Genomic DNA, 119426 nt, shown 5'->3' with positions numbered 1-119426 from the left:
CTGTGCGGACTACAGGCGGCTGAATGAGGTAACCAGAAAGGACTCATACCCCATACCACGTATCGATGAGTCGCTGGACCTGGTTAGGGGGTCCTCCTGGTTCTCCTCACTAGACCTCCGCAGTGGCTACTGGCAGGTGCCCCTCTCCCCAGAGGCCAGAGCCAAAACTGCGTTCTCCACTAACAGAGGACACTGGCAGTTCAAGGTCCTGTGCTTTGGCCTGTGCAACGCTCCAGCTACTTTTGAGCGTTTGATGGACAGGGTGCTGGATGGCATCCCCCGACAGCAGTGTCTGGTATACCTCGATGACATCCTGGTCCATGGCAGCTCCTTCCAGTCAGCCCTGGGGGCGCTACGGTGTGTGCTGGAGAGGGTGGCTGCCGCAGGTCTGAAGCTCCACCCCGAGAAGTGCCACTTCATGAGGAGAGAGGTGTCCTTCTTGGGCCACCGAGTGGGGAAGGAGGGGATCAGCACCATGGAGGACAAGGTAGCGGCTGTCAGAGACTGGCCCACCCCCACCGACCAGCGTCAGCTGAAGAGCTTCCTGGGCCTGGCCTCGTACTACAGGAGGTTTGTACGGGGCTTCTCAAGCGTTGCTGCTCCACTGAACCGCCTGCTGCCGAAGGACAAGGCTTTCACTTGGACAGTGGAGTGTGAGGAGGCGTTCAACACCCTCAAACGTGCACTGATCGAGGCCCCCGTGCTCGCCCCCCCTGACCTCACATTGCCCTTTATCCTGGACACAGACGCGAGCAATGTGGGCATGGGTGGGGTGCTGGCCCAGGTGGGGCCAGAGGGGGAGAGAGTGGTGGCGTACTTCAGCAAAACATTTGACAAACATGAGCGCCGCTACTGTGTCACCCGGCGGGAGCTCTTGGCTGTTGTGGCTTCCGTCAAACACTTCAAGTACTACCTGGGTGGTCTGCCCTTTACTGTAAGAACTGACCACTCTGCTCTCCAGTGGCTCATGTCTTTCAGAGAGCCAGAGGGGCAGGTGGCACGCTGGTTGGAGGAGCTTCAGCCGTATGACTTCACGGTGGTGCACAGGGCAGGGGCACGCCACTCCAACGCCGACGCCATGTCCCGTCGGCCCTGTACTGCAGACGGTTGCCGCCACTGTGAACGGAGAGAGGGACGGGAGAGAGAGCTGTGTGCAGAGGAGGGGGTCTGTGCCACAGTGTGTCGGGCGAGCGGGCCTGTCTGCTGTGAGCTGCAGACTGTCGACGTGGCTGAATGGGGGCAGCAGCAGGGACGGGACACAGACCTACAGCCAGTGCTGCAGTGGGTAGAGGCGCAGGTGAGGCCACCATGGGAAGAGGTGACAGCGCTCTCACTCGCGACCAAAGGGTTGTGGTCAAAGTTTGAGCGACTGCGGCTGGCTGATGGCGTGTTACAGCGGGCATGGAAGGAGTCAGCTACGGGGGAGGAGAGGTGGCAGGTGGTGGTCCCAAAAGCATTGCGGGAGGCTGTGCTCCAGAGTACTCATGGGGGGGTGGGGACTGGACACTTTGGGGTCACAAAAACACTGCGCCGCCTCCGTCAGGGCTTTTACTGGGGGCAGCACAAGAGGGATGTGGAAGACTTTTGCCGCCGCTGTGACAACTGCACAGCGAGAAAGGGCCCCCCAGGCCGCTCTCATGCTCAGCTCCAACAGTTCCCAGTGGGGGCTCCCATGGAGAGGGTGGGAGTGGATGTAGTTGGGCCGTTCCCCACCACAGACAGTGGAAACCGCTGGGTGCTCACGGCCATGGACTATTTCACAAAATGGCCCGAGGCCTATGCTCTGCCTGACCAGGAGGCAGAGACCATCGTCGACGCCCTGACAGCGGGGATGTTCAGCAGGTTTGGAGCTGCAGAGTCCATCCACAGCGACCAAGGCAGAAACTTTGAGTCCCGTGTGTTCGCCACCATGTGTGAGAGGCTGGGTATGCACAAGACCCGCACTACTCCTCTCCATCCTCAAAGTGATGGCCTTGTGGAGCGCTTCAACAAAACGCTTGGACAGCAGCTGGCCATCGTCTCTTCCAAACACCAGCGTGACTGGGACAAGCACCTGCCTATGGTCCTCATGGCATGCCGCTCCGCTGTCCAAGACTCCACCTCCTGCACGCCTGCCCTCCTCATGCTGGGGAGAGAGATCCGTACCCCTGCGGAGATGGCGTTTGGTCGGCCCCTGGATAGCCCTCATGTTTCCCCGGGGCCGGAGTATGCCCGGAGACTCCAGGACCGCCTGGAGACAGCCCACACCTTTGCCAGAGAGCAGCTGCTGAATGCAGGTGTGAGGCAGAAGAGGAACTATGACGTGCACACCCGGGGAAGGCACTTTGTGGCTGGGGAGCTGGTCTGGGTCTACAGCCCGCTAAGGAAAAAAGGCAGATGCCCCAAGTTGGACAGTCACTGGGTGGGACCCTGCAGTGTCCTGGAGAGGGTAGGGGAGGTTGTTTACCGGGTGCAGCTTCCTCCCAGGGGGAGAAAGGTGACACTGCACCGGGACAGGTTAGCCCCATATAGAGGGGCCTCTTCTCCCCAAACCCCAGGAACCCCCACAACTCCCCTCTCTGGCAATGACATTCTCCAGGCACCCACCCCCAGGTGCCGCAGACAAGGCTCCAGACAGCCCACTCCCCCTGTGTCACCGCGTGGTTCCCCAGAGCCACGGACTGTATTACCCGTTCCCGCTTCCTTGTCCCCCATGTCCTTGCCTTCATCCCCTGGTTCCCAGAGGGGCGCACTGCGGCCATCACAGCCACGCAGGCAAAGGAGACCTCCGGGTCGCTTCAGAGACTTTGTTTGTTCCCTCGGGGACGAGGGACTTTGTGGTGGGGGGGCTGTGTAGCGACCCGCACAGACAGCGGTGTGTTATGTGTTAGGCTAGTAGATGGTTGTGTTGTACCTACCAGTACCCAGTGTTCGCGGGGTCCGACATGTCAATCAACCTGCTATCTTCCAATCACGGGAATGCCTGGAATGTTCTGATGCCGGGCATCCTGGCGGTTGGCGGAGTGGCGTGGAGGGGGGTTGGGCAGGGGGATGGAGCATTGGAAGTTAAGACCAGGGTTAGCCTTTGTTCTCTCTTTTTTTTACGTCTGGGCTTCACAAGAGAAGGTCACGATTGGCTTGTGGGTTATCTTACATTTTTATTTGGCGTGGGCTACGGCCAAACAGTAGCCTGTGTAAAGTTGGTTTAATAAACCGTCCATTCGTAAACTCAAGCCTCTGTCTGGACAGTTGTTCTTTTATGATCTAGTCAGGTCATTACAATATTTACACTTACCGGTTGTCGGTGCTGTTGGTCCTTTTCACCGTAGGGAGTGGAGATAAAATATATACAGGAAAGTATTGTTTACCCGACTTTTTGCGGCACTGGTAGGTTCTGTCACTTGTATTTTCAATCTCCTGAGGCGTTGCACATGATGCACAATATGTAAACAATAGCCGAATGTAACCGAACGTTGTCGACCGAAGCACGTTCCCTTGTGCAATCAGCTGGAAGTGCTTGTGAAATTTGCCAGTTGATTGTGTGGGACAGCGTTTGGTCTGTGGTTCTGTTAAGCTCGGCCATTGCCGTTTGTCATGGGTGAATTGTGTCAGTATTGAAAATACAAAAAATACTAACCAATATACAGACCTGTCCAGCGTACTGAAAGTCAGGTTAACACCTTCCTGTTGATATTTTGTCTCAGTTACTTCCGACATAAGGACACAATCAGCGGACAACTGGTAAAGCAAGTTAAAATGAAGTTTATTCAACATTCTGACTTGTAATGGGACTGTTCGGGAATTCTGAGCCTACATGTTAGAGACAAGAGTGTAAGTCTTTCAATCTTGGATTCTAAAAGAGGCTACCTCACCCCCACCTTTAGAACATTTAATGCGTTTATTTTTCTAAATTGATTTAAATATTGTGTTTATATATATTTTTAATGTTCTTCAATTCAACAAGTTATTTCTCTAAGTATATATACACAGTATCTTGTGTATGTACTTTTATCTCTGAAATAAATGGAAAATTATAAGGAGCAAAATGCTCTTATTTCTGTCATGTGCAACGTACGCCCCCTGCTGACACGTGAGAGAACTTCTTCTTCTGTGGGTTTTATGGCGGACTACAACCAAAAAGGTGTATTGCCGCCACCAACTGGACGGGTTGAAAAACCAAAACAAGGTAAAAAGAAAATCCATTTGTGATATGGAAACATATTTAATCCAACCAAATAAAAATAGTAAATTGACAAAAACAAAACCACCATCTCTTCCTTCTTTCAAATCTCCATATCTCCCTTCTCAGGCTCTAGGGCCTGAGAGGGTGGTACAGCTTGTGACAATATTCCATGTAACTCCTTTGCCAAGAAATCTTTCAACCCAGGAACCACTCCGCCGCATCCACAATGATTATCTTCTTGGACCTTCTCTCCACCTTGGCAGTGGCATTAATCACCATAGCTATAAAGGCCACATTCTTAACCTTTAAAATGTCAGGGTCCTGCTGGTGAAAGGCATCCCCTGCAGCCTGCAGTGAAGGCCTATCCACCACCATGGACTCTTTATTTATTTTTATTTATTTATTTCACCTTTATTTAACCAGGTAAGCCAGTTGAGAACAAGTTCTCATTTACAACTGCGACCTGGCCAAGATAAAGCATAGCAGTGCGATAAAAACAACAACACAGAGTTACATATGGGGTAAAAAAACATTAAGTCCAAAAATACAACAGAAAATATATATACAGTGTGTGCAAATGTAGCAAGTTATGGAGGTAAGGCAATAAATAGGCTATAGTGCAAAATAATTACAATTAGTATTAACACTGGAATGCTAGATGTGCAAGAGATTATGTGCAAATAGAGATACTGGGGTGCAAAAGAGCAAAATAAATAACAATATAGGGATGAGGTAGTTGGGTGGGCTAATTTCAGATGGGCTGTGTACAGGTGCAGTGATCGGTAAGGTGCTCTGACAACTGACGCTTAAAGTTAGTGAGGGAGATAAGAGTCTCCAGCTTCAGAGATTTTTGCAATTCGTTCCAGTCATTGGCAGCAGAGAACTGGAAGGAATGGCGGCCAAAGGAGGTGTTGGCTTTGGGAATGACCAGTGAGATATACCTGCTGGAGCGCAGACTACGGGTGGGTGCTGCTATGGTGACCAATGAGCTAAGATAAGGCGGGGATTTGCCTAGCAGTGATTTATAGATGGCCTGGAGCCAGTGGGTTTGACGACGAACATGTAGTGAGGACCAGCCAACAAGAGCGTACAGGTCACAGTGGTGGGTAGTGTATGGGGCTTTGGAGACAAAACGGATGGCACTGTGATAGACTACATCAAATTTGCTGAGTAGAGTGTTGGAGGCTATTTTGTAAATGACATCGCCGAAGTCAAGAATCGGTAGGATAGTCAGTTTTACGAGGGCATGTTTGGCAGCATGAGTGAAGGAGGCTTTGTTGCGAAATAGGAAGCCGATTCTAGATTTAACTTTGGATTGGAGATTCTTAATGTGAGTCTGGAAGGAGAGTTTACAGTCTAACCAGACACCTAGGTATTTGTAGTTGTCCACATACTCTAGGTCAGACCCGTCGAGAGTGGTGATTCTAGTCGGGTGGGCGGGTGCCAGCAGCGTTCGATTGAAGAGCATGCATTTAGTTTTACTAGTGTTTAAGAGCAGTTGGAGGCTACTGAAGGAGTGTTGTATGGCATTGAAGCTCGTTTGGAGGTTTGTTAACACAGTGTCCAATGAAGGGCCAGATGTATACAAAATGGTGTCGTCTGCGTAGAGGTGGATCTGAGAGTCACCAGCAGCAAGAGCGACATCATTGATATACACAGAGAAAAGAGTCGGCCCAAGAATTGAACCCTGTGGCACCCCCATAGAGACTGCCATAGGTCCAGACAACAGGCCCTCCGATTTGACACACTGAACTCTATCTGAGAAGTAGTTGGTGAACCAGGCGAGGCAGTCATTTGAGAAACCAAGGCTATTTAGTCTGCCAATAAGAATGCGGTGGTTGACAGAGTCGAAAGCCTTGGCCAGGTCGATGAAGACGGCTGCACAGTACTGTCTATTATCGATTGCGGTTATAATATCGTTTAGGACCTTGAGCGTGGCTGAAGTGCACCCATGACCAGCTCGGAAACCGGATTGCATAGCGGAGAAGGTACGGTGGGATTCGAAATGGTCGGTGATCTGTTTGTTAACTTGGCTTTCAAATACTTTCGAAAGGCAGGGCAGGATGGATATAGGTCTGTAACAGTTTGGGTCTAGAGTGTCACCCCCTTTGAAGAGGGGGATGACCGCGGCAGCTTTCCAATCTCTGGGGATCTCAGACGTTACGAAAGAGAGGTTGAACAGACTAGTAATAGGGGTTGCGACAATTTCGGCGGCTAGTTTTAGAAAGAAAGGGTCCAGATTGTCTAGCCCAGCTGATTTGTAGGGGTCCAGATTTTGCAGCTCTTTCAGAACATCAGCTGTCTGAATTTGTGTGAAGGAGAAGCAGGGGGGGTATGGGCAAGTTGCAGCGGAGGGTGCAGAGTTGGTGGCCGGGGTAGTGGTAGCCAGGTAGAAAGCATGGCCGGCCGTAGCAAAATGCTTGTTGAAATTCTCGATTATTGTAGATTTATCAGTGGTGATAGTGTTTCCTAGCCTCAGTGCAGTGGGCAGCTGGGAGGAAGTGCTCTTATTCTCCATGGACTTTACAGTGTCCCAAAACTTTTTGGAGTTAGTGCTACAGGATAAAAATTTCTGTTTGAAAAAGTTAGCCTTTGCTTTCCTGACTGCTTGTGTATATTGGTTCCTAACTTCCCTGAAAAGTTGCATATCGCGGGGGCTATTTGATTTTTGTGCTGGTCAAGGGCAGTCAAGTCTGAGGAGAACCAGGGGCTATATCTGTTCTTAGTTCTGTATTTTTTGAATGGGGCATGTTTATTTAAGATTGAGAGGAAATTACTTTTAAAGAACAACCAGGCATTCTCTACTGACGGAATGAGATCTATATCCATCCAGGATACCTGGGCCAGGTCAATTAGGAAGGCCTGCTCGCTAAAGTGTTTTAGGGAGCGTTTGACAGTAATGAGGGGTGGTCGTTTGACCGCGGACCCGTTACGGACGCAGGCAATAAGGCAGTGATCGCTGAGATCCTGGTTGAAGACAGCGGAGGTGTATTTAGAGGGTAAGTTAGTCAGGATGATATCTATGAGGGTACCCATGTTTACGGATTTAGGGTTGTACCTGGTAGGTTCGTTGATAATTTGCGTGAGATTGAGGGCATCTAGTTTGGATTGTAGGATGGCCGGGGTATTAAGCATATCCCAATTTAGGTCACCAAGCAGTACGAACTCTGAGGATAAATGGGGGGCAATCAATTCACATATGGTGTCCAGGGCACAGCTGGGGGCTGAGGGGGTTCTGTAGCAAGCAGCAACAGTGAGAGACTTATTTCTGGAAAGGTGGATTTTTAGAAGTAGAAGCTCAAATTGTTTGGGCACAGACCTGGATAGTATGATAGAGCTCTGCAGGCTATCTCTACAGTAGATTGCAACTCCACCCCCTTTGGCAGTTCTATCTAGACGGAAAATTTTATAGTTGGGGATGGACATTTCAGAATTTTTGGTGGCCTTCCTAAGCCAGGATTCAGACACTGCTAGAACATCAGGGTTGGCGGAGTGTGCTAACGCAGTGAATAACTCAAACTTAGGAAGTAGACTTCTGATATTTACATGCAGGAAACCAAGGCTTTTGCGATTACAGAAGTCAGCAAATGATAGCGCCTGGGGATTAGGAGTGATACTGAGGGCTGCAGGGCCTGGGTTAGGCTCTACATCACCGGAGGAACAGAGGAGGACTAGAATAAGGATACGGCTAAAGGCTTTAAGAACTGGTCTTCTAGTGCGTTGGGTACATAGAATAAAGGGGACAGATTTCCGGGCGTTGTAGAAAAGATTCAGGGCATTATGTACAGACAGCGATATGGAAGGATATGAGTAAAGTGGAAGTAAACCTAAGCGTTGGGTAACAATGAAAGAGATAGCATCACTGGAGGCACCAATTGTGTCGGTCTCCGCATGTATGGGGGGTGGGACAAAGGAGCTATCTAAGGCAGGTTTAGCTGGGCTGGGGGATCTACAGTGAAATAGTACAATTAGAAATAACCGAAACAACAATAAGCTAACCATATTGAGATGGGAGATAGGCATAAAGCAATCACAGGTGTAATTTGAGAGAGCTAAGACAACAGCTGGTAATGACGACACAGTTTGGGCTGAGGCTAAACATAAACAGGATGCGGTACCGTAAAAAGGAACAGTCCAGCAGACATCAGCTGTATAGCTGAGTTATCATAAGGTCCGGTGAACAGCAATAGGATAGTTCAGAGGTAGTTTGGGGGCTGCTAAAGCACTAGCGAGCAAGAGGCCATGGCTAGCGTGTGCTAGCGGGCCGGGGCTAGCAGATGGAATCTTCGTGGTCGACGTCGTAACGGGAAGCCTGTTGTAACCACATCAGACGATTTCGTCGGCAGACCAGTCGTGTAGGATCAGCGGGGCTCCGTGTCAACACTAGGTGGTCCCGTCCGGTTGACAGAGAGGTAGATAGCCGGGAGATGGGCCTAGCTCAGGATGATTAGCCAGACCACAACGTCCATTTTGTTGCAGCTAGCTGGTAGCGGTGAATCCGGAGTTAAAGGTCCAGTGATTCAGTGATTCCGGCAGAAAAACTGATATGTTCTGGGTCGATAACGCGCTGTGCAGACAGTGCAGACTGGCTGAATAATAGTCCAGACTAGAGCTGGCTGGTGGGTGGTGCAGGCCACGGACAATGGTGAAAAACCGCTAACGGTAGCTGATAGCAAGTAGCTAGTTAGCTGGCTACTCCCGTCCGGTAGACCTAGAGGTAGATATGAGCCTGGCTCTAGGCTAGCTCAAGGCTAACTGGTGCTTGCATCGGGGGCAGTGGTGATTAGCCAGACAGCAACATTCATTCGGTTGCGGCTAGCTAGTTGCGATCCGGTGATTAATGTCCAGTGATTAAATTATTCCCGCAGAAAAATCCAATGTTCTGGGTGAAATACCGCTAACTGTGGCTAATAACAAGTAGCTAGTTAGCTGGCTAGCTAGTTTCAACTGGAGATTCTAGATAAAAGTTAAGTCAATAATAGAATCCGTTCCACATTGAGTGAGGCGGGTTGCAGGAAAGTATATTTTGTAGAAGGATGAAAAGTCTGATAGGGAAATATGTACGAAAAATACAAAAAAACAGGGTATTTACAGGCTATTTACAGACACACGACAAAAACAGGACTGCACTACTACGCCATCTTGAGGAGCAGCATTCAAACCCTCAACCCTTTTAACAGCTGCTGCATATGAAATGTTCTGGACAGCCCTGACTTTGGCCACCTCATTCTCTTCCACCCTTGTCGGGCAATCAAAAGATGTAGCTTCATGGTTCCCACCACAATTGCAACATGTCACATTTTCCTCACTTTTAAAACACATGACACATCTTTTCCACAACTTGGACATCTCGGCTTCTCCAAACACTTAAAACATTACCAAAAGCTTCACAATGATCACACTGCATTGTCTGACTCCCGAGTGGCGCAGTGGTCTAAGGCACTACATCGCAGTGCTAGCTGTGCCACTAGAGATCCTGGTTCATGTCCATGCTCTGTCGCAGCCGGCCGCGACCGGGAGACCCATGGGCGGCGCACAATTGGTCCAGCGTCGTCCAAGGTAGGGGAGGGTTTGGCCGGCAGGGATGTGGGTTCGTTTCCCACGGGGGTCCAGTATGAAGAAAAAAAATACATGTATGCATTCACTAACTGTAAGTTGCTCTGGATAAGAGCGTCTGCTAAATGACTAAAATGTAAATGTCTTGGGATAAATGCTCTGACTCTGTCGTTTTTATACCCCAACTGCACTTGAGTAGGGAGAGACTCCATATCAAAAAACAAAAGAACAGATAGACTCTTCACTTCACGATTCATCCGACGTGCATCAATCACTCTAGGAATATTTTTCATCTCAAATCGACTTCCCACGAGACGCCAGATAGAACCCCCTTGAGGGGTGCCCTGTTCCGAAGAGACACACACGACACATCAAACGTATCAAATGGGGTTAGACGCTATTCACGTTCCTTCTGATCCGCAGAAGCACAAAAAAATTAAAACAAGCCCGCCTCTCGTGATCCTCACAGCATTCACTTTACCCAGCACTCTCTCCACCAGTTTGGATATCTCAAATGGTTTCTTCAAGATTGGTAATCTGCTCCTTATTAACAAACCGTACTCCTACTAGATACGAAGGGACATTCTCATCACTGTACACTACTTTGCTCCGTTTTCCATTCATTTGGACAATTCTCCTTGATTCTACCGCCATTGGATTCATAATCCACTTCATCGTCCGCATCCGACATTTTTTTCCAGTCTCGAGAAAAAAACCTGTGAGAGAACGTCTACAAAATTGATTTACTTACGTAGACGTGATGACGTTGTTAACATTTTCGGGTGTGTGTATCCGGTTGTGGTTGAAGATCTTTTGGGTTGCTTGTTTACCTTTCAGATGTGTTTAAAATATATTTTCTTCGGTTTTCTGCAAATATTTTATTCATGCGGTAACAGCTGTACAAAACCCAGCGTCAGAATTAAATATCTGTGATTCAAATAGCTGTTAAAATGTTTAAAATTTGAGAGGAAATAGGTTAAGACTAGCTAACGTTAGCTAGCTAGCAAACTTGAGTTACAGTACAGACTTAGACTGACTGAATCGCAAACAACAGAAGTCAGTGCATGTTACTTTGTTTTGACAGATTTCTGTTTAACTGTACAAGCCCTGGTCAAAACATAAACACTCGACTTCAGGAGAAAAATGAATATTCTACCTAAAAAGAGCTGGCATGTTCGCAACAAGGACAACGTCGCGCGCGTGCGTCGGGACGAGGCACAAGCCGCAGAAGAGGAGCGCGAGGTCCAACGCCGTGTGGAGCGAGCAGAGCAGGAGGTAACCATAGCAACGTTGCCTCCACACCCCCCCATCCCCAAATTGCAAATTGATACATTCCTCATAATTGATTTAGCATGGTCTGAAGTGACAACCAAACTTTGTGTGATACAGGAATGTTATGATGTATGACCGGTGCAATTTTTTAAAGAGAAGTGCTGTAAGAGGCATTGTTAAAATAGTTTCAAGTCATAAAAGTGCATACAAATGTGTATATGTACTTCACTATTGCCATTGAATGTTATGTAGGTAAGTAATCTCTTTGCTGTAGGCACGAACAGAGCACCTGAGACAGAAGTCGCGAGCTGCCCTTCAACAGTCTGGAAGATGGAAGAATGAAGGAGAGGGAGGTGAGAGAGGAGGTGAGAGAGGAGGGGAGGGGAGTGGAGGAGTGGTGGAACACCTCAATCTATTTCCTCTGGAGGAGTCGTCTGAGAAGAAAGGAAATGCAGAGTACCTCAAAGACAAGAAAGATGAAAAGGTGACCTTGCTGTCATTCTGTTGTGCTTTTTCCGCTTCACCTGTGTTGAAATCAAGTTTCTTTGTGCACATAGCTTCTGGTTTTTGCATCCCTCTCTACCTAACAGTGTTTACCTTTCTCTAGTGGATCTAGCCAGCCAATGACAGTGGCTGGTTAATTTAGTCCAGGGCCATTTCTAAACAGAGATCGGCCAATTCAGTTTAAGATTTTAAATTTAATTGGGTGCCATGTTGGCAATTGAGAATGCAAATTAGAATTCTAAATATCATAGTGTTCTGTGCCAATATGGGAGATTATTGAACAGTTTTAATGGACTGATGCTTATCACATCAATGGAAGGATCAAAGAATGAGATGTGAATAAATGTATTGAACTTTCCAAATAGTACACCCGGGATGGTCACTGGTCTTGATTCCTCCCACCACAGATCATTACTTGAAATTAGAATATTTAACTTATTCTAATGCTATGGTGTTTCTGTTGTAGGAGCGTGAGGAGCGTGCTATTGGTCTGCTAGTGTCCTTAGGCCCCCAACCTGGGACAGAGGTAACTCCATGGTACATGAAAACAGGCCGGGAAAAAGAAGAAGAGAAAGACGAAGGAAAGAAGAAAGAGAAGGAGAAAGAGAAAGACAACAAAGGAAAGAGACTGCCACTCAGTCAAGAGGAGAAGGAGAAGAGAGACAGACGACTGAAAGACATGCTGGACCCCTTGAAAGAGATGAAGAAAGCACTGGCGGTGAAGGATAGAAAAGAACGTAGGAGTAAGAAGAAGGAGAAGAGGGATAGAGGGGAGAGGAGAAGCAGTGGTGGAGAAAGGTGAGAAGTTTGAGTCTTTATCAAGACTAGGTGTCTTCTTATCTGTATGTCTGGGGTGTTTGTGTTTCTTTGATCAATCATAAAACCAATTAGCTTTGACCTAAAGGGGCAATCAGCAGTTGCTACATATATTTTTGGAATTATTAATTAATGATGTGTACCCATTCATTCTTGAAGAATATAACTTATAAATGACTCATTAGTTTAGTTTAACTGTCATACCACATCAGAACTCAAACTATAAGCTTGTTTTATACTCCAATGTTTGTAAACCAAGTAAATGTAAACATACTACATCGCCTTAAAACATGGTTAAAACTATCATTTTGATTTCATGGATGGTCAGTCCTTTCATCCATAGCTCTGTCTATGAATTTGAGTGGTTACATTTCTCCAGCCCCATCCCTGAGCTTTTTACAGAAACAGTGGATTGCCGCTTTAAGAGTAAGCCCCTTGAAAGTGTCCACTCCACTTGAATCCATAACCAAGAGACCAAGTACACTGAGCCAAGTGGACAAGTGCACAACAAAGTGTACTGAGCCTCTGGATAAACATGCATGGTTGATGGTAACCACCTCTTCTCTCTTTCCTAGCTCTATTGAAAGGTTGCGAGCAGAGCGACTGCAGAGAGAGGCGGAGGAAAAGAGGAGGACCCAGGCCCTGCTGGACCAGAAGAACGGAACAGGAAAAGAGAAGGAGCGACCAAGGGAGACAGAGGAGAGGGAAATGCCGTACAACAGCGCTTATTTCCCAGAGCTGGCCCGCAAGAGGCAGAGGAAAGACAGAGATGCCTGGAGAGACGGCATCTTTTGAAGTCATACATCATGCAGTCTCATTGTTTTGGCAACAGACACAGAACATTGAGGCATTCAAGATACATTTATTAGTATGTGAAAGACACAGAAGACTTCGACAAGGACCAGAGAGCCTGGAAGGTTATTCAGTTGTATTGTTGTGAAATGTGAGCCAGTGCTTTTAGCTTATTCTTGCAGTAACATGGAGGAGTTATGTATGTAGACACATACTGTAGGTTGTTGAACTTGTGAAGATGTGTACAAAAATTGCTCAAAATGCCACATTGTTTATTTATTTTACATCTAGGCTATCCTGAGGATCCTAAGTGGACTTATTGATGATTGTTGTCATTGAATAATCAATATTATTGCTGATGAGGTAGAAAAAGAAAGGGAACCAGTCAAGAGATTTGAGACAGCTGAGTGGAGTGTTGGTGTCTGTTTGGCACCCTGCTCAAGTGTGAGACAATACATTTACATTTTAGTAATTTAGCAGACGCTCTTATCCAGAGCGACTTACAGTTAGTGAGTGCATACATTATTTTGTTTTATTTGTAATCATTTAGCTCCACAACACAATACCACTGTTCAATTTTGAGTGTGTTAGATGTTTTACTATTGATAGCAACATTGTGTCACAAATGTAATTGTGTCAATTCAAGTCTGTCAAGTCCATTTTGTTTCTGATAATAGCATGTGCCATTTTTGAGAGGTTTTTGTACAGGCATCTGTTCTATTTAACTATCTGATGTAGACAGAGTTTAGTGTGGTTGGCCCAACTATTATTGGGCATTTTCCATTTCATTTAATTCAATAAAAATGTTAGGCCTGTCAAATAACAAAATCCTGAATGCTCAGTTATTTTGGTTATTTTATACATACCCCATATCCATGCACCAGCCAAATTATTAACCCTAAACATTTAACTATAGCAATTTCAAGAGATTGTAATACAAAACAGAGTTGCGCCAGTATAATAAATTAAATTGTCTAGCAGGTGCATACATACATAGACGCACAGCAGCGAAAAATAAATCGGGCCAAGATAGCAGAGGTAGAAGCGAGACCGACGCACTCGCATGAAACCACGGGCGAACCATGATAATGCAAGCTCAGTTTTGTCTGACGTAGCCTAAGTTTAACGGGAGAAAAATACTACAGTCGCCCTCACACTGGTGTCGGAGGGGAAAGAGCCGAAACGGGAAAAATAGCGGATGGTTTGACCTCATTGGGGTTATTTGTTGTTTTCGTCGCCGTTTTTGTCGAAAGACCACTAATGTAACGGTTCTGGATTTGATATGCGATGGGTTGGGTTGGCAGGACGGGATGCACAAAAGAGCGTCTCTTACACGGTGTTTAGTTGCAGATTAGGAGAGGGGGATCAAACGGAGGAGGGGAAGAGGGGAACACAACAACAAGGAGACGTTCTTTATTAGCGGGGGAAGACAGCGCCAGACCAGGAGACGGTAGCGGAGAGAAGGAGAAGACCGAAAGCATCGCTCGAATGATTGTGCCGTGGTGGATCCCGCGACGATGCGACGACACTGCTGGGTGATAGTGCTGGCGGGGATGTTGTCGTACTTGAACCCGGAGAGAGCCCTTGGAGCCCCGCAGAGAGAAGGTGAGTGGTGTCGGAGGGATGGAATGATATTGACGCTGGGAGAAAGAAGCGAGGGGGTAGGAGAGGGGATAGATGAGAGGGTTATAAATAGGTATTGGGAAATATTACGGCCGAACCACACTGACACAGCCTCATAACAATAATACGAAATATTTTATATTTCTTGGCTGATATGATTAGGCTATGGTAGGCTATATGCCTTTATAACACTGGGATGAAGTCAAAAAGACAATGGCCACATTATTATCATCAAGTAGCCTGGAGAACTCGGTAGGATCTGCGACCCTATTTCGGTGATATTTATCAATAGCATCGATGGCATGTGAAAACGGGAATTCGACCAATGAATATTAAATTAATCGCCACTGTATCATTCATGTGTATATCAAACCTATATAAGACCACTTGGGTTTAATGATTAAAATTAGCATCTTTGAATTTCCATTTGAAATCCACAAGATCCGTTTTATTTTGTCCCCCTTTTATTAGGCATCGCAGAGTGTTTTGTTTGTGTATTGTAGTTTGCAGTCATGGTGTTCTGGTGTATTGTTTTGATAAGAGCTATTCACTGGAGCTGGTGGAATAGGCCCCGGCTATGTGTACCTATTTATATGCAGTGTCTGTCTGGACAGCTGTCTAGGGATAGAAGAATAGAATTACCCAGGAATTGTGCACCTATACTGCCGATGGGTAGGCTACATAAAATATTATTGTGTTCTACATAGACTCATGTAAAATAATTTCATATAGGCCAACATGTTTTTCCTATTTTAACAGTTTCCAATGTAATTCTACCACCAGGCCATAGGCTTGCATAACCTGCAGTCCAGTACATAAGTCAAGGAAATTATTACACGTTTATGATGAGCCAATAATGAATGAATCTTTCTCTAAAATTCATACTCATGGCTTTTAGCAGCTTTTCTGACTTATACTTTACATGTCACTCTTGAATTTGTTAGAATAACATAGACCATGATGTTTTTAGGCCTTCATAGAGGTCTGAGGGTTTTTCTCAGAAAACAGCCATTGGAGGATGGAATCATACAACATATAATTTATGAGCTGAACACATCCTTAATGCTAATTATAATGTTCAAACATGTTATTTATAAAGCAGTGGTCAAAGCGCTTCATAAATGCATTTTTTAGGGTAACTTGCATTTCCCACTCATGAATGACCTCATGAAAATATTCCATTGATCAGAAAAGCCTATTTGTGATTGGATTCCCTTTCAGTGTGTTATTGGACATCCCTGTAAGATTTGTGTACTCTCTAGAGTGAGAGGCAGAGGAGAGGATGTGCCAAAATTGTTAATCACAGTTAGGCTTACACATTGATCTACCAACAGGGTAAACATCAATTAAAGCCTTTTGTTTTGACTATTATTGGACTGTTGATGCATCTTCACGCCATGCTTTCAGGAATCAATGATCTCATAAAATGGATGGGGAGACGTACATTTGGTTTTGCATTATTCATTACTGTGTCGTAATAGTGAGTCAATATCTAGAAGTAGTGACGAATACGGGGCATGATCGAATAGGATGATGAGGGGAAAACAGAGTAGTTCTGGTACTTGTGTTTTCAGGTACCAATGACACTGAAAATGCTCAAATTGTGGTTGATATTCATAAGTACTGTTCTGGATTGACACTTGACCTGCAAGTGTATTGACAAGTACGTGTACTCAGAGGTTTACCTTTGGGAGTTTGAGAAGTGTTTTTGTAAAATTGTAGATGGGGAAAAACAAATAATATTGGCAACAAGTTCATCTAGAAATATGCATATTTCTCAATAATTTCTGTTACGTTTTTAATTGTAACGATGCTGGTTTTGATTTGAGGGTTTAAACTTTAAAGGTACAACAAACAAGTAAGTAGTTCACTGTTGTGAAGGGTTTTTAACCACCCTGCCCTCCCCTTTCTCTTTTTCACAGATGGTTCGCTCCTCACAAACGGCCAAGTTGAGGTACAAAAAAAAACTAAAAAACGCCCCAACCTCCTCCTTCTCACCTAGGTAGCCTACCTCCCTGATTTGAGTGATTATTTTCCAATTTTCCAACCCTGGCCCCGGTATCAATTTCCCCAAAATGACAACGCCACCCCTCCCTTCTTTTCAACTGTGTTTCCTGGAAGGAATGTTGTTTTTTGGTACCCCCTCCCTCCTCCCCCTTCTTTCCTAACCGGAATGGTAGACTTCCCTGATTTTAACTTGAATTCCGATCTTTCCTCTCTTTTATTGATTCCGAAGATGGTTTCCTGACTTTCCTCCAAAGTTAATTTCCTTTTCCTGCTTCTCCCAAAACCCCAATGACAGTTGTTCATTGGGGATCCTCCGCTTTGTCTCAAACTTAACTCGATTGAAACAATTCCAATGGTTTTCCTCCTCAATCTCAATATGTAACAATGACTTTGACCCTTTTCAACCCAATTCTCTGAAGCCTCTCTTTCCCCCACTCACTCATCCACTCACCAGCACTCCAACCTAACAACTGTGTGTTTCCTTCAGGAAGTATTATCTGACCAATTAACCGTATTAACCTTTTCCTCTGCTCCTTTTCTCTCCTGCCATATCTCAGTCTCTCAATCCAGGGCTGCGTCTCTCTCTTCTCCGCCCTACGTCATCATTCTCATCTCTTGCTCGGGGCTCGTCTCCTTTGTTTTACTGCTCCTCACCTGTCTGTGCTGTAAGAAGGGAGGAGTGGGATTCAATGTAAGTCTCCATCATGTAAGAGACTTATTCACACGTCTTGTCTATTGTGTTGCACTGTCTTGCATGCATGTTGTGTAGATCGATGGATATAGGGTTCATATCACACCCTTAGGGAAACCGTAAACATTGAGGGCTGTAACATTGTTATAGCGTATGGGAATGTCCTAATTTGTCATGGAAGGGCCCAGCACCACAGGGACAGTGGGCATCCCCGTCATTCAAACCCTTTATGGATCTATTGTCTTTGAATGTGTGATCTTTAGATGGTTCATTGGTTCTTTGGCTGCATGTGCGGCACCACATTTTACCACAAGTATTACAGATGTTGCATGAGCCAGAAAGCTTAGGGTCTGTTTACATTTAATAGATTTAAAAAGGGACTATAAAGGTGTCCTCATTATAAATCCAGATAGGTATTTCTTTCAGCCAGCACACTGGGTGCATCTCAATTATCTAAAGTCGCTCCCCTCCTTCATCTAAACTGATGTGAAAACACAGGCAACAAGGGGAAAGTAATATGGTGTCTTCCCACCAGTTATTTGTTTACACTTGCCCAATTTCTTTAGAAACGTAAACCACTTTAGACTATTGACACACACCCACTAGAAAAGCGGTCACCAACCCTCATCCTGGAGAGCTTTGGGTGTGTAGGCTTTTGTTCCAGGACAGGCCAGAACCAACACACCTGATTCAACTAATCAACTACAGTAATCAGCAAGAGTTTGATAAACTGAATCAGGTGTGTTGGTGCTGGGCTGGAACAAAAACCTGTAAACCCTGTATCTCCTGGGACCAGGCTTGGTGATTACTGCTTTTCAAACTTACAATATCTCTAAAGCTTCCACGCTTCCTCTGTTCTTTCCTGTCCAATCAGGAGTTTGACAATGCAGAGGGGGAGGAGTGTTCTGGGGGTTCTAGCCCCGTCCAGGAGGACAGTCTGTCTTCTTGCCCCTCCCTCCCGGAGGTCTACACCCTCCCACTCAGGGACAGGGCTAACTGCCCTGCCCTGCAGGATGGCTCAGGTAACTAACTCTCTGTAGCTGGAGCTGATGGCAGTAAATAACACATTAATATTACGAGCATGATGAATATCAGAAAGCCCCAAATAATGTGTCTTTCTCTTTCCATCTCCTCTCTATTCTGTCTCTAAAGACTCTAAGTCGAAGAACTTCCGTAGGCACACTCTCAACTACCTTCAGGAAATAGGAAATGGCTGGTTTGGAAAGGTGAGATCACCATCTCATACCTCCACCCTCAGTTGTGACGTCATCATGTAATGGTGGTAGCTGGATCTGGCAGTTCTTCCAAATGTCTCTCAACCCCATGTTTCCTCTAAAAGACACATCCTTTTAACAGCTTCTCAGTAAATCTAATGTTGGCTTCCTACCAGTTCTCATCAGTTATATCTTCTTCCTACACCACTATATTTCTGATATCCCCCCCCCCCCCCCCTCTCTCCCTCTCCCTCTCTCTCCCTCGCTCTCCTTCCTTCTCCTCTCTTTCCCTCCTCTCCCCCGTCCCACATCTCTCTTTCTCCTTCCATCTCTCTCCCCCTTCCTCTCTCTCTCCTTTCCTCTCCTCTCTCGCCCTCCTCTCTATCTCTCTCCCCTCTGTCCCACATCTCTCTTTCTCCTTACCTCCTTCTCCCTCCCTCCCTCTCTTTCTCTCTCTCTGTTGCTCTCTCCCTCCTTCTCCCTCCCTCCTTTTCTCTCTCTCTCTCTCTCTCTCTCTCTCTCTCTCTCTCTCTCTCTCTCTCTCTCTCTCTCTCTCTCTCTCTCTCTCTCTCTCTCTCTCTCCATCCGTCCCGCTCTCTCTCCTTCCTTCCTTCCTTCCTTCCTTCCTTCCTTCCTTCCTTCCTTCCTTCCTTCCTTCCTTCCTTCCTTCCTTCCTTCCTTCCTTCCTTCCTTCCCTTCCCTTCCCTTCCTTCCTTCCTTCCTTCCTTCCTCCCTCCCTCAGGTGATCCTAGCGGAGGTGCTGTGTGACTGCAGCTCCTCCCAGGCCGTGGTGAAGGAGTTGCGGGTCAGTGCCAGCCCTCTGGAGCAGAGGAAGTTCTTGGCTGAGTCTGAGCCATACAGGTCAGAGAAACTGCCATTTTGTGTCATCAGACACTTTTATTTAAGTTATTTGTTTTTGTAGTTTCCTGAGTGTACAAAACATTAGGAACACCTACCTAATATTGAGTTGCACCCCCTTTTGCCCTCAGAACAGCCTCAAGTCGGGGAATGGACTCTACAAGGTGTCGAAAGCGTTCCACAGGGATGCTGGGCCATGTTGACTCCAATGCTTGCCACAGTTGTGTCAAGTTGACTGGATGTCCTCTGGGTGGTGGACCATTCTTGGTACACACAGGAAACTGTTGAGCGTGAAAAACCCAGCAGCGTTGCAGTTCTTGACACACTCAAACCGGTGCACCTGGCACCTACTACCATACCCCGTTCAAAGGCACTTACATCCTTTGTCTTGCCCATTCACCCTCTGAATGGCACACATACACAATCCATGTCTCAAGGCTTAAAAATCCTTATTTAACCTGTCTCCTCCCCTTCATCTACACTGATTGAAGTGGATTTAACAAGTGACATCAATAAGGGATCATAGCTTTAACCTGGATTCACCTGGTCAGTCTATGTCATGGAAAGAGCAGGTGTTCCTAATGTTTTGTACACTCAGTGTATATAAATCACAGTAACTTCACAGTTAACTCCCAACCTGTATATCACTCTGATTGATTTGGTGCTGTTTGAAAAAACATCTACATGGACCAAGTCACATCAGTAGATGTGTTTTAATTGTTGTGTGTCATATTGAGATGCTGGTAGTTAGAGACTGCATGCTGCATACAAGTGTTGCAATGTTAGAACTGTAACTTGGAGTGACGGATGTTGGTGGGTGACTACTGGTCTGACCTATTTATTATGCTCAACTTAGATTACAATGACACTCTCATACACACTTACAGTTGCCTCTTTCTCTGTCACATATAGAAACACATGTTTCTCTTTCATCTTTCTCTCTCACTCCTCCTCTCTCTAGCTCTGTCTGTTTTCTTTCGTCCTCTCCACTTTCTCACTAACACACCCACCTAAGTAAACACACACAAACAAATGCGCCCAGATGTTATCCCCCTCTCTGCTCTTCCCTCGCTCACTTTAACTGCATATCCTCTGCTGCATTGCCTCTCTCGGTTTCATAATCTTTCTCTCTCTCCCTCTCTCTCTCCCCCCTCTCTCTCCCTCTCTATTTTCTTGCCTTCAGGAGTCTCCAACATCCCAACATCCTTCAGTGTTTGGGCCAATGCAGCGAGAGCATTCCCTTCCTGCTGGTCATGGAGTTCTGTCAGTTGGTGAGGGCCATGTTGTTATTACTACTATTATGGGATGGAGAAGAAGAGGAGGGCCCACTGTAGAGGAGATCCAAAGAGAGGCCATTTTGTTTTGGAACGGATACATTTACTCCATTCCTCTAGGATTGTTTGGTCTCCTCATTGTGTTTCAATCAGAGACTGATTGATACCTGAGCAACCAGCTGATTGGACTGTCTGGTGACTGGTCAATAAATGATTCAAATGGATCAATTAAGTGACAAACACCAGACTATAGCTTCCGTACATGGAAACATATGTTTGGTTAGTTTTCTTTTCCCTCATCAAATAACCATGTAAATACTTGGTGACGTTTCACACTTAGATATGCCTTTTGTAGTATAATGTTATCCCAGCCATAATACTCAACACCTGCTGCCTCTGTTTGTTTGCTTTCATTCTTGCTCTTTAATCAAAGACTGATTGAGACCTGAAATCCCAAGTGATTGGACTCTCTGGCCAATCAATGACTCAAACAGATCAATTAACGACCAGGGAGGGCAGTAAAACAATACCGCAGCCCTTTACCAGAAGAACATATGCAATAAATCCTCTGTACATTGAAACACATATCCCTTTATCATTTTAAGTATCTTATTCTCCTGTCCTACCACCAGTACAACCTCTCTCTCTATAATGATATTAACTCATTACCAATTCCCCTTCTGCTTTTGAGGACATCCAGGTTCAGGAAAACACTTAGGAGAGGGTATTTTTCCAGCATAAATGTACAAATATACTTGATATATAATAAATAATATAAAATAATTGGTCATTTAGCAGACGCTCTTATCCAGAGCGACTTACAGGAGCAATTAGGGTTAAGTGCCTTGCTCAAGGGCACATCGACAGATTTTTCACCTAGTCGGCTCGGGGATTAGAACCAGCGACCTTTCGGTTACTGGCACAATGCTCTTAACCACTAAGCTACCTGCCGCCCTTATATATAGCTCGATATGATATATAGCTCGATATGTCCGGTCATAGTCATAAACTATGTTAATTGTTCTTCTGATTGGTTTAAGGATCACATACTGTACATGATATTGGTAATACTCATTGATCTTGTAATAAATGAATTATATTTGTGATATGTTACCAGGGCGACCTGAAGAGGTACCTGAGAGCCCAGAGGAAGTCAGATGGGATGACCCCTGACCTTCTGACCCGGGAGATGCTGACCCTGCAGAGGATGGCGTTTGAGATCACCTCAGGCCTGCTGCACCTCCACGAGAATAACTACATCCACAGGTCTGTGAGGTCATATCCTGGCTCCATCTGGCTCCAGTGGGGTTCCAATAGCTCCAGTGATTGATTGATTGATTGGCAATTGAGTGATTGATAATACATGGATTATGATTGTTTTCTCTCTCCAGTGATCTGGCTTTGAGGAACTGTCTCCTTACCTCTGATCTCACTGTCAGAATCGGAGACTATGGGCTGTCGCACAACCACTACAAGGTATGTGTGTGTGTGTGTGTGTGTGTGTGTGTGTGTGCACATGCATGCACGCTTACCCATGTACTTTGCTTGAACCACCACAATCTGTAGACTAGTTATACCACATTATAAACTGGGTGGTTCGAGCCCTGAATGCTGATTGGCTGACAGACCGGGTATATCAGATCGTATACCACAGGTATGACAAAACATTTGTTTTTACTGCTCTAATTACGTTGGTAATCAGTTTATAATAGCAATAAGGCACCTTGGGGATTTGTGGTATATGGATAATGGCTGTATCCAGAACAGCCCTTAGCCGTGGTATATTGGCCATATACCACACCCCCTCGGGCCTTATTGCTTAATTATACCATGTTATTGTTGAATACTCGTTTCTAATTGGCTTGAAGGGCATTCTAGAGTGTGCATTATTTCTCTATAATGCACAGTATATTTGCACGGTATAATTAATTGGCTATAGTTCTTACATGTTCTATGCTTGAGCTGCTTTTGAAAGCAAAAGCGAATTGAAAACATTATTGGTATTGTTGCATTAGATTTTAATAAAAGCAAGCTAGGACTCAAATTTGGTTAGCAAAACTAGAAAGTCTGTTTGTTTGGTTACCAAGGCAACTACTGTCTCTATCTAGTGAACTTGCTAGCTACTTCAGTTGATGTTGAACACATTTCTAACTGCAAATGAAAAAAATTCTAGCAGTAAATATTTTAGATTATAGCCATGGTATAAAAGGGATAATCAACTCGGGGCTCTATGCGTTCTCTGCAAAATAATGCAACTCCGTGGAAGGTTAGTTCCACTCCGCTAGCGTGTCGTGGAACACAACTTCCAGGTCGTTCATTATTTTCCAGAGAACGCATAACCCCTCGTTGATTATCCCTTATGTATTGCATGTCCCTAATGGCTTATCTTCAAGTCCATGTATCCCTCTGTGTGTTGGTGTTTATCTGTGTAGGATGACTATTACCTAACACCAGACAAGCTGTGGATTCCTCTGAGGTGGATAGCCCCAGAGCTGCTGGAGGAGTACAGAGGATCTCTGATCTTCACTGACCAGACCAAGACCAGCAACCTGTGGTACGTACCATAACACAACCTGGCTCTAAAACAGACAAATAAACTGAATATTTCAATAAGCTGTATTCTGTATTTCTTATCTAATTTGATTATTTCTCTATCCTCCAACTCTCTCTCTCTACTCCTATTTTCTAACTCTCTCCCCTCTCTCTCCCCTCTCTCTCCCACTTCTCTCCCCTCTCTCTCCCACTTATCTCCCCTCCCCTCTCTCTCCTATCTCTCTCCCCTCTCTCTCTTTCCCCTCTCTCACCCCTCTCTCTCCCCTCTCTCTCCTCTCTCTCCCCCCTCTCTCCCTTCTCTCCCAGGTCTCTGGGGGTGGTGATCTGGGAGTTGTTTGAGTTTGGTTCTCAGCCTCACAGACACCTGAGTGATGAGGAAGTGTTGACCTTCGTCATCAGAGAGAGGCAGATCACCCTGGCCCAGCCACGGCTCAAACTCTCCCATGCTGACTACTGGTCAGTGGGCCATTTCTTGACTTTTGGCTCTCTAATGATATACAGTACCAGTCAAAAGTTTGGACACACCTACTCATTCAAGGGTTTTTCTTTATTTTGTAATATTGTAGAATAATAGTGAAGACATCAAACTATGAAATAACACATATGGAATCATGTAGTAATGACCAAGAAGGAGAGTGATGGAGTGCTGCATCAGATGACCTGGCCTCCACAATCACCCGACCTCAACCCAATTAAGATGGTTTGGGATGAGTTGGACCGCAGAGTGAAGGAAAAGCAGCCAGCAAGTATTCAGCATATGTGGGAACTCCTTCAAAGCATTCCTCATGAAGCTGGTTGAGAGAATGCCAAGAGTGTGCAAAGCTGTCATCAAGGCAAAGGGTGACTACTTTGAATAATTTGTTTAACACTTTTTTGGTTACTACATGATTCCATATGTGTTATTTCATAGTTTTGATGTCTTCACTATTATTCTACAATGTAGAAAATAGTAAAAATAAAGAAAAACCCTTGAATGAGTAGGTGTGTCCAAACTTTTGACTGGTACTGTATGTATTTGATGAAGAAAGTGGTCGATCACTTGTCTAGATGTGTTACTCTAAATCAATCAATCAATCAATTTTATTTTATATAGCCCTTCGTACATCAGCTAATATCTCGAAGTGCTGTACAGAAACCCAGCCTAAAACCCCAAACAGCTAGTAATGCAGGTGTAGAAGCACGGTGGCTAGGAAAAACTCCCTAGAAAGGCCAAAACCTAGGAAGAAACCTAGAGAGGAACCAGGCTATGAGGGGTGGCCAGTCCTCTTCTGGCTGTGCCGGGTGGAGATTATAACAGAACCATGCCAAAGGCCTCGTTTGTCAATAAATCATTAAGGTCAAAGCTAATATATGCAAACCCCACAAACCTTCTATTTTTATTTTTTTATTTTTTGGGGTGGTAGATCAGCTTTAATATTGCAGAGAGATTGTAGCTTCCATCAATGTAATTGTCTGCATCATTTCCAACCCCCTTCTCTTTGTGTTTGTCTTTCCTGTCTTTCCTCTTCCAGGTATGAGATCATGCAGTCCTGCTGGCTCCCTCCTTCCCAACGCCCCTCCATTGCTGAGGTATTCCTCCTCCTCTCCTCCCTCTTGGCCGCTGAGCGAGGGATGTCCCGAAGGAGTGTGGGAGAGGACGAGGAGGATGAGGACGAGGAGTATGAGGAAGGGAGAGGAAGAAGAGGAGAGAGCGAGGAGTCATTTGAGAGACGGTGGGATTCTCTCCGTCCTCCTGCCTTCCAAGCTGCAGCGAGTGAACGACAGAGAGTGAGGGAGTATGGGAGGGATGACAGGGGGAACTCCTACCCTCTATTGGACCCCGTGGGGAACTGCATCACCCCATCCTCCACAGAACTCGACGACATCCTGACAGTCACGGAGACCAGCAAAGGGTTAAATTTCGAATACTTCTGGGAGAAGGCCCATGCGAGGCGGGGCTACCAACCCCTTCCTCCTCCCCAGCCCATCCCGACGGTCAACCCCTCCCACAGACAATCTCTGGACACACCCACTGTTGTCCCGGTGATAAGTGCACGTAGCCCCTCACTCGCCAGCGAGTACTTCATCCGATTGGAGGAGCACACCCCTCAGGATAAGTCCCCATCTCTTAAAGGGAAAACGCACTCTTTCCGTTCTGACTCGTTGTGTCCTGGAGATCTGGAGCTAGTGGAGATACGCAGTGGAATGCTGGGGAAAGAACGCGCACCGTACAGTTCTGATGAGGAGTACACTGGGCGAGGTGGGAAATCCATCCAGACCGTCCGATCCAGCGAGGTCCAGCTAAGGGTCCCCAACACTGGGGTGGCAGAGTTCAAAGACACCTCCAGTAGAGTGACTGACTTCTCTGTGGTGGATTTAGGAGATGATGATGAGGAGGAGGGGGGTGAAGGAGACAGAAGGTCATCCACTGGTTCTCAGGCTCCTGTCCTCCCTCCCAAGCCCCGTTCTATGTCAATCTCCTCGGGCAACCATCTCCACTCGCGTCCCCTCCCTGCGCCTCCGTTGGGCTACCACCGAGTAGGGCTTGGACTGGGTCACTATTCCATGAGTGGTAAGATAGAAACGATGGACCCTCTGATGGGCAGCTGCCTGCCATCATCATATAATCACTTAGGGTTCCACCGTCCTCGTCAGACCATGCCCCCCTCCCCGTCACTCTCCCCCTCCCTACCCCAGTCCAGCCACCCCATCTACCCCACTCCCCAAACATATCCTCCCCCTCTCCCACCCCACTACAAGCCCCAAAGGGGCCTGTATCACAGCTATGGTGTAGGTAGCTACTCCAGATACAGTAAGCCCCAGATGTACTCTCAAAGAGACCCACTATCCTGTGACTACTCAGACCGACAAGGTGGTGTACGGCGCGCAGCATCCTTGCACAACACAAAGGGAACATCCAATTTCCGCTCAAAAGACTATGACTCTCCCGTACGACGCCAGAACGTATTTCGCCCTGTTTACCGTAACATATCCCGCTCCGAGTCCGGGGTCCCCAGAATTGAGAGGCACTCATCCTCCAGTCCCACCTATTCAGATGAGGATGACTCCCCCTTTATGTCCCCTGAGAAACCAAGTGGGGGAGGGACGACCGTCCTGACCTCTAGCGTGTCAGAGGATACGGACCCGGCCACAGCCGAGCTCTTCTCCAGGGGTATGAAGAGGACCCAGTCGCGCCTAGCCACCATCCTGCCTGCCATCTGGAGGGAGGACGCGGAACTGCAGGCGGATAGCGGAACCGACGCCAAGAAATCCCCCATGCACCTGTTTCTGACTGAGATCTCTAGTGTGTCAGAGTCAAATGATGCCAAGTCCGAGGAGGGAAGGACCTCATGGGAGAGAGAGACAGAGCGGGAGAAGAAAAGGGATGGGGAGAGCTCAGGGAACTTCCTCCAGCCCTTGAGAGGGGGGATGCGTCGGTCCCGGTCGCTGGTCACAGAGCTGGGCTCTGCAGAACAGACATGGGGGCCAGACAGAAACACACAGATGGGGACAGAGGTGGAGAGGGTGAGGAAAGGATCCATCCAGAGAGATCTATTCCTCACTGAGATCACAGACATAGGAAGGACAGATGCAGACATGGAGGGAGATCCGGAGAGAGACCCGGTGAAGTTCCTCCACCCTCCTGGCTCCAGATCGCATCCCTACACCTACACCTATACCAGCGCCCCCGGCCTCCCGTTCTACGCCGAGGCCGAGGAGGCATACTCCAGGGGCATGAGGAGATCCCGATCCCTCCTCTCCGAAATCACTGTGGGGAGGCAGGAGTCAGAGTCACAGGAGATGGAGAAGGAGACGCAGAAGGGAGAGATGACCAGAGAGGAGTTCCTGAAGGAGATCCAATCAGCAGAGACCTTTTTGACGGAGATCATATCGAGACAAAACGCAACCGCCTCCAACAAGCATTGCGAGGACTTGTCTCAGTCACCCACTCCAATGTCACCAGAATACGAGTCAATATGCATCGATCCTGACTCCTCTCAGACCATCAGATTCCAATCAGAGAGTTCCATACGTGCGTCAAACAGAGGCAAAGACGATGTAGCACCGGAGGCCATTTACGCCCAAGTGACCAAACGTGCAAAAAAGAGTGAGATAAAGGTCACTATACGGCCTGAGATCCCAGTACTGCAAATAGGATCAAATAAGCAGTCTGTCAAAAAGGAAGAGGAATCTCCCACAGACATGACCTGCCTCAACGACTCACCCAGCTCACTCACAGATCCCACCGCTGACACCAATTCTCACCCAGACTCTCAGCCCCAGCCTGGTGATTTTGTGTTCTCAGAGATAAAGCCCAAAAACGGCCTCCTCCTTGACCAAACGTCCCCCAGTACGAAAACAGAGGAGGACGTTTCAGTAGGTCCAGCCTTACCTGTAAGAGAAACACAGAGAGTTAGAGATAGGGTAGAGCTCTCAAGACAATCACAAGTTCAGTCTTCATCTCAGGACAGTGTTACTGGAGAAGTGGTAGAATCTGAAAAGAAACCCTGTGATGATGAGTCACCTATTTCTGTAGATGAGACGGAGAGCAGGGGTCAGAATAATGTTGGGAAAAGGAATTGTGAGAGAATGAAAGGTGATGCTGAGGTCAGAGATACAGGGCAAGGATGTCAGAAGCAGGAAGTTGTTGATGAAATTTTACATGACTTAAAAACAGAGACATCAGAAACAGATAGAGCATGTCAAATTGAATCTAAAGATCACAAGGAAGAAGGGTCAGAGAGTTCAAAAGGTTGTGACAGTCAAATGAAGAGCGACACATCACATTGTTCTAATGGTCAGTCACACAACCCAAATGTTGAAAGCTATTTAGAAATCAACAGACAGCATTCACAGATCAACCAAGAAGGAAGGTCAGACCCAAGTCAAAAGAGCCCTGCAGCCGCTCCCACCACCCCAGACTGGGACTCATCCTCTGACCTCTCTCTCTCCACCATGACCCCCTCAGACTCATTCCTCTCATCTTTGACCCCCAGTTCAGCCGACTGTCTGACTCCAGGTGACCCGTGTGTTGGAGGGGAAATACCAGGTGGTTGGAGGGTTCTGGGGACAGAAACCCCCCACAGAGACTCTGCCTACTTCTCTGACAGTGACTGGGAAGGGGAGGGGCTTAGCAGGAAGGGCAGTGATGGACTGGGCGTGACCAGACCCAGCAGCGGACGAGGTGGAGAGAGGGGGACACTGACAGGAATAGAAGAGAAGACAGAATTGGAGGATGAGGGAGAAACCGGGGGAAAGAGTCCCTTGAAGAGGATTTCAAATAAGGGAATTGACATTGAGAGGGAAAAGGAGACAGTTCTTGAACAGAATGCTCATGTGCAGGATATCTCTCAAAACAGTGATGGTGGATATAAAGACAGGTCAAGTATTCAAGAGAACGATCTCAGTCTGAATGAAGTAGAACATAAAACAGGGCTAGAATCAGAACAGAGAGAAGATTCTGGAATATTCCACAATGAGAGGGGAGAGTCAGATGAAAAGAGGCTAGTCCATCCGCGACTACTGTCTGATAACTCACAGAGCAAGGATAACAATGAGTTTATAGCTAAGCTGTTCTCTAATTTAGATGATGAACCTCACAAAGGGTTCCCTTACAATGATGGAACTCAAATTGGTAATCATTACACAGAAGGTGTGATTTCTCATGTGGAGTCAAATGATTTTAGATTCCATGATTCCACAGACAAAGACTTGACATTGCCTTCTAATAATACCACTAAGACAGATTGTTTGAAATCAATATCTGGCATTCAGACAAAGGATAACAAACTTGAGAATGAAGAACTTCCAGGTATTGAAGAGAGAGACAATGATCATTCCGTAAATGACACTACGGAACCAGTGACAGCGTCACACGGTGACCATGATAACAGAGAGTCCAGGCTATCTAGGTTCTACGGTATTCAAACCAGCGAGGTCAAACTCAGTGACGATATTCCGGTAGTACTGGAGCCCAATGATGGAGAGAGCACCAATGACGAAGAGAGCAAACTGGCCTGTTCTTTCTGGGCCGAGGGGGACACTGAGGGGTCTGAAAGAGAAGAAGGGCAAGGTCTGGAGATTCAACACACAGACGCCAATGAGCTTGGCCTGAGAAACCTGTGTTACTCAGAGGAGAGCGAAGACGAGAGGGCCAAGGCCAAATCAGAGACAGAGAAACAGCTTGCCGCTGGAGAGCTGTGTAACGCCATGAAGGAGAAATCTCCTCAGAGAGGACCAGTGACAGGGAGCCAGAGTGGGTCTTTGAGCAGGGATGGGTCTGCTGAGACTGTGGACAGGGAGTCGTCAAAGGATCTGGAGTTGAAGGCTAAAGAGCTGTGGAACACTTTGGAGGAGGACGAGGGGAGAGGGGGAGGAGCGGTGAGGGGGGAGTTCGACTGTCATCGCTTCCAGCAGGGAGACCTGCACCTGTGGCCATCGGAGAACGATCAGTGGGCCTCGCCGGAGAACAGAAACCAGGAAGCTGAACTCGGGTTGGAATTCTTCTCAGGGTTCGGAAAGGCCTGGGAGGAGAGGGAGCAGCTGGTGGTAGGCCGGGAATTCTGGGAGGCTGAGGAGAACGATGAACTGGCGGGGAGTGAGCCTCATCCAGCTGTCCTCCAAGATAGTGAAGATACTTCTAATGACGAGAGGCAGGGACGGGCAGCCTACCTGGAAATAGAGGGAGAGTTGTCCCAGAAACAGGCTCTCTACATTAGCATTGACAGCCAACTATCCCAGGCACTAGATGTACAGCAAGAGGAAAATATAGAAAATCCAGATAGGTTTGACGATGATGAGCAAAATGTTGAAGGTAATCAGCTAGCGGTTGAGGTCGAAAACCGAGAAATCCCAGAGCATGAGACCTTTGCAAGAGGGAGGGAGCAGTTCAGGTCACTCACGGAGACGGGTGGAGACAGTGAAAGTCAAACTGCATCTCTTCTAAACGACTTGGAGGGAAACATTGCTCTAGACGAGGGAAATCAGAACAGGTTGAATCATCTCAGTGAAGTCCAAATGGAAGAAGGGGCAATGGCCGAAAATAACATAGAAAAAGAACAGGACTTTGAATTAGACAACCATCTTGCTCCCACAGTAAAGAGTATACATTTGGGTGTATCTATCTGCCTCACTGGAGTACCACAGGTAGATTTGTCAGGATTAGAAGATATTGCAAGTATACGCATTGAAGAAGCTGCCTCTACTCACCAGCTTGTGGGGGAGGACAGAGAAGGGGGAGTAGTCATTGTAAACACAGGTGTGGATTTGAGAGATATATCTCTTCCATGTGACCCTGTGTCTTATCCCAATGATAATGACTTGGAGGATATAGCCTCTTGTACAGATATGTCTGGTTCACAAGGAGACAACTTTCAGTTCAGTTCTGTAGACTTTCCTAGCCCTCCTCCTAGCATAGACCTTGATACGCAAGAAGACAGGTTGCAGAGTTTGGATGATTCTTTTCCTAGTCCCCCACCTTCTGTTGTAGAAATAGAGGACGATAGCGGTCTTATAAACCTTGATGATTTAGGCTCAGATTTCATTACCAGTGCTGAGACAGACCCACCAATGCCCCCCACTCCTCACACTGATATCCCAGAGCCGCCCCCCTTACCACCCACCACAACCCACAGCAGAGGGATCTCTGCAAACCTCGACCTTTCACCTGTGCATCCAACACTTCCATTATTCTCAGACGAAAGCCAGAACCAGAGCCGCCTCACATCCAACATGTCCGAGGATGACAGAAATAACCTGTCCCAGAAAAGCACAACCACCGCCACCACCCTCCCGTCATTCCCCCAGAGTCCCCTCAACACCATCCCGGAGATGTTGATCTCTGAGTGGAAGGATTTGGACGAGGAGCCTTTGGAGGATTTTGAGAAACTGGAGCAGCTGTGCTGCATATCCGGGGATGAAGAGGACACCCTGGGTGACCTCTTCCTGGGGAATCTGGAGCTGTTGGATTCTATGAAGAAGGCGCCTGAGCAGAAAGCTAAGAGCGCTGGGGAGAGTGATAAAGGTGAAGAGACCTTTGGGACCTTCATTCCTGAAGGGAAGAGGAGAGTGGAACTGAAAGATGAAGTTGACGGAATCTCTGAGAGCGCTGACTGGCTGGCCAGGTTGGCTCCATCGGCAGTCCAGGATATCCCAACTGGGGCCAAACTTTCACCTCAGGAGGAGAAGTGTGAACTACAGTTCCCATCAGCCCTTTCACCATGTCATTCTCCTGACTCCAAGGACCAGAAGTCACTTTCCAAGATGCCCACTAAAAATGGCCTAATGATGCAGGTGAGCATTAGCCTTGCGTTTTAACCCCAAGTTGCACAACTTTGTACATGTATGAAAGTATAAGCCTACACAATTTACAATATCAATTTTCCTGAATATGTTTTAACGTTCATACCACTATTATCTGTTTCCCTTTCTTCAGGTGTGTGAGGAGAGACTGCAGTTCTCTCTCTGTGAGAATGTTAAAACGAACATCCTTCGGGGGGCGACAGTGAGCGACAGCGTCATTCTCCGCCCATGGGGGGACGAGCCCTTAAATGGGAGCGGAGACACAGTCAGTGTGAAGGATGTAGGAAGGTATGCGCTCTCTATCACAGGAGGTTGGTGGCACCTTAATCGTTGAGGAGGGGCTCGTGGTAATGGCTGGAGCGGAATAGGTGAATGTCATCAAATACATCAAACACATGGTTTGATGCCATTCCATTGGCTCCGTTCCATCCATTATTATGAGCCGTTCTCCCCTCAGCAGCCTCCACTGCTCTCTATGTATTTTGAGATTTATCAAACTATTGTGGTGAATGATGACAGACAGACAGATAATAAAAGAAGAGGTCTTTTTTTCTGTTCTTAGCGAAGAGGAGCCGGACCCCGAACCCAGTTCTGAATCCCAGAGTGAGTCTGATTCGACTGACAGTGAACCACTGACTGTGATCGAGCAGCCAGAAGTTACACCCCTTCAGCCTGTGGCAAACCAAGCAATGAAAGGTACCTCCAGACTTTTTTTGTGTGTGAAGATTTTTATGAAATAGGATGCAGCATTGTTCACATTCACCTGCTCTGCAGGTGTGTAAATTGTGTGTGTAAATGACATGTTCTAATGGATAGATTGCTTTTTGACACAATCTTTCATGTCTCAATTTTTTATCTATTCCTCTCTTTTCTTTTACAGCCAAACTGGCTCGCCTGTCCCTCTCCCTCTCCCTCCCTCCTCTCCCTCTTGCTCTCCCTCTCTCCTCCAGTCCCAAGGGAGGGTTCAGGGAGGGGGGGCTACACAGAGACAGGAGTGGGAGACGGAGGGGTGTGTCCACAGGAAGTGACCCCGATGAGGATGAGGAAGAAGAGCAGGAAGACGAAGGCTCCAGGAGGGTGATTGTTGTCACGGAAACAGACGTTGGCAAAAGGGTGGGGCTTAGGAGTCTGCTGAAGTCGCCAAGGGAACCGATAGACAAAGAGAAAGACAGAGGGAGAAATGTCTCCTTTTTTGATGATGTCACTGTCTATCTCTTTGATCAGGTGTTTGTTTAGTTTTTTCCCCCCTCATATATTGAGTCAAGTTACTCACTTTCACTATATTGGATGTACATGTACTGTCTCAGCTCTGTTTCAGTCCCTGACTCTTCATCTCTGTTTCTGAAACAGGAAATTCCAACCAGTGAGCTGAGTAGTTCCACCCCCACTAGTCCAGCTCCAGCTCCAGCTCCTGGCAAAAGCACTAAATTAGATTTACATGGTACGTACTACGTATGCATGTATGTTGCTATTAGAAACCATATAACGGTCCTGTACATCATTCACTTCTGAGAGCGAATAGAAAACGTTTGATGAAATCACTACAATAGCGAGCACCTATTGGAAAGCTCCCATCTGATCCCCACCCACTGAAATTGAGAACACCTCACACCAACCCTTTTTCTAAATATTCACCCCCAAAATGTATCTCTTGTAATTATCCCCTGTATAGACCCCCTGGTTCGATTCCAGGCTGTATCACAACCGGCTGTGATTAAGAGTCCCATAGGGCGGCGCACAATTGGCCCAGCATCGTCCGGGTTTGGCCAGTGTAGGCCGTCATTGTAAATAAGAATTTGTTCTTAACTGACATGCCTAGTTAAATAAAGGTAAAATACAAAAATAAAAATCCCCCACACACTGTGACATGGGGAATTGAGTGGGGACATAAATATGGTGCTCAACAATGCACGTCTAAATGTGTTTTCCACCCTATCTCCAGAAGCCGTCCGCTCTCAGTCTCTCCCACTGATCGCTTCATTTCACAGAATAATGAGAGTTTTGGCTGATCCCCTCTGGGTGTTTTGAATAGACTGTATATAGAAAAGCATCAACACCAAAATAATATACTTTCATGATCTTTGTCAGCATGCAGAGTTGAACAGTTCAAAGCTTTGCAAGGAGAGAAAGTGTATTTTTAACTTGGGAGTGTGGGCCTTTTTGTGCTTCGGTTCTGCAAGAGGATGTTTGTACACACATATACAGTATATTAACTAATGATATACCATTTATGTCAAAAAAATTATTACATATATTTTAAATAACATTTACTGTTTTATGCTTTTGTTTATGTTTTATGTTGCAGGGGTCAATTCGATTTTATGAAATGTGTTATAATGTATCCCCTGAATTTAAATGGAATTTTCTCCAACCCTAGTACAGTATGATTTTGTATGTCATAGTTGTAGTACAGTAATTCCGTAATTCCCTTACTTACACCATGCTCCTGTCTTTCTACCAGGAGCAAACAGCAAAGGCAAAGACTCAAAAAGAAAAGGGGACTTGTCAGTCAAACCGAGGTCGCCCATGGGGGCCAACCCAGTGACATCCTCGCGTTTTACCGTCAGCCCAGCCGATGATCCCCACTTGGTGTGAGGCAGGGTTCCGGAATCCTCAGAGTTGTTCTGTAACCCTCAGAACAGGAACCTTCTGAGAGTGGCCAGTGGATTCCCACCCCAACCATAACCATTCTCAGAGGCTATTTTTTTATCGATCAGGCAACGGAAAGAAAAGACTCCCGTTCTAGAAGCTGGACACATTCCAGGTTTTACCAGCTACCGGTCCTTGTACGAGAAAGGTTGTTGATACAATAACTCCTCCCTTTGCCACTGTATCCAAGGGTCGATTTATAGACACTGGCTGGAAGTGGTTGATGGCAAAGGCAGTTTGTCCTAGGCAAAGAAGAGTCTGGAGCTTTGTAAAATCTGAAACGCATTTGACGGCTATGCAATGGGAGTCATTGTGTACCAGCTTACCTTCTCTTTACCTGCTTCTTTCGGTTGTCTTTACCCAGTATGTACTGGGGGATGCACTTTCTTTTAGTCATGTATCTGTCTATGTGTAAGCTTGGATTTAAATCTTAAGTTTGTAAAAAACGATTTTCATTGCAGTAAGTCATATTTGTAGGCAGCAGTTGGGGCCAGAAAACATCCTAACTAAGTATTTGAGCATACTCATTCAACATTTGTACAAAGATAGTGATACAAGTGTATACAATATCATTTTAGAGCTGTTTAATTTAGATGTATTCTTAGACTGCACGAAAAGATGAAAACAAGCTGTTTCTATATACTTTTATTCTAAAAGACGATGTCTAGCTATTATTTATTTAATTGATTATTTATTTATTTAAAAATGATTTCCATGCTATGTAAATATTGTTTGGGAAACCCTGCTCTAATGTATCTATAACATGTTTCAATATTTTCTAATATGATTCAATGTATAGTTGTCTTGTCATAATTTTACTTTGTTTGAGGACAATTGATGTAGCTTAGCATGATAAAATGGAAGCTTCTCATCGGTAAATATCTCCAAAAGTTAATGTATTTGTTGATTTACATTCATTTTCTACTAATAACAACCCATCATGCAGTCAAGCTCCAACTAGTCCCTTTGTTTAGTCTGTTTCAACATCCGTTTAAAACCTGTATTGTTTAAAGAATGGGTTTCATGGGATACTGTATAAAACCAGGGGAAATAAAAACAACATAAAAACTGTGAAACATTTATTGAACTGTTTTATGAAAATAAATTGTACTGTCTTATATTCTTAAGTCAGAGTATTCCTTTTGCTGTCAAATGAGACTGGACTGGTGTTCAAACAGTAGGTCTTCTCTAGATGCTTTATTGCCTTTTGTCTGAAATGAAGGATCAAACTACTGTATTATGTAGCTAACAATGGATGGCTCAAGGGATGTTGCATAACAATAGCTAATCTTATTTCCCATCCCCCATCTCTGGTTATGGGGGCCTGATGCCTATTATGAAATTGGGATAAAGGATGGTCAAGGATAGGTTGAATAACTAATCTCCAAAATACACTACTCAAAGTAAAAGACAGAATGACTTGCCATTGAATATAGAAAGCATTAAGACTGGAAATATGAGTGAGATGAAGACCATTCACATTTATCCATGTCTGATAGTGGCCTGTACTACGGATAAAAACAGCAATTCCCATAAAGCCTTGCTCAAGACTCAACATAACGTCACAAACCTCTGACCACCCATTGGATTATTTATGATGACGCATTTCGTCTGCGACTCGCTACAGAGGCAACGTTGATAACACAAGCAAACATTTGTAAACGTCGAACGCATTTCGAAAGTTGTTGGATTTGTAGCTTTTCTTTTGACGGCAGGAGTTTCAAACTCCAAAGGTAAGTTCTCATATGTTTGTGCCGTATAATTTCAGCTAACTTGCTAACGTTTCCCTGTTATTTAACTAGCTAGCTAGATTTAGCTAGCTACCTGCTATTATAGCCACGGTTATCCAGCGAGGCCAGCTAAAGTTAGCTAGTTATAAATGAATAAATTAAAACCCATAGTTAACTGTTTTTATGGTAAAGATTCTAGATTCTCTCATTTGGCCTTTGCACACATTTTTGCTCTAGGTAATTTACACTGTGTTGCGCGCTCAGCTGTGGGCTAGCTAGGAATTTACTTTCCATATCCCTCCCAATGTCACATAGCCTTGTCCCACATTGTCGTTCCTTTCCTGCAGATGTCTCTGGCCGATGAGCTCCTGGCTGATCTGGAGGAGGCGGGGGATGAGGGGGAGGACGGGCTGTACCCGGGGGAAGAGGGGGAGAGTGATGGGGAGGCGGGGGAGGGACAGGTAGAGGGAGGTTTGGAGGACATCCCAGAGGAGATGGAGGTGGACTACAGCGGAGCTGAGAGTGTCTCGTCCATCGCTAAACTACGCAACAGCAAACAGGTCAGGGTAGTGTGTGTGGAGCTGCGTACCGTCAATATACTACAACAGGGTTTCCCAAACTCGGTCCTGGGTGCATGTTTTAGTTTTGCCCTAGCACTGCACGGCTGATTGAAATAACCAACTCATCAAGCTTTGATTATTTGAATCAGCTGTGTAGTGTTAGGGCAAAAACCAAAACATGCACCCAAGGGGGCCTGGACTGAGTTTGGGAAACCCTGTTCTAGAACAAATAAGTTATTTCCCAAGGTTTGTTTTGAAAACCCACAATTTATTTGTTTACAGTTCTCAGAGATCATGGACAAAATTGCAATCTATGTTGAGAAGCAGCGCAAGAACTCTGAAGGTGATTATTTACTGTTTTATGTTTTTGTTGTCACATACACCGAATAGGGTTATTTTACAGGGTCAGCCATAGTAGTACGGTGCCCCTGGAGCAAATTAGGATTAAGTGCCTTGCTCAAGGGCACATCGTCTGATTTTTCACCTAGTCTGCTCGGGCAGCTCTATAATTGGCTGTTTGGATGTCTCGTTCTGGGGTTTATGTTCCACTCTGAGTACAATGGATTCTGATTCTACTTGAATGGTTTCTGATCCTCCATCTTGTGGTTTTACTGACTCTCCTCCCTTTCTCTTCAGTCTCCGGTCCAGTGGAGGCAGACCCAGAATACAAGCTGATCGTTTCTGCCAATAACCTCACAGTAGAAATTGAGAACGAACTGAGTGAGTCCACTATGTCCATAAGTGATTGTGTGTCAATATGCCGCTGTAATTTGCTTGCGTTGCATTATGTCTAAAGTTGTCATCTTTGTTTGTCTTTGCATCAGACATCATTCACAAGTTTGTCCGTGACAAGTATTCCAAGAGGTTCCCTGAGCTGGAGTCTCTGGTGCCCAACTCTCTGGACTACGTCCGTACTGTCAAGGTGAGCTTAAGTTTGAGGATAATTCACCTCCAAATCAAAATGTGTCTACATTATTTAAACTCTGTCAACTATTAATTTCCCTCTGTTCCCTGCTGTTGAGCTGAACACCATGTTTGTGTGTGTAGGAGCTGGGGAACAACCTGGACAAGTGTAAGAACAACGAGAATCTGCAGCAGATCCTGACCAACGCCACCATCATGGTGGTCAGCGTCACAGCCTCCACCACACAGGGGTAAGAGCAGGGACACACATCACAGCCTCCACCACACAGGGGTAAGAGCAGGGACACACCTCACAGCCTCCACCACACAGGGGTAAGAGCAGGGACACACATCACAGCCTCCACCACACAGGGGTAAGAGCAGGGACACGCATCACAGCCTCCACCATACAGGGGTAAGAGCAGGGACATATCACAGCCTCCACCATACAGGGGTAAGAGCAGGGACACATCACAGCCTCCACCACACAGGGGTAAGAGCAGGGACACACCTCACAGCCTCCACCACACAGGGGTAAGAGCAGGGACACATCACAGCCTCCACCACACAGGGGTAAGAGCAGGGACACATCACAGCCTCCACCACACAGGGGTAAGAGCAGGGACACATCACAGCCTCCACCACACAGGGGTAAGAGCAGGGACACACATCACAGCCTCCACCACACAGGGGTAAGAGCAGGGACACGCATCACAGCCTCCACCATACAGGGGTAAGAGCAGGGACATATCACAGCCTCCACCATACAGGGGTAAGAGCAGGGACACATCACAGCCTCCACCACACAGGGGTAAGAGCAGGGACACATCACAGCCTCCACCACACAGGGGTAAGAGCAGGGACACATCACAGCCTCCACCACACAGGGGTAAGAGCAGGGACACATCACAGCCTCCACCACACAGGGGTAAGAGCAGGGACACATCACAGCCTCCACCACACAGGGGTAAGAGCAGGGACACATCACAGCCTCCACCACACAGGGGTAAGAGCAGGGACACATCACAGCCTCCACCACACAGGGGTAAGAGCAGGGACACATCACAGCCTCCACCACACAGGGGTAAGAGCAGGGACACATCACAGCCTCCACCACACAGGGGTAAGAGCAGGGACACATCACAGCCTCCACCACACAGGGGTAAGAGCAGGGACACATCACAGCCTCCACCACACAGGGGTAAGAGCAGGGACACATCACAGCCTCCACCACACAGGGGTAAGAGCAGGGACACATCACAGCCTCCACCACACAGGGGTAAGAGCAGGGACACATCACAGCCTCCACCACACAGGGGTAAGAGCAGGGACACATCACAGCCTCCACCACACAGGGGTAAGAGCAGGGACACATCACAGCCTCCACCACACAGGGGTAAGAGCAGGGACACATCACAGCCTCCACCACACAGGGGTAAGAGCAGGGACACACATCACAGCCTCCACCACACAGGCGTAAGAGTAGGGACACCTGGGGATGATTCAGTTGGACAGGTCCACCAATGGGACCGAGAACCTATTCGGTGGAGTACAAATTGACATAATGTTCAGATAGAAATATGATAAATAGACCTTACATTATATACACAACAGGGAGCCTTAACATCCATTTGGTTGCAGACCACCTTTCCATATATTGTTTCTATCTCAATGATGTTGAAATATCAACATTACTTATTTCTAGGACGATGCTGGGTGAGGATGAACTGAAGAGGTTGGAAGAGGCCTGTGACATGGCGCTAGAGCTGAACCAATCAAAACACAGGATCTATGAGTATGTGGAGTCCAGGATGTCATTCATCGCTCCTAATCTGTCAGTCATCGTTGGAGCCTCGACCGCAGCCAAGATCATGGGTCAGTGATTATGATGATTTGTTTTTGTATATAATTTACAGGATTCTCACATAATGATAATCTCGTCTTCTTCCTCCCTGTGGTGGTAGGTATTGCTGGGGGCCTGACCAACCTGTCTAAGATGCCAGCCTGTAACCTGATGCTACTGGGAGCCCAGAAGAGGACCCTGTCAGGGTTCAGCAGCACCGCTCTGCTCCCACACACCGGCTACATCTACCACTGTGATGTGGTCCAGACTCTACCCCCGGTCAGTGTACCACACTTGGAGCTGTGTTCCCAAGAGCTTTGTTTGACTGTGGCTTTACCTAAGCTAACAAGAGTTATCTCTGTGTTGTTATAGGACCTGAGGAGAAAGGCAGCACGTCTGGTTTCAGCTAAGTGCACCCTGGCATCCCGAGTAGACAGCTTCCACGAGAGTGCAGACGGCAAGGTGAGGGCTGGAAGAGGGAAGAAAAAATGGATATATAAACGTCTGTTATATATTAACTCTGGTCTTTTTTTCTCTCTCTGCAGGTGGGCTATGACCTGAAAGAGGAGATTGAGAAGAAGTTTGATAAATGGCAGGAGCCTCCACCAGTGAAGACTGTCAAACCCCTGCCAGCACCGTTGGACGGACAGAGGAAGAAGAGAGGAGGACGGAGGTATTTACTTTAGGGATGTGTAGATAACTGTGGTCCTGAGTTGTAATTTCTTTCTAAGTGCAATGTTAAACAGTATTGGTGGTCTCATCTCTTGTCTGTCCTTGTCCAGGTATCGTAAAATGAAGGAGCGTCTGGGTCTGACAGAGATCAGGAAACACGCCAACAGGATGACCTTTGCAGAGGTCAGAACATCTAATCTATCTTTCAGGACAGCTGTTTACTATATTTTACTTTGTTTAATTACAATAAATATGTATTGGTCTTTTTAACCAACCACCCCCTCTTTGTCTCTGTTTCTCTCAGATTGAGGATGATGCGTACCAGGAGGACCTGGGTTTCAGTCTGGGCCAGCTGGGGAAGTCGGGCAGCGGCCGCATCAGACAGGCTCAGGTCAACGAGGCCACCAAGGCCAGGATATCAAAGTCCCTACAGAGGAAGCTGCAGAAGCAGAACATGACGTACGGAGGCAGGTCCACAGTTGGCGGCAGGTCCACAGTTGGCAGCAGGTCCACAGTCGGCGCGAGGTCCACAGTCGGCGGGAGGTCCTCGGTTAGAGACAACTCCTCAGGAACCAGCTCCAGCGTAGCCTTCACTCCACTACAGGTAGGCCTAATTGGTTTTGTTTTCACATGAAAAAAGCTACAGGTATTTGGTTGTATTATTTCAACAAACAAAGCACTTAATCACCAGTAATGTGAGCATTGACCAGCAGGCGTGGCCTCCTTGTTTCTGTTTGTGGTGGAATTGTACTGTAATTCAACTCTGTTCCTCAGGGGCTGGAGATCGTGAACCCGCATGCAGCAGAGAAGAAGGTGGCTGAGGCCAACCAGAAATATTTCTCCAACATGGCAGAGTTCCTCAAGGTCAAGAAGGAGGGAGAGGGAAAGTGAGGAGTACACATACAATTCATCATACACACCATATACTTCCACACAGCGAAGCTGATATACAGACATACCAACTTGTATTTCAAAATGAATGCACAGATGGGGAGTGACACACATAAACACTGACTGATGGAAAAGGCCTCATTGCATAACCATGGGGAGAAGATCGACCATGACAGTGAAGAAAAATGTATTATTTAGATTGTATATTTGTTTTAGAGCATGTTGTGCTTTTTTCAAAAACATTTTGACTCCATTTTAATAAAATGAAACTAATACTGCCATGTCTCATTACTGAATGTATACAGTGCATTCTGAAAGTATTCAGACCCCTTGATTTTTTCCCCCCCACATTTTGTTTACTTTACAGACTTATTCTAAAATGGATTTTTAAAATGTTCCCTCAATCTACACACACTACCCCATAACGACAAAGCAAAAACAGGTTTTTAGAAATGTATACAAAAGTGTGTGTGTGTGTATATATACAGTACCAGTCAAAAGTTTGGACACCTACTCATTCCAGGGTTTTTCTTTATTTTTACTATTTTCTACATTGTAGAATAATAGTGAAGACATCAACTATGAAATAACATGGAATCATGTAGTAACCAAAAAAGTGTTAAACAAATCAAAATATGTTACATTTGATATTCTTCAAATAGCCACCCTTTGCCTTGATGACAGCTTTGCACACTCTTTGCATTCTCTCAACCAGCTTCACCTGGAATGCTTTCCCAACAGTCTTGAAGGATACCACATGCTGAGCACTTGTTGGCTGCTTTTCCTTCACTCTGCGGTCCAACTCATCCCAAGCCATCTCAATTGGGTTGAGGTCGGGTGATTGTGGAGGCCAGGTCATCTGATGCAGCACTCCATCACTCTCCTCCTTGGTCAAATAGCCCTTAGACAGTCTGGAGGTGTTTTAGGATCATTATCCTGTTGAAAAACAAATGATAGTCCCACTAAGTAGGTGTGTCCAAACTCTTGACTGGTAGTGTGTGTATAATATATATATATATATATATATATAAAATGGAAATATCACATTTACATAAGTATTCAGACCCTTCTCCCATCTCCAAAGAGGAACTCTGGAGCTCTGTCAGAGTGACCATCTGGTTCTTGGTCACCTCACTGACAAAGGCCCTTCTCCCCCAATTGCTCAGTTTGGCCTGGCGGCCAGCTCTGGGAAGAGTCTTTGTGGTTCCAAACTTCTTCCGTTTAAGAATGATGGAGGCAACTGTGTTCTTGGGACCTTCAATGCTGCAGAAATGTGTTGGGACCCTTCCCCAGATCTGTGCCTCGACATAATCCTGTCTCGGAGCTCTACGGACAATTCCTTCAACATCATGGCTTGGTTTTTGCTCTGACATGCACTGTCAACTGTGGGACCTTATATAGACAGGTGTGTGCCTTTCCAAATAATGTCCAATCAATTTAATTTACCACAATGGAAACAGGATGAACCTGCACTCAATGTCCTAGCAAAGGGTCTGAATACTTATGTAGATAAGGTATTTCTGTTTTTTTTTTTATACATTTGCAAACATTTCGAAAAACGTGTTTTCACTTTGTCATTATGGGGTATTGCGTGTAGAGTGATGAGGGAAAAAAATAATTGAATCAATTTTAGAATAAGGCTGTACTGTAACAAAATGTGGGGAAAGGGTCTGAATACTTTCCGAATGCACTGTAGCGTTGGATTGCTTCGAGCAACATAGAATAGTGTTTTTAGGAATTTGCTATTTATGAAATAGGTTTATGGTTCTTCTAATACAAAATAATTGGCGTTACACATGAAGACATCACTTATAGTCGTCACAATTTCAGAAAAGTATTTTATTGAAATTTTACAATCCTGTTTGTACTCCAACATGACATCTCCCATGCAGAAACGTGACAACTTCATATGATAAAACAACCTGTAAATAGTTTATTTTCTTGAGAAATTCACATTTCAGCCATCTCTGGCCTTCCCTTTCTCAAAAGCCCAAAAATAGAATTTATAAAAAGGCAAATCTCAACTTCTCTCCATTCCTTATTCCAAAAATCTTTCCTCTCCTTCGGGAAAGAACTGAAATGTCTATGTTCACAGGGGCAACCACTAAATTGACTAAATCACTGGAGACAGTTCATGATAGTTTAATCATACACAAGTTATTAATCCATCTAACCAAGTAAAATTCACCACCAGCTTTTTCAGAACATTCTAGGTTGAATGGTTGATGCATGCTTCATATTCTATGAAAACAAAGTATTTCAGTAAATACTTTTTTCACTTGGTATAAACGGGTAGTAAATTGAACGCAGTGTTGCAATCAGTGAATCTATTCAATCTATCGCTTAAGTGTTAAAAATTGCGCAATAAAAATGTAAAAGGTAATTTCCGATTGATGTGACATGTGCAGCATTTACCGCTAATGCAGTCTCTGCCAACGTGGTTACATTGCCTTTAAATTTGTATCAAGCTCTAGCGCTGAACTTTCGAGATATGTATTGAATAGAGCCTTAAATGGCGGAATCAGGAGGTCTTGTCCAAATAAGGGTCTTTTGGAAGCGATTTAAAATAACACAGGATAGGGTTGAGTTGAACAGATTACTACATGCAAGGCTGAGAACTGTTGACACACTTTTTAGTAAATATACACCGACTCAAAAGGAATTATCCTATTTCTACTGTTCTCATCCTTCCACTAGTAGTTATGCTTTGAAGGGCAATAGTAGCTGGTGCTTCATGGTATAGAAACCATGAACATTATCAGGCAGACTTCATGTCAACACACCTCTGCTTCTTTCAGGTACAAATCCTTTATTAGATAATCTCACAAACATAATGCCCCAATGAAGATGCGTTTCCTTTTACAGTTAAACTTTAAAATATTTTATTTGTAAAGAGAGAGGGAGGCAGAGACCAGTTCAATTGCATAGCAATTTAATCCAATGTCCAATAAGGCCTCTCTATCCCCATCAAAAGGAAGAGGTCACGTGGTCATTCTCAATCAGAGCGTTTTATCGACCAAGACAACATCAATAAAACTATTGATAATCACTCACTATCCCTAATAGTGACCTTATTCAACAGGCATCATAACATCTTAAAAGGAGCCCAGTTTGCCCTGTCTGCTGGCTAGCTAGACCACTGTATGTCTCCATTCTAAACCACTAATTACAGTAAATTCAAGCAAGATGGGCTTTTTTCTCTTGTAACCAAATCCAATGTTTGTTTGCTTGTTGTTTAGTCCAAGGCTTCTATACTCCAGTTGGGGGTGGTACAGAGTTTGTTGTTGTTGAAACGGAAAGAAAAACATAACATGGGGAACATGCATGGAGCTTCCTAATGTAATGCCACATACTGAGTGCTCACACAGACAGGCACAGATCTGTAATGACACCCTACTCCCCATATAGTGCACTACTTCCGGCCAGAGCCCTATATAGGTAGGGGGTTCTATTCCCTACATACAGTAGACCACTACTAGGGATTTGGTCCAAAGTAGTACACTATGTGGGGAGTAGGGTGCCATTTGAGACGCAGCCTATACAGACGCCATCCTCCATTTTAGGAGCAGGGTTCTACTACACATCACAATCTCTATCCACAGCATGGAGTTAGTTCAGTCTCGGAATGTCAACAGCAGCACGTTTTTCTCCCTCTTTCTCCGCTCCTCTGTCACTGCAGGTCTCGGTCTTCCAGGTACCTGTACTCAAAGGTGAACCCCTCCTTCTTTCTCTGGCCCCACTTCTCATAGTCAAAGTAGATGTAAGTGCCCTGAGGGAGGAGGACAGTATTAAAATCAGTCCTTATTTGTTATTTGTTGAACCTTCCATCAGGTACATGTTGGCTCAACATTGGCTCATTGTTCTATACAGACCCATGGTGCTTCCAACACTAACATCAGAGGAGGTACAAAGGTTCTACTGTACCTGTTCAAACTCATCAGTGATGGTCTTGGGTTCTTCGTGCCTCTGGAACCACATCATGTACTTGGTGTGGAACCTCCACGACTGCTTCTTCAGAGCCTTTGCTGACAGGTACTGAGCTTTAGTGCCCTGAGAGAGAGAGAGAGCGCGAGAAGGAGAGAGAGTGAGCAATTGGACCCCACAGTGACTAAGCAAGAGTGGACAGCTGGGGGATGGTGGTGATGGTGTGTGTGTTACCTCCAGGTAGTAGAAGATGAAGAAGAGTGTCTCCGTGGACAGTCTCTGGTAGAACTCTATAGAGTCTGAGTGATGGGGGGGCATCTGATGATGGAATGGCAGGGTGGGGCACGGGTTCCTCATCAGGTATTGCCTACAGGAGAGAGTAACACAGATGTGCATGTTAATATCTACTCAGAGAAAACCCAGTGTCTACAGCCCAATATTCCGGCGGACGGCGTTCTGTTACCTGATCCTCTCGGAGTCTGAGGGGTGCGGCATGTGTGTCCAGGCAGACTCCTGCATGGCCTGCTGGTACACCTGGTCCTTGGAGAGGGGAGTGGGACCCAGGGGACACACCCCCAGGGAAGGGGGGATGCTCACCTCTGACAGGGAGGGCTGGGGGGCCGCGGGCGTGCCGGGGGCAGCCGACGAACCAGAGAAGATGTCTGAGGAGTGACAGGAGAGGATTGGTTGAGTTACAGCTGGTGGGGATATCATCAACACAGACAGATAATTAGAAATGATGTCACCTGCAACTGGCATGTGCTTTGTCAAATTGCATGAATGTTTATTTGTGTATTGCCTTAAAGATGTGATTTGGAACTTGTTAATTGAATTGATTCTGACCTCTGTCTGTGAGGTGCAGGTTGGGGATCTCTCCATCTAGACCTGATCCTAGTGCTGCTCTCTCAGCCATCGCCTTCAGAGAACTCAGAGGCTCCGGGGCCTGAGAGAGAGAGATGGAGAGAGATGGATGGAACAGACAGAGAGAGTGGGGTGAGGGAGTTTGGAAGAGCAAGGGGCAAAGATAAAAACAGTGAATTTATGAAAACCAATACACCATTCAACAGTTCTTCCACCATGAGATACTAGTACAAGCTTGGTACCATGCCACCATCCATTCCCTGTATGGTGTGAAGCAAAACACTCATGCCTTCAGCTAGAACCCCCACGGCCAGCCAGTGACTGCACCAACACTGATGAAATAAACCTGCCAATCCAAGATCCCATGGAGTCCTTGCTAATTCAACACTATACACAATCTTTACATTTACATTTTAGTCATTTAGCAGACGCTCTTATCCAGAGCGAATATAAGCACCTTCAATCTTATATTTCGTACGTTCTTGGTGTTTGGTGGGGGAACTAATCCAGTCACTTGGCAATGTCTATTTCCCTTTGACAGACATTTTTGGCTAGCACTGATATCTGACTACCTCAGATTTCTTTCAATTTTGTGTGTGTATGCGTGTCTGTGTCAGAGTTCGAGATTGTGTTTATTTAAATCTGTGTCTACGTGTCACAACTTTCTGTTTCCTTTGTTAGTGGCTTTGTGGATGTATTTAGGAGTGTGTGTGTGTGTAAGTTGAGTATGAATGTGTATATTTCCGTGTGTGTGGGTCTCTACCTGACACTGCTTTCTCTTTCGTGTGTTTGTGACTGTAGCCATGGCCCCTGGCGGCTCTGGGGCCTGCGCTGACATTCTGGTCTCCATCAGTATCTGACGGAGGTCTGTAGGAAGCTGGGGACAGAGGGCAGTCTCTACAGGTTATTCTAACGGTATTACAATACATGTTCATTAACTAAGAAATAACAGAAACATAGTCATTTAGGAGAGGCTTCATCACTGTAAATCTCCTGAATAGCTGACAAAAACATATTTGGTGTTATGTGGTGTGGGAGTTTTGTGATGTACAGCACGTTTTGTGAGTTTCTTTTTCTTTATGCTGAGAAAGTTTTTAAAAAATCAGTATTTTTGTGAGTTTGTTTGTTTCCAAGTTGTATTTGTATTTAAGACAACCACAATTTGGTCAGAATGGCTGCCGTGGAGGTTCTAGTGTTCACCAAACACTGTGTTCTCATACTGTTATATGGCCAACTCTCCATCCATCTGTTGTACTGTAGAGGAGGCCATTTAACAATATCAGGACAAAGTGCTCATCTCTCAGCCTCACACCCCTGTCTGGCTGTCTGTCCTTCCACTCTGTCTCCTCTCACCTTGAGGCCCTCAGAGGCCTGTGTGTAGGAGTGGGGTCCGTTGAGGAGACTCCCACCACCGGGGATACTGTCCGAAAACGAGGGGGACGGAGAGCTGGGGGGCAAGGTGATGGAGCTGATGAGGCTGGGACCGTTGTCCATACTGAGGGAGGGAGGGGGAGGGGGGGGGGGGGGGGGGGGGGGGGGGGGGGGGGAGAGAGAGAGGGAGAGAGAAGAGATATGGACATTTTTATCATCCAAAAAACTGAACAGATGATTGCGGTCTTGGATGAATTTGACATCACTTACGGCTGACTGGCTGAGGAGGTCAACGAGGAAGGCTGGCTGCTCTGTGATTGGCTGGGTGTGCTGAAGGCGGACTCTGCTGTGCTCTCTGCCACCACAGCACTGTAACCTGGGCCATGGGAAAGAGGGGGGAAACATCACTACTAATGCTCAATCCCAAATCCAGAAAAAGAAACAGACAAACCCAGACAGCCACGCAGACACAGTGAACATACTTGTGCTTCCGTTCTGCTTCAGTCCACTGGGCGGTCTGGCAGGGGCTGCATTCGACCCAACTCCTCCTCCGATTTGCCCCATGCTTCCTCCATTTCCTCCCATTATCCCCACTGCCCCTCCAGGGGCAGCACCGACTGGGCTGAGAGGGATCTGAGGGGGCCCAGGGATCACACTCTGCCCAGGTACCAGGCCCAGGATCCCCCCAGTCAGGGAGCCGTGTGCTGGGCTGGACCCCAGCAGGCCCAGCCCTGTCCCAGCCCCGTTGATGGTCACTCCACTGGAGCAAGAGGTGGGGATGGAGGAGCTCTCCACTGAGACACTGGACTGGGTGGTGGTACTCAGACCCAGGCCTCCCGATGCGGCTGCCTGGGCATAAGGGGCATGGGTGGACCCAGAGAGCGGGCCTGCCATGGTGTTCAGAGAGGCAGACATGCCAGTCAGGCCCAGACCAGACATTGAGTTGGCACTGCTGGTCCCCGTCATGCCAACTTTACCCAGGCCCAACCCAAGGCCTAGGCTCGAGGTGAGGATATGCCCAGACGAGACCTGGGGCAGGGAGTTTGGGGAGGCTGAGATGGGTGTGGTGGGTGTGGGGAGAGAGGGGGAGGCGGAGAGGAGGGGGTGGTTGGGTGGGCTGGGGGTGCAAGGTTTTGTTTGGGGTTGTTGTGGTTGTTGCTGTGGCTGCTGGATTGGTTGCTGTGGAGGTTGAGGCTGATGTTGCACGGCGCTGCTGAAGCTTCCTATTAGACTGTTGCTTGTGGGAACCACAGGGTTGCCTCCGACAACGGCGGCCATGGAGACAAGAGAGGAGGAAGAAGAGGACGACCCGGAATTGGCGGACGAGGAAAAGGACAACAACAAGGAGGAAGTGCCGTTCTTCGCAGGAGACTGAAAATGACACAGCATCAGTTTAGTTCAAACAGAACATGGAAACAGTCAAACTACATTTCTGAAGAGATCTAGTTCTCTGTTGAGCTATAAACATATGATATTATACAAGCTCTGTCTCACCTGACTAACTTCACTGTCTGTCGACCGCCCTCTCCTCTTATCGTCCTCCGAGTTCTCCTGCAGAACACATTCAGGCACAAACAGTAAATATCATTTTTTTACATTATAGTCATTTTAGCAGACACTCTTATCCAGAGTGACTTCATACTGGCCCCCCGTGGGAATCGAACCCACAACCCTGGCGTTGCAAACGCCATGCTCTACCAACTGAGCTACAGAGGGCCTGTGTAAGTATCAATGTACATGTTTTATGACACTGATCAAGTAAGTGATTGTATTTTCTTTACAAACAACCAATCAGTGAAGGCAGGTGTGCTTACAGCAGTGCAGGTGGCCGGCGATGGAGGGATGGGGGAAGAGGAGGTGGTGGAGGTGGGAGTGCTGCTCGAGTGGAGGAACATCTCATCCTCTATGTTCCCCATGCCCGTCGGAGAGGTGGCCACCAGCGCTGCAGCTAGAGAGGGAGAGAAAGAGGGACACAAAAGAGAGAAAGGAATAAATCAGAGAGAAAAGACTACTGGTTTATTTCAATGATAAGATTTTCAGGGGAACGCTAATATATGGTAAATAATTTTTAACAATCATCATCCAGACTCATAGAAACACCACAGATCAAGCTCGTCCTGGCTGTCTTCTAAACCGACAGCCAACCGAGCTAACAGATGTTGATTAGAGGACATCCATCCACCCAGACCCAACAGACGTTCATGAGGGACCATTCATCCAGACCCACAGCTGATAGCATGAGCATCATCATCATGATCATCCCAGGACTCGTCATCGAGCTCCTGGCTGTCCATGGGCGACTCACGGATGTCCTCCAGATCCAGGTCGTCGTAAATGAACTCGTTCTCCTCAAAGTCTGGGTCCTGTGATGACTCCATGTAGTACTCCACGTCGTCCTTGATCTTCTGGATGGAGTCCACCTGCACCGAGTCGTTGTCTAGCATGCGTAGGATGGTCTCCAGCATGCGTATGTGGTACCTATGCCTTTCTATAAACCTCTTTAGCTCCTCAATGCGATCCTGTTTCTACGAGACAGCCAGAGAAACAGGCACACGTGGTTATACACTGTTCGGGTGTCTTTTGTAATGCAGGTAGAAGTCATTCTTAGAAACAGATCTCAGGTCAACTTGCCTTCCCCAAATCCTTTTAGGGGGAACTGCAAGACTGACCTTTGATCAGAGTCTAGGAGCAACATCTCCCAACCCAATACCTGATTCATTATTATAAACTGGGTGGTTCGAGCCCTGAATGCTGATTGGCTGACAGCAGTGGTATATCAGACCGTATACCACGGGTTTGACAAAACATTTATTTTTACTGCTCTAATTACGTTGGTAACCAGTTTATAACAGCAATAAGGCACCTCGGGGGTTGTGGTATATGGCCAATATACCACGGCTAAGGGCTGTATCCAGGCACTCCGCGTTGCGTCGTGGTTAAGAACAGCCTTTAGCCGTGGTATATTGGCCATATACCACACCCCGGGCCTTATTGGTTAATTAGACTACATAGCAATAGTCCATGTATAGAGAATGAGAGGGAAGGAGACGGACCTCTTTTTCTCCTTTCTTCTTTCTGGTTTGAATGAAGAGGGATTCCACCTCACTCTCAAACTGGTCAACCTGCATGTTTAGAGTGTCTATCGTATTCTGAGGGGGAAGAATAGACAGAGTGGGTGAAAAAGAAGAACAGACCTCACCACCCATAAAATAAGCCAGACCCAGTGTGAACCATCCACCCCTGACCCATTGCTCGGTACACACTACCATTATGCATGAGTCAAAATACCAACGGCTCAGAGGCTAGGCTGTTACCGTTAGCCAGTTTCCCGTCTCTTCTTTCTCCCTCTGAGCTGGGTCCACTTTCAGGGCGAGCCCCAGGCCTTCTTTAGAGTAGGCCTTCGTCTTTGTCTCCCGCTCCACCACCTTAAACCGCTCCATTTGCTAAGGAGAGAATGTCAGATGTTATGTCAGACAGGATCGCACAACAGAGAGAAATACCCTCTCCATGAGCACTGAAAGGAGTTGAAAGTAGGGCTGTGACGATACCAATGTCGCAATACTTTTTCCATGGCAAAAATGAAAAGAACTAAGCAGACCAAACCGTTTGGTCAAATCAAATTGTATTTGTCACATGCGCCAAACACAACGGGTGTAGACTTTTCGTAAAATGCTTGCTTACGTAACCCTTCCCAACAATGCAGAGTTTAAAAATAATCATAAAAATAGTAACACAGGAGGAATAAAATACACAAGAATGAAGCTACACTACATGACCAAAGGTATGTGTACACCTGCTCATCGAACATCTCATTCCAAAATCATGGCCATTAATACGGAGTTGGTCCCCCTTTTGCTGCTATAACAGCTTCCACTCTTCTGGGAAGGCTTTCCACTAGATGTTGGAACATTGCTGCGGGGACTTGCTTCCATTCAGCCACAAGAGCATTAGTGAGGTCGGGCACTGATGTTGGGCGATTAGGCCTGGCTCGCAGTCGGCGTTCCAATTCATCCCAAAGGTGTTCGATGGGGTTGAGGTCAGGGCTCTGTGCAGGCCAGTCAAGTTCTTCCACACCGATCTCAACAAACCATTTCTGTATGGACCTCGCTTTGTGCACGGGGGCATTGTCATGCGGATACAGGAAAGGGCCTTCCCCAAACTGCTGCCAAAAAGTTGGAAGCACAGAATCATCTAGAATGTAATATGCTGTAGCGTTAAGATGTTCCTTCACTGGAACTAAGGGGCCTAGCCCAAACCATGCAAAACAGCCCCACCAAACTTTACAGTTGGCACTATGCATTGGGGAAGGTAGCGTTCTCCTGGCATCCGCCAAACCCAGATACGTCCGTCGGACTGCCAGATGGTGAAGCGTGATTCATCACTACAGAGAACACGTTCCCACTGCTCCAGAGTCCAATGGCGGCGAGCTTTACACCACTCCAGCTGATGCTTGGAATTGCACATGGTGATCTTAGGCTTGTGTGCGGCTGCTCGGCCATTGAAACCCATTTCAAGAAGCTCCCGATGAACAGTTATTGTGCTGACGTTGCTTCCTGAGGCAGTTTGGAACTTGGAAGTGAATGTTGCAACCGCGGACAGACAATTTTTACAAGCTACGCGCTTTAGCACTTGGCGGTCCCGTTCTGTGAGCTTGTGTGGCCTACCACTTCGCTGCTGAGCCATTGTTGCTCCTGGACATTTCCACTTCACAATAACAGCACTTATAGTTGACTGGGGCAGCTCTAGCAGGGCAGAAATTTGACGAACTGACTTGTTGGAAAGGTGTCATCCTATGACGATGCCACGTCACTGAGCTCATTAGTAAGGCCATCCTACTGCCAATATTTGTCTATGGAGATGGCATGGCTGTGTGCTCGATTTTATACACCTGTCAGCAACGGGTGTAGCAGAAATAGCCGAATCCACTCATTTGAAGAGGTGTCCACATACTTTTGTGTATATAAAGGGAGTACCAGTACCAGATCAATGTGCAGGGGTACAGTGAAAGAGATGAGGTAGATGTGTACATAAAGGGCAAAGTGACTAGACATCAGAACAGATAACAGTAAGAATAAAGAACAGAGTAGCAGCAGCAAATGATGAGTGTGAAAGTGTGTGTTGTGTTGGTATGCGTGTGTGTTATGTGCGTGTGTGTGTTATGTGCGTGTGTGCGTATGTAGTGTATGTGAATGTGTGTGGGCTGTGTGAGTGTCAGTGTAGTGTGTGTGAGTAAGTATACACTGAGTGTACAAAACATTAGGAACACCTGCTCTTTCCATGACAGACAGACCAGGTGAATCCTGGTGAAAGCTATGATCCCTTATTGATGTCACCTGTTAAATCCACTTGAAATCAGTGTCGATGAAGGGGATGAAACAGGTTAAAGAAGGATTTTTAAGCCTTGAGACAATTGAGAGAGGGATTGTGTATGTGTGCCATTCAGAGGGTGAATGGGCAAGACAAAATACTTAAGTGCCTTTGAACCGGGTATGGTAGTAGGTGCCAGGCGCATCGGTTTGAATGTGTCAAGAACTGCAACGATGCTAGGTTTTTCACGCTCAAAAGTTTCCTGTGTGTATCAAGAATGATCCACCACCCAAAGGACATCCAGCCAACTTGACACAACTGTGGGAAGCATTGGAGTCAACATGGGCCAGCATCCCTGTGGAACGCTTTCGTCACCTTGTCCCGACAAATTTAGGCTGTTCTGAGGGCAAAAGGGGGTGCAACTCAATATTAGGAAGGTGTTCCTAATGTTTTGTACACTCAGTGTATAGTGCGTATATATAGTCTTGTGAGTGTGCATAGAGTTAGTGCAAGATAATAATAGTTATCCAATAGCTACCTGGACTATCTGCATTTATCCTTTTTGGACTAACTCTTTTGACTCAACACATACGCTGCTGTTACTGTTTATTATCTATCCTGTTGCCTAGTCACCTTATCCCTACCTATACCGAACAAAAATATAAACGCAACAATTTCAAAGATTTTACTGAGTTACAGTTCATACAAGGAAATCAGTCAATTTAAATAAATAAATTGACTGATTTCTATGGATTTCACACAACTGGGCAGGGGTGCAGCCATGAGTGGGCCTGGGAGGGTATAGGCCCGCCCATTTGGCAACCAGACCCACCTATTTGGCAACCAGGCCCACCCACTGGGTTGCCAGGCCCAGCCAATCAGAATGAGTTTTTCCCCACAAAAGGGCTTTATTACTGACAGAAATACTACTCAACACCCCTCCCCACTCCCCCTCAGAGGATCCCACAGGTGAAGAAGCCGGATGTGGATGTCCTGGGCTGATGTGGTTACACGTGGTGTGCGGTTGTGAGACCGGTTGAACATACTGCCAAATTCTCTAAAACGACATTGGAGGCAGCTTATGGTAGAGAAATTAACATGAAATTATCTGGCAACAGCTCTGGTGGACATTCCTGCAGTCAGCATGCCAATTGCACGCTCCCTCAAAACTTGAGACATTTGTGGCATTGTGTTGTGTGACAAAACTGCACATTTCAAAGCAGGCTTTTTTTATTGTCCCCAGCACAAGGTGCACCTGTGTAATGATCATGCTGTTTAATCAGCTTCTTGATATGCGACACCGGTCAGGTGGATGGATTATCTTGGCAAAGGAGAAATGCTCACTAACACGAATATAAACACATTTGTGCACAACATTTTAAAGAAATAAGCTTTTTGTGCATATGGAACATTTCTGGGATTTTTTTTTTCAGCTCATGAAACACGGGACCAATACTTTACATGTTGTGTTTATATTTTTGTTCAGTGTATATGTACATATCTACCTCAATTACCTCGTACCCCTGCACATCGACTCGGTACTGATACCCTGTGCATATAGCCAAGTTGTTACTCATTGTGTATTTATTCCTTGTGTTATTATTTTTCTATTATTTCTCTCTGCATTGTTGGGAAGGGCCCCTAAGTAAGCGTTCCACTGTTAGTCTACACCGGTTTGAGATAGGGTCAATGTAGATAGTCTGTATAACCATATAATTAACTATTTAGCTACGGTCCTTTAAAACCCTGCTGTATGTAGAACATTGTGTGCTATAGCTTGTAAAATAAATAAATGTCACAGTGAACATAATAATATTTGCTTCCAAAATTAGGGATGTCTTCCTAAATAAGTTAAATCCGCTTCGTGTTTTGTTTCCTTGCCACGGTACATTTACATTTTAGTCATTTAGCAGACGCTCTTATCCAGAGCGACTTACAGTTAGTGAATACATTTTTTTTTTTTTATACTGGCCCCCCGTGGGAATCGAACCCACAACCCTGGCGTTGCAAACGCCATGCTCTATCAACTGAGCTACATCCCTGCCGGCCATTCCCTCCCCTACCCTGGACGACGCTGGGCCAATTGTGCGCCGCCCATGAGTCTCCCGGTCGCGGCCGGCTGCGACAGAGCCTGGATTCGAACCAGGATCTCTAGTGGCACAGTTAGCACTGCGATGCAGTGCCTTAGACCACTGCGCCACTCAGGAGACACGGTACTAACAAGTATCGCAATACTGGTATCGTCCCGGCTCTTGTTGAAAGGTAAACACAATATGGTGGAGACCTATCCACTCTTTTCTCCTATCAGTGTTAAACAAATAAATATTTTTGGAGATTATTACCGTCTCTATGACCTTGCGATTCTCCACTAGCTGCCTTTTGTCTTTGATCTCATTTGATGCCACCCATGTTTTTATCTGATCCCTCAATCGCTGCAGGAGAGAAGATGACAAGAAAACAACAATTAAAACTTAAGTAAAGACTCATAGCTTTTTTTCAGTGTGAGCAGACAACATGGGATATTAAGACAGCTTCATATTTTACTTACTATTAGTAAGCAATTAGTCTTACCTGTAACTTTTTTATCTCTTTTTTAAGGTCTGCCTCATATTTTTCCTTTTGGTTGGCATTGGCTGCATTGTGAAGCTGTGAAACAAAGTAACAAAGATCAGTTTGTTTGATAGGAGAACAAATCATTATGTTTCATGCACACTGAATAGTGTTGTTAAGGAGTCCTCACCTTCTGCCAAATGTCTTCAAACTGTTCTACGCCTTCAGCTACCTTTTTCAAACATCTGTCAATTTCACCTGGGGAGAGGAAAGAAAGACATCATCATAAAAATATGCCAATCTATTTTACTGGACTAACATATTACATTGAATCTCTGAAAGATTAATCCAATAATTGAAATAACTGATAGTCAAAAGAGTGTGAGAGGTCAGTGTCCAGTCCATTACATGCATTATTGCTCTATGGGACAGTTACCTTGGAGTTTTCTCTTGTCAGCCATGGCTTCACTACGACAATGTCCTCATACCGTCTTTCATTGTGAGAGGGAGATAACAGATTAGCTAAAAACACAACAATGCACACAGACACAATGGACATTTATTGCATTGTCTGGTTGAAATTGTATCTAAGTCCCTAGCTAGCTTCCTAGCATCAACTAGCTACAGATAATACAAACACTTGCAGCGAAATGCACCTCGGCTTAGCAAAGAATTAACATGCTGCTCATTTTAGCGTACATCACTATTTTCATCAATCGTAAAACAGTTCAATAGCTGACTCGCTGGAAATGTCAGCAACATTAGCCAACTAGCTAGCTAACATAGCCAATTCACATGCTGGTTGGCTGGTTTCGACATCTCATTCCAATGCAATTGCTATTCAATGCATGAACTGTATATATTGCGATTATATTTTGGACACAGTTGACGTTATGTTGGTAATTGTCTTAATGCTAGCAAATGTATCTAGCTAGCTACTGCAATCACAATGCTAGCTAGCTAGCTAGCAGTTTAGATAGCTGGTAATTTAGGAAAATTAGGGAAACTGGGTCAACCAGCTAAATTTACATTTGTTTAAGACATTTACCTAGGGTTTGGGCTTTTCGTTTGTCTCTTTCAATTAAAACTAAAACTAATTCCCCAGTCTTCTTTACTTCCAATTTTTGTTTTCTTTTCGTCAATCTGGCTGTACAGTACACTAAAGATGGACGGTAGCTAAATCCCACCCACAAAATGTGGATTACGCCCTAAACCCTACCTCCAAGCTATGATTGGATCAAATTCTCCACCGTCGTTGGACAACTTCCGCAGGTATACTTTCCCGTGATTGGTTTATCAGATGACAGGTCAATAGTAAAATGTAAAAAACCCAGAAGTTTTGAATACCTTTTTTATATACAGAACATTTAGTAAGCATCACCTTGACAACAATCATAAAACATGTTCAGAGTATCCTGATAAAGGTTCACATCAATAAATGTACTGTCAATGTAACTTTCGCAAGGACCGGACCATACATTCTCTACTCGAGCAGAATGGGTGGATTACCATGGTCAAGACCTTCAGTCATTTCCACAGACCACAGTTGTGCACAAATGATAATCAAATACACTATGTTTTTCATTTCTATCTGAAAGGTTCTGTAGACAGCATCCACGTAATAGAACCTTAGATCAGGGGTAGCTTCATCCTATTCCATCGTATCAGGGCTCGAGCCCAATACAACTTTCAGAACATCCCAAAGAGCCCTGGCTGTATGCGTTTCAGTGACATCACGTCTGGGGAAGTGTGAGTCCGAGCAACAGAATACTGCTTCATTTCTCCTCCCACTAGCAGCAGGCCATTCCCCTGGTCAGTGAGACAAAGAGGTTGGGCTTGGAAAGTCACTGAACTGCGTCTCTGCCAACATGGAGACGTCTGTTTCAGTCTGTGGAGAGGAGTGAAGATGGTGTTAACAACAGAACCATTGTAGGGAAACAGATTGACAGATCTGTCGTCTGCCTGATTGGAGAACGCTGCAGTGCATTCTGTTCCATATGCACAGAATATAATTTAGTTTGGGTGTGCACGTTAATGTCACACTCAAGGTTTATGAGTGCGTCTCACCCACCTGTGGGTCTTTCTCCTGTTTTGGAACTCGATGCCTCTTCTTCTTGGATCCCACTGTGGATTGGAATGGGACAGAGGGGGAGGAGCTAGGAAGGTCATTCAGCCTATCATTTTCTGCTCTAGGGCTGATGTCTAAATGGGCACCTTCCTGAAACAACAACATTTTGTTGCATTTAGTATAAAGATACAGTATGTGGGGGAAAACTCCTCATTTTCAGAACAGTTCTCCAGTTTCATGCCAACAGAAAACAGCCCAGTTGACATCTTCTGCATCACCATCAAAGTTAATGGTGAAAGATTGAATAATGCAAGCGTTGTTACATTTACATTTTAGTCATTTAGCAGACGCTCTTATCCAGAGCGACTTACAGTTAGTGAGTGCACACATTATTATTATTATTATTAATTTTTTCATACTGGCCCCCTGTGGGAATCGAACCCACAACCCTGGCGTTGCAAACGCCATGCTCTACCAACTGAGCTACATCCCTGCCGGCCATTCCCTCCCCTAACCTGGATGACGCTGGGCCAATTGTGCACCCCCCCATGGGTCTCCCGGTCGCAGCCGGCTACGACAGAGCCTGGATTCGAACCAGGATCTCTAGTGGCACAGCTAGTACTGCGATGCAGTGCCTTAGACCACTGCGCCACTCTGGAGGCCATTTGTTACATTTGAATATACCATAACTGTATATCATGGATATTTGCTGGTTTATTATTAAAAAACACTTTTTTACTTTTTGAAAATCTTGTTCTCACCTCAAGCAATATGGTGAGCTGTGCATTTCTATAGTCATCTCCATGGGCGTCGAGGGTCTTCATTAGGAACCTACAGTGGGAAAGTTAAGTTGCTGTTGTAGTTGAGCTAGCCTGTATAGACAATGGAGAGGCCAATTGACCATAGGCTGAAAAAGACATGAACCAATGAAAGGACAGACAGATCTTCAGTCCTTTTTTACCTTCTCTCCTTCTTCATGCGACGTGTTAGTCTTTGTAGTTGGTGAAGGCGACCAAGGATTTTCTCATTCACCTGCAGAGAAAATGGTGAAAGGATTAGGTTTGCTATATTCCTGGAACTGTCAATAAACACCCTGGTTTTCCCAAAATCCTGGTTGGAGGATTCCCTGAATCAGGAGGGAATAAACAGAAAATCCATAAACCTCCAACCAGAATTTCTGGAAAACCAGATAATTTATTGAACGTTCCTGGAATTTTACAACCCTAGAAAGGATTCATTACCATGCATTTCCTTATGCTACATGTGTGCACTGGCATTACCAACAGCAGACTATATGTTCAGATGCTCATCCGTATTACTCGGTTCTTAAATAGAGCACTACCTGAAGATACGATAGTGAAGTCGCATTAAAAATCCACACTTACAATCACACAAAGTATTCCACACAGTCACTCACCTGTTCGATCTCCTTACACCTCTTGATCAAAGCCAGGTACTTCCTCTTCTCCAATTCTCTCCTCTTCTCCTCCTCCTCCTCCTCCTGCTCTGGCCTTGCTCCTGACCCTTGACCTCTGGCCTCTAGCAACTCACTGACCCCAGGGCCAAGCTCTACCTAATGATAAAAACAGTAATTTAGTACACACTCTAGCTCCCTCAAACTCAACACTGGACCTCGAAGCCAATTTCACTCCACCCCCCCCCCTCGTTGTTCCCCTTTAATCAGGGACTGATTTAGACCTGGGACACCTGGTGAGTGCAATTCATTATCAGGTAGAACAGAAAACCAGTAGGTTCCGGACCTTGTAGGGTAAGAGTTGAATACCCCTGCTCTAGCACCATATTCCATTTCCAACCAACAGAGCCACTGGAATCATAATAGTCAGAACTCTTACTTACATCCCCTGGGCCCAGTTCCACCCCGCCTGGCTCCAGCTCTGCTTCCAGGATGTGGCCCCCAAAGAGAGGCGGCAGGGCCAGGCCGGAGAAATCCTCCATCATCTGAGTGAGGGGTGGGTGAAGGAGGAATAAGATCATTCATCCCCATAAATCACTTCCTAAACGGTGTCACAAATCTACACTTAATTTGACAAACAGGTAGGGTTCATTCCTTGTCTCAAACTGACAGCATATTTTCTTTAGCCGTACACTACAGGACGCCTCGTCCTATATGGGGCTAATTTTGGGGAACGTTATAGCTAGTTATCATAACTTTGCTTGCAGACAGCGTTAGCTCAACAGGAGTTAGCTAATCAGCTACACCCTCCTCAACCCCAAATAAAATTACATTTAGGTGACTTACCTTTGATTTGGTTAATGAAATCACAACTCGTTAACGTGAGCTTTTCTTGTTAAACTGAAAACGATTCAACCGAGATGACCACAACACATTCAACTAGCTAACGTTAGCTTAACTTGCTAACGACGTTATTGAAAAGCATCTAACATGCGCAGCATTTTTTAAGATTTACGACTAACTACTGTATCTGGATGGTCTGAATGACACTTTAAATATATGTTTACCCCATCCATTGACTGCAGCGCTCAATGCATCACCGCAGAGTTCACGCTGTCAAACAACCTTTTTGTATTGTTGCAACTGGCGCAACAATTATACGACATTATGTAGACTACAACAGTTCCCATGTTCCCCAGCCAAACTACAAAGAGCAACATGGCAGGTCGGTGAAATTTGCTATATTAGCAAGATGGCTAGCTGGCTCGTTTTATGCTTGATTCCTCTGTCAAGCAAACACTGGAATTCTGATAATGCTAGTGTATGATTCATTTTAACTAAACATTGTATTGAACTCTAATTTTGTATGCATATTTTAATTTACCACGCCAAACTAATAATGTGACCTTGGATAAACATAGCGTTAGCCGATTTGTTTTAACTGCATGTCGCGTCTCTGCTTCATTCTTTTAACTCAAGCTCAAATCAAAATGTAGTAGTTTGATCATTAGATATCTCCAATCTGAATCGCTCATGTCATGGTAATTGTTGTTGCATTCCGAAGTCCACTGCTCTCTTCTGACTGAGCTGAGTGTAAACCTGGGCCACGTTCAGTTGTCGAACTTTGCAGAAAGAAATCCTATCAATTAGAGCTGATGTGATTCTTATTCTACATGTCAGAGGCATGTTTGTTCCAAAACGTTGTGTCCTGCTTACCCTGGTGTGTACAGCGCTGCTGTATGGGGTTGATCTTTTAGCTTCATCTTCAGTATTTGGCTGCCCACTGCTGTCATATTTACAATACTGTATAGACTCAAACTAATGGGTATATGACATGTCAAGTCATATAAGCCCAGCTATTTTGTACTTAGCTGTATCCTTACTACCTTCATCAATCACTGGATCATAGATAATGCATAACACAGTGTGTATTTGTGGCGCTGTAACTTAAATGTCTATTTGCCTCTCCTGCCAGGAATTGGAGCCTTCCTGAAGAATGCGTGGAATAAGGAGCCAGTGGTATTGGCCGCTTGCGCAATTGGACTTCTTGGTCAGTACATCTCTCAAAGTATACATCACAGGTTGTAATGCTCATATCTTACAATATGCTAAATTCAACTGTAGTTACACCTTATGGATTCTGACATTACATGATAAACATAAAATAAACTATTGCGCACTACCCTTCAGCCCTCCCTGAATTGAGTTTTGTGTTCACTTGGTGTAACATATCATTGATATTTTATGTATTTCTTCCCAGCCGTCACTGTTCCATTAGTGAGTCCCTTCACGAAGTACTCAGGAATGATGAATGCAGCTGTGCCATACAACTATCCAGGTAAGCCATTAAACCATTATGAGCAAATCAATAAGTCTGGCCCTAGAAAGTTGGTGGCATAAACAAAACCTTTTTCCTCTCTCCATAGTCCCTGTGCGAAACAATGGCAAGATGGACGATGTCCCCAGCCACCCTAGTGACCCTAAAGGACCAAACCTGGACTGGATTAAAAGCCTGTAACCGTCCACATTCCCGTCCCTGTACAGACCACAGCCCGATGTTCGGTCTCTCTGTGTCTGCTTCTCAGTAGATTACCCTCAATAAAGATGCTTTATTTAATACCACCAACTTTGCTCTTGGATTCTGTTGGGATGTTATGTTGTCAATATGATTTGGGCATTTTTATGAATATTGTAGCATAAGGGGTTTCAATGTATTGTGAAACACAACACATCTTTTTTTTAAAAATAAAATTACTTATTCGAAAGGTATTCACAATCTCACTGGATTAATACACCTTTGATTCAATTCAGAAATTAATGTTAGGAAACCTACTAACCTAGAATGTATACAGCATTAACCTATTTCGTACTTTTATACAAAAGGCAACACACTTTAGAACTACAAACTACTATCCCTACACACACTTCAGACATTACACAATAAATGTCTGGCGGTCAATTGGATTTGAGGTGATGGATGACCATAAAAAAGGGGTGGGAAATTTAAATGAAACATGGCTTTGACATCCAGATTATTATAATAATAAATGTTTTAATCAGATTACAAAACCCTTTGATGTCATCCCCCGTTTGGGCAGTATTGGTTAATTATGCCACCTTTGGTCTGTGTTTTGTGCCCATAAAGCTCTCTGCTCTCTCACTCTTATCTATGGGTGTCCGTGTGTGTGTGCAGGTTACACGTCTTCCTCACAGGGCTGAGGACCCCTTTATAAACCAACCCCAGGTCACTGAGGAAGTCGAATACCACTTGGCAACACAGAGAGAGCGAGAGATAAACACCTGCTCCAAATCTACCGCTGAAGAATCTTTTCTCTCCTCTTTGTTCACCCGTTCTCTTTCCTCCTGGAATATGATGTGGAAAGCAGTGGTACTAGCTGTGTGTCTGCTGGTGGCTGGGCTGCAGGCGATGGACAGCAAAACGTATGGAGTGCAGCTGTGTGGTCGAGAGTTCATCCGAGCGGCCATCTTCACCTGTGGAGGGAGACGGTCACTCAGTGAAGGTGAGGCATGCTGCTGGCTGGACAAGCTTTCTCTCAGCTGGCTTATAGCTCAGTGTGTTTCTAAGCGTTGCACATCTTATTCTAGTCCAGCACTAATACACCAGATTCAGCTAATCAATGGCTATAAATTATTAGTTGAGTAGTTGAATCAGGTGTGTTGGGCTGGAACAGAAGTGGTGCAACTCTGGTGCCTGGAACGGCCCCTCAGGGTCCCTTCCAACAGGCCACCTCCTTGGGGGCCCCTGGCTGGTCCAGAGAGTTCCAGGAGGCTGGGGTGTTCAGCAGGCCAGCCCGCACCTTCATCTCAGAGGAGGTGCTGGATGCTCTTCGTACATCTGACTTTCTATGTGTTTCCCCAACAGCCACATATACAGTGCATTCGGAAAGTATTCAGACCCCTTGACTATTTCCACATTTTGTTACGTTACAGCCTTATTCTAAAATTGATTAAATTGTTTTTTCCCCTCATCAATCTACACACAATACCCCATAATGACAAAGCACAAAGTTGTTCTTATTTCTATGTGCAAATTTATAAAAAAAAAAAAAAGGAAATATAACATTTACATAAGTATTCAGACCCTTTACTCAGTACTTTGTTGAAGCACCTTTGGCAGCGATTACAGCCTCGAGTCTTCTTGGGTATGACGCTACATGCTTGACAAACCTGTATTTGGGGAGTTTCTCCCATTCTTCTCTGTAGATCCTTTCAAGCTCTGTCAGGTTGGATGGTATTTTCAGGTCTCTCCAGAGATGTTAGATCAGGTTCAAGTCCAGGCTCTGGCAGGGCCACTCAAGGACAATCAGAGACTTGTTTCCGAAGCCACTCCTGCGTTGTCTTGGCTGTGTGCTTAGGGTCGTTGTCCTGTTGGAAGGTGAATCTTCGTCCCCAGTCTGAGGTCCTGAGCGCTCTGGAGCAGGTTTTCATCAAGGATCGCTCTGTACTTTGCGCCGTTCATCTTTCCCTCGATCCTGACTAGTCTACCAGTCCCTGCCACTGAAAAACACCCCCACAGCATGAGGCTGACACCACCATGCTGCCAGGTTTCCTCCAGATGTGATGCTTGGCATTCAGGCCAAAGAGTTCAATCTTGGTTTCATCAGACCAGAAAATCTTGTTTCTCATCAGTCCTTTAGGTGCCTTTTGGCAAACTCCAAGCGGACTGTCATGTGCCTTTTACTGAGGAGTGGCTTCCGTCTGGATTGGTGGAGTACTGCAGAGATGGTTGTGCTTCTGGAAGGTTTTCCCTTCTCCACAGAGGAACTCTGGAGCTCTGTCAGAGGGACCATCGGGTTCTTGGTCACCTCCCTGACCAAGGCCCTTCTGCCGCGATTGCTCAGTTTGGCCGGGCGGCCAGCTTTAGGAAGAGTCTTGGATGTTCCAAACTTCTTCCATTTAAGAATGATGGAGGCCACTGTGTTCTTGGGGACCTTCAATGCTGAATAATTTTTTTGGTACCCTTCCCCAGATCTGTGTCTCGACACAATCCTGTCTCGGAGCTCTACAGACAATTCCTTCGACCTCATGGCTTGGTTTTTGCTCTGACATGCACTGTTAACTGTGGGACCTTATATATACAGTTGTGTGCCTTTCCAAATCATGTCCAATCAATTGAATTTACCACAGTTGGACTCCAATCTAGTTATAGAAACATCTCAAGGATGATCAATGGAAACAGGATGCACCTGAGCTCAATTTCAAGTGTCATCGCAAAGGGTCTGAATACTTATGTAAATAAGGTATTTCTGTTTTTATTTTTAATACATTTGCACAACCTACAAAAACATTTGCTTTGTCTTTATGGGGTATTGTGTGTAGATTGTTGAGGACATTTTTTTATTTAATCAATTTTAGAATAAGGCTGTAATGTAACAAAATGTTGAAAAAAGGGAAGGGGTCTGAATACTTTCCGAATGCACTGTATGGCCACACTTATTAAGAATTTAATCTGTTTATGAAATACATAAATAAAATAGATTACATTACACTAGAAAAACGTTATTGTCAACCCAATGTGGAAGTGAACCTTTGGCTTTACACATAAAAACAAAATCAGAGCATCGGAGTGCTTTATCATCAAGAACATAGACTACTGAAACTATTGCCTACAGTAACATTCTATTGATTATGTGCATAGGGCCTTATAGAATAAGGAGTATAAGGCATTTGTAGCCACTCAATTCCACTGAAGCCAAGGAGATTTTATTTAAAATACCTGCAAAATGGTTTGGTTGTTCAATGCGAAGATGAACACCGGGTATAGTGATTAACATGTTTATTGAAGTTTTCATTTGGAAAGAAATACAATAACAGGTATCAGGAATGTGTGTATTTGTGCGGTTTCTTATACTGTGACCATGATTGTTGTGTGACTCGGAAAGGCAATGTTGTTTTAAAGAGAAAAAAGCTACAGATGAAGTAACAAAAAATACAAAAAAGAAACATTAAAAATATTAAAAGAAGACCAAAATAAAAGTAAGAGCAGAGGCAATTGTTTAGTTCTTAAACACTTATTTAAGAGAATCCTGAATATAAGATCCTGAATAGTCACCACAGCATCATTGTTCTTTTGCCTTGTATAACTGGATCCCATTCTCATATAGCTAGATATTTTGACATTGAAAGGTCATATTTTGTCGGCGGTTAGGACGGTGAAAATAAAAGGTGCAAGGTTAAGGAAAAACTAAAAGGGAAAAACTAAGTTAAACAAGATCAAATGTTTTTTTTGTGCAATTTGTACAAACACAAGTAAGCTTCAACTGTGTGATTTCACTATACTCAGTATTTCAAATCAACAGCAATGTTATTTATTGGGTGTTAGAATTCCCATAGCAAGAAAGTCAATCATTTCACAGGCTAGGTTAGAGATGCAACTTAATATGAGGAGAGCAGGAACTATACACTAAGGGCCGGAAATCAGAATAAAGATCATACAGAGAATCTCAATTTACCCAGCAACATATTTCCACCCTGAATCTCTCAACTCCAGTTTTCTAGATGACGGACAGACTAGAGAGATACCAGACATGGAGAAAATGAGAGAAAAATACTATTTTCTACATCTAGTTTACCATTGACACTTGCTCACACACTACACTGTTCCACTTTCCAAATACTTTCCTCAACACTTTCAAAGTTAGACTTCTTCATCAACACAATCATCAGTCTTCGCTCCTTAAATAAGGTTCTGTACAGTTTGCAATTGGTAAACGTGCAGCTAAAATCTACTAGGTGTTAACAATCTGTTTGAGTCGAATTCAAAATAAATCGAGAAGACACTAGTAAAAACTCAAACAAGAGCTGAATACATCACTTCTCTTATACTTTTATCCCTCAACACAATGCCAATTTCTCAAACCTATTTTCCATGAAAACCCATCCTCCAAACCCTCCACTGTTTCTTTCCTCTTCTACCTGTCCAATACAATATATGTACAGTACACACCACAGAATGCATTGTTACAGATGTAGGACCTTAATTTTACCCAGTTGTCTACCACAGGAAAATAATCCTGCAGCAACAGGAAATGTGAATTAATCTACATTTTTGTAGGGGTTGATAGATTTTTCGTTAGGGCAAATCAAGTCTGAAATTTAAAAGTGGAAATTACAAACATTAGAAGCCTTTTAAAAACGAAAATACACTACAAGTTTGTATTTCCTGCTTTTCAGGAAAATTCTCAGCAACAAAAGAGTGATCAAATGAAGATCCTACATCTGTACTGTTGCTCCTTCTTACTTCTATTAATACCTTAAAGTAGATAAGAGACTCTTGAAGGTAAATGTTCAATACAATCTACACATCCCAAACTTGCAGCAATAGCTTTGCAATGCAACATATTTCTGTGTATAACAAATCATATCAATTGCCTTCGTAAATTGATCAGTTGATCTTAAAAGTATAATTCCTTATACAAAGTACATTAAAACAAATTATTATTTTAAAAATATTGGTGTTTAAACTTGAACTATTTCCTACCCAACGTTGTGCTGATGACATCAGTAAGCAACTTCCATTGCAACATCAATAAACCTTTTTTAAATCTCCATACAGAGAACATGTCAATTAAGTTGTACAAATGTGATAAATCAACATTTACATTTTAAGTCATTTAGCAGACGCTCTTATCCAGAGCGACTTACAGTTAGTGAATACATATTTTTTATTTTTTTATACTGGCCCCCCGTGGGAATCGAACCCACAACCCTGGCATTGCAAACGCCATGCTCTATCAACTGAGCTACATCCCTGCCGGCCATTCCCTCCCCTACACTGGACGACGCTGGGCCAATTGTGCGCCGCCCATGAGTCTCCCGGTCGCGGCCGGCTGCGACAGAGCCTGGATTCGAACCAGGATCTAGTGGCACAGTTAGCACTGCGATGCAGTGCCTTAGACCACTGCGCCACTCAGGATTGAGTGATTGGTAGGTCTGCATCTATTGTGAAAATAAATCTGCCTAGCTAACAATGTGCTTAAAAATACTCCTATTGAATCCCAACAATGGAAAAAAAACATGACAAGTCTTCAACATGTTTCGATTTCCTGGATCACACACCTCTCCGCAAAAACTCTCTTCTCAAAAATCTGTCCTTTAAGACAATTAAGACAACATTAAAACTATTACCTAACTATAGCCTGCTACCAGGAACCAGTCCCTGAACGGGTACAGACAAAATAACATAAAACATTTTCTACCAAGGTTACTTCTAGAAAAGTGTTGTGAAATGAAAATAAACATAAAATGATAAAATGATCTTATAGTCAGTAATGCCCAGGGCTGTTGGACATGCCGACAAAATGGCCTTCCTCTGTTTGTGTTTTTACTAACATCGCAGTGCTCTATATTCCAACTCCCGCTATAATTCTCAAATACTAAGGTGGATTTTTTTTTATTGAAGATCTGATTCACCAGCTGAAAGCTACATCTCATTTTGTCCAAAGGGTCTTTGACAATCACTGTAATGTCACTGAAATTTCGGCTTTGATTCTTCTATCATCAAAATAACACCACATAAGTGTCTGTATTTTGAATTAGGCCTGATTAATACACATCTAATCAGCCCTTGTAAATAACCAACATGAACAGAAAGGTTAACGTAGGGCTTTCTCTTAAGGCTCAACAGTTGAGAACTCAACCAACACAGTTACTGGCCTCTGAGAACAAATTCAAAACACATGAACGTTTCCTTATTAACACCTCTCCATTGGTTGCCTGATCAAGGAGACCATGTCCTATTCGATGATTGGTGCAGAGCGATCGTTGGTCACCGTCTTTCTGAGTCGGATATGGGCAAATGGGTTGGTCCTGCAAGGGAGACAATGTGCATATCAGGCATGACAGAAGCTTAGACACGTTTATCGACAGGAATGTATCTAAAGTGGACCAGGGTTGGTGACTACTGCAGTGCAGTATGTCTACTGTATAAATAATATAATGAATGCATTTACCAGGTTGGTGAGGGTGGAGGAGAGGCGAAGTCTGATGAGAGCTGTAGTAAAAGGGATAAAGATCCTAGTGTTATTAGCCCATTACATATCATATCTACATTATATTCTGTCATTATAAGCCATCTATACCTCTTGCATCAGCATTGACAGAGCCGGTCGGTTAGAGGGCCCTGCCCACTCTACCCCTTCACCTCTGACCTTCGGCCTCAGGCTGACCTGGTTGGAGTCGGCCATGCTGTAGGGGCGCGGGCGGAAGGTGCTGACCCTCTGAGGGGGGAACGAGCACTCCTCCTCAGACTCAGGGGTCAGGGCAGGCAGGCCAGGGGAGACCAGCTTGTCTAACTGACCCGTACTGGTGCTGTTGACCTTAGAGAGGAGCGGGGAGCTAGAGAGAAACAAGTAGTAAATGGTTCATTTTCCAAGTGTCTTGCTCAACTCAACATCCTTAATGACAACAACAGGCATATTGTTCTGACATTTCAGAGTAAGGAAGAACGGAGGAAAGTGGTCATGCTAACTCATCAACTGTACTGTTGATCTTGGAGAGCAAAGGGGACCTAAGAGGTGGTAAAAGATTAGGACAGAGCCTAGGCAGATGGAAAGAATGAGTGAAGGTCATTTCTTGTTATTCCTCTCTAAGGGCCCTGTCTTTTTGCTTGGCATGGAAACATCAAAATGACATTGACACAGAGAGAAATAAAAGCAGAAAAGGGGAAGGATGCCATACAGTGCATTTGGAAAGTATTCAGATCCATTAACTTTTTCCACATTTTGTTACGTTACAGCCTTATTCTAAAATTGATTCAATTAAACGTTTTCCTCATCAATCTACACACAATACCCCATAATGACAAAGCAAAAACTTTTTTTTAGAAATTTTTGCTAATGTATAAAAAAAAATAAAAAAATAACTTATTTACATAAGTATTGAGACCCTTTGCGATGAGACTTGAAATTGAGCTCAGGTGCATCCTGTTTCCATTGATCATCCTTGAGATGTTTCTACAACTTGATTGGAGTCGACCTGTGGTAAATTCAATTGATTGGACATGATTTGGAAAGGCACACACCTGTCTATATATATAGGTCCCACAGTTGACAGTGCATGTCAGAGCAAAAACCAAGCCATGAGGTCGAAGGAATTGTCCGTAGAGCTCAGAGACAGGATTGTGTCGAGACACAGATCTGGGGAAGGGTACCAAAAACTTTCTGCAGCATTGAAGGACCCCAAGAACACAGTGGCCTCCATCATTCTTAAATGGAAGAAGTTTGGAACCACCAAGACTCTTCCTAGAGCTGGCCGCCTGGCCAAACTGAGCAATCGCGGCAGAGGGCCTTGGTCAGGTAGGTGACCAATAACCTGATGGTCACTCTGACAGAGCTCCAGAGTTCCTCTATGGAAATGGGAGAACCTTCCAGAAGGACAACCATCTCTGCAGCACTCCACCAATCAGGCCTTTATGGTAGAGTGGCCAGACGGAGCCCACTCCTTAGTAAAAGGCATGACAGCCCGCTTTGACTTTGCCAAAAGGCACCTAAAGGAGTTTCAGACCATGAGAAACAATATTCTCTGGTCTGATGAAACAAAGATTGAACTCTATGGCATGAATCCCCATCCAACCTGAAAGAGATTGAGAGGATCTGCAGAGAAGAATGGGAGAAACTCTCCAAATACAGGTGTGCCAAGCTTGTAGCATCATACCCAAGAAGACTCTAGGCTGTAATCGCTGCCAAAGGTGCTTCAACAAAGTACTGAGTAAAGGGTCTGAATACTTATGTAAATGTAATATGGTTTAATACATTTGCAAAAAAATCTAAAACCTGTTTTTGCTTTGTAATTAAGGGGTATTGTGTGTAGATTGATGAGGGGGGGAAAACAATGTAATCCATTTTAGAATAAGGCTGTAACGTAACAAAATGTGGAAGAAGTGAAGGGGTCTGAATACTTTCCGAATGCACTGTATCTGTGTCAAAGTGTCAGTGATCTCTCTCAGCTTCTTGTGAATCAGCCAACATCATCACTGCCAGTTTGTAGACATCACTGTGGTACTGAAAGACAATAATGTTGTTGACAACGCTGCTGATAGGCTGTTAGATCAGAGTCAATAAAGGGAAGGGTGGAGACCATAGCGGAAGGATTTCTAGAGTTACAGTGTCAAGATTTAATCATAATTCTGCAAAGTTGACTTCCATTTAAGACAATAACATTTTGAGGAATGATCATAACAGTTTCTTGTTTCTATGGTGACAGACCTGCTGTGGAGGGGATCCAAGGTGTTGGGGTAGGGCTGAGTGTAGGAGAAAGGGAACCAGCCTTTCCTGTAAGGAAGAGAGGGAGGAATTGTGTTGGTATTATCCATATATATAACCTAGAAAACCCATGGATTGCCTGAAGATGTAATTTCAGAACAGTCCTCAGTTGGTGTTTGAAGAATTGTAGACTTTTGTACAGATGAATGGTGGGTTCTAACTCTTACCGTCCAGTCCGTTCATTCTGGCCATAGTGCCACCCGTCTCTGGGCTCAGAGATGAGGAGGCTGAGAGCATCACCTGGCAGAAAGTGAAGTAAGCAGGCCCCGCCCCCTCCACTGCCCTCTGACCCCCCAGGAGCGTGGGCAAATATGGCTTCCACACGAGACGGGCTGGAGAGAGGTAGAACTCTGTCTCTGGGCAGAGTGGAACCTGGAAGATAGAGAGAGAGCGGGACAGAGGAGAGAGGGAACGTGAAATGAATTAAATAGACATCACATTTGGAAAGAAAAGGACAAGATGGTGAATAAAAAGTGAAGGGGGGGTATCAAAACCTACCCATAAACACTCCCACCCGGGCCTCGCTGACCGGTCTCCTAGGCAACGGCAGTGTAGACGTTCCATACATCTCCGCTGCCTTCATCAGCATGGGATTATGGGACAGCAATGGTGTGTTCCCTCCTCCTAGCCCCCCCTGGTGATGCAGCGAGGGGGTTATGGCTCTGGAGAGAGGTGCACTGTGGGGTAGTGGAGGACTGTGAGGGGCACTGAGGGACAGCGGCAGGGCCAGGCCCTGTAGGGAGGAGTAGGATGGGGAGCCCTGGCTGAGAGAAAGCACAGTGGAGGGGATGAGACTTGGGGAGAGGCTGGAGGTGCTGGTGGCCAGGAGGAGAGAGGACTGCTGGGCTTGGCTGGAGCCAACCATGGAGGAGGTGGATGAAGTAGTGGGAGTGTTAGCAGTAGTGATAGCATTAGCGCTTGTGTTGTTGTTAGCATTGGGGATAGCTGAGGCACTAATAGGCGTGCTGGTCTGCTGGGTGGAGCCTGCCCCACTACCTCCAATGGCCCCTCCAGTGGCAGCGAGGGAGCGGAATGTCTGGGGTCCGGGGGAGTTTTGGGGAGGGGGGGTGTCACTCTGGGAAGAAGAGCGGATGGGCCTCTGCTGCTGGGAGCCACCATTCAACAGGGGTGGGACCTCCTGTACTGACAGCCTCTGAAAGAGAGAAATGGTAAGAGAGAGAGAGAAGACAGAGAGATGAGAAGAGACAATGGAATTTTGCTAAATTACTGAAAACCATCTGAATCCTGTCTAAATAATAGAATACCCTAATCTTATAATCATTTCACTTTGTCTTATAAAGTACATGTAATTCAGACGTTTGTCTGTGAATTCCTACTAATGAATTGAAACCCCTTGCTCTCACCTGTTCTGGCTGTGCAGCGCCCAGTTTGGCGTGTCGGAGGAGCTCAGCTATCCCAGATGCCCCAGAGCCCTGGGGGGCGGTGTGACGCAGCAGGTTTAGTGCCCGTTCAGGTAGTCTGGTTGGCTGGGAGCATGACTGTTGCCATGAGGACAGCTTCTGTGACAGGAGCTCTCTCACCTGGACACAGGGAGGAGGAGAGGCAGGTTGGCCGTTGGATGGGGGTCAGGGACAGAGAGAGTGTGTGTGTGTGTGTGTGTGTGTGTACCTTGCAGTGGTAGTTGATGAGCAGCTTGGTGACGGAACACTGGCGGTCCACCAGGAAGCAGTATCGTCTCCTCTCCTCCGTCAGCGCCGAGCGGTAACCCACGGCAACCAGCGTGTCCAGCTCAGCCTGACGACGACTCATCAGCTCCACATACTGACAGAGAGGTTAGTAAACACACACACATACACAGATGTAGCATAACAGAGGCAGCGGAGAAGGAGATATGTGACCTTTATAATACACTGTAAGGAGAGGCACAACAGAGGGACCAAGAGGAAGAAGTGACATCATATCCTGTCTGCTGAGCAGCGATAAACTAAATCCTTAACCTTTTCTTCCATCGTCCACCCCCTTCTTAATTCCTGTTTTCTCATTTCTAAGATTTCTCCTCTTTCTCTTCCCTATCCATTTAGTTTTACTTCAGTAAGGACTGTGGAAGCCAAATCAGCTGAGACAGATTGCTGTTTAATCTCATCCATACGTACACACACACAAACACTTGACTGTGCCTTGTAATGCTGAGTAAGATGCTTTAGCCTGGTGGTGTTTCCAAGAAAATCCCACACAAATATCTGTGTCAAAACACCATTGTAAGTGTTTCACCAATACACAACTGCACCTTTGAAACGTTACATACAAAACACTATTGACACAAAATGGTGTAGTTTGATGCCAGTTACCTGCATCTCCCTATCTCCGTACTTGTTGGGATGGCGACTGCCCTGGCTCTTCCTGCGCAGCTTCTTGAGCTGTGATTGGCAGCGCTCGATAGATTCTGACTTCGACTTGCGCTCACTCTGATATTTCTTCAACGTGGCCTGAGATCGAGAGAGAACGGAGCGAGAAAACAGAGAGCAATAGATAGAAAAATTGTTACAGTCAGAAAAGGGGTTGCGCTGTACAGAGAATAAAATATTTTAGAGAGAAGGAAATATTTTTAAGGAGAATACATAGATAAACTCACAGTGAGATATTTAATATCCAACTCCAGCTTTTGTTCCAACTGGGACAGCAGCTCAGAATGGAACAGCTTCAACTGTAGATCATATTATACCATCATTCATACAGCATCACAATATTTAACAATCAATCATATCACCACACACGCACACACGGTAAACACTCACCACGTCCTCCAGTTGAACCTGAATCTGCCTGTGTACCTCGGCCATCTGGAATAACGTGTCTCCTGGAATAATAATAATAAATAATATGCCATTTAGCAGACGCTTTTATCCAAAGCGACTTACAGTCATGCGTGCATACATTTTTGTGTATGGGTGGTCCCGGGGATCGAACCCACTACCTTGGCGTTACAAGCGCCGTGCTCTACCAGCTGAGCTACAGAGGATACAGAGAATACGTCATCAACACAGGGATACAGAGAATACATCATCAACACAGGGATACAGAGCGGGATAAAAGAGCTGGGAAAAAAACACTTTAAATCATATGTTTTGACTTCATGTTGTCTGTATGTCAAATATTATCTCTGAGGTGTTGGATCAATTAAGTATTATTTTATCTCACCTGGAGCTGTTATCTGACTGAATGATTGTATCTTTCAACTTCTCAGACTATGATGTCAGCTGTAGGTCTGCCAATGAGGTAAAGGCTGTGTGTGTCTCTCTCCCACAGCACAGTAGTTTGTGGTGTCTGGCATCTCTCCCTCCTGCTCTCCCCCTCCCCGACTGTTTGCAGCATTACAATGAGATCATGTGGTGTTGTTAATCTCTCAACAATGATCCCACTCTCTCCCTCTCCCTCAGTTCCCTCACGCTCTCTCTCTCAGCTCCCTCCCTCACTTACTCCCTACTTTCTCTCTTCCCTCCACTCTCTAGCTCTCTTCTTTTCCCATAGTCCCTTAGTTTACCTCTCTTAGTACCCCCTCTTTCTCACCCCCCCCCCCACCGGTCTCTCTCTCTCTCTCTCTCTCTCTCTCTCACACACCCAGTCACTCACCCAGTTCTTTGGACCCTTGGCTGTCGCTGGCCAGTTCTCCCAGTTTGACCAGACCATCGAAGTATCCCTTAGCTGCCACCGTCACTCCTGAGAGGAGAACCCGTTTCAGTGAGCGGCACTATGTAACAAAGACCCTCTATACACTATCCCTCTAAATGGGCTTTAGGATTGGGCCTGGGTGGAATGCAGCTTCTATGCCAGAGACACCAGAGAGGCATCATTAAAATGTCCAAACAAACATGCCCACCCAACGCCACAACTCCACTAGATATACTATACCACACATTATAAACCGGGTGGTTCGAGCGCTGAATGCTGATTGGCTGACAGCCGTGGTCTATCAGACCGTATACCACGGGTATGACAAAACATTTATTTTTACTGCTCTAATTACGTTGGTAACCAGTTTATAATAGCAATAAGGCAGCTCCGGGGTTTGTGGTATATGGCCAATATACCACGGCTAAGGGCTGTGTCCAGGCACTCTGCATTGTGTCGTGCTTAAGAACAGCCCTTAGCTGTGGTATATTGGCCATATACCACACCTCCTCTGGCCTTATTTCTTAATTATACAGTATACTGTATGTCCACACCACTCTCTCTCACCTGTCAGGGCTTTCTCATAGTGTTTCCCCATGGTCACAAAGTTCTTCAGACTGGGGTTGAACTGGTCCAGAATCCCCTACAACACACATGACAACAATAGACAATATTCATGTCTCCTCTTCAACTAACCACTTAGTCACAGTCTGTGATCATTGCTGCTAGCAGACTGAGTTTCAACAAAACCGTTATATAGGGCACTCGCCTGACTACATCTACAGACTGATTCATTGCTCTTGGAGACAACAACACTACACACTGTACCTTATACACGTTTTCTGTCATCTTGTTGACCTCATCTGAACGAGACATGGTGTTTCAGAATGTTTATGTATTGTAGTCTCCTCCCCTGTATGTTAGGACATCAGGCTTTACAACAACAGACTGAAGGCCCCTGGAAAAACAAAGATGGAGAGAAATAAGTGTTGGCAGGTAGCCTAGTGGTTAAGAGTGTTGGGTCAATAACCAAAAGGTCGCTGGTTCGAATCCCAGAGCAGACTAGGTGAAGAATATGTCAATGTGCCCTTGAGCAAGGTACTTAACCCTAATTGCTCCTGTAAGTTGCTATCGATAAGAGTGTCTGCTAAATGACTGAAATATAAAATTAATTAAAGTATAAAGACCTTCTATGAGAAGTCTAACCAGCCACCCAAGAGGAGAGATATTCAGGCCGAGGTGGTCGGAGGTGACCTGAAAATCCAACTCACCCCTACAGAGTGCGATGGAGGGTATTCATCAGTGGTCTACGATCCATACAGGAGGCAAGGACCAGACCGCTTATCCCTAAACTACAACCCTGCGTACCCAACATGTTTGTGCTGTGACCCATCTTTTAGAGTTGTTTGTGACTGTATTAAGTCTATTCCCAAAACTTCTAGAAGTCCTATGCCGTGACCCAAGAGGAATCAACCACAGCCCACCAGTGGGTCCTGAGCCAGTCTTTGGGAACCCCGGCTGCTCCTCATCAAGAGGGTGACCTTCCAGAGCTAACGGCTGGGAATGTTGACTTTATGTCCTGCTCCATTATCCGATATGGGTCAACATTTTTCCTGTAATCTCTTTAGGATAACAAAGGAGGGCTGTAAGGGGAAAAGCTGAGTTGAGCGAGACTTTAGCCATTTAATCCTGGGGGGAATTCTGTCGCCGAACAGCTTGGTCGGTTCAGCGCCGGTTCTCTCTCTGTGGTCCGATGTTTATTCAGCGCCATGACACTTGTGCCTGGAGTTGGAAAAGTCCATTGTTCTTATCTGAGGGGTTATGACTGGTCTGGCACAAACTGATAGCAGAAACCTTTGGGTTGCCCTAACGTAGGGTAGTGATAAAGTAATTGGTGGACTCAATCACATAAGTTAAGAAGTGCCGTGTTATTCACATCCATATGGAAGCAGGAAAAACAACCTCAGGGCCTGGAATCAAAGCAAAGGAGGGTCTGACCACTGTTTTAAGACACGTTTTGGTCATAATGTTATTGTTACGTGTGACATGTTTTTCTTTCTCCCAATCTTCCTTTGTAGTGTGTGTGTGTAGTTCAGAGTGGTTGTTCTGTTTGTGTGTTCTGGTTATTACAGGTGTGCTGAGTTGCGGCTGACGATGGTGGGCGTGGCTTCGGTCCGGAGTCCTGGCAGCTGTGGTTGAGTGACTGATTGACTAGAGTATATAAACTGTTTGCCGTGTGAGCTCAAGAGAGAGAGGGGGCACTTTTTGTTTGGCTGTTTGTCTGAGGATTTGGTTATTGGTTGTTTTGATTTATCTTTGTTTGTGTTCCAGTCTGTCCTCCTGCTGTGTTCCACCCTACCTGGGTCCTGGAGAAGGGAAAGGTAGTTCTGCCCATGGGTGTACATTCACATGTAGATAACCCACTGTTTTACACACTAGGTTAGCCGGGCGGGTGTCACCCCTGTATTTGTGGTAACAGGTAGGAAAGCGGGTTAAGGCTTAGAGTGTGTTAGGAAGGATTAGGTGTGTAGAAGAGGAGGGACCTTTTGTTTATTTTCATTACTTGGACCCCGTTCCCAAACATTCCCTTCTCTTACCTTGGTTTGTTTGATTGGTCTTTGTTTTATTACTGTTTCTTTATGGCTGTTATATATTATGTTGTTCAGTACCTTACTAAACGTCCCCAGAGGGCTAACATTGAGTTCTGGTTGTTGTGTCTGGTTATTTTAGTTCGTTACACCCCACATTTCTTCCTCATCCATCTAGTTTACATTGTGTGCACGGGCATTTACGTCTCCTCCTCAGACGAGCTACACCCGAGGGGAGAACGTAACAGTTATCTTTCATATGGGGGGGGGTTACGTTTAACTTCATAACTCCGACGCAGAAGTGATTCCAGATGTATCACATGACCTAAGCAAAATACACCAGGGTATCACTGTATAATACATGGTGTCTGCAGTGGTGGAGCACCTACTGGGAAAAAACATCATTTGTTACTGTGAAGTATAATCCAATTAAATCAAAGTTTATTTGTCACATGCACAGGATACAGCACGTGTAAACAGTACAGTGAAATGCTTACTTGCAAGCTATAGCACACTGAGTAACAGCTCATTCTAACTGCTCCACTATAATGCCTAACATCCTGACCTCCTGAGTGGCGCAGTGGTCTAAGGCACTGCATCGCAGTGCTAACTGTGCCACTAGAGATCCTGGTTCGAATCCAGGCTCTGTCGCAGCCGGCCGCGACCGGGAGACTCATGGGCGGCGCACAATTGGCCCAGCGTCGTCCAGGGTAGGGGAGGGAATGGCTGGCAGGGATGTAGCTCAGTTGATAGAGCATGGCGTTTGCAACGCCAGGGTTGTGGGTTCGATTCCCACGGGGGGCCAGTATAAAAAAATATGTATTCACTAACTGTAAGTCGCTCTGGATAAGAGCGTCTGCTAAATGACTAAAATGTAACATATTACATGACACAATCAGAAGGTTTGTAATATAGACCACTTTATGCAACGCTTGTGTCATGCTTATGACACTTCATAACATGGGTTTGTGGAAATAGAGTGGGAAGACTAGACATACACTAATACTGTGTCTTAGAAATAATTATAGTCATTCAAGTTCTATTTTGTAAACCTACAGTACTCTCGCCATGATGAATGGCACTCACACAAGCCTCTTCTCTCTAGTGTTACAGCACAGTGGCCCTCGTGTCGGACCTACACACACATCTGACCTCACTCAACACTAAGGCTCACACATGCTCCTTTCAGACAACATCCTGTGAGTGTGGCATTCTGCAGCATGTCATGCATTGGCTCATTTGTTGATGTCAGTGGATGGTCATTGGGCAGACCGACATGTATTGGGTAACACTGACAGGTCAGGCTGCTGTTGAATAGACCTGATGATATCATTTGATTCCACAGATGTATGGGTTACAACTCTGTACAGTACAATTGACCTCCTATGGACTTTTTGCAAGTACAACTATTGTTACCAATGTTCAAGGAGGCTCTGAGCTTATCTTATAGAGGTCCTCCAGCGATTAAAAAAAAAAAGGTTTCATGTTGAATATGAAGTATAAATACAGTAATGTCCACACACTTGAGGGTACATTTTTTTGGGAGCAAAATAGTACTTTTTAGACACAACTGAAAACGTCAAGGAGTAGGGCATTCAAGGAGTTACCCTTACAGAAAAAACACATGATGTATAAAATCCAGATTTCATGTGAAATTTCACGTGAACTTGTTTTTGGAACACTTCACATGTGATCATGTTTTCATGTAATCACATATTTCTTTCCATGTTGTCACATGTTATCGCATTAACTTCACATAAGATCACATGTGGTTTTCTTAACAATTCACATGTGATCACGTGAAATTCATGTGGTTTTTCGTAAGGATTGGTCTGATGGTCTGAGGTGATGTCATCGGCCTCCCCCCTTGCTTGAGGAACAATAGAGGAGCAATAGAGAACAAGAGAGGAAAGGCCACCACTTGTGTCATGTCATACCTGGATCACCTATTGAGATGTGCCTTTTGTTAAGTAAATCAGGTGTTGCATGAGGTGAAAAGGAGACTGGAGTGGGCCTAATTGGGTTAAGAAGAAGTGCACAAAGGCACCGTATCAATATCTGAAGAAATCCAATGAAGAATTTCATTGATTAATATCCTATTGTTGTAAATCAGGAAACAACCCAGGACTTCTTTCTAGCCAACTCAACACACTACCTCTGGTTCCCCATAAGCCCTGATCTACAATCAGCTATGCTTGTTATGTCCTGACGGCTAAGGTTAGGATTGGGGTTTGGTAAACTGACAGTAAATCTGCAGATAGGGGCACATTCTCAAGGTCCAACTTAAGAAGAGGTTCATACATTTCTTGTTATTCAAACCAGGTTGGTCAATTGGGAACCAATTCTCATTTGCAATGACAACATAGCCAAATATAGAATTACACAGCAAATGTATAATCAATGTACTAAAACACATCAGCACCGTTAAATGGTGTTATAAGGTAAGTTGGGTAATGCACACTCTCATTTTTTTTTATTTAACCTTTATTTAACCAGGTAAGCCAGTTGAGAACAAGTTCTCATTTACAACTGCGACCTGGCCAAGATAAAGCAAAGCAGTGTGATAAAAACAACAACACAGAGTTACATATGGGGTAAAACAAAACATACAGTCAAAAATACCCCAGAAAATATATATACAGTGTGTGCAAATGTAGCAAGTTATGGAGGTAAGGCAATAAATAGGCCATATTGCAAAATAATTACAATTAGTATTAACACTGGAATGATATATGTGCAAGAGATGATGTGCAAATAGAGCTACTGGGATGCAAAATAAATAACAATATGGGGATGAGGTAGTTGAGTGGGCTAATTTCAGAAGGGCTGTGTACAGGTGCAGTGATCGGTAAGGTTTTCTGACAACTGAGGCTTAAAGTTAGTGAGGGAGATAAGAGTCTCTAGCTTCAGAGATTTTTGCAGTTCGTTCCAGTCATTTGCAGCAGAGAACTGGAAGGAATGGCGGCCAAAGGAGGTGTTGGCTTTGGGAATGACCAGTGAGATATACCTGCTGGAGCGCAGACTACGGGTGGGTGTTGCTATGGTGACCAATGAGCTAAGATAAGGCGGAGATTTGCCTAGCAGTGATTTATAGATGGCCTGGAGCCAGTGGGTTTGGCGACGAATATATAGTGAGGACCAGCCAACAAGAGAGTACAGGTCACAGTGGTGGGTAGTATATGGGGCTTTGGTGACAGAACGGATTGCACTGTGATAGACTACATCCAATTTGCTGAGTAGAGTGTTGGAGGCTATTTTGTAAATGACATCGCCAAAGTCAAGGATCGGTAGGATAGTCAGTTTTACGAGGGCATGTTTGGCAGCATGAGTGAAGGAGGCTTTGTTGCGAAATAGGAAGCCGATTCTAGATTTCACTTTGGATTGGAGATTCTTAATGTGAGTCTGGAAGTTGAGTTTACAGTCTAACCAGACACCTAGGTATTTGTAGTTGTCCACATACTCTAGGTCAGACCCGTCGAGAGTAGTGATTCTAGTCGGGTGGGTGGGTGCCAGCAGCGTTCGATTGAAGAGCATGCATTTAGTTTTACTAGTGTTTAAGAGCAGTTGGAGGCTACGGAAGGAGTGTTGTATGGCATTGAAGCTCGTTTGGAGGTTTGTTAACACAGTGTCCAATGAAGGGCCAGATGTATACAAAATGGTGTCGTCTGCGTAGAGGTGGATCTGAGAGTCACCAGCAGCAAGAGCGACATCATTGATATACACAGAGAAAAGAGTCAGCCCAAGAATTGCTTAGTGGGTAAGAGCGTTGTGCCAGTAACCGAAAGGTCACTGGTTCTAATCCCCGAGCCGACTAGGTGAAAAATCTGTCGATGTGCCCTTAAGCAAGACACTTAACCCTAATTGCTCATGTAAGTCGCTCTGGATAAGAGCGTCTGCTAAATGACTAAAATGTAAAATTGAACCCTGTGGCACCCCCATAGAGACTGCCATAGTTCCAGACAACAGGCCCTCTGATTTGACACATTGAACTCTATCTGAGAAGTAGTTGGTGAACCAGGCGAGGCAGTCATTTGAGAAACCAAGGCTATTTAGTCTGCCAATAAGAATGCGGTGGTTGACAGAGTCGAAAGCCTTGGCCAGGTCGATGAAGACGGCTGCACAGTACTGTCTATTATCGATCGCGGTTATAATATCGTTTAGGACCTTGAGCGTGGCTGAGGTGCACCCATGATCATTCATTCTCTACTCATTCTGCCGTAGAAGGTCATTGAGTGATGTTCTATGAATAAATAGGCCTATATTTTCCATTAAATATAGACAATGATAGACACACAAAGCATCACTGCAAGATGTAGGCTAATATGTATATGTGCTTGAGGAATCTAATCATGTATGTGTACAGTACCCAAGTACGCTGTCATTATATGCGTTGTATAGTGAATACTGAATCACAGTATCTGAAATGGCTTTTGCAATTTGTAATGTAGCTATTTAAATACAATTTTTACATTTTGTTGCCAAAGATGTTTCCAAAACAGCTGCTAGGCCTATATAACTTCAACAACTGAAAACTGTTGACAAGCTCTGCATGAGTTTAAGTGATTACACCAGTATTGGCAACAATTACAAATGTGACAGAGATGTAATATCATAGGGGAAAAATATCATAAACAAATGTCTGTAAAACAGGAACATTATAAACAGATTGGAGGATTTATAGGTTCAGTGTTTATACCTTTGACTTTTATTGGAAAACATAACTAAAATGCAAAACATCTTCTCTAAACCAAGTTAAACGAATTCACAAGACTTGTAGGGTAAATTAAAGCCTGTGATAGTGGAAGAAATGAGAGACATAACTCTCTCGGCAAGTCAGTTATCACCAGTCTATAGCCTCCTCATTCAGCAACACCTGTTGATCTCTAGGCCTACATATAAAACTCATCGCAATTAATTCAAAGTTAGATAAGCAACAAAAGAGTTGATACAAAGTACGGTAGAATCGTACCTTTTCTGAGCTCATTGTTGAAGAAACAGATGACCAAAACTCCGTTTGGCTTTGTCCTTTTTGTCTTTTCTTCTATTGCTTTCCTCTTCGTTAGTGGGGGGTTGTTTCACCCACCAGAGCACTAAATCACAATCTCCCCCCCCCCCCCCCCCGCCTTCGTTCTCTCTCTCTCTCTCTCGCTCTCTCTCTCTCTCTCTCTCCCTATTTTCCCCCTTTCTCACCCACTCCCTCTTTTTATTTGTGCTCACACAAATCGGCGTCAGACTTTTGGTGCCGTTCTGTACCTCTCCTCATTGTCGACCCGATTAGCAACATGCCTTCACGCGCACACCCCCGACAGAAAATTCATCGCGAATAACCCCCCGACCACTGCTTCAAACTCCCTACAGTTAGAAGCCTCAGTTCTCTACCAATCTCTGTCTCTCTTTGCCACTCTCTCTTTCTCTCACAAAGTCCTCACTCTCTTTCAGTCTCTCGCTCACTATCCCACTATCCCTCTCTCTCTCTCACTCCGGCAGAATAACAATGAGCTAACGGGACCCGGGCTGAATAGCGGTATATAATGAGTTGAAACGTTTTAAAGCAGGGATGGCAGACCCCGCAGTCACGTATCATTGGCCTACATCCGCCACCCCCTTCTCACATTCCCTCCATTCGTTCTCTTAAGTGGGCAGTAGCCCTTTGGTTTATTATTCACATAATATTAAACATGTTGCCTATAGCCTATTACTTTAAACATGTTTTTGGATGAGAGTGATAAATCAATAGGAGTTTAAAATATTTGGCTAAAACGTTTTAAAATGCCAAAAATGTGATACAAAAACCATTCAATACTTTTCAGGTGATTCATCTGTTTGGTATGTCAAGGAGTTGACCCAGGGTTGAAGATCGGTCTAAAGCAAAGGTTAGTGTTAGGGTTATGCCAAAATTATGGTTAGAGTTGGGGTTACGCAAGGCTAGGGAAGGGATCCCATTTCCCTGTGCTACCCTCTGGAGGTAATTCCTTGAGGGAAATCCATGGTAAAAAAGTGATTCATTATGCCAAGATTAGAGTTATGGTTATGCCAAAATGGTTTAGGATTAGGGTTAGTGTTAGGAGTGTTAAGGTTGTGGTTGTGGCTAGGGTTAGGGTTTAACATATAGCTGGGTGTCAGTTTAATTGGGTTGCAATAGCTACCACTAACCAACAGGTGGCAGTTGTATGACGATAATCAGTGCAGTGGAATGCAACAAGCAGAACAGAATAGATGTCTAGAGTTTATGTCAAGACTACACACATGGGTATATTAAATAAACACAGGTAGGTTCATAAAAATAGGGTAAGAAGGCCAACAACTGGTTAAAGAGAGAAGTACAATTCGCAGAACTATTTTGTTGGCCACTATTGACTGTGCTGGTGAATTGGGTAGCTTCATTCTGCCTGATTCTATTGGCCTGACTGCAGAACAGAAGCTGCTCGTGAATTGGTCCATTTGGTAACTACAGTGGGAATAGATGTGAAACTGGGTTTGTGGTTCTTGGTCATTAGGTCTACCTCTATTGAGGTGTTGGCCTACTAGTATAGGTGGTTGATTGTCTGGTCTTGTGAGCCGGTGCCCTGGCACCTTGTATCTGAGCTGTAAAGCGGTTTGTCTCTGTTCACTTCCTCAGTCCTACTTTAAGACTGACTGACGCAGAACATATATTATTAAGGAGATTGACAGAAGGCAGTCCCTCTCAGTCTGTCTCTCTGTTCTTATCTTGCTCTTTCTGCCTCTGTCTGTTTCTTAGTCAATTCAATTCAATGGGCTTTATTGGCATGGGGAAACATATGTTTACATTGCCAACGCAAGTGAAATAGATAATAAACAAAAGTGAAATAAAAACACTAATAAATAAACAGTAAACATTACATTCACAAAAGTTCCAAAGGAATAGAGACATTTCAAATGTCATATTATGGCTATATACAGTGTTGTAACAATGTGCAAATAGTTAAAGTACAAAAGTGAAAATAAATAAACATAAATATGGGTTGTATTTACAATGGTGTTTGTTCTTCACTGGTTGCCCTTTTCTTGTGGCAACAGGTCACAAATCTTGCTGCTGTGATTGCACACTGGGGTATTTCAACGAATAGATATGGGAGTTTATCAAATTTGGATTTGTTTTCGAATTCTTTGTGGGTCTGTGTAATTCTCTCTCTCTATCTAGCTCTTACTAGCTCAGCATTATTATTTCTCCCTCTGTCCCTCTCTCGTTCATATCCTGATCCACACATCCGCTGCATCAGTGTCACGTTCTACTGAGGCTGACATCTTTCTTGGAACTTGAAGGAAGTTTACCGTGTGTGGCGCTAGATGTGGGTCACCTAGAGCTGTTTTCCTGGACAATGTCCCAGTGTGTCAAATGTGCCCCTAAGGCCAATCTCATGTATCTTGTTATAAAGCCACATTTAGATGTTCAAACCAAAGCAGGGGGGACTCCACATGATTATTGCATTTCCAATTTCGTTTTCATACTGTATGTTGTGTTTACATTCAACAGTATCTAGGCATCACATGATTATGCATAGTATTGACATCAGATGGAAGGACCAAGGACACGGATGGTAAACACATGATTCTGACAGTGTCTGTTGTTGCTAAGTTGAGTATCTTAGACTCAATGTTCATATCTGTTGATAATATTGGTGTCAGACTGCTGAAGGCACATGGACCAAGGACAGGGATGGTTGCTGTTATCGTATCGTGGAACTTCCTGATGTTGTGAGATTCTCTCTGGTGTTTACAGAACACTGGTGCTGTGAGATCAGGATATCAGGGCTGGCTTAGAGAAAACAGTTGTAGAAGTTGAGCATGTACTGGAAAATGCATGGGAAAAATGAATGGTATAGTTGTTAACATTGATGATGATTATGAGTATACAGTATGTGTATAAGTGTATGAAAGCGTATATTCTTATTTTACATTTATGTAGTTCTGTCCTTGAGCAGTTCTTGTCTATTAATGTTCTGTATTATGTCATGTTTCATGTTTTGTGTGGACCCCAGGAAGAGTAGCTGCTGCTTTAGCAGGGGATCCTAGTAAAATACTAAAAACTCATTATATCACACAATCACCAGTATGGCTGACCCGGGGTGAGAGTTGTATCTAAGGACATGATCTAACAGTCTGTTATTATAAGGTGGAGGGTAAAGAAGACTAAAACAAACACATGACCTATAAATACTACACAGGCCTCAGATTGTGAATTTGGCTTACAGGTCAATGTCACCTACTGTCTCACTAAACCATCTGTAAGTATGTAACCAGGTATTCATCTCTCATTATGTAAGGAGATCAGAGTGCAGTGGCGGCTCCTGAAAAAATTCTCAGGGGGGGCAATTTTTCTGATGATTTAGATGACCTACACACATTTAAAAAAAGATATGTCCAGCAACAACATGAAGACAGGGGCAGCATATAAATCAATACCAGAAGCATTTATTGACTGATCTCAAAAGTGTTGGCTTACCAGGGTTGGTGGAGCCCTCAGTTTCATCTTTGCCTCGCAAAGCTAACTCAAACACTCCGCAAAACTTCACACACTGGATTAGCCGGCTGAGGATGTGGCGGTTCTTGCTAATGTCGTAGTAAATATATTTGTTATAGTGAATATGGAATATGATATGTTGAGTAAAATGTTGTGCTAAGATCTATTTAGGTCAGGAGCTGGTTATAAGTTATGTTCCTATCCAATAACAATGGACAAAAGGGTCCTATCTTGTCAGCCTTGTCAGTTTCAGTTCTCCAGTAAACTTGTGATTATCAACACTAACCTCATCGTTGTGGCGGCGGACAGCTAGCCTGTATCCCTCATCCAGTTGAGTGGGAATGTTCACTCTCCCCAAAGCAGACAATCTCAAACAGCTATCCATGTGGGTCTTTGACAGCTCATGTTTCTTAATCTTTCCTGAAAGATGGTGCATGTCCGTTACACACCAGTCGCTGTCCAAGTGGTGCTGTCTGCCGTGCCGCCTTCAGGGTGAAAGAGTAAGCAGGGGGTAGCAGAAGACTGCATTAGCTACATCGCAGCCTGCTAGCCAGGTTTTTCGTTCGTACCAATTTTTGGAAAATCCTCGGGTGTAGGACTTCCCCCCTTTAGTAGAAACCTGTTGAATTATTAAATTTGGTCTGGGAGGTCCTAATTGTTTCGTTGCCAATTTATCTTCATTTGTTCGCCGACAAAAAGGAACTTCTTTCAAAGACACAATCGAGTTGCACTGAAGCCTAGCCATTTTGATAGAAGTAGTGAATTGATTGACGCTGCTACCCGCTCTTTTCTTAGTTACGTTCATGGTTATATGTTACGTATGACGAAAGCGCGTAAGTGCAAGCCCTCAGAAACCCATAGAGATTGTATTGAAAGCTCTGATATTTGAAAAAAATAGATTTTACATGGGAGTCTATGACAGACTTCTGGGCGATTTTCAACCTGACTGAAATCGCCCCAAAAGGGGGGGGGGGGGGGGGGCATTTGAAGCACGACTTTAGCCTGATTGGACATTTAGTGGCACTGTGGCAGATCAGACGTCTAGATTACAACACTGATAACTACTGTTGCCGTGATATAATTGATTAGAAAAAAAATCCCTTCCTTTTCCCGTTTGGCAGTGCGTCGCCCATATCGCCCTATTGAACACACCGCCCCTGTCAGAGTGACTCATCACTTCACACTGGGATTGACTCAGTGGGTTCTATGTACGAATTTCTGTGACAGAATTCCACCAGTGATATTCTATGGCAAAATTCTCTTGGTGTTCCAGAATTCTCATGATGTTCTATGGCAGAATTGATATCATGTGCATGTAGGTGTGTGTCTCTCTCTATTTCTGTTACAGTCATCTATGACAGTGCAGTGTCATGTGTGGCTGTGACAGTGCAATGTGGTGTGTCTCTGTGTCTGTAACAGTGCAGTGTGTGTCTGTGTATGTCTGAGTGTGAGGTATTCTCTGAACTGTCACCCTGAGTGTGCCATGTGTTGGAGGATAATAGAAGCTAACCAGGTTGTTCACTACCTCTCAGAGAGGGATTCTGCTTCAATCTGCCTAATCTGGCCTGACCAGATGGCATTTTATATAGTAAGGCATCTACAGAATACTACTGTCATGTGGATCAAACTCTGTAATTATTAGATACAATTCAACCTTGGTCTCTCTTGGAAATGTGAAACTCAGAAAATTCCATTTGATTAAAGCACCTCTCCAATTCTATGATGAATTATCATTATAATTCAATTCTGCTCCATTATGTATTCCAGTGAATGACAACATCCTCTTTCAGTCCCATAAACATGTCATGTGACTTAACCCTAACTAATGCGAACCCTCAAGTGTTCACCCTATTAATCTGGTTTGGAAACCCAAAGTCCAGGTGTAGTCTGTGTGTGCGTGTGTGTGTGTCTGTGTGAAGTGGGTTAACCAGATGTCTGCCCCAGAAAGTGCTGATGCTTCTAGTGCTTTCTAGTACCCTAAACAGTCAAGACAGCCAGGACGTCAACATCATCATCATCATTTAGAAAGCTAATAAATGTATACTTGTTGAAGACTAATCTCGGTTAACCCCAAGCTAAAATCTTGCGTAATTTGGTCAGATGCTCGGTTTATTGAGTGTATAGACAGTCCTATTTAACTATATGTGATTGAAGCAGTGATACACCCCATACGGTACCTCTCTGATTCACCTGTTGTGACAGCCTAATAGACCCGGAAAGAAAGGCTGCACAGTACAGTATTTAAATCAGTAACGTGACCACAGGAGGTTGGTGGCACCTTAATCGGGGAGGATGGGCTCGTGGTAATGGCTGGAGTGGAATGGTATCAAATACATTAAACACATGGTTTCCATGTGTTTGATGCCATTCCATTAGCTCAGTTCCAGCCATTACTATGAGCCGTCCTCCCCTCAGCAGCCTCCACTGAATGTGACATAGCGTATGTTGAGGTGTTTGAGACCTTAATCTACAGTGTTAGCATGTTGTGTTACAGGTGTTTGACACAGTATTTAATAGTGTTAATATGGTGTGTCTGCTCTATACTCTTGAAAGTAAAGGTGCCTGGAAAAACCTTTTGGATTGCCACACCGGCGGAACCTTTCCAGTTGAAAAAGGTTATTTGAGGAACCCCTGTGTAAAAGTTCAAACCGGAAACTTTTTGTGGTGGGAGTGGTTCAATTTTGTACCTTTTTAATATTATATTGTAGAGGTGGCAGCCTATCAGATTGGAGGCGTGGCTTCCAGATCTTTGGTCACCCTTAGCATAAATGTCATTCCTGTTCATCATGTTAAGTTTGTACACTGCAAATTAAAATGTTTCTTGAATATTCATGCATATTATATATTCTAATATAATATTAATAATATTAACAGTGCTGATTACATACAGTAATAAAGTGATAACTATTCCAACTTTGGGATTTGCATTGGCTCTTGAGGAACTCATACACCTTTGAAGCTACAAAACTGTGATAACAATACAACAGAACAGATGAACAGGAATGACATTGACTCTAAAGCCACGCCCCTACTAAGCCACGCCTCTACTCCAGGGTTCCTCCAGGAACCCGTTGCTACATTGAACCATTAAACGTTCCTCCAAGAACCCCTCAACTAACCAAAGGTGCAAATATGAATCATTGACTAGCAATGGTTCCTTGAGGAACTCCAGGGTTCCTCAAGTCACCACAAATTCACATTAACGGGGCTGTAGTGGAGGGGAGTGGAGCAGAGCGGGTCGAGAGCTTCAAGTTCCTTGGTGTCCACATCACTAAGGACCTATCATGGTCCAAACACACCAAGACGTCGTGAAGAGGGCATGACAAGTTCTACAGCTGCACCATCGAGAGCATCCTGACTGGTTGCATCACCGCTTGGTATGGCAACTGCTCGACATCCGAAAGCAAGGCACTACAGAGGGTAGTGCGTACGGCCCAGTACATCACTGGGGCCGAGCTTCCTGCCATCCAGGACCTCTATACCAGGCGGTATCAGAGGAAGGCCTTACAAATTGTCAAAGACTCCAGCCACCCAAGTCAAAGACTGTTCTCTCTGCAACCGCACAGCAAGCAGTACCGGAGCGCAAAGTCTGGGACCAAAAGGCTCCTTAACAGATTCTACCCCCAAGCCAATAAACTGCTGAACAGTTAATCAAATGGCTACCTGGACTATTTAAATTGACCCCCTTATTTTATTCTTATTTAATCTTATTTTTTGCACTGACTCTCTTGCACAGGCTCGATGTACACTCACTGGACTCTAACCACCCACTCACACATACTACACTGACACTCCAAAACACACACACATGCATATTGACGCCACACACATACACACACACACACACACACATACATTCACATTCCTTCACACTCTTCACATACGCTGCTGCTACTCTGTTTATTATCTATGCATAGTCACTTTACCCTTACTTACATGTACATATTACCTCAATTATCTTGCCTAACCCGTAGCCCTGCACATTGACTTGGTACCGGTACCCCTTGTATATAGCCTCATTTCCTTTAGTTAATATAGCAGTTTTTTCTTACTCTTCATTGTTGGTTAAGGGCTCGTAAGTAAGCATTTCACGGTAAGGTCTACACCTGTTGTATTCAGCGCATGTGACAAATACAATTGTATTTTATTTGATCAGGGGTGAAAAAATATCCAATTGTCATACTTGAGTAAAAGTAAAGATATCTTAAAAGAAAATGACTTGTGAAAGTGAAAGTCATCCAGTAAAATACTACTTGAGTAAAAGTCTATAAGTAGTTGGTTTAAATATACTTAAGTATCAAAAGTACATGCAATTGCTAAAATATACTTAAGTATCAAAAGTAAAAGTACAAATATTTTCAAATTCCTTATATTAAGCAAATCAGACAGCATTTTTATTGTTTTAATTTTTGGGGATAGCCAGGGGCACACTCCAACACTCAGACATAATTTACAAACCAAGCATTTGTGTTTAGTGAGTCCACCAGATCAGAGGCAGTAGGGATGAAGAGGTGTTCTCTTAATAAGTGTGTGAATTTGACAATTTTCCTGTCCTACTAAGAATGTAGTGAAGTAAAAATAAAAGTGTACAAAAATATAAATAGTAAAGTAAAGTACAGATATCCCCAAAAAACTACTTAAGTAGTACTTTAAAGTATTTTTACTCAAGTACTTTACACCACTGGATTTGATTTAATTTGAGTGTATGGCTGGCCTTTGCCTGAGTCTTTGTTTGTGTGTGCTGTGTGTGTTCCTCTAATTGACCTGAATACGAGCAGCCATCTGTTGGTCTGAAGGCTCTGTGCTGGACAGGGCTGGGCTATAGACTATAGGCTGCCAGTCAGACTGCCTGGAGGATTCAGGCAGATTAATCAGGCCAGTTATCCTGTTTAAAATGTAGGGGAACTACCGTGTGTGGCAGTAAAAATAGTAGAGTGTGTGTGTGTTTGTGTTTGTGGATGAGGACATGGTCAATTTCAAGGAATGACAATCTGTAAAGTTCACAGCGGGAAAAGAGAAATGCAGTAGGTGTCTTCTGAGCATAATGTAATGTATTACCAACACCAGTGTTGTTGGGGTTATTTCCATTTCAACTACAACAGTTCACTAAATTAATCGTAATTCAATTCCTCAACTGAAAAATCCACATTGATTAATTAAATTGCCTTTTCAATTCCTGATATGAACTTTCCAGAATTGACCGAATTGATCCCAACCCTGCAGCATGTAGTATAGCCTACAGAGAAAGAGACTGTGGAAAGGTAGGTGTGAGACAAGGAAAGAGGGGATGGAGGGGGATTTAGATAGGGAGGGAGAGAGAGCAAGAGAGAAAGAGAGAGATGTGTTAAAACACTCCACTGGAGTAAATCTCTCACAATCTGATCAGTGCATGAGGTGAGGTAGATTAACTAACTAACCAACAGAACAGGAGCAGGACACACACAGGTTCTCAGGTAAGGAAATTTTCTTTCTGTTGAATCATGTGTAGATTATGACCATTCATGTTGGATCTATTGACTTTCATTCCAAGACAAATTAGATTATTTCAAGTTCAGTTTGATGTTAGATACAGGTGTATTTCTCTCCAAGGGGTTGATGTTAGATACAGGTGTATTTCTCTCCAAGGGGTTGATGTTAGATACAGGTGTATTTCTCTCCAAGGGGTTGATGTTAGATACAGGTGTATTTCTCTCCAAGGGGTTGATGTTAGATACAGGTGTATTTCTCTCCAAGGGGTTGATGTTAGATACAGGTGTATTTCTCTCCAAGGGGATGATGTTAGATACAGGTGTATTTCTCTCCAAGGGGATGATGTTAGATACAGGTGTATTTCTCTCCAAGGGGATGATGTTAGATACAGGTGTATTTCTCTCCAAGGGGTTGATGTTAGATACAGGTGTATTTCTCTCCAAGGGGTTGATGTTAGATACAGGTGTATTTCTCTCCAAGGGGTTGATGTTAGATACAGGTGTATTTCTCTCCAAGGGGTTGATGTTAGATACAGGTGTATTTCTCTCCAAGGGGATGATGTTAGATACAGGTGTATTTATCTCCAAGGGGATGATGTTAGATACAGGTGTATTTATCTCCAAGGGGTTGATGTTAGATACAGGTGTATTTCTCTCCAAGGGGTTGATGTTAGATACAGGTGTATTTCTCTCCAAGGGGTTGATGTTAGATACAGGTGTATTTCTCTCCAAGGGGATGATGTTAGATACAGGTGTATTTCTCTCCAAGGGGTTGATGTTAGATACAGGTGTATTTCTCTCCAAGGGGATGATGTTAGATACAGGTGTATTTCTCTCCAAGGGGTTGATGTTAGATACAGGTGTATTTCTCTCCAAGGGGTTGATGTTAGATACAGGTGTATTTCTCTCCAAGGGGTTGATGTTAGATACAGGTGTATTTCTCTCCAAGGGGTTGATGTTAGATACAGGTGTATTTCTCTCCAAGGGGATGCTTTCTATCCATTACTCCAAGCGTTACTATGGTTCCCCATCATTACATTTTGACTGACCGAGTGGTCATCTACAAACTTTCTAAACATGTCTAGTGAAATTCAACTTAATTGATATTACTTTTACCCTTATATCAGATCTACTCTGGTTGTGCTGTATAGAGGTCAGGATTGGGGTCAATTGTTCTTCAATCTAGGAGATGACTGGAATTCAAATCATTAATAAAAAAAAATTGCTCAATTAGATTGGAATTGACAACCCAACCCTGGAAATTATATTGTCATGCTTCGGCGGTCTCCTTCTGCCTTCGGTATAGGTTTAAGAACAACATCGATGTAAACTCAACTTAACTGCAAACGTAGCCACCATATGAGCAGATATTATGTTTTTGTTGGTCAGCCTTTTCTAATTAGTGTTTAATGTGCCCGTCAGCTTTAAATGTATCAGTAATCACTGACTTTAATTCCCACTTTAACCATATGGTGCCCATAGGCCTATTGTAAAGTAAAGCCCCCCCCCCACATATACACACACACACACAGCAGAGGAATACGTCAGCCTAATAAGTATTTGCAATTAGGTTAATTGGGAGATCTGTGAAAGATAATAAAAGGTTAAAAGGGCCAAATAATGGAGATTGGGTGCGACAGGGTTGTGTGGCTTGACCATCTGGCCCTCCTCTAAGCCAGTGTTTCCCAAATTCGGTCCTAGCACTATACAGCTGATTCAAATAACAAACTCATCATCAAGCTTATATTATATATTATCTCTCTCTCTCTCTCTGTCTATATGGCCATATGAATGACAATCAGTTGAACTCTGCATTGGTGACCTGGGTCAAACACTGTCTGGATTGGGAGCGACAGGTGGCCATCACGGTTTTAGCTGTCACCCCATGTTCCCGCACAACTTTATTTACCGTACCGTAAAAACACATCCAATGGTGATTAGGAGTGTCTGATCGCTACGGTAGACAGTAACGCCACGGTAGATCATTGCCAACCTTTCCCCGTGGGAGGGGAGTGGCGTAGAAAACTGGCTATCAGGCTGGTCGTAGAAACAAGAGCAGCAGCCGCTCGAACTGGCATGACAAGTTGTGAGTGACCATCAAGAGATTTCTTAAGCAGCCAGTAAAAACGACATAATTTCTGAACATACTATTCTTAATAATGTGAAGGGCTTAGACGCTCACTTTATCTCTTACTGATTTACTTCTTTTTTTGTATTTTTGTTGTAATGATCTGGTGTGCGTGCTTTCGGTCTTCTGTGAGTTTGTTCTATTCCAGGCCAATCCCTTGATTAATCTCTCAAAAGCCAATTAATGCATCAACCCTGCAGGTGGAATACTACACTACAGGCACGGGCGTGGTTACTTTTTATTTTATTTAGTCTATTCTCTCTTTTGTAACTTAAAATGCAATGAATTGCCAACAGTTTAAAATGAGTAGCGCCAGTAGTAGGTTACTTTGGAGTTGCTAGCATGTGTTGTCTCACGGTCAGGGGCAGGGAAGGGGGCAACTGCAGTTAGACTCTTTGTTAGCAGAACAAATTCGAATCAAGTGAAGACTAGCTTGTTCTGACAGCACAGTTTAGCGAACTAGCTGATTAATCTAGCCTACATCAGCGATGATCAGATACTGCATAGACCCCGGTAGTGGCCTACAATGTGTGATGAGTGAGTGTGTTTTGGTACAAAGTAAAGCCTCTGTTAAAACAAATAATGGAGAATTTGGCTACAGGAGCAGTAGAAAAGTATGAATGGAATGAAGGTCATTTTGGAGGGGGCGTGCCATTTTTTTTTCTCACTTTGAGCACCTGCCCCACCTGCCCCGTGCCTACAGTACAGTACAGACCTCCACACCTACTACTGCAGCCTTGTAGAACAGCATCCACAGCAATAGAAGGGGAACTACCGGTCTCTGCTACTTTGTGGGCTGTCTTAGACTAAAAGTTACTCAGCTGCATTCTAAACACCAATCCTTTTCTTGCAGGTGTTTTCCTGGTTCTCCCACACCATAAAATAAGAAACTTCCAGAGGTATCAGACCATAGCTTTTCTGGGACATGCTGCTTTTAATTCAAAAGAGATAAACTTACTCACATCAGACATTCTTCAACCTCAAACCATATTCAAAGACTTCTGAAAATGGGACACAAGTGCATCTCTAAACCCTCACCCTTACAAACACTCATCCTCTCCACTTTCCTCCTCTTCCACTTCATCTCCCCTACCTCTGCCAGTGCCATGCCAGGGCCTGACTATGGAGGCCACCCGCGGTTCATCTGCATTCCCGTCCCTGCCGATACCGACCCTGCCTGCTTCCCCTCTGGGGGGCCAGTCATGGGGCCTGGGCCTAGCGGGGCAGGGCACCACGGGCCTCCTGTAGGGCCCCCGAACATTAATGGCTGGTGGGGGATGACAGAGGAGGCTAAAACCACTATTTTACACCTCAGAGAGAGCCTGGTGCAGCAGAAAGAGACCATCCTGGATATGAGAGAGACCATCAGGGAGCTAACCGCCAAGCTTACCCTGTGTGAGGGCTCCGGGCCAGGCATGGGGGCTCACGACGACCACCGTGGACCTCCCTCTCATCACGGAGGGACTGGCAGCCATCTGACTTACGCTGACAATGGTCACCATGGCAACAACAACCATGCCTTGGATGCAGCTGGGCACTACCCTGTAAATGGGGGGCACCGGTCGGACAGTGGGCATAACAACAGGGGGAAGGATAAACACACAACACCAGAGGATATGACATCATCAAAGTCGCCGGAGCAACTGGGCAGGATGCTGCAGGCCTTAAAAGAGAGACTGGATAACCTGCAGGTGAGAGAGAGTTCCGTTTAGTAAAGAAAATAGATAATGGAGTTAGGATGGGGTCATGAGGAAACAGATAAAAGAATGATGGAGGGATGAGTGACAGAGTGAGTGACTGTAAATCGCTTTGGATAAAAGTGTCTGCTAAATGGCAGATTATTATATTATTATGACAGAGAGAGAGAGCGAGAGAGAGAAGAAGGGGGGTGTGGTGTGTTTCCACGTGTCACTTCCTTGTATTGTCTCAGGTCAGGTGATGCACATGTCATTGGATTGTTTGGTCAATTAAACAAATCAAGCCGAATAAGCGCTCTGCATAATTAAGACTGAAGTACAAATACATCTGTTAATCACATGAAAGTACCACCCTGCCATGCGAGACACCATCTGCCACAGGCAGACAGAGTTTTACATTTTGTTTCCTGGCATCAAAATCCTTTCTTGGTAAAAACAATCAAGGATCACCATTGTCCCTTTCCTCTGATACACTGCCAGCCCTATCTGACTGTCTGGAGCAGAACAGTCTTGGCACAGAGAGAGACTGGCATCCCTGGCATAACAGGTCCTGGCCTGACAGTGAAGTGTCTTTAGGGGTTGGATGATCACCCTGTCTAATTCAAAATGGGCACACTGGACAAGGTTATTGAGCACTGATGGTTTAAATGGATTCTGCTTGAGTACGCTTGGTAGGGTTTGGTATGGTTGGGTTGGTTTAGTATGGTTGGGTGGGTTTGAGATGAGCAGGGCCCAGCTAGCTGGGTGAGTTTAAGATTGGTAGGGAGAGTTAGGTTAGCTTGGTAGATGGGTCAAGTTAGTGTAGGTGGATGGAGCTGGGCTGGGCACGTCATTCCTACCTGTTCTCTCTCTATCGATTTCTCTCTCCCCCTCTCTCGATTTCTCTCTCTCCCTCTCTCGATTTCTCTCGTAATCCAGGCTTTGTCGTCCAGGTTTGTGGCCTGATTATCAGGCTGTCAGTGGAGATCATGATAATTGACACTGATCTCAGATCTGTACCCTCCGTTTCCCCTGCCATCTGTCTATCGTCACAGTCCCGCAGAGAGAACACAAGTCAATGATGTAGAAACTGTCAAATAGCAAGACTTATCTCACTTAGGTATCTCTCAATCTGTTTCTCATTAAAAAAAAGAATGTACGTAATCAACAGTAAATAAGGTTATTGTTGTTTGTGTCTCCCTCCCCAGCAGTCAAGGAACACGTCCACCACCTACTCCAGCTCTCTGAAGGAGCTCCTCCAGAGGAAGATCAGTGCTCTGGAGCAGCAGATGCACCACACCACTGCTGCCCTCAGCAGCAGCCCCGAACATCACGACAACAGCGATCACCACGATGACGGGCACCATGAAGACCACGACGATGACGGGCATAACGACGACGGTCACCATGACGGGCATCACGACGATAGTCACGATGACGACCACCACGATGATCACCATGATGACGGGCACCACGACAACGAGGCAGATAGCCATGGTTACCTGCAGAGAACGGGTTATCGCACACCAGGGCCCAGGGCTGGCCTGCACTCCAACAACAAACTGGACTCTCTACTGAATAACCTACACCATACAGGTACCAACAGCAGGAAGAAGACCAAGACCCCTGATGCCTTCCAGATTGGCTTCCCCATGAGAACCAACTACATGTATGGGAAGGTGAAGAGGACCCTCCTCCATGAGATCTTCGCCCTGACCCTGTGTCTGTGGATAAAAGGGGGCGCAGGCCCGGGTCTGGGGACCCCCTTCTCCTACTCTGTACCAGGACAGGCCAACGAACTGGTGCTGATCGAGTGGGGCAACAACCCCATGGAGCTGCTGGTGGATGACAAGGTGAGACAGAGAGAGAGGGTTGAGTAGAGAGTGGCCATGTCTGAATAGCCATACTAGCATATTACAGACCTAAACTGCATACTAATTTCGGCGTTTGGTCTAGTAGAATTCACTCGTCTTTTCCGACTCATGTGTTTGACAACAGCTGATAATCAGATAAATTGACGCGCTGTACCAAAATGAACGAATGGTGGGAGTCTATTTTAGACATTTCTGTCTATTTATAAAACATTATATTTACAGCATTCTATTTACACAGAACAAAAATATAAACGCAACATGTCAATTGTTGGTTTCATGAGCTGAAATAAAAGTTACCCAGAAATGTTCCATACGCACAGAAAGCTTATTTCTCTCAACTTTTGTGCACAAATTTGTTTACATCCATGTTAGTGAGCATTTTTCCTTTGCCAAGATAATCCATACACCTGATATATCATATCATGTATCTGATTAAACAGCATGATCTTTACACAGGTGCACCTTGTGCTGGGGACAATAAAAGGCCACTCTAAAATGTGCAGTTGTGTCACACAACACAATGCCACAGATGTCTCAAGTTTTAAGGGAGAGTGCAATTGGCATGCTGACTGCAGGAATGTCCACCAGCGCTGTTGCCAGATAATTTAATGTTTATTTCTCTACCATAAGCCGCCTCCAACGTCGTTTTAGAGAATTTGGCAGTACCTCCAACCGGCCTTACAACCTCAGACCACGTGTATGGCGTCATGTGGGTGAGCAGTTTGCTGATGTCAACGTTGTGAACAGAGTGCCCCACGGTGGGGTTCTGGTATGGGCAGGCATAAGCTACGGACAACGGACACAGTTGCATTATATCAATGGCAATTTTAATGCACAGAGATACCGTGACGAGATCCTGAGGCCCATTGTCGTGCCATTCATCTGCCCCCATCACGTTTCAGCATGATAATGCACGGCCCCATGTCTCAAGGATCGGTACACAATTCCTGGTAGCTGAAAATGTCCCAGTTCTTCCATGGCCTGCATACTCACCAGACATGTCACCCATTGAGCATGTTTGGGATACTCTGGCTCGATGTGTACGACTGTTCCAGTTCCCACCAATATCCAACAACTTCGCACAGCCATTGAAGAGGAGTGGGACAACATTCCACAATCAACAGCCTGATCAACTCTATGCGAAGGAGATGTGTTGCGCTGCATGAAGCAAATGGTGGTCACACCAGATACTAAATGGTTTTCTGATCCACGCCCCTACCTTTAAAAAAAATTGTATCTGTGACTAACAGATGCATATCTGTATTCCTAGTCGTGAAATCTATAGATTAGGGCCTAATGAATTCATTTCAATTGACTGATTTCCTTATATGAACTGTAAAGCAGTAAAATATTTGAATTGTTGCGTTCATATTTTTGTTCAGTATAATACTAGAATGGGTATTCGGACATGGCCAGAGTGTGTGTGTGTGTGCTCGTGCTATATAACTCTCTTGGCTTTAACACCTAAGGATAAAAGCCATGTAAGCCATGTCTCTGTGGCCAAAGGTTTAGCCCAGAAAGCCTGTTGGACTCAGTGGCTCAGATGCTCAGTATCTAATAACTAGGCTACACTGAAGACCATTGTAACTCCGAAGGTTAACTGAATGGACTCTCTGAAACCAGTGATCCATCTTAATGGCGTGACGATGACGTCACAAAGTCAGAGAGCAGCAAGCAGCTTACTTAGACAGCAGGTGGAGAGAGTCTCAGCCAGTGCGAATTACACCATGACATTCGGGGGTCTCTATCGATTTATTTTATGGGACTAATAATAAAGACATAATTTAAACAGTAAAAATGAATTACCTTTTAATGTGACATGAACACAAGCAGTCATGATATTTTCATCTGATTGTTAAACAAATCACTTAAAAAAGTAGGCTACCTGTGCATGTTAGTCTGCTCCAAAATAATTCCAGCATCCAAACTGCATGTATACTCGCACCATTTGATGAATGTAAATAGACATGTTACAAAACACCCCAAAAGTGACATTCAGCGATTGCCATTGATTAGGTCGACATTAATTGATGCGTCTTGATGACAAATTGACCTTTTTTTGTTGCCTGAAAAGTCATGACACCTATTTTACCAGACTAGGCTACAATGTGTAAGACTATCACCATGAACTTCAAATAGGCCCATCGGTAAAAATAACTCTCCCTATACCTTCAACAGCGTAGCCTACCCTCTCAGCCGAGGCAACTTTACACACATGAACACACACAGAACAGCTAGCCTACATTCAATATAATACATGAGTTGAATGAATCAAAACATGTTTTACACGCTAGTTCATGAGTTGTCCATAATTAATTAGTTAATGCTTGGAGTCTTCACAGATCGTGTGACATAAACACTACCTTTCTTTCCTTACATTAATTACATTTATGACAGTGTTATTTGTAATTATTAAGCATTTAACAATTGAATTAGAACATTGAACTTAAACCCTGTACAAATCATGGATTTTTGAGATCTCGGAAAGTGCACTGTAAGTGTAACTATGCCTACGTAACATTTCATTATGTTTCGCCGTGAAAACAGTTCTCATGGGCACACAAATCCAATATAATGTAGGCCTATGCCATTGCAAAATGGAATGCTTCTAACCGAACGTTAATAATTGATCCTCTTCTAACCAAAGAGTCACCTTATAGTGTGGTCCTCTGTAGCTCAGCTGGTAGAGCACGGCGCTTGTAACGCCAAGGTAGTGGGTTCGATCCCCGGGACCACCCATACACGAAAATGTATGCACGCATGACTGTAAGTGTCTGCTAAGTGGCGTATTATTATTATTATTATTATTATAGGCCTACTGTCTTGTTGGATGGATTGGATGCACATTGGCGTATAGCTGTAGGCTAGTTGTCGGCAGGTAGCTTAGTGGGTAAGAGCGTTGTGCCAGTAACCGAAAGGTCGCTGGTTCTAATCCCCGAGCCGACAAAGTGAAAAATCTGTTGATGTGCCCTTAAGCAAGGCACTTAACCCTAATTGCTGATGTAAGTCGCTCTGGATAAGAGCGTCTGCTAAATGACTTAAATGTAAAATATAATGATCCAGGAAAGAAAACAAATATTGATAGAAAATAATCAAGCTAAATAAATGGTCTACTACTTCTGGCCACGTAGAACACCAGTACCAGCGCACACCTGAGAAACAAAGCAATGAGCGTTCTAAACAGCTGACTGACAAAAGCAAACAATGATAAATCAACGGTTAATCTAGTGCATTGGAATAAAGGCTATTTTTATCAAGGACACATGGCAAACAAATGGCGAAAATTAGGAAGTACAAAGGAAAATATATGCGTAAAGGAACTGACCTGAGGCTGAAATTCAACACTACTGAGTGGACAGCGCCACCACATATAAATAAATGGTTTAAACCATTACAGCGAGGTGGGGGTGTTTGTTTCATTTGGAAGCTTTTATTTTCATATTTACCACTGTAAAACATATTTACCAATACATTTTAAACAAACAGGAGAGTGGTTCAATTTGCATTATTTAGAGAACTCCCCCCCCCACCCCCCCCAGTAATTTGCAATCTTGGTCTCAGCCCTCATGAAAAAATACTACTGAGTTACTACTCAGCACTACTACACAAGATCTACACAAACCTACTGGTTTAACTATTTGATTGCTGTTGAGATGTGTAGTAAAGCAGTAGTGATTTATGTAGTAATTTAAATAGTAATGAGTGATTAAATTGGGACGTTTCAATACTGGTATTTAAATCACTACATAATTCTCCCTTAATGACTCCTGTGTAACTACTGAGCTTTTGGGTATCTACTACTTAAAACCTACACATACCTACACAATTCCTACATGTTCACTATTGAATTACTACACAAAGTCTACACATTACTGCTGTATGTCTACTCAAAACTCCCAATCCTCTTCTGGATCATCCAAATGCACTCTAGCAAACTTCAGACGGGCCTGGACATGTACTGGCTTAAGCAGGGGGACACGTCTGGCACTGCAGGATTTGAGTCCCTGGCGGCGTAGTGTGTTACTGATGGTAGGCTTTGTTACTTTGGTCCCAGCTCTCTGCAGGTCATTCACTAGGTCCCCCCCGTGTGGTTCTGGGATTTTTGCTCACTTGTGATAATTTTGACCCCACGGGGTGAGATCTTGCGTGGAGCCCCAGATCGAGGGAGATTATCAGTGGTCTTGTATGTCTTCCATTTCCTAATAATTGCTCCCACAGTTGATTTCTTCAAACCAAGCTGCTTACCTATTGCAGATTCAGTCTTCCCAGCCTGGTGCAGGTCTACAATTTTGTTTCTGGTGTCCTTTGACAGCTCTTTGGTCTTGGCCATAGTGGAGTTTGGAGTGTGACTGTTTGAGGTTGTGGACAGGTGTCTTTTATACTGATAACAAGTTCAAACAGGTGCCATTAATACAGGTAACGAGTGGAGGACAGAGGAGCCTCTTAAAGAAGAAGTTACAGGTCTGTGAGAGCCAGAAATCTTGCTTGTTTGTAGGTGACCAAATACTTATTTTCTACCATAATTTGCAAATAAATTCATTAAAAATCCTACAATGTGATGTTCTGGATTTTTTTCTTCTCAATTTATCTGTCATAGTTGACGTGTACCTATGATGAAAATTACAGGCCTCTCTCATCTTTTTAAGTGGGAGAACTTGCACAATTGGTGGCTGACTAAATACTTTTTTTCCCCACTGTAAGGGCTATCTATGAAAGACAGGATGACGAAGGATGGAAGATGATTACATTTGGGATTGTCAAAAACAGTAGCTAGCTAACAACAACCAACTACTTCCTGTCTTGTCTTCTTCTGTGGTAGCGAAAAGCCGGTGTTGTCTGGCTGTAGTGTTGTGACTACTTATTTACTACCAACATCAAGTAGTAAAAATCTCTACCTGATTACTACTGGAAACACTACTGTTTTCCTACTGAACACTACAAAACTCTACTTGTGTATCTTGAGTAGTGCATAAACTACACATTTCACTACACAATCCCTACAAGTCTCTACATAGTCACTACTGCACAAATAGGTTTTGTGTAGTAATTCAGTAGTACTTTTTCATGAGGGAGAGCTCTGCAGAGATCATTACTACACCAACACTTGGATGATGCATGACAGCCATAGAAGGGGATGTGTTCTAGAGGTATCAAGTTATCTCCTTGTACTGTCAACTTGGTGGTACTCAATCCCTCCTCTCCTCCCTTCCCCCCAGGCGGTGACCCTGCCTCTTTCTATCAGCGATGGGAAGTGGCACCATGTGTGTGTGACATGGTCGACGAGAGACGGTGAGTGGGAGGCGTACCAGGACGGGCTGAAGAGGGGCTCTGGGGAGAACCTGTCCGCTTGGCATCCCATCAAACCTGGAGGGGTCTTCATCCTCGGACAGGAACAGGTCATCTTCAAATTCTTTCAGTTGGTTGTTGAGTCTTCAAAGAAAAGTGTCTACAAAAAGCTTCTGCATTACACAAGACAATAAAAGTGCACACTCAGCCATTTTCCCTGTGACCACACTCATTAACCCCTTGAGCAAGGCAGTTAACCCCCAACAACAACTGTTCCCCGGGCACCAATGCAGTGGGCGTCGATTAAGGCAGCCCACCGCGGTTCTCTGATTCAGAGGGGTTGGGTTAAATGTGGAAGACACATTTCGGTTGAATGCATTCAGTTTTGCAACTGACTAGGTATCCCCTTCCCTTCCCTTCCTTCCTCAGCCCATAATTTCACCTATTATTGACTGAGTCCCTTATCCTAGTGTAGCCTCCCTTTATGTATCGCGCCATGGCTGTCTAGGACTCTAAGGCTATGTTTACACAGGCACACCAATTCTGATCTTTTTTACCACTAATGGGTCTTTTGACCAATCAGATCAGCTCTTGACAATAATTGGGCAAAATATCAGAATTGGGCCACCCGTGTAAACGCAGCCCAAGCAGAGGGACTGTAGTGCGCTCGCCCTGTAACCAACCACAGAAGCAGTCACTTCACTAGCATCAGCTTTCTCTCAGAAACAGTGATCGTGGTCGGGGTTAGGGTCAGAGTTATTTCTGTGTAATCCTAGCCTCTGACCTTTGAACCCTGACCTTGTCTCCTTTAGAGCAACAGCTAGGCTTTGTTATATAATGAATGCTGACTACCACCTACTACTACACCATACATGCAAAGCACAGGAGGTTGGTGGAACCTTCATTGGGGAGGACAGGCTCATGGTAATGGCTGGAGCGGAATAGGTGGAATGGTAACATATACAGTTGAAGTCGGAAGTTTATATACACTTAGGTTGGAGTCATTAAAACTCGTTTTTCAACCACTCCACAAATTTCTTGTTAACAAACTATAGTTTTGGCAAGTCGGTTAGGACATCTACTTTGTGCATGACACAAGTAATTTTTCCAACAATTGTTTACAGACAGATTATTTCACTTATAATTCACTGTATCACAATTCCAGTGGGGCAGAAATGTACATACACTAAGTTGACTGTGCCTTTAAACAGCTTGGAAATTTTCAGAAAATGATGTAATGGCTTTAGAAGGTTTTAATAGGCTAATTGACATAATTTGAGCCAATTGGAGGTGTTCCTGTGGATTTGTTTCAAGGCCTACCTTCAAACTCAGTGCCTCTTTGCTTGACATCATGGGAAAAAAGAAATCAGCCAAGATCTCAGAAAATTTTTTGTAGGCCTCCACAAGTCTGGTTCATCCTTCGGAGCAATTTCCAAACGCCTGAAGGTACCACGTTCATCTGTACAAATAATAGTACGCAAGTATAAACACCATGGGACCACGCAGCCGTCATACCGCTCAGGAAGGAGGCGTGTTCTGTCTCCTAGAGATGAACGTACTTTGGTGCGAAAAGTGCAAATCAATCCCAGAACAACAGCAAAGGACTTTGTGAAGATGCTGGAGGAAACAGGTACAAAAGTATCTGAAAGGCCGCTCAGCAAGGAAGAAGCCACTGCTCCAAAACCACCATAAAAAAGCCAGACTAAAGTTTGCAACTGCACATAGGGACAAAGATCGTACTTTTTTGAGAAATGTAATCTGGTCTGATGAAACAAAAATAGAACTGTTTGGCCATAATGTCCATCGTTATGTTTGGAGGAAAAGGGGGACACTTGCAAGCCGAAGAACACCATCCCAACCGTGAAGCACGGGGTGGCAGCATCTTGCTGGGGGGGTGCTGTGCTACAGGAGGGACTGGTGCACTTCACAAAATAGATGGCATCATGAGGAAGGAAAATGTTGTGGATATATTGAAGCAACATCTCAAGACATCAGTCAAGAAGTTAAAGCTTGGTTGCAAATGGATCTTCCAAATGGACAATGATCCCAAGCATACTTCCAAAGTTGTGGCAAAATGGCTTAAGGACAACAAAGTCAAGGTATTGGAGTGGCCATCACAAAGCCCTGACCAAAATCCTATAGAAAATGTGTGGGCAGAACTGAAAAAGCGTGTGCGAGCAAGGAGGCCTACAAACCTGACTCAGTTACACCAGCTCTGTCAGGAGGAATGGGCCAAAATTCACCCAACTTATTGTGGGAAGCTTGTGGAAGGCTACCCGAAATGTTTGACCCAAGTTAAACAATTTAAAGGCAATGCTACTGAATACTAATTGAGTGTATGTAAACTGACCAACTGGGAATGTGATGAAAGAAATAAAAGCTGAAATAAATCATTCTCTCTACTATTATTCTGACATTTCACATTCTTAAAATAAAGTGGTGATCCTAACTGACCTAAGACACGGAATTTTTACTAGGATTAAATGTCAGGAATTGTGAAAAACTGAGTTTAAATGTATTTGGATAAGGTGTATGTAAACTTCCGACTTCAACTGTACATCAAACACATGGTTTCCATTCGATGCAATTCCATTTGCACTGTTCTGCACATTATTATGAGCCGTCCTCCCCTCAGCAGCATCCTGTGATCCAAAGCTAGCCACAAACAAACCCCATTACTTAGTTTAAATGCATTTATGGCTCCTCTCTTAAGTCCAAATCCTAACTTTAGAATGAGCCTAACATGACCCTGTCTCTCTCCTCCAGGACACTCTCGGAGGTCGTTTCGACGCCACGCAGGCATTTATGGGGGACATCTCTGACCTCCAGATGTGGTCTAATGTCCTCACGGCCCATGACATCTACAGCCTGGCCTCCTGCAACAGCCACCTCAGTGGGGACGTCATCACCTGGTCTGAGAACGTGGTGGAGCTCCACGGAGGGGTCAACAAATACCCCTTCGACCCCTGTCACTAAGGGAAACCAACTATTATGACATTACCAATGGATCCATATCACATACAGACTTAAAAGTGCTCCTATCGAAGAAGGACTTTTTTCCGATCCAGAGGAGGTGTGAGATCACATGAGATAGAGGATCCACTCCACTTAATATTACCACCTGACTCTAAAACTATGCCTTCCTTTTAGTCTGAAAGACTGAAGACCCCCATTCCGAGAGACTGTGTTATGACTACTATGGAATTAAAATGTTTTGATAATGAAATGGACTATATATATAGTGCCTTCAGAAAGTATTCATACCCGATTACTTCTTCCACATTTTGTTGTGCTACAGCCTGAATTCAAAATTGATTAAATTAAAACAAATTCTCACCCATCTACACACAATACCCCTTAATGACAAAGTGAAAACATGTTTTTAGACTTTTTTGCTAATGTATTGAAAATGAAATACAGAAATATTCCATTTACATAAGTATTCACACTCCTGAGTCAATTCTTTGTAGAAGCACCTTTGGCAGTGATTACAACTGTGAGTCTTTCTGGGTAAGTTTTTAAGAACTTTCACACCGAAAATATTATTCAAGCTCTGTCAAATTGGTTGTTGATCATAGACAACCATTTTCAGGTCTTGCCATAGATTTTCAAGTAGAGTTAAGTCAAAACCGTAACTCAACCACTCAGGAACATTCACCGTCTGCTTGGTAAGCATCTCCATTGTAGATCTGGCCTTGTGTTTTAGGTTATTGTCCTTCTGAAAGGTGAATTAATCTCCCAGTGTCTGGTGGAAAGCTGACTGAAACAGGTTTTCCTCTAGGATTTTGCCTGTGCTTAGCTCCATTCTGTTGATTTTTTATGCTGAAAAACTCCCCAGTCCTTAACGATTACAATCATACCCATAACATGATTCAGCCACCACTATGCTTGAGTGGTACTCAGTAATGTGTTGGATTGGATTTGCTCCAAACAACACCTTGTATTCAGGACAAAAAGTTAATTGCTTTGCCACAACATGCCTTGTTGCAAACAGGATGCATGTTTTGCAATATTTTTATTCTGTACAGGCTTCCTTCTTTTCACTCTGTCAATTAGATTAGTATTGTGGAGTAACTACAATGTTGTTGATCCATCCTCAGTTTTCTCCTATAACAGCCAAATTCACTGCTCAACTGAGGGACCTTACAGATAATTGTATGTTGGTACAGAGATGAGGTAGTCATTTAAAAGAATCATGTTAAACACTATTATTGCACACAGAATGAGTCCATGCAACTTATGTGACTTGTTAAGCAGAATTGTACTCCTGAACTTATTGAGACTTGCCATAACAAAGGGGTTGAATACTTATTGACTCAAGACATTTCAGCTTTTCATTTTTTATTAATGTGTCATTATTGGGTATTGTGTGTAGACCAGTGACAAAAAAAAAATCTACATTTAATCAATTTTAAATTCAGGCTGTAACACAACAAAATGTAGAATAAGTCTAGCGGTGTGAATACTTTATGGCCCTGTATATGTATCTATTTTTCTAGCTTCTATATTTTGACCCTTTATTAGTGTTACTGCTGTTTTAGTGTTACAACAAGGATAATATGACATATTGTCATATAGTTGATGAAGATGAATAGATATTGTTGTTACGGTACACAGCATCCTTATAGTAGGCCTGTATAATTGACTTTGAAAGTGGTTACATAGGTAGGAGAGAGTGAGGTTGACCAATGGATTCTCTGAAAGAAGATTCCTTGAAAGATACAGCTACTATACCAAAGATAGCAAAGAAAAGTTAGACTCATTCATTTGTTTTGTTTCTTCTTTTTTTTACTGTTTTCCTGTGATATAAGTACATTAAGTACATTTTAGTTGTTACATCCATTTTTGGACTTATAAATTAATGATATATACCCATTGATTCTTGAAGAATATAACTTATAAATGCCTCATGAGCTTAGTTCAAATGTCATACCGCATCAGAACCCCAAATACAAGCTTGTTTTACTCCAATGTTTGTAAACAATGTAAATGTAAACAAAACACTGTATAGCCTCAACATGGTTCAAACTTATAATGTTGATATCATGGATGGTCAGTCCTTGCATCCATAGCTCTGTCTATGAATTTGAGAGTGGTTACATTTCTCCAGGCCCATATCGGCTTTATACCAAAACAGAGGTGGGGAGGCCGCTTTGTTATTGATTAAATTCAGGATTCTAGCTTTGTGTTATTGTTTTGATTTCAGATTAAAATGTCAATGATTTACCTGAGACATGAATTCCCAGCAAATACATGTGCTTTATGAGTCTTTATATGTATATACAAACCATTTTAAAGCTCAATTTAATGTATTTTAAATTGTGCTACATAGGGGAGTGGAAATGTAAGGGAGTTACCCCACATTTCTCTTTACCTCTCTTTTTAATGTAGGAGGAACGTTTCAGTAAAGTGACAACACCCCTAATAGACGAAGAATCAGATAAGCAACAGATTTACAATTAATTAACATGCACTGAAATCAAGTTATTATTATTTAGAGATATTGTTTGTGTTCATTTACTACATTATTTGTCAATTTATGTAACTTTCTATTTGAAATCCTGTTGTTGTTTGAAGGCCAAATTTATAAAACATTTCTCATATGTCTTTTTTATGAAAATGTTATATATGCTAATATAAGATTTGTTGTAATAACATTGTGGCTTTGGAAATGTTTGATTAGTCTGGCTATGTTTCTATCAGTAGAGCATTGTCTGTGAATACTGCACACGTATCAGAAACTTTTTGATATTATTTGTAAATAAAAACCTTGAAGTGGCTGTTTGAATGTTGATTTATTGATCAATTTATGTTCTTGAATCCCATTCTGACCTCAGACTGCACCTGACGTCTAGTTTGACCTGTCTGCTTTCCTCACCGCTGATAGTCTACTACTAACTCCCATCACACACAATCAATCTCTCAGCAACCCAATGGGGCCACACTACAGCACCCACAGGTCACCACAACAGGGCAGCCAGCGCTAAAGATGGGGTGGCCTATAGCAGCAGAGGCTGCTGAGGAGAGGACGGCTCATAATAATGGCTGGAACGGAGCAAATGGAATGGCATCAAACCATGTGTTTGATGTATTTGATACTATTCTACTCATGCCGCTCCAGCCATTACCACGAGCCTGTCCTCCCACATTAAGGTGCCACCAACCTCCTGTGACCTATACAGTGGAGATATGCTTGATTGACCCCATCTTACCTTGTTATCCATGATGGCATGCATGCACACACAGCTCAGGTGTGAACATAGACCACATATTTATGCAGGTGTTAAACTCATTCCATGGAGGGCCTAGTGTCTGCGGGTTTTTGGTTTTTCCTTTCAATTATGTCCTAGAAAACCAGGTGAGGGGCGTTCTTTACTAATTAGTGACCTTAATTCATCAATCAAGTACAAGGGAGGAGTGAACATATAAAACCAAGGTTGGCCATTTACTGTCACCTGCAGTTATGGAATGCTTGCTCACCAGTATAATTCATTGGCTGATCCCTCCTGATGATCCAGATGGAATCATGTGATCCTTCCTTAACCCATTTATTTATTTTTATTTATTTCACCTTTATTTAACCAGGTAAGCCAGTTGAGAACAGGTTCTCATTTACAACTGCGACCTGGCCAAGATAAAGCAAAGCAGTGCAATAAAAACAACACAGAGTTACATATGGGGTAAAAAAACAAAGTCAAAAATACAACAAAAAATATATATACAGTGTGTGCAAATGTAGCAAGTTATGGAGGTAAGGCAATAAATAGGCTATAGTGCAAAATAATTACAATAGTATTAACACTGGAATGCTAGATGTGCAAGAGATTATGTGCAAATAGAGATACTGGGGTGCAAAAGAGCAAAATAAATAACAATATAGGGATGAGGTAGTTGGGTGGGCTAATTTCAGATGGGCTGTGTACAGGTGCAGTGATCGGTAAGGTGCTCTGACAACTGATGCTTAAAGTTAGTGAGGGAGATAAGAGTCTCAAGCTTCAGAGATTTTTGCAATTCGTTCCAGTCATTGGCAGCAGATTACTGGAAGGAATGGCGGCCAAAGGAGGTGTTGGCTTTGGGAATGACCAGTGAGATATACCTGCTGGAGCGCAGACTACGGGTGGGTACTGCTATGGTGACCAATGAGCTAAGATAAGGCGGGGATTTGCCTAGCAGTGATTTATAGATGGCCTGGAGCCAGTGGGTTTGACGACGAACATGTAGTGAGGACCAGCCAACAAGAGCGTACAGGTCACAGTGGTGGGTAGTGTATGGGGCTTTGGAGACAAAACGGATGGCACTGTGATAGACTACATCCAATTTGCTGAGTAGAGTGTTGGAGGCTATTTTGTAAATGACATCGCCGAAGTCAAGGATCGGTAGGATAGTCAGTTTTACGAGGGCATGTTTGGCAGCATGAGTGAAGGAGGCTTTGTTGCGAAATAGGAAGCCGATTCTAGATTTAGGAATAGGAATAGGAAGTCCCACCAAGTTGACTACTTAAAAATTGTGAAAGTCGTTGATGGCACCGCCCACGCTAAAACTACCTTTTGGGCCCTGGAGTCCTACATCATTCTCTATGGGTCACGCAAACACTTGGGCTGTAAGTGGGTCACAATTAGGGTTGCCCAATTCTGGGAACTTGCAATAAATTCCCCAGTTTTGCAGAAATCCTGGTTGGAGAATACCGGATTTCCTGCTTATTCCTTCCTGATTCCAGGAAACCTCCAACCGGGATTTTGGGAAACCATGGAATTTAAGTTTCCGGAATATTGCAACCCTAGTCACAATGGGACTGGGGAATATGATATGAACGTTTGAAAACAAAGTCTAGTACTAATCACTCAGAAACACACAGGAGTATTGTCTCAGTTCACTTTTTATTATTTCACAACAGTTTGACTGGCACCAGCGTACCGTGGTTTTGCTACATATAGCACAGATGACCTATCCATCTTTACCTTGCTGTAAATCAAAAATAAATAAATACTAAATCAAACAGTATACCAGGAAGTAGTGGTGTTGGGGTCTGGGGGACAGAAGTAGTGGTGTTGGGGTCTGGGGGACAGAAGTATTAATTAGTGTCCTTTCTCACAGAAGTGTGTCTCTTTGTTGAGTTGGAACAGTGGGATGTCAACTCCATTTTGGCAACTTTGCACTTCAAGAATACCCAGATAGGTCCACTGTGTTTCAGTATCATGTAGTGTACAGCAGCCCTGCCTGTAGGTTGGCTCACTGCTGTGTGTGTCACACCAAACACTCTCAGAGAATAACTAAAGAAGACTAAGAGATTTTTTTTTTTGTACATAGACTTTCGTATGTAAAACACATTTTGAGTAAAACTTCTGTGTTTGTAGTTGTGAGAGCGATCAAAATATGTATTTTATCACAACCAGTGAGGACGTTGCAGGACAGCCAGGCCACCACTGGAGGGTACTACAGATAGTATTGCCAATCTACAGGTACAGCACTTTAAAGGCTGTATAACGCTAAAATATTGATAAAGTGCAGCAGACAATCCTAATTCTGCATTTTCCGTAATCATCAGTCTAATAAAATGTAAATCCAATGACAAACTAATGAAAATAAGAAAAATATCTACGAGTCAATTCAGGCATAATGTATCCTTAACATTGTTATTAATTAAATACATTGGAATATTGCAGCTATTCCATAATACTTGAAAGATGTATTAGTGTTCCGTGTTTGTTGGCCTTTTCATCTTCAATCACATTAAGAGGAATCTGATGCCTTTTCCAGGCTTGGCTGATGATTCAACTTCAGAACGGTCATTTCAGTTCTCATATTAGACAGGTCGTTTCAGATTTATCATGGGGTGATGTCCCAATAACCACGCATAGTTTGCTTTCCTTTAAGATCACAGATCTGACAGGATTGGATGGGCATCAGTATTATGAAGGACATCTATCCAGCCCTTTCACATATCCATGATGGTTATTGTGGAAAGAAAGCCATTACAGGCGACTGGGACACATCCCATGTTTGTGCTTCAGTGAGCCTCATTCATTCAGGCTCTTACGAGGGTAATATCAGAGGTTCCTTCAGGATGGTGCAAAATTATCAACAGTGCAGATAGAAATAGAACGTATAGAACTGACAGGATTCCCTGTACCATACCACAAAAGAACCATGCCTGTTCTATACAAAACATTTATATTCAAAAGGTTTTGTGATGTAATCACTCTCCTGTCCTGAATAATCTAAATGTTCAAATTGGAGGTCGATTCTATTGTGCCAACAGGGAACACTAACAATCTTTCTCAAATGCACCCAACACTTAACACGAGTCTGGTCCATCTGTGTGTATGGGGGAACAACCCTCCAGTCATCTCCACATGCAGTCCTACAGTAGCTCATACACAACAAAAATAAACAATACATTAAATCTGTGTGTTGTAAACAAATATACTAACAAGTACTTAAAAAAAAAAAAAAAAAGTATACATTGTAATAAGCTGCCGTTGTAACTTCTTAAAACCCACTGTAGCGTATTCTAGACCTGGGTTTAACAGTTTAAGTGTCTGTATGAGGGAGTGTATTAACTGTCTTGTGAAGGAAACGCCAGTGGTCATTGACAAGAGTTGTCTTCTTTAGTGTTCACTGCTCAATTGTTGCCTCATTGGTCAGTTTGTGGGAACATTTCCTGTAGATGGTCGATCATAATAACTAATGTAACATGAGAATGACATTAATTCTCCCCCACCCCCCCATAAAAAATAAAATAAAAAAGTGGTTGTCCCACTGGCTATCATAAGTTGAATGCACCAATTTGTAAGTCGCTCTGGATAAGAGCGTCTGCTAAATGATATAAATGTAAAATGAATGGTCTAAGGCTACGCAGTAATGACCAGCGTCATTTCCTTCACACAGAGGCTACAGTATTAAAGTGTTACTTTGATAATGCCGATAGACATACTAACCTGGAGCCAAGCAGTTAGAATAAAGCAGTAGAAAACTAGGGCTGCACCTGAAGTGGCTTCCTCAGCCTCCGTGCATTCTGTCCTTCACACAGTGATAGAACTGGACCGGTGGGAACCAAACACACTGGTCCGTTGCCCCAATGTTAGATCAGTTAGATGAAGGAGAGGAAGTCACTTCAGACTGATAAGTTGCAGCCTGTTTGTGATGGAAGAGGGTGGTTTTAGGTTCAGTGGCCCTGCTTGCTACCCTGAATAAAATACACATTTATTTCACAGTTCACTTCAACGTCAGACAAAAGAAGACGGGAGGAGAGAGGTGTAGTGACGAGAAGGGGGCTTTGAGTGAGTGAACTAACTGTGTAGTATGTAGGGTAGTAGTGGACACTTCGTAGTGTGGTAGTGTACAGATCAGCCGCTAGCAGCTGAGTGGTGAACTGCCTGTGTGTGCTGGCCAGTCTCTTAAACAGGATAGCAACGAGTCCTCCACACAGAAAGAAAGAGAGGGGGGAAAAAAGGGAGGAATGAATCTAGGAAGGAGGAGAGAAAGGATTGTGTCCCATGTTGGAATGAAAGATGAAGAGGTGGAGGAGGAGATGAAGAGGAGAGGAGGGAGGAAGAAGGGAATGTTCTACGGTTGTTCCTCGTTCTTCTTTAATGATATGCGTTTCTTCCTGGCAGCCAGCATCTCGTAGAAGGGGTCCACGCTGACCGCAGAGCTGGAGAGAGGATGCAAGAGAGAAACAGAATAGAAGAATGTTAGTCCGATGCATTTCTAAATGTATCCCTCCATCCATCCACCCTACTCTCCCTTCCTGACTGCCTCCCTCCCTACTCCGTACTTGATGTGGTGGATCCATTCGTCCTTCTCCTCAGGTGTGGGGGCAGAGATGCGGTACACGTTGTGGTTCCCCTCCACCACTCTGCCGTCTGCCTCCGTCTTACAGGCCTTGATCAGCTGACCACGGTTGTTGGGGATGTACAACTCAAAGCAGTTCTGGGAAGGGAAGAGCAGGAGTCACGAGAAACAGTGCAGTGATCATGTCCTATGTTGACATTCTAATGTACTGACAACAGACTCACAGGTTTCCTGGGGTCTTCAACCTCACGGATACTCAGGTTCTCTAGGGGAATGATACCTCTGGGCTCCTTATCCTGAACACACACAAAACAGACATACACACTGTAGTATACAACACTCTGATCCACATTACAATGTTCTGTTACATAGCTCTTTACCCTCTCTGTACTGGATTCCATTTCCATCACATTGCTCTACAGTGGCACTTGGACTTTGGCAGCGGATGAGAGCTATAATGTTGACTTACTGTAGTATATTCAAAGTAGTAGAGGCAGTTGTCTGTGAGAATGAACCATCTTCTTTTCCAGGTCTTCACCCGTCCTCCTGAAATACGAGCAGACCAACACAGAGGCATGAGAGACAGGGTGGTAGCTAGAGGTTAGCAGAACACCAACTGGACTGGAGACAAACTCATTCCATTTGACTGCTTCACATACTGAAGTAAATATGCCATTACTACACATCACCTTCAGGATATTACAGTTATTCAGACAGCTTGTATAGCCTTACATGTCCAATGTTACTGTGCTTTTGTATGTCAATTCATCTCTCAGTAATAACTAGCAGATATTAGTAATATGTAACATCTTTAATGTCTGTCAAAAGGCATATGTGGACAATAACGTTTCTTCTATACTGCCTGGTGGCCATTTTGGTTCCATAAGAATTATATTGTTTCTCATGGACCCATTCTCCCAGTACATACCTCCTGAGAAACAAGCGGCAGCAGAGTGTGGAAATCACAGGGAGAAGCAGAGACAACAGGGACCAGAGGTTTCGGGGGGAGGGAGGGAGAGGGGTCGGGAGGGAGAAGACAGCAGAGATATTAGTGACAAACAGATCACAGACCCCACCATGCAAGAGAAGACGGTTCAGACTGCCATGATGCAAGAGAGTGAGATACTGAGGGAAGCTCCATGTAGAAGAAGTCGCCCATAGACACATCTAGAATCAGTTTACTGTCCCCCAATCCTAAACTTAATTTAGGGAGGAAAACACAAACTGATCTTATATGGAATCCAAGGGCAGCTCCCTCAGTATGGACAATTCTGTCTATTTACCCATCATGCAATGGCAGTCTTAAGACCATAATACACAGACAATGGTTTAGGCAATATTGCTAGAGAACAAGTGTGGTAGTATTGCCTCAGAACATTGGCGGTGTATCATTATCTTTAGTGTAAACCTGAGAGAGAGGATGAAGGCAGGCACATAACAGCACAAAGCCTTAGGAGAGAGAGCACACAACACACAAGTTTACACTCATTATCCAAAAACCCTGGGGCTGATCAAGACGTTACAGAATGTTAATATGTTTTTAAGCCATCCAAATAATCCATATTTGGTTTTGAAACCGCCTTGAGGTGATCGGCAGAGAGAAGCCACAGTACCCCCTCCCACCACCCGGCGTTGCCACGGCCGACTCACCCAGTTTGAGGAGCCAGCCCTCTCTGTCAGGGTTGAAGAATGTGTGTGTCAGGTCGTTCCCATCATCCTCAGGGATCTTGAAGGGCTCGTTCTTGATGCTGTCATAAAGATTCTGTGGTAGACAGAGCGGAGAGAGACATTGAGAGGAGACAAACAGCAGGGAGATTCACTATAACACACACTGTTATTTCATCTGAACTAGAGCTTCCTGCAACTGAACCCCTACAAACTGATGAAGAAAGATGAACAATCACTCAGTCATGAGCCAACGACAAGCTCACTTCCACAGAGACTCCCCTAGCCCTTCCCCTAGGTTCCCCTCCCTCACTCACTCTGAGCAGGTCCTCTGGCAGGTCTCCACCCTCGTTGATGCCTCTGTTCATGGAAATGAAGCGGTCCAATCCAGGCTTGTCTCTCACGTTGGGGTTGTGGAGGCTGGTGTTCAGCATGATGATGGCAAACGACAGCACATAGCACGTATCTAAGGAGAGAGAGGAACCATAAGATGAGAAGAGTAGCTAGCAGACCTCTGTGTTGTAACGACGGTAGGTGTGTGTACCAGTGCTCTGGAAGACCCCAGGGTTGCAGTGACAGTATCTCTGGGCGAAGGCCTCCATCATCCTGTCAATCTTCTGAGCCTCGCCGGGCAGACGGAAACTCCACAGGAACTGCCTGCAGGAGTCAAAGGTCAGAGGTCAAAAGGTCAGAGAGAGCACTAGCTGCCATGGTAAAAGACGCTTATGTAGGGTTTTTATCCTCGATAATTTGAAATGCATGTACTGTTTTTTATTAAATGTCAGAGGTTATCACAGAGTACACCCCAGCTTACCTGAGAGCCTGGACCAGGTTGAGATCAGTGAACTCATGAAGGTCAACAAACGCCTGCAGAACCTTGAGATTAAAGTCCTCCCTACAGGAGAGAAGAGGGACGTAGACTTCTGATGCTGTTCAGCCCAATAATAACAAAGAAGAAGAGAGCGAATGGTAGAGAGGGGGAATGGTTACCTCTCTCCCAGGTAGTCTCCTATAGCAGTCTTGTTGAGGCCCTCTCCTTTGTACAGGAACTGGGCAACGTCCTCTTGAGTGTGTTTGAGCAACTCATTCTCCACCAGAAACACAATACCCTACACACAGAGAGAGAGAGGAGAGAGAGAGAGAGAAACTACAATCAGAAGAGAGTAAACACTCAAGAGATTGATGACAAGAAAGGCCGTGAAAGAGAGGGGGGGGGGGGGGAGAGGTATAGAGGCTGATCAGATTAATGTATCCATTCCATGTTCCCTTTTCACCTTTTTGGGGTCCATGTTGAACTTCTTCCTTCCCATGGCCACATGCCTGTTCTTCTGTAGAGTTTTACTGCAGGGAGGAAAGACAAGGAGTGGATCACATTCAACCCAATAACTCTGCATCAATTATACATACAGTTAGAGGGAAATGGAGAGAGCAGAGCAGGGAAGTCAAACTAAAATAGCTCTTAGATATGCTTTCAAATTCTTCTTTTAACAGCTAAATTGACTGAAAACACATTCTCATTTGCAGCTATGACCTGGGGAAGTTGCAGGTTAGAGGAGAATAGTCGAAGGAGCCAATAGGAAGCTATCTATTTTTACATAAACTTAAAAGTGAAATTGCCATAGATGCAATATTGAGTAAATGCAGAGATTCAAGTTCCTTGGCGTATATATATATATATATATATATATCACTGACAAACTGAAATGGTCCACCCACACAGACAGTGTGGTGAAGAAGGCGCAACAGAGCCTCTTCAACCTCAGGAGGCTGAGGAAATTTGGCTTGGCACCTAAAACTTTTACAGATGCACAATTGAGAGCATCCTGTCGGGCTGTATCACCGCCTGGTACAGCAACTGCACCGCCCGCAACCGCAGGGCTCTCCAGAGGGTGGTGTGGTCTGCCCAACGCATTACCGGGGGCTAACTACCTGCCCTCCAGGACACCTACTGCACCCGATGTCACAGGAAGGCCAAAAAGATCATCAAGGACATCAACCACCCGAGCCACTGCCGGTTCACCCCGCTATCATCATAAAAAAATAAAAATAAAAAAAAATCATCCAGAAGGCGAGGTCAGTACAGGTGCATCAAAGCTGGGACCGAGAGAATGAAAAACAGCTTCCATCTCAAGGCCATCAGACTGTTAAATAGCCATCACTAGCACATTAGAGGCTGCTGCTGCCTATAGAAATCACTGGCCACTTTAAGAAATGGAACACTAGTCACTTGTTTATAATGTTAACATATCTTGCATTACTCATCTTATATGTATATACTGTATTCTATAATATTCTACTGTATCTTAGTCCATGCCGCTCTGTCATTGCTCGTCCATATATGTATATATTCTTAATTCCATTCCTTACTTTGATTTGTGTGTATTGGGTATATGTTGTGAAATTGTTAGATCAGGGTTGCCCAACCCTGTTCCTGGAGAGCTACCCTCCTGTAGGTTTTCACTCCAACCCCAGGTGTTACTAACCTGATTAATCTTATCAACCTGCTAATTAGAGTCAGGTGTGCTAGATTAGGGTTGGAGCAAAAACCTACAGGACAGTAGCTCTCCAGGAACAGGGTTGGGCAGTCCTATGTTAGATATTACTGCACTTTCGGAGCTAGACGCACAAGCATTTCGCTACAACCACAATAACATCTGCTAAACATGTGTATGTGACAAATAATATTTGATTTGAAGGTAACCTGAATGCAGAGGAGTTATTTTGGGAAACACTGCTGTCATATGGACTCTCTAATCATCCCATTATAATTAATCACCAACTTCAGATACACCAGTGGAGAGGGACTGTGCTACACACTGAATAATGGAACTGAAATATTCAGGGAAACACCATCTGTGTTTTTCTCACCTGCCCTCTGTACTAGTCTCCAATCCCTCCACCTCTATGATGGCCTCTCTGAGCTCGTCTCTGAGCCTCTGGATCTCCTGCAGCAGTGCTCCCTTCCTCCGGCGGATGTCCTCCAGCTCAGAGCGCTCCTCTGGACTCAGGTCTACCGGGACTGTAGGGAAGGAGGGAGAAGAGGGGTGAGAGAATAAAGAGAGATGGGAATAGAAAAACAAGGGGCATGGAAATGGAGAGAAGGGGAAAATGGTGGAGACAGAGAGAACTAAGTTAGAATTGACCTGAAACATTTCAGTATTCAAAGTCTGTTTGCTACAGTGCATTTCCAAGATGCTTTGAGTTTACTACTGAAAGTGCTTTGAGTAAAAAACATGTTTTCCCAAAACGATTCATATCTAATCCAATGTTCCTAACAATTGTTCAATTTCCTCTGCATCTCTCCCTCTCTATTCCTGCTCCTTTCTCCGCTCACTGACCTGTACCTAATTCCTCCATTTTGCTTGTCTGGTCAAATGGAAACTTCTGTGGAAAATCAGGCGGTCGATGATGTGTGTCTCATTGCAGCCTTGATATACTGGAGCACTCAACCTTACAGCGTATTCATCGATAAAGACAAGTTCACAGAGCTCAGAAAACCAACTAGTCTTGAACAGAAGTAGCTTATCCACACAGAACAGAAGTACAGTAGATGAGGAAAAACTAGTTTAAAATCAAAATCAGCCGAAACACTGGCTGCAGGGCTTTCACTGAAACATTCAATGGAATCCTGACAATCTCTAACGTGACAGTGGGAGCGGTTAGACATGAAAAATACTAGTTGGGGACAGAAGAGATCCGCATTTAAAAAAATAAATGTTGGTGCTGCATATGTGAACTATGCAGGACAATTTGTCATAAAGAGTATCAATTCCAAATGACACTTCTCTATAACTACTGTCAATTCTCAGATGTTTTCAATTCAACTAACTAAATGGATTAGGCGAGTCAACAGGGCTGCACTGATTTTTGTAGCTTCTTTGCTCAGAGATAGATTTTCTTTAGCACAGCACTAACACACCTGGTTCGACTAATTATCAAGCCACTATCCAATTAGTTGTCAGGTTAGGTGTGTTTTTAGTGCTGGGCTGGAACAAAAATGTGCAGTCCTTTGGGTCCCCAGCCTGGACTGGAGTTGAAAAATACAGAGGGACAGCATAGCTACACTGCTGCAAACCACAGTATTCCCTTGGTAGAGTGACCAGCCACTACAGTGCCACCAGGCCGCGATGGGATTCATGTGTTTAGGAAGCTAAATGACATCTGCACGTCAACAACCCAGTTACCCCGCCCCTCAAAATGAGATGAATAACTAACGAGCTAGCTTATTCAATGTTTAATAATAATAATAATGTTTGATTCTTGACGGACAGTGGGTGGGTTTAACGTCATATAGTAACCAATATTGTAATGAATAACATTAGCTAACTATTTGGATATGAGTGGTCAGACTACAATAAGCAGTTAGCTACAACTACCTACCTACAGGAAGACTAAAAAGAGCTAGCTAGCTTGCTAACAACCTCGCTAACTAGAGCGCTAACGTTAGCTAGTACTGTATTATTAGCTTACGTCGGACTGTGATTGTATGGGACTCTCTTATGAGAAACGTTGTATAACAAACAAAGATGACAACCATGCAGTACAATCTACAATATAATGCATGCAACGTTAATATTGTTTCGTGACAACTGGTGCTCTAATTGTGTAGTGAAATACCTGCTGCTACAACTAGCTCGTTAGCGGAGTGTGTTGTTATAAGACTTACTGTAGTCCAGGTCATCCATTTTTGGCGCTTTGCTTTTAGGCATAAATATTTCAGATTCGACTGTCATTCAATAAATGAAAAAATAATGGATATATATAAAAAATATATCCTCCAAATAAAAAGGAAATAAATAAATAACCAGCCTTGCGTGCCGAAACCTGGTGCACAGACAAAGGAGGTGGTGGTACAGGAAGTGACGCTAACTTTTTGTTATTAATAAATAAACACGTCCTCACTTTCGGCCATGTTTGTAAGGAACTTTTGAACCCAGAAAGAAGCCACACAACCAAAGACACTGATAACAAGCCCCTTTTATCTATGACACAAACATCTGAGGTTGATTTGGCCCATTTACTAGAACTTGGTTTCTTTCCCAATAACTGCCTGGAAAAGGGGTCACTGTATGTTTTTTATTAAAGGTCCAATGCAGCCGTTTTTATCTCAATATCAAATAATTTATGGGTAACAATTAAGTATCTTACTGTGATTGTTTTCAATTAAAAGGATCAAAAATAAACTAAAATAACTTCTTAGCAAAGAGCAATTTCTCCAGCAAGAATTTTGATAGGACTGTCTGGGAGTGGTCTGAGTGGGGCGGGAAAAATGTAATACTTGCTGTTATTGGCAAAGAAGTTTGGAACTCTCTTTCTTATTGGTCTATTAACTAATTTACCACATGGTGATGTCACCATGGAAAGGCCAAAGCTCCATCCCACCAAAAATGGCTGAAATTTTAGGTAGTCTTTTCAAACAGCTCTTACACTAAAAAGGCATTATCATCATTTTCACAATATTATTCCAACCTCAGTGTGGAAATATTTGTAAAACACAGGAAAATCTCGTTTCTGACTGCACTGGGCCTTTAATGATTAGGTGAGGGACAATGTTCAGCACCTACTTCCTTATCATCACTGAGGAAAGATCAGGTGATGTGACCTATCTCACAGGGCAGGCCTGCAGATCACATGGGCAGCTACTTGATTATGTAATGTACTCTGGAGTGTCAAAGACCTCAAAATACAATTTGGACCTAGGGAAAACATCTGCTAATTTAGGTTTTTGCCTTACAGATGTCCAACACAAAGGGATGAGACATTGGTATTTATAAAGATCCCCACCATGGATGAGTGTCAAGCAGGGGAAATGCATCCTTTCTCCTCCCTTTCTTTGGGTGATCCAGAAATGACTGTATTGTGGAAGGCAAGCTTCCCACCCTCTCACGTGTTTACAATCCAACCTTGTCAATTCAGTGATTACCCAAGGAAGGTAGCATTTCAATGTATTTGATCAGGCTCTCTGAGATGCAACAGAGACAGAGATGTATGAGTTTCAGGCTAGTTCATGGATAAGATATCAAAAAGAAGGAGAGCCTACTTCAAAGAAGAGAGGAAGGGAGGCCATGGGAAGAGGAGGAGCCAGGGGGAGGCAATAACAATATACTGTGGCAGGGGTAGATTAATCAGAGGAGAGGAGGGGGATGGAGGAAAGGAGGAAAAGTGTGAGGCATCAGCTTCCTTGTTTATCAGCAGACTGAGACTTATT

At 44.2% G+C, this 119426-nt stretch overlaps 9 protein-coding genes across 17 annotated transcripts; 5 read left to right on the top strand and 4 right to left on the bottom strand.

Annotated features, from left to right (window-relative positions):
• The first annotated feature begins 10475 nt into the window (after positions 1 to 10475).
• Positions 10476 to 13923, top strand: leng1 (leukocyte receptor cluster (LRC) member 1). Its single transcript, XM_084155978.1, has 4 exons — positions 10476 to 10993; positions 11265 to 11474; positions 11961 to 12292; positions 12886 to 13923. The coding sequence occupies exons 1-4, from the start codon at positions 10862 to 10864 to the stop codon at positions 13103 to 13105; spliced, it is 894 nt and encodes a 297-aa protein (XP_084012104.1). The 5' UTR covers positions 10476 to 10861; the 3' UTR covers positions 13106 to 13923.
• Positions 13924 to 30870: 16947 nt separating this feature from the next.
• On the top strand, positions 30871 to 34197 carry lmtk3 (lemur tyrosine kinase 3; the record flags this gene model as incomplete). Its single annotated transcript, XM_084150376.1, has 6 exons — positions 30871 to 31593; positions 31736 to 31890; positions 32165 to 32298; positions 32483 to 32826; positions 32953 to 33043; positions 34064 to 34197. The coding sequence occupies 6 exons, from the start codon at positions 30871 to 30873 to the stop codon at positions 34195 to 34197; spliced, it is 1581 nt and encodes a 526-aa protein (XP_084006502.1).
• A 1669-nt stretch (positions 34198 to 35866) lies between these two features.
• LOC311113345 (U4/U6 small nuclear ribonucleoprotein Prp31) lies at positions 35867 to 41128 on the top strand. The gene is made up of 13 exons (XM_084156560.1): positions 35867 to 35984; positions 36329 to 36541; positions 36824 to 36884; positions 37178 to 37261; positions 37366 to 37463; positions 37589 to 37695; positions 39150 to 39319; positions 39409 to 39566; positions 39660 to 39749; positions 39833 to 39960; positions 40070 to 40142; positions 40264 to 40563; positions 40734 to 41128. Exons 2-13 carry the CDS (start codon positions 36329 to 36331, stop codon positions 40848 to 40850), a joined length of 1599 nt encoding a protein of 532 aa, XP_084012686.1. The 5' UTR covers positions 35867 to 35984; the 3' UTR covers positions 40851 to 41128.
• A 1543-nt stretch (positions 41129 to 42671) lies between these two features.
• On the bottom strand, positions 42672 to 56048 carry cnot3a (CCR4-NOT transcription complex, subunit 3a). Of its 5 annotated transcripts, XR_014611005.1 has the most exons (20): positions 55912 to 56048; positions 55300 to 55354; positions 55054 to 55121; positions 54885 to 54959; positions 54656 to 54745; positions 50321 to 50449; positions 50060 to 50155; positions 49234 to 49525; positions 48821 to 48954; positions 48501 to 48557; positions 47489 to 48377; positions 47277 to 47382; positions 46989 to 47130; positions 46399 to 46512; positions 45618 to 45717; positions 45238 to 45436; positions 45009 to 45141; positions 44775 to 44900; positions 44387 to 44619; positions 43762 to 44243 (listed from the first exon to the last, which is right to left on the bottom strand). XR_014611005.1 is itself a non-coding variant. In XM_084156527.1 (19 exons), the coding sequence occupies exons 2-19, from the start codon at positions 55322 to 55324 to the stop codon at positions 44521 to 44523; spliced, it is 2880 nt and encodes a 959-aa protein (XP_084012653.1). In that variant the 5' UTR covers positions 55325 to 55354; positions 55912 to 56048; the 3' UTR covers positions 42672 to 44520. The 5 variants fall into 5 exon arrangements, 4 of the variants coding, with proteins under 4 accessions (XP_084012653.1, XP_084012655.1, XP_084012654.1 ...); XM_084156527.1 differs by having other exon boundaries at positions 42672 to 44619; positions 49234 to 49531; XM_084156529.1 differs by having other exon boundaries at positions 42672 to 44619; positions 49312 to 49531.
• Positions 56049 to 56204: 156 nt separating this feature from the next.
• Positions 56205 to 59315, bottom strand: LOC311117107 (TCF3 fusion partner-like). Of its 4 annotated transcripts, none has more exons than XM_084157487.1 (7): positions 59192 to 59315; positions 58789 to 58946; positions 58349 to 58504; positions 57893 to 57963; positions 57693 to 57762; positions 56935 to 57081; positions 56205 to 56751 (listed from the first exon to the last, which is right to left on the bottom strand). In XM_084157487.1, exons 2-7 carry the CDS (start codon positions 58924 to 58926, stop codon positions 56677 to 56679), a joined length of 657 nt encoding a protein of 218 aa, XP_084013613.1. In that variant the 5' UTR covers positions 58927 to 58946; positions 59192 to 59315; the 3' UTR covers positions 56205 to 56676. The 4 variants fall into 4 exon arrangements, with proteins under 4 accessions (XP_084013613.1, XP_084013612.1, XP_084013610.1 ...); XM_084157486.1 differs by having other exon boundaries at positions 58789 to 58890; positions 59192 to 59306; XM_084157484.1 differs by having other exon boundaries at positions 56452 to 56751; positions 56935 to 56987; positions 59192 to 59278.
• Positions 59316 to 59522: 207 nt separating this feature from the next.
• Positions 59523 to 60967, top strand: LOC311117135 (NADH dehydrogenase [ubiquinone] 1 alpha subcomplex subunit 3-like). The gene is made up of 4 exons (XM_084157488.1): positions 59523 to 59570; positions 60321 to 60395; positions 60606 to 60683; positions 60772 to 60967. The coding sequence occupies exons 1-4, from the start codon at positions 59534 to 59536 to the stop codon at positions 60861 to 60863; spliced, it is 282 nt and encodes a 93-aa protein (XP_084013614.1). The 5' UTR covers positions 59523 to 59533; the 3' UTR covers positions 60864 to 60967.
• A 6134-nt stretch (positions 60968 to 67101) lies between these two features.
• On the bottom strand, positions 67102 to 72443 carry LOC311114321 (BAR/IMD domain-containing adapter protein 2-like; the record flags this gene model as incomplete). Its single annotated transcript, XM_084157177.1, has 11 exons — positions 72384 to 72443; positions 72221 to 72292; positions 71937 to 72074; positions 71257 to 71409; positions 70992 to 71168; positions 70126 to 70780; positions 69795 to 69999; positions 69571 to 69636; positions 67447 to 67702; positions 67318 to 67358; positions 67102 to 67174 (listed from the first exon to the last, which is right to left on the bottom strand). The coding sequence occupies exons 1-11, from the start codon at positions 72426 to 72428 to the stop codon at positions 67102 to 67104; spliced, it is 1881 nt and encodes a 626-aa protein (XP_084013303.1). The 5' UTR covers positions 72429 to 72443.
• A 20487-nt stretch (positions 72444 to 92930) lies between these two features.
• On the top strand, positions 92931 to 103735 carry LOC311106601 (neuronal pentraxin-2-like; the record flags this gene model as incomplete). The annotated part of the gene is made up of 4 exons (XM_084148981.1): positions 92931 to 93614; positions 94808 to 95452; positions 100690 to 100869; positions 103526 to 103735. 4 exons carry the CDS (start codon positions 92931 to 92933, stop codon positions 103733 to 103735), a joined length of 1719 nt encoding a protein of 572 aa, XP_084005107.1.
• Positions 103736 to 108617: 4882 nt separating this feature from the next.
• On the bottom strand, positions 108618 to 118047 carry LOC311125917 (cytohesin-2-like). 2 transcript variants are annotated; one of them, XM_084158453.1, is made up of 12 exons: positions 117885 to 118047; positions 116087 to 116237; positions 114493 to 114559; positions 114209 to 114327; positions 114033 to 114113; positions 113763 to 113875; positions 113536 to 113684; positions 113204 to 113315; positions 112023 to 112099; positions 111778 to 111849; positions 111537 to 111691; positions 108618 to 111413 (listed from the first exon to the last, which is right to left on the bottom strand). In XM_084158453.1, exons 1-12 carry the CDS (start codon positions 117949 to 117951, stop codon positions 111326 to 111328), a joined length of 1251 nt encoding a protein of 416 aa, XP_084014579.1. In that variant the 5' UTR covers positions 117952 to 118047; the 3' UTR covers positions 108618 to 111325. The 2 variants fall into 2 exon arrangements, with proteins under 2 accessions (XP_084014579.1, XP_084014580.1); XM_084158454.1 differs by lacking the exon at positions 117885 to 118047 and adding an exon at positions 116557 to 116942.
• Positions 118048 to 119426: the final 1379 nt, after the last annotated feature.

Source organism: Coregonus lavaretus (genome assembly GCF_964263955.1).
Source record: "Coregonus lavaretus genome assembly, chromosome: 3".
NCBI classification, from domain to species: domain Eukaryota; kingdom Metazoa; phylum Chordata; class Actinopteri; order Salmoniformes; family Salmonidae; genus Coregonus; species Coregonus lavaretus.
The sequence above is the reverse complement of the archived record's forward strand: the minus strand, read 5'-3'. Positions and strand labels throughout refer to the sequence as shown.

Coding starts and splice junctions, on each gene's coding strand:
- LOC311113345 (XM_084156560.1), top strand. CDS start 36,329: ATGTCTCTGGCCGATGAGCTCCTGGCTGATCTGGAGGAGGCGGGGGAT. Junction 39,567..39,659: donor TGGTCCAGACTCTACCCCCG/GTCAGTGTACCA, acceptor GTGTTGTTATAG/GACCTGAGGAGAAAGGCAGC. Junction 39,961..40,069: donor AAGAAGAGAGGAGGACGGAG/GTATTTACTTTA, acceptor GTCCTTGTCCAG/GTATCGTAAAATGAAGGAGC.
- LOC311117135 (XM_084157488.1), top strand. CDS start 59,534: ATGTTCCCCAGCCAAACTACAAAGAGCAACATGGCAG. Junction 60,396..60,605: donor TTGCGCAATTGGACTTCTTG/GTCAGTACATCT, acceptor ATTTCTTCCCAG/CCGTCACTGTTCCATTAGTG. Junction 60,684..60,771: donor TGTGCCATACAACTATCCAG/GTAAGCCATTAA, acceptor CTCTCTCCATAG/TCCCTGTGCGAAACAATGGC.
- leng1 (XM_084155978.1), top strand. CDS start 10,862: ATGAATATTCTACCTAAAAAGAGCTGGCATGTTCGCAACAAGGACAAC. Junction 11,475..11,960: donor AAGACAAGAAAGATGAAAAG/GTGACCTTGCTG, acceptor TTTCTGTTGTAG/GAGCGTGAGGAGCGTGCTAT. Junction 12,293..12,885: donor AGAAGCAGTGGTGGAGAAAG/GTGAGAAGTTTG, acceptor TCTCTTTCCTAG/CTCTATTGAAAGGTTGCGAG.
- cnot3a (XM_084156527.1), bottom strand. CDS start 55,324: ATGGCTGACAAGAGAAAACTCCAAG. Junction 55,122..55,299: donor TGACAAGAGAAAACTCCAAG/GTAACTGTCCCA, acceptor TCCTCTCCCCAG/GTGAAATTGACAGATGTTTG. Junction 49,532..50,059: donor AGAAGAAAGGAGAAAAAGAG/GTCCGTCTCCTT, acceptor GCTGTCTCGTAG/AAACAGGATCGCATTGAGGA.
- LOC311117107 (XM_084157484.1), bottom strand. CDS start 58,926: ATGATCTTATTCCTCCTTCACCCACCCCTCACTCAGATGATGGAGGAT. Junction 57,964..58,348: donor GGTGTAAGGAGATCGAACAG/GTGAGTGACTGT, acceptor TTTTCTCTGCAG/GTGAATGAGAAAATCCTTGG. Junction 56,752..56,934: donor AACAGGAGAAAGACCCACAG/GTGGGTGAGACG, acceptor TCCTCTCCACAG/ACTGAAACAGACGTCTCCAT.
- LOC311125917 (XM_084158453.1), bottom strand. CDS start 117,951: ATGACAGTCGAATCTGAAATATTTATGCCTAAAAGCAAAGCGCCAAAA. Junction 114,328..114,492: donor TCAACATGGACCCCAAAAAG/GTGAAAAGGGAA, acceptor CTCTGTGTGTAG/GGTATTGTGTTTCTGGTGGA. Junction 113,876..114,032: donor AACCTGGTCCAGGCTCTCAG/GTAAGCTGGGGT, acceptor TGACTCCTGCAG/GCAGTTCCTGTGGAGTTTCC.